General features: G+C 44.9%; 1 long non-coding RNA gene across 3 annotated transcripts; it reads right to left on the bottom strand.

Annotated features, from left to right (window-relative positions):
• Window positions 1–27,073: 27,073 nt before the first annotated feature.
• LOC118352691 (uncharacterized) lies at window positions 27,074–115,324 on the bottom strand. Of its 3 annotated transcripts, none has more exons than XR_004810227.2 (6): window positions 115,194–115,324; window positions 113,360–113,539; window positions 50,911–51,060; window positions 39,368–39,473; window positions 37,333–37,444; window positions 27,074–27,747 (listed from the first exon to the last, which is right to left on the bottom strand). It is a non-coding gene; the product is annotated as an uncharacterized LOC118352691 (long non-coding RNA). The 3 variants fall into 3 exon arrangements; XR_004810228.2 differs by having other exon boundaries at window positions 39,368–39,470; XR_007406824.1 differs by lacking the exons at window positions 37,333–37,444; window positions 39,368–39,473.
• Window positions 115,325–144,179: the final 28,855 nt, after the last annotated feature.

Below are 144,179 nucleotides of genomic sequence, written 5' to 3'. Positions count from 1 at the left end.
CTGGGCAAATGTCCAATCCCCTGTATTAAGTCTTTTATCCACCTGGGGTACCTACCTCCTAAACCTGGAGTCCCTCCTGTCCCGGGAGGAAATGGCCCCTGGAAAGTAGCTCACACCAAGACGGTAGCATCTGATAACAGATGGCTACTCCCCTTCCCAGGATGTTTGTGTTTTAAGTTTGCTTGAGGAGGTCAGCTGGTAACCAAGGCAGATCTGCAGGAGGGTAGGGGGCATCTTCAGGCAAGTATCACAGAAGTCACTCCCCGTAGGCAAAGTCAACTGTGGGAACACGAAGCATAAAGGCGTTGGGGAACCCTGCAGGCACATGGTCAGCCAGTTCCGGCCAAAATTGCATTGGCATTTTATCTGGTACCGAGACCCTTCTCAATCCCAAGGGAAGGAAGAGAGTTCAGGCTAATTGATTCCTTTCATATCACTTCAAAGCCAAGGTGAATTTTGAATTTTCACTCAAAAATGGGTAGAGAACAGCAGCAATGTCCACAATAGCCAAATTGTGGAAGGAGCCACGATGTCCTTCAACAGATGAATGGATAAGGAAGATGTGGTCTATATACACAATGGAATACTACTCAGCCATCAGAAAAGACTGAATGCCCACCATTTGTTGCGAAGTGAATGGAACCGGAGGGTATGATGCTGAGTGAAATAAGTCAATCAGAGAAGGACAATCATCACATGGTTTTACTCATACGGGTAATATAAGAAATAGTGAAAGGGACCATAAGGGAAAGGAGGGAAACTGAGTGGGGAAAAATTAGAGAGGGAGACAAACCATGAGAGACTCCTGACTCTGGGACACAAACAAAGGGTTGCAGAAGGGGAGGAGAGTGGGGGGATGGGGTGACTGGGTGATGGGCACTAAGGAGGGCACTTGATGGGATGAGCACTAGGTGTTATACTATATGTTGGCAAGTTGAATTTAAATTAAAAAAAAAAAAAAAGAATTGGGATGCCTGGGTGGCTCAGCCATTGAGCATCTGCCTTGGGCTCAGGGCGTGATCCTGGAGTCCCAGGATCAGTCCCACATCGGGCTCCCCACAGGGAGCCTGCTTCTCCTTCTGCCTGTGTCTCTGCCTCTCTCTGTGTGTCTCTCATGAATAAATAAATAAAATCTTAAAAATAAAAATAATTTTAAAAAAGAATTTAAAAAGGGTAGAGAAGAGCTTCAGATTCTTTTGCAATTGTGACAGACGCGAGGTGGCGGCTAGTTCTCTTCCATGTGTATCTTTTCAGCTGGAAGCCAGACTTCACTCGGAGCAGATCCAGTCCCGCTAAGAGGGCACTGGCCCCACGGAGTGGGGGGCTCATCATCGCCGCTAAAGCAGACTGATCCTAGGCTCTTCCAAACAAAAGCAAAAACAAAAACCATAGCCCCAGAGCCAGGGTTCCATTCTAAGACCTTCCTTAACTTACTACAATTCTGCATTTTTATTTCCAAATCTTGAAAACAAGCAAATTTTGAGAAGGAAAATGTGCCAAACAAACAAACAAAACATAAAAGTTTATCATTCAAAGTCTTAGAAGCTAAGTGGCGCCTGGCTGGCTCAGTTGGAAGAACATGTGACTTTTGATCTCGAGGTCATGAGTTCGAGCCCCACATTACACGTAGAAATTACTAAAAAATAAAACCTTGAAAAAAAATTCCTATAGGCTAGATTCCAGATAATTCCCTCTTTTGAAGAATTGCCACCTCTTTTCTTTCCATAGGGTAATAAAAATTCTGTAAACTACCCTGCCCTTACCCCTCAGCCCTCGTGGTAAATAAATCTGTTCCTTCTACTTTCTTTCTGTGAATATGACTTTCTAGTGGGGTCTAGAATCCTTAATGCTTGTGTAACTTGTGTACAAATTTATATCATGACATTTTAAAGTAGAGACTGATTTAAAAACCATAAACGAGATAAAAAATACTGGGAAGAAAAAGACACAGAGGGAGAGAGGACCACAGCGTAGATGAAAAGAATCATACAGATCGAACCCCAGCTCAGGGGAAGGAGAAGGACCGTGGTGGAAACGTTCAGACCCCCTTAACTAGCGAGCTGAGGCCAATGGTAATTCTGGGCTCTCCTTTCAAATAGGCACCATTTGAGAAATGTTCTGTTCTGAAACATGGGAAAATGAGAAATTATAGAGCCTATCTAACAAATCAAAAATAAATGAAGTAACAACATAAAGGTAGATTTACCGTTATTTATAATTTACCATTTTTACCTTGTTTTCAATTGTCTCTCGTCCTCTTCATTTGAGGAGCCCATTACATTTTATTATGCTAAACCCTATCTTCTGTCACATAAATTACAGTTAAAGATCTTAATATTAAAGCCTCTTAGCTCTGAGATCATATTTCAAGCTTTGTTCAAACCAGACGTTAATGCTAGAATTGAACACAGAACACTTTGTCATCATTACCTATGATCTCAAAAGTATAATACAATTTTTGCTATATATGGCACAAAAATGCCTCTTGGTATAACACTGAATTATGGAGATATATTGATTTCTGCAGTATTTTGACAAAACAATAAAACTAAACCTGTTAGCTCCTAAACAGATACCCAGACATCCACCCAGCCATGATAGCCAATGCCATGAAGATAAAGGTTTCATTTAGCCCAGTTAAAATAGGAAAACACTCAAACCCATGTCTGTCCTGGCAGTTCCAGTTGCTCATACGTTTGTGGTTCTTTTCTGTCCTCTAGGGTGGAAGAGGAGAGTTCAGGGAGAGCCGGTTTTGCCATTGGGTTGGTTCAGATGTGAATCCCAAACCAGCCTTCACTCACCAGTTGGGGGGGGATCTCGGGCCCCTCCCCTAATTCCCCGTGGTTAAGTCAAGATGGTATCAACCTCCAGGGATTATCCAGGGAACGAAATGAGTTAAGACACACACAACCCACCTACCTCCCCATAGGCCCAGTATGCAGTAGGTGCTTGATAAATGGCCACTGTCAAGATTATTCCTGAGAGAACGTTGATCAGCCGGTGTGTGTGCCTCTTGGCCACATGCTGCTGTGAACGAGTTAGAAGACCGGGCCAGGTTCTCATTCTACCTTTCTCTCCACCTTTCTCTGTGATCCTTGGCAATCGGGTTCCTTTTCCAAGTTTCCACTTCATCATCCAGAACGCAGGGATCATCACGCTTGGCCGGCCGACCTCAGAGGTTCTTTGGGTATAAACTGCAGTGAGTGGTTTGCAAGGGGAAAAAATGCTACACTCGCGGAAAGGATTATTACTGCACATCAGTCTTCTGGTTTGAGACTCTAAGCACCCTCCAAGTGCTGTGTCGCTCCAAACCAGGCATTTGGCCGGCAAAGAAAGAGAACTGCCCAAGGAATAAATCAACATGTGCTCTCCCCCTTAGTAATGCTGATGATAATCGCCTGCAACCACACAACTAACTCTCTCCCCAGTAATGACAAGAGTAATGCTGCTACTGCAGCAGCTCACATTTATTAGGCTCCTACTACGAGCCAAGCGCCAATAACATTCTCACATAAAATAGCTATTCGTTTTATTCTCACAACTGCTAGGATCTGTATTTTACAGATAAGGAAACTGAGGCCCAGAGACGTGGAGCCTTGCCCAGGGTGTCAGGGCAGCTGGGTGGAAAAGGCCGGGACAGGGCCTCGGGTCTGGCTGACTCTAAGTCTGGGGCTCTCTCCACCACACTGTTCCAGACCCATCCAGGATGCTCCTGGTCACATCTGCCCAGATGGTGGCAACAGCAAACCCGATGAGATCATTGGGTGGGTGCTCTGTCACCAGAAAAGACTCTCTGAGCCCTACTCACCTCACCCAACCTCCTCAACAGCTTTCCTGAATGAGAGAGGCTTCACACCCCCGATCTCCAGATCCACTGCCAACCTGGAAATGGCCCCACAGCGCGATGCCATGGAAAATTTAGAGCCTGGGAAACAATCTAACTTGGACTTGATTCCTGGTTATGAGTTATGTTGAGGCAGGAGGGGGGACTTCGGAGCGGGAAGGCCAGGGTTTACTCTTGCCCGGCCAAGCAATCAAGAGCAAGGCCCCCACCTTCTCTGACGCTCAGATTCCTCCTCTGTAAAGTAGGAAATTATGAGAGATATAAATAGCAAAGCTCCTCCCTGATCACTGTGCAGTGAAATGAGGTCATAGATATGAAACCGCGCTGCCAAGCTGGGCCCCAGCATCTCGTCACCTTGTTCTACTTGGGGTCCAGAGGCCCGCCTTGACGCGGTCACTGCAATCACATCTGAGGCCCATCCCCAGGCCAGGGTTACCCACAGGGAAGTGCAAGGTGTCCCAACAACTGCACCACCACTGTCACCCTGAGCTTAGTGTAGGGCCTTGCGGAGCCAAGTGCTCTGCATCTCAATCCCCTGTGCAGCAGGAGAAATGTGTGCGAAGTGCAAGCAGATGCACATGATGCACACACACCCCTTCCAATACTTCTGTGTCCTCCCACTGTTCTCAGGATGAAAACAAACCCCTAGTATCAGCTCCCAGGTCCCGGTGTGTAGCCCCGCAATCAGACATGATGCACCCCGCTTCTTCAGGCACCACCCCTTTTGCCCAAATTGCCTTCTCTTGTTCCTGCAAATCTCCACTCTGTCACAATGTCTTTGTGTCTTTATGATAAGCCTTCCCCAAATATATGTGACACTAGGGACTTCTGTTTCCCAGTCCCTGATACAGTCATCATTTTAAGTGATTCTTTCCTATCTACCTATTTTCTAGATAACAAATTCCATACAGGCAGGAGACATGTCTATGTAGCTACCATTATGTAACTAGAGCCTAAGACTGTGACAGGCACCTGGTAAATTCTTGAAATAAATGTCAAATTAGTTAACTTGTGGTTGGAAACCAACACCCTTTCCCTTGCCCTGTTCACTTGGATGCCTGGGTCTTTTCATTTAGTTGAAAAAATATTGATGGGGATGCCTCTGTGGCTCAGCAGTTGAGCATCTGCCTTTGACTCAGGACATGGTCCTGGCTCCAGGGTTGAGCCCCGCATTGGGCTTCTTCAGGGAGCCTGCTTCTCCCTCTGCCTATGTTTCTGCCTTTCTCTCTGTATCTCTCATGAAAAAAAATCTTTAAAAAAAAAAAAAAGAAAAAATATTGATGGACCTAGACCCACCCCACCTACCATATGCAAAATTAATCTGAAGAAAATCACAGACCTAAACATAAAAGCCAAAACTAAAATAATTCTACAAGGAAACATAGGAGAAAAATCTTCATGATCTCAAGGCAGGTAACTATCTATTAGGACACAAAAAGGATTAACCTTAAAGAATAAAATCATAAATTGGACTTCTTCAAAACTAAAAACTTCTGCTCTTCAAAGAAACCACTTTTTCTATCAAATAGATTCTATTTTAAGATTGTAAGTAATCACAACACCTGACATGGGGCTCAAACTTACAATCCCAAGATCCGGATTTGCATGCTCCACCAACTGAGCCAGCCAGCCAGACATCCCCCCCACCACCAAAAAAAAAAAAAAAAAAAACACTTTAAAAATGAAAATTAAAAAATAAAAATAAAAATGAAAAAGATAAGCCACAAGTTGAGAGAAAATATTTTACTGCATATATCTGACAAAGGTCTTATATCCAGAAGACATAAAGAACTCTTATAACTCAGTAAAAAGACAAACCAACCAATAAAGAAAATGGGCAAAAAACTTGAACAGGTACTTTGCAAAAGAAGATCCATGAATGGCCAATAAGCACATGAAAACAAGTGCAACATCACTAGTTGTCAGCAACATGCAAATTAAAACCACGTATGATGCCACAGTTAACCACTAGATTAACTGAAATTAAAAACCGATTCTATCAAGGGTTGACAAGGATGTAAAAAGCAACATACACTCATACCCTCATACACTATTGGTGTGGTGTAAAAATTCCAAAGTGACAAAAAATCACTTTAGAAAACCAGTAGGCTTTACAGTTCAGCATACACTCATGTCCAGGCATTTGCTCAAGAGAAAGTTAAGCTTATGCCCACATAAAGATTTGTGCAGGGGATGCCTGGGTGGCTCAGTGGTTGAGCACCTGCCTCTGGCTCAGGGTGTGATCCCCGGGTCAGGAACCGAATCCCGCATCACTCCTTTAGGGAGCCTACTTTTCCCTCTGCCTATGTCTCTGCCTCTCTCTGTGTGTCTCTCATGAATAAATTTTAAAATCTTTTTTAAAAAATAAAGACTGGGACAGCCCCGGTGGCTCGGCAGTTTAGCGCCACCTTCAGTCCAGGGAGTGATCCTGGAGACCCGGGATCTAGTCCCACGTCTGGCTCCCTGCATGAAGCCTGCTTCTCCCTCTGCCTGTGTCTCTGCCTCTCTCTCTCTGTGTGTCTCTCATGAATAAGTAAATAAATAAAATCTTTAAAAAAATACATAAAGACTGGTTCAAGAATGTTTGTGGCTGCTTTGCTCATAGTAACAAAAACTGGAATTCACCAAAATCAACAAAAGAACCAATAAACTGTAGTATAGCCATGTGCTGGGATACTACTCCACGATAAAGCTGTCCAAAGTGCTGAGCAAAACCACAAATAAGTCTCAAAAAGATTATGCTGAATGAAAGAAGCTAGACACGAAACAGTACAAAGTCTACAATTTCACTTATATGACATTCGCTGAAGAAGGGACAAAACTAATCTCTGCTAATAGACATCAGATCAGTGGCGGAGTGGGACAGGAAGTGGGTGATGGGAATGTTCGCTAAGGGGCTGGTGACACGACCGCATGCGTTCATCAAAATCCATCAGAGCGTATGGAGACCTGCGCTCTTACTCTACACTTCCCTAAAGCCTTCACTCTGCACTGAGTACTGGAGAAAGGAGGGGAGAGGGCTGGCCCCTTTTTCTCCTTCCACCCACCAAACTTTGGTCTGACGAGAAAATGCAAATTTTTTTGAGGGATCGATGCGTGTGCGAGTTGTGTTTTTTAAAACAGTATGCGACTAATCTGTCTCCTGCCTCCTCTCTCCCCTCCTATCCATTTTCCACACGAAAACCAGATGATTTGGGGAATCACCACTCTAAACATGTCCCTACCTGTTGAGAAAACTCTCCTCGAGCCTCACCCCCATAAGAGCTGAGTTTATGTGGCTGTATTCGTTCCCTGGGGCTGCGCTAGCAAATTACCACAAATTGGATGGCTTATAACAGAAATTCCTTCTCTCACAGTTCTGGAAGGTGGAAGTCCAAAATTGAGGGGTCAGCAGAGCGGGGCTCCCTCCGGAGACCCTAGGGGAGGATGCTTCCTGGCCTCTGCAGGCTCCTGCAAGCTCCAGGTGTTCCTTGGCTTGTGGCAGCATCGCTCCACCCTTGGCTGTCTTCATGCATCCTCTCCCCTTCGCCCTGTGTGTGTCTTGTAGGGACACCTGCCACGGCACATGAGGCCCCCACAGATAATCCAGAATGATAGCATCTTGAGATCCTTAATTACATCTGCAAAGACCCTTCTTTCCAATGCAGGTCACATTCATAGGTTCCGAGGATTAGGACACGGCCACGTCTTTGGGGAGCCACCATTCAACACCACACTGGCACACAGCCACTGCCTTGTGGTCCAGCTTTCTTTTAGTTTATACCGAAATACAAGCTATGGTCTAAAGGAGCACATCACAGGTGTTCAACATTTTCACTGACAGAGCACACTCAGCAACCAGCAACCAGCATCCAGATCGAGACATGGAAACTTACCAGGCCCCAGAAGCCCCCTCGCACCCCCTTGCCATCACTATCTCCTCCCCAAGGGGATGTCCCCTGTCCTGGCTTCCAACAGCACCGACTAGTTTTGATCGCTCTTGTTCTTTACATAAATAGAATTGTACCCTCTGCTCTCTTTTGAGTCGCCGTCTCTGTGCACTGTGTTTGCAATCCATCCACAGTGCTGTGTGCAGTGGTAGGTGATGCAATCCCATCATGTACAATATTCCACCGTGTGTGGAAAAACACAACATATTCACCCATTCTACTCTCAGTGGGCATCTGGGTGCAGTCTGGTCTGGGGGTATTTCGAAGAAGCCTGCTGTGACCACCCGCCCGCCCTCCTGTGCGTTCCTTGGTGCAGGTGTGCACACAGCGCCATTCGGAGCGTAACCGGGAGCTGGCGTGCCAGGCACGGGGTGTGTTCGACTTCAGAACATGTAGCCAAACTGTGTTCCCAAGTGGTGACATCAGTGACGCACGTACCAGCGGCCTCGGAGAATTTCTCCCACCACCCCAGCACTTGGGATTTTCCATCTTGCAAACTTCAGTCCTGCTGGAGGGTGTTGTAAATCTTGCTGCCTGTGGCTCGCTTTGTCACTCTTTATAGGGAGTCTTTGATGAACACTAGTTTGGCTGTGGACTGAATGTGTATGACACTGCACCCCTAATTCATATGCTGAAGCCCTAGAGCAGGAGTGAGGCACCTGGAGGCTGGGCCTTTGGGAGGTCATCAGGTCACGAGGATGGGTTTAGGGTCCTTGTCAAAAGAGACACAGGGGAGAGAGCCACGTGAGGACACCGTAAGAAGGCTGCAGTCTGGGAACCAGGAAGCAGACTCTCCCCAGACGCCAGACCCGCCAGCACCTGGCTCTTAGGCTCCCAGCTTCTAGACCCACGAGGAGCACATGTCTGCTGTGCAAGTGGCCCAGCCCACAGTGGTTCATAGCGGCCAAGCAGACTGAGACACTGTCTTTGCCTTCACATATCCCAGGTGTCCATTTCCCCCTTTTGATTAGTGATTTTTTTTGGTCCTATTAAGGGGTCTTCACCTACCCCCCAACCCCTGCCTCCTGCTCAGTCCCCAATGCTCTGGGACCTCAGGACCTCTCTGCATATGCCTCAAGCTTTTCATGGTTCCGTGCCTCAGGTTTAAAGCTCACCCATCCCTCCCCTGACAGAGAAATCCCCCTTTCATCCCTTTGGGACTGCTCAGGTGAACCTGGGCAGTGCTGCCTTAGCCCAGCCGGCCACCGTCCCAGAGCCGGTCCCTCCTCTCTGGGCACTGACCCTCCATGCTTCCCACCTGTATGCGGTCTCATCTGTCCCTTACACACCTGCCCCTTCTGCTCCAGCCATCGCTCCTCAGATGCAATGACCAAACCTGACTTTTCCCATATGTCCACGTCCTGCATGAGTCTGGAACGTCAGAGTGCTCAGTAGAGGTGCTGACGTGAAGCACGCAAACATCAGGTATTACTTGGGGTGTTATTTCATCAGAACCATCCGGGGGTCTAGACTACTGGTTAAGATTCTGTGGGGCTTTGGAATCAGAAAGACCTCAGTTTGGATCCCAGCTTGGCCATTTGCTAGCTGTGTGATCCTGGCAGGTTACCCAATGTTTCTGAGCCTCAGTTTCCCCAGCTGTAAAACAGAGGCAACAATAGTACCTGCCCTCACAGGGTTGTTGAAAGGACACCGTAAGATGCTCAGCCCTGTGCCAAACACACAGAAAGCAGCCAGCAAAAACTCCTATGATCCCCGCCCCCCTTACACACACAGAGTGGATCACAGAATCGTGATCTGCCCCTGGATGCTACGGGGGCCAAGACAAAGTTAAGCAGGAGGAAACATTTGCACATCTTCGGATAAAGCCTTGAAGGTGAGCAGAGTGATCCCGCCCGCCACCCCCCCCCCCCCAGCTTCCTGCTGGTTCCGGACAAACAAAGGGGCCGGAGTAACCAGGAAAGCTACAATTTTCACACCTGTATCAGGCACGTCACCTATGGAGGTCCCAGGAAAGCAAATTGGGTTTATGTTGCAAATAGGGAATGATGACACTAATTATGTTACATTGTGGTGGCCCGAGATGGTTCCCTGAGCACTTCGCCTTCCATTATCTTGTTTGATCACACTATGAAAGAGAAGAGACTTCCATCTCAGGTGCGCGCCGCCGTATTCTAGATTGGAGGCTACCTCCGCTCCCCATCGTGGTCTTTTCGTTCGTTTTCGGGAGAGGAAGAGACTCACCCATGAGGCATGACTTATTTCAAGTGAAGCCTCGCCAAGCCGTGGTGCAAAGGAGCTTGGCATCTGGGTCTGGGGCCTGGGGTCCGGGGGGCCCCATACTTTGAGAGCAGGGTGGCTAGGAAGTGGCTGCATCCCTGTGATCCCCAGCGTTGCCAATGTTGGAAGGCATTCCTTCCTCCCCCAGGGCAGGGGGGCCCCTCTCACCGCAGGCTCCTGAGATTCAGATTAGTTTGCAAGGGGGTCCCCCCGAGATTATGAGTACAGCCCCTGAATTATACCCAGACGGGCGACTGGGGTATAACTGCACCTGAACGTCACATAAATCATCCCAACCTGACACAAACCATTTGCCTGCCAAGCACATAGAATATCCTGTAAGGTCCCTTTGGCAGCAGAGGAATCGCCACCTTCAAAATGCCCAGACAGGCCATCCCCACATCCCGGGTTTCATTCAGGTGTTTAGAGAGAGTCCTCTCCTCTTCGTTAAGAGACAGGTTTGCCTAAAAACTTTGTTTTTTCTTAAATATATACCCTTTTCTTTTTTTTTTCCCCATTAGAACTGGAGAGAAGGGTCATGAGCTTTCCCCTGATGAAGGTATAAATATTGCATTCCAGAGGTGGAATGGTTTGCCTCCCACTTTGCAGAATCCCCTTGGGTAAAATCTCACCCAAGAGCTGCAGTGGCCCTGCTCTTTCATGTGCTTATTTGCAAAAAAAAAAAAAAAAAAAAAAAAAAAAAATTCTCCCAAGGAGGAGCGCAGACCTTTTCATTTCAAATGCTGCTACTATTCTTAGGGCGAACTTGACCAACCACATCCAAGGCCTGTTCAGTGGGGGCTCTGCATCTACCTCTCTCTCAATTTCCCCTTGTTGTGAGCCATCCTGGAAATTGAGACCTTTTCCTATTTGAGGGAACAAAATATTTACCAATATACGAAGCACTCTTCTAGGGGAACATCACCCCCTCACCCCCCACCCATGTCTCAAGAGGTGCACCATATTTTTCATCCAAGAGATTTTTAAATGATAGGCTTTCCCAATCTCTCTCTCTCTCTCTCTCTCTCTCTCTCTCTCTCTCTCTCTCTCTCAATTTTGAACTGTCCACATGGCCTCTGAGAACAGCTCTTCCGGAAACATCTCCAGCCCTGCTGGAGACTGCTTGCTCCTATTACCTTTAGCATGCTAAATGGTGCTTTTTCATTTTGTTCATTTATAGGGCTACTCTTTTATCTGAGGCATGTTTATTAACTGGTAGCTGTTAATTATATAAGAAGATAATTTCATGTAAATGTTGGATTTAAAAGCAGCCTATCTAGCATGCTTACTGTTTAACAAGAAAGCTTTGGGATTTGTTTTTTGTTGTTCCTATGTGAGTAAAGCAATTAATTGATTCAGTTGATTGAATGAAAAATGCATCGTAATTGCTTTACCCCATCAAGCAGCTACTAGAATTATTTAATGCTGGCAGAGGGACAGCGGCCTCTATGATACACCATCTCTGCTTATTGCCCTAATAAGCCACAGGAGCTGGGGCCCTTGGTTAACAAAGGGATACTCAGATGGGGTCCTGGTGGTCCTTTCTGTGAGAGCAGAGAGAACAGCCCCAGTGACTTGGACTATTCAGGACCCAAAGAAAAGAAAGAAGGGGGGAAAAATCCACTTTTGTCTCAATTATCCAGACAATCACTTCCCTCTCTTTTGGTTCTGTTTAGCTGGCTTGATGGAGTCTAGAGCACTGGGACTGGAGTGTGTTCCAGCCTCTGGCTTTGTACTGCATGGAATTGGGTTCATTTCAGGGAGACATAATGTTCTCCACACAGGAGAAGGACATGGGTGGCTTCCACGTGTGTCTTCTAAGAGCTTTTCCATCAGGGGCTTAAGAAAGATGGATATAAGAATCTTGCCAGACCCACCTACTCCATCTAAGGGCCTCATATATGATTCGTCTCCAAGCCCCCTGTGCCTGGCACATCACATAGGCTCTAGTTGAAACAGAGTGGACAAAAGCCATCAACGCAGACCCTCTGGTGGCACAGCTACAGCTTAAGCCCAGGACCAACCATGATCCCAGCCTGATCCAAGCCCTGAGTCCAGGAGCATGGAAAGTGAACCCCAGGCCTCCATGCAGAGCTTCATCTGACATTGCAAAGCAGCCCTAACAGGTTCTCCCGGTAGAGAGGGGACTGCGTACTGGGCACCTACGGTATGCTGGCTGTGTCACCACGGGCTTGATCTAAGTCGTTTCCTGTGTGTAGATTCACATTTATTAATGAACTTACAAGTAAGATTTTAACGTCTCCATTCACGGAAGGAGAAACCGAGGCTCAGCGAAATTGGCCGACTTGTCAAACAAACACTGGTGGCAGGGCCTCTAAGGTTGAGTCCAGCTCTCCCCGCTCCGAAGGCCAAGTCCTTTCTGTAGGAAGGGCCAGCAGAGCATCAGGCCCATGGGGAGTGCGCCTTCCTTACCGGTTCTCAATGTCCGAGTTGCTGTCCTTGTACTTCCCTCCCTTTGACCAAAGGAGCCTACGCTGTCATCTAGGACGTGCGTATCCAGCCATAAGTTGCTCCCATTCCACGTGTGGCTTTGGATTTCCGGGTGGACCCCAGTGTTTCCCTTTGTCTTCTTTCCTTCTTTGTAATAGCCGTTCAAGTCAACTGATTCAAACCCACTCCTAAAAGCAGTTTGAGAATGACATTGGGGCTCCCAAACTGGGGCCCCCTCCACTATAATGGCCTTTTGGTCTCTATAGCTAGAAATTCTAAAGACTCAAATAACAGTTGTGGATGGTACCCGTGGACTACGCACGTGCACACACACACACACACACTCACACTAAAGTATTAATTTGAGAACTATTGATCCAAAAATTGAAACAAAAGAGAAAAAAAAAAAAACATCGTGCTGTGCTCTGTGGAATCCCCACATGGAGCAGCAATGAGTCATCATAAGGTGACATCCGCCGATGGCCCACGAGTGGGAGGACAAAGTCCCAGAGCCATCCCCTCGGTCTGCCATAACTGGCTCCACACCAAACAAGGGCCAGAGCAACAATAACACGCCAAAATTCACTTTGGGTAAATTAACACAGACTGGCCTTGAATTTTTTTTCTCAGCTGCCAATATGAATTATTTAGTGTTTCTAAAATTAGGGGGCATTTCTAACGCCTGTGGTAATGACCTTCCACATGAACATCCATCACCGTTGAAGACATTTGGCCAACCGGGTGCCATAATAGTGACCATACGTCACCGAGGCCCAGCTCTCCTGGGGCCCCCCCCATGCAGCTTGTAAGAACGACATGGGAAGACCTGGCCGTTCCCGTGTTCCAGCCAGTGCCCCACATCACTGCCGGAGACACCACCGCCTTGGCTCTGAGGCCGGGGCCTCGCCAGCAGGGCCCTCCTTGTCCAGTCTGGTTATCCTCTCTGCAGCACATTTGCAGGAGAGAAGGTGGAAGGTGATGGAAGAGCTCCGAACAGGATCCCAGTTTCCGGGACAGACGGTAGCCGTGTCACTTCAACGTCTGACGCTCAGCCACTAGTGTAGTGACCCGAACCGCGTTACGAGAATGCAATGTTAATACATTTTAAAAGGCTTTCACAATTAAATGTTTGGGGAATACTACATTCTCCTGAAGACTCACACTGCTCCTTAGCATTGTAAAGGCTCTGAGAAATCCTGCAGTAAAGAAACTTGTTCAACCACTTACTCAATCCACCTTTTCCCGATTCCGTCGCCACCAAATGTTTCTCAGGGACTCTTATAAGTCTCTTATAAGAGCTACGGCATGCCAACATCCACACCCAGGGAAATGCTGAACAGGAGGGTAGCTTCGGTCCTCTAGAACCTCGGGAGCACTGTCATGTGTCTCTTCTGACAGTTTCTTAGGACGTTTGCTCAACTAAAATGACTGTTTTGTAGAGATTTCCCTCTGAGTTCTACTCAGAACTCCTTTGTTCCCGAGTGATGACAACCTTCCTCTAACCAGCATGCAAATAAAAGGAATCTATTAAGAGACAGGAATACCGAGTTGGGGTAGCCCAGAATTAATGGTGAGCTCAAGAATCAGTATCTTGAGGAACGATTCTGCAACCCAGTTGTGTGGGGGTGAGTGGATGGCAAAAGGAGAGCCCTCTCAACCCCTGTTTGTCCTTCTTTGCACCTTTCTCTCCTTCTCCCTCCATCCTCCTCTCCCTGTCCAGCCAGCCAGCCAGCCAGCCACCTGCCACACATTCCCTTTGTCTCTCCTCTTCACTCTCTCCTGCTACCAACGGGCCTTGCCAACTGGGGGTAGAGGGAGCTTGGCAGCCGGCAGCCCCGGGCGAGCCAGCCCAACAGAGACAGAGAGAGATTTGTCTTTGTACCATCTCTATAGCAGCCTTGGGACAGCACCCTGGAGCACTCGGCTTGAGTCACATGTCCACTGCAGGATTCATCATACGTGTCAGGTGAGTGCATTGCTGCCACTAACAGATGACCTCCTGGGTCACCCACTGGCCTCCCACTGACCTCCTGGTCACACACTGGACAGTGCCGGAATAGTCCACCACGGCTCGCAAACCACCAGGACTGCACGGAGTGGACTATTCCCACCAAAGAGCAGGGAGGACGCTGGACACACACAACCAATCGCCTCTCCTGTCGGGTAGGAAACAGCCAGCAATGAAGCCCTGGTGGTGTCTTACTACTACTACCAGCTACCTTGGCCTTCTTTCATTCAAACTAGATGGCAAGGGTCTTGAATTTGCACACGTGAGGCTACGTAAGCGATCCTGCCCTTAAAATGCTAGAGACGTCCGTCCGCTTGCTTCCATAGACGGCACATTCTTGTGCAAACGGAGAAGTGGGGCTGCGGTGCTGATTACCAGGGGCACCCGGACCAGCAGCTACGAGTCCAATCTAACGGGTCCTTCTTCGGACGCTTCCATCGGCGAGTGTTTCTGTCATGGAACAAGGAGGATTTATGATCAAATTAGCCATTCGATGACACGGCACGGGACCCTGGAAATCACCAAGGTTCTTTGTGTCAGTGCAGAAGATGGTTCAATACTCAATTATTGCTTTTCCTGGGGTTCTGTCCACACCATGCCAAAACAGCTAGTTTAAAAGTGAAAAATCAGGTTCATCAAGCAAAAGCCCTGTCTCCTGAGCGCCGGTCTGCTATGATCAAGGGTTTCCGGCAGCCCCTGCTCGCTTAGGCCTTGTGGTACGAGGAGCCACCAAGCTTGTAAAGAAAAGATGAGGCTATTCAGGTGGAAAAGTCTGGACCCCCATTAACGTGGTGAATGAGGGGAAAAGAGACTACTCCTGCTTAATTTCCCATTATTCCTAGGAAACGGGCTCAGTGCACATCAGCCTCGTAGGTCATTTGCTTCCCAAAGGTACTGGAAACCTGGCCAAGAGTGGAGTGATTACCCGGAGCCAGGTGTTGCTGGGGGCCTGGGCCGCAAATCCACCGCACCCCTGCACAGTGTGCGCCCCCGGGGAAGGGGTGCCTCTGAGTAATCGCAGACGGGTGTTCAGAACAACTAGACACCCGCAGGGCTGGGGCACAGGTGGACGGGGGAAAGGGGCATCGGGCTGAGACTTGACGGGTTCTGAGGATGATCCAGGAGCTGGAGTCAGAGGCCAGAGGAACAGCATGGGTGAGCCTGCGGGAAGCTGAGCATCAGTTAAGAATCACAACCTCGGGAACCTAGACTGCTCCTGACGCAGGGCCCGGGCCAGTGAGGGTCTCGTCCTGGCCACCACCAAGGGAGCCGACAGCGGGGGTCCAGGTGCAATAGTGACGCCTGTGGCAAAGATCGAGGCCCCCACAGCCCTAAACTGGCCCCTTCCCCAATCCCCGCTTCTCCAATTCTTTCTCTGCCCCCTTGGAAGCAGGTCAAGCCTCTTGAGATCTTGTCCAAGTCAAGGGGGACCAGAGACAGCAGTCTGGCAGTGAATGTGGCCAATCCACATTCGTGCCCATTTTAATGCAAAAAAATAATGATCCGTACTCCAAGTTGGTGAGGTCGGACACAACAGGGGTCACACTTTCGAAAACTGGGTGCATGACAAGGTCTCCTGTACTTTTGATGGGGGTGGGATAACCCATCAGACTAGACTGAACCGATACAGATTCCAGCCCCCAACTTTTTTGCACATTAACGTTTCCATTAGCGTGCGATCTCTTGTCACCAGGAAATGTGGGCTGGCCATCAGGGATTTAGAAATTATTGTGGATGTTTACAATTGCTTCCATCCCCTCTTCCTCTCCACACCTGGTTCTCTATGTATCTGAGGACACCAGGAGCCACTCTCTTCTTCAGCCCTGGGGGATGCTCAGGACAGAAAGGGTGACCACACCTGTCCCGTGCCAGCACTCACACTTAAAGCTCATTGCTCGCACCCTTGCCTACCTCCGCTGCCACCTGGGAGCCTCTCGGGGGCAGGAACTCTCAGAGAGGACCTGGTGTCCAGTAGGTGCTCAAAAAAAATACCTTTGAGGAGGAATGAACTCCTAAGTGCTCCTCAAAAGTGGAAGCTGATGGGGCAGCTGGGTGGCTCAGTGGTGGAGCGTCTGCCTTTGGCTCAGGTCATGATCCCGGGGTCCTGGGATCCAGTCCCACATCAGGCTCCCCACAGGAGCCTGCTTCTCCCTCTGCCAGTGTCTCTGCTTCTCTCTGTGTCTCTCACAGATAATTCAATAAAATCTTAAAAAAAAAAAGTGGAAGCTGAGTTGGAAGGTTGTTTGGGCTTCACTATCTACACACCCGACACACCCACAGGGGTGCCTCACTGCACCATTGGGCGGAACCCGTGTGGCCGGATGAAGGCCTCTAATGCCTGGCTTTCAGGTAAGACCTGGGCAGGATGACTTTATTTCCCCTCTTGCTGGAAAGATGCCACGTGACTTAGAAATGGTCTCTGGCTTTATAGTCTGGTGTCTGGGGCAACAGCTCCACCCCACTAGGCAGCCAGTGAGAGTCAGTTAGAAATCACCACCAAGGTCAATATCTGCTCATGGGGAAAACCACCTTGTCCCTCCACCAAAATGGTGCCATTGCTCATGACAGTCACAGAGAGAATCTAATTTTAGAAAATAGATCTTCCAAAGCCATTCATTAGAGCGGTATGCATCGTAATTACCCAGATCAGGATTTTCACAAGTCAGGCCTAACTAACTATATTATTAAATAATTAGCATACAGTTGGGATGTTATAGTTTACATATTTAAAAGAGGGATGCTGCATTAGAGGCTCTAGCCTGTTAGTCCCATGTCCTACCTCTCAGGCGGTAAAAGGGGTTTCCCTGTGTCAACTGTTGGCACTTGTTTGTTTTCACGCCTCCAGCCCAATTACCCTGTAATTGAAAACTTCCCCCAAGAAATGGAGCTGGGATGTCACTGGGGAGGTTTCCAGAGGTGCTGGGGTGGGACTGCGAGAGTGTAGAGATGGGGTTCAGAGAGGGGCTACCTTCCGGGGCTCCCAACGGGGCTTCTTCTGGGCAGAGCAGGTCTAAGAAGGCACAGGTGCCAAGTACATTCTGGAAGGCACAAAATAACATGTTCGGGAAGCCATGGAAGAGGCAAGTTCATTTTGAATATTGACCCAGAAGAAACAAAGCAAATGCTTTCCACAAGCATCCAGCAGAAAGTAGGAAGAAACAGCGGTCCTTTGTTTAATTCCTCAATCCCATCCATCATCATCCTTCCTGTCTCAGGGCGTCCCCACATTCTGTTCCCCATCCCTGGGATGTGCCCCGACCCTCACCAGCTCACCCCTTGTTGGCTGCTTCTCCTTCAGATCTCACCTCAATGTCACCTCCTCATCCTGCCCAGATGCACCCACCCCCCTGCCACGTCAGGCTCCTGACCCACTCCTGCCTCACCTTTCCTCCTTGTCCTCATGATTAGGTGCAAAACATATTTAGTTCTGTGACTTTTTTTTAATCAATGGCTGCCTCCCCTGTGGAATGCAAGCTCACTTCCACAAGTAGGGGTGGAACCATCTCATTTCTGCTCCTGGATGTGCCCCAGGGCCCAGCACAAGCCTCACACACAGAAGACGCTCAACATTTGCTGAATGAATACAACAGACAAACAGACATAGGCTTGGCCCGGCTGTGTTGGGTGGGCTGGTTTCATTTCGACCAATTATCTCTCTTGCTTTGGTGTGAACTTCATGATTTCCTGCCGTTTCATAAAGTAGCTGCTCACTCTAAGTGGCGGAGGGTGTGATGAGCCAAGGACAAACTAGAGAGAGGCGTGCGGGGAGGGAAGGGGAAGAGGCCAGGCCCCACCGCCCCATCCGGGCAAGCACAGTCCCGACCAGAGGCAGCTTCTGTCCAAGAACAGGTTGGGACTGCGACCCAGCGGCCACCTGGGGCCTCTTATGTGCCTTCCTGAGTTCAGTGACCAGATCTTACCGAGCACATAATGCCAGACATGGACACAGCAGCAAGCCGAACCAAGGGCCTGGCCCTCAGGGACCGTGCATTCCAGTGAGGAGACAAGGCCGAGGAACATATACGTACGTAGAACACAGAGGACGCCCGGTGGCGAGAGCATCCAGGAGCAGAAGGAAGAGAGCTGGAGGGCACGGAGGGCTGCCCCTGCGAGCAAGTGGCCTGAAAGTCCTCCCGATACACTGACCCCTGGCGAAGTGGCCCAGGCGGTGGCAGCAGAAAGCCCAAGGGTCGTGGCTTCTTCCTGACGCTGTGGCATTTAAAGAACAGAGAGTAGTGACTACCTGCTAGCCAAGATCCTTCTGGAATATTTGTGGCTCATGTTTCCAGCTGGTTCAGGAGGTGAGGCCAAGGGAATGGGCTGCTGGGTGGGCCTAGAGTTCGGAAGACAGGCACGCCCGGAGCTGATCTGCTGTGGCAGTTTTGGGGGATCGCCGGCTGGATGCCCAATGGGGCCCTCACAAGGTGAGTCAGGGAGGAAATGGGAGGCCAGTGCCTGCTTCCAGAACCTTCCCCAAATGTATCACTCAAGATCTGAGAGGATGCTTCCAAACCCATTGCTAAAAGATCTCTTAGCAGAGGGGAAAGATGAACAGCAAATATTTTTGAAACATCCAGAATGACAAATGGATGACGTCACCCAAACTAAGCCAGCGCTAGGCCATACCAGCTGGCTCACTCCCTAAGCCTCCCCCCCCTCCCCCCTACCGTCAGCCTTCCGGCTTCGTGAGCTTTCTAACTGGGAGCCAAGGAAGGAGCCGTTTCTCAGTGGAATAGAACAACCTGAGCCTTCCGGACGGTTCCTGCTCTAATGTCTCACACGCAGTCTCACACCCGCAGGGCTACGGATCCCAAACGGCCTCTCCTACTGTGCTTTTGAAATCTGTGAACATTAAATTCACCAAGTTCATGTTTGAAGACGGCCCCTCCACCAGCCCTGACTTTACCTTTATGCGAAGCAGCTGCTCTAGTCTAGAGCCTGGGGTCTCCCCTGCCCGTCCCCTCCCAGGCTCTGAGATGAAAGGCCTAGTGACCTGCTCTCCAACCAGGTGGTAAAGCAGCACGTTCTCCTGCTTCCCGGAATCAGGGCCTCCCACGGCCCCTGGGCTCGCCTTTCCTGGTATCAGGGCCTTGCCCCGCACCTGCAAGCTGGGTGTAGACACACCGCAGGAAGGCCCAGGAGGCCAGACGTTTCACTCACTAGTGCTCTAGCCCCTGCACTGGGGGACTCACTGCCCGTCAGCCTTGCCCTTGCCTGGCTTCCTGCCCCATACCCACTGCTCACTTCGTCCTTGAAGGTCTCTTGACCCTCTTCTACGGTAGACTTCCCAGGTTGTGTGTCTGGCCTGAGCGCCCAAGCTTTGCCCAGAACTTGGACAGCCCCGCTGAGCTGTCACCAAGATCCACCTGAAGCTGCGTGTGCAAAAGCACTGTCCCTGGTGTTCTCATCCACATCCTCTCCCGACACCCACGAACCTTCCATGACAGCCTCACCGGCCGTCCTGTTCTTCCATCCTCCACACTAAACACAGTTGTTACCAAGGAGTGAAGAAGGAAGGAAAGAAAAAAGAAAGAAGAAAAGAAAGAAAGAAAGAAAGAAAGAAAGAAAGAAAGAAAGAAAGAAAGAAGAAAGAAAAAGAAAGAAAGAAAGAAGAAAGAAAAAGAAAGAAAGAAAGAAAGAAAGAAAGAAAGAAAGAAAGAAAGAAAGAAAGAAAGAAAGAAAATACTAAAAGCAAACAGCAAAACCCCAAACTCTAAAGCAACATGTTATTCATGCTTCGTTTTAATATTTTTACTTTTTAAAGATTTTTAAGGTTCTTATATTCACTTCATTTTTCATGGACTTCCTGGGACATCATAACATGAAGGCTTCCACCCTATGTACAAAGCACAGGTTTATATTAAATTATATCGAGGAGGGGCGCCTGGGTGGCTCAGTGGTTGGGCATCTGCCTTTGGCTCAGGGCATGATCCTGGGATCCTGGGATCGAGTCCTGCATCGGGCTCCCTGCAGGGAGCCCGCTTCTCCCTCTGCCTATGTCTCTGCCTCTCTCTCTCTCTGTGTCTCTCATGAATAAATAAATAAAATCTTTAAAATAAATAAATAAATAAATAAATATTAAAAATTGAGAAAAAGATCATTTACAAGAGGTCCTAAGTCCATCCACATTGCTCATTGGTTTTAACGTAATTTTGCAAAACTATAATCTTTTAGCAAAAAGATATTTGATGCCTGCAGAGGCCAGATTGCCACAACCATCAGCAACATTCAGAGTTGTCCAGAGCCCCCCAGCCTCAGTGGTATTACAAGCCTATGCCTCTGGATCACCATCCTTGTCTTGCGACGCCTAGAGCCTGGGTTATAAGCAAGAGTGACAGCGGTGGGAAGTGCGGGTAAACCTCAAATTATCTCAAAGCGTCTCTGACTCACGCTCTTCCCAGCATTAAGCATTTATTTTGCACCCTAGAGATGGATAGAAACAAATCTCTCCAAACCAGGAGCCAGCTGATAAAGGGATGCCCTGATTTCCTTAACCTGCTATTGAGGCCTAGCGGGGATCACATGTGGAGGTCTCGGCACACAGTAAACGCTCCCCCAATGGTGGCTGAGATGACTATGACCGAGATGAGGACAATTCTGATGATGTAATATAGGTGCTAATCCTCAGAGAGGGGAGGGGGCCACTGACCCTCCCTCTGGGTAAAGGGGCGAAGGTGAACCTCTAGGCTCGGTTCACCTGGCATCCTCGGCTCCCCAGGCAACAGGCTGGCTACACTGGGTGCTGGAAGCATCACGGCGACTGTGCCAGCAGGCAGCTTGTAGTTCAACCTGCTGGCCCAGTTCCCCGGACAAGCTCGCAGCAAACAGGAACGTTACGGGCGACAGAGATGCTCCTCTTTCCCACCACTGCGGATGACTGGAAAGAGGACTCACCCACGTACATGGACACATGGCCTGACACTCTGCCCTTCCCAAAGAGCCTCACTAGCAGCCTCCCCTGTCATCAACAAGGCACATTATTGTCACCAATCCCCAAGAGATGAAGGGATTTGGCCCAAGTTACACAACTCGTGGGAGGGCTGGGATTCAAATTCAAAATCCCAGGTTCCTTTTGCCGTGCACCATAGAAAAAGGTTACCTTTAAAATTGGGTTATTCTTGCTATTTGATGAATTTTTTTGTTTTGTTTTGTTTTTTGTTTTTTGTTTTTTACAGAATGAGGATCAGATTGAGTCGGTTCAAGCGGTGGGAATAATGACAGAGTCATCTGAGGGCCATTCGCAAAGCAGCTGCAGGCCCACCTGCTCCTGGCCGCCAGTTAGGGATGAGCAGTCAGGAAAATCAGAGAATAGGAGCCAGAATTCCAAAAAACCAAGTGGAGCAGTGAAGTCCGGTGAAAGGACAGGCCTGCTGTAGCCCACACCTTCAGCAATGACCCACGTATGTGTTTGCTCAGGGGAAATGAGTGAAAAATCTGGGAATCGGTAGTATCCTGAGCACCACCCCCGCCCCGGCTCCAGGCTCAGAAGTGCAGTGAGCACTGGGGTTACCTGAGGGCCCCTCATCTAGAAGCATGAACAATGGATGTGATAAGGACAAAGGTGTCGAAGCATGGGGTGCAGTCGTGGCCCAAAGGGTGTGTGGGGTGGGAGAGATGACAGCCATAGGACCACAACTACTCCTAACAATACTTAAATTAAAAACAAAAAGACTAATATTTAAATCTACAAAGTGTGCACTATGGTTGTGCCCATTTTACAGATGAGGAAAAGCCTGCCTGAGCACCTGAAGCTGAGACCTAGAGGAGCCAGAATTGAAATCCATACAGTTTGGCCCCAAGGAGGCAGCCTTGCCTCCACTGCCCAGTGCCAACTATGGCCCAGAAATGGCTGTGAACATAGAGAGCATGGACCCAGAGAGCAGCCTCTCTGCTCCGGATAACCCCATATCCCCAACCCGGAGGGTCCTTGAAGCTCCAGAGCCCAAGGGGCCTTGAGCTTTGAGCCCACCCCTCCCTGGGATGGGCTAGCACCATTTCTGTTAGCAGCACGGGGCCTCCAGTGAGGTCTCCATCAGCCGTCCCCACCCAGACAGCCAGAGGAGGGTCCTCCCCGGAGAGCTGTGAGCCTCAGACCTCCCTGAGAGGCAGACCGAGCACCCCTTCTTCCTGTGTCTCCCTTTCAGGCTCCCCTGCCAGCAAGCCGAGGTCACGTCATCCATCTCAAGGTGCAGACTCCTCAGCTGTGTGTTTCCAACGGAGCAGGGCACAGCTTGCCTGTAGCCACTGATCCCACATGTTATTCTTTGCCTTTATCTTGTTAGCATAATGTGCAGCTTCATTAACCAGCCAGATGAATCATTTAGTAATTGGAGCTAATGAATTTAATTTTCCCCTTTCTATTTTTTATAATAAAACAAAGTCATAATTTGCCAATAGGTCAAGGAAGGCTCCCAGTTGCTGTTGTGAGTCAGTGTTAGGCCAAGAGCACAAAATGACAGAGAGCCTCGGAGTAAAGCCTGTCACTGGCCCCGCCGCCGGTCCTCCGGTCTCGCAGGCCCTGGACCCCGCGGGTTCGGTTCCCCGCTCTGCAGAGAATGAAACCAGAGGCTCGCACGAGAATCCGTTTTGCTTTTTGGGGCGTAAGACCTTCCCGTGGTGGTGGCACCCCGGATGGGTGGGCGCGAAGAGCGGGCATCGCTCACGCGTGGAAAACAAAGCACTGGGTAAAGTTGGCCAGGAAACTTCTGGAACTATAAAGGGAGCATCCACCTGTCTTGGAAAGATCTGCTCCCGAGGGCTCATCCCAGGTCCCCGCAGTCGAGCGACCTGGAGGGATCCGACCGACCTCCCCTGTCACCATCCTGTGACTACGAGACACGAAACGGGGCGATGACCCCGGTACTGGAAAGGGCAGGCAGGAGGCTCATTAGAGGAGCGGCCGCCGCCTTCCCGCATAGCTGAGCCGCGCCCGTCGAGGGCTCCTCGCAACTTGACTACCTGGGCCTCGCGCCTGATTAGCGGAGCCTGGCTGCCAACTAAACCGCGGTTAATTTATTGTAAGTTTTATTAGGCATATAAAAGGGAAGCAGGAATGAGGAGCCTTGCGTTGCTCGAGATACATTTCATGCGTGACTCCGAGCAGATTCCGCGCAGATTAAGCTTGTTAATGTCCCGGCCGCCAGCATTCTTCTCGGCCTCGCGGCCGCACAAGCCACACGCTCCCCCGCCTCAAATGGCCCGGACGGGGAGGCCTGGGCCCCCTCCCGGACAACAGTTACATTAACCACTTTGTCCTTTTAATTCATCTAATTACATGCAAGGAGAAAGCGGCTGCCTTAGAGGCCTTAGAGGCTCCGCGCCTCCCCGCCCGCCCGAGCCCGCTGCCGCCGGGCCATTGCTTTGGGCTTTTTGTTGTCTTATTAGGGCTGCTTTTGTTCGGAGAGATGGTTAAAGCCATTTTCAGCAGCCGGCGAGATGAAGCAGTTTCAATAAGGATACAATGTACTTGTTTAAATTACCTTTCAAAATGCTCGAAACCATTAAGGGGGAGGTGCTGCAAATAAAGTTGGATTTTTTTTGTTATAATGTTTTACCCTAATAACAGCTTTTATTTTATTATAATCCATTAGTTGACAATATTATTCTATAGATTATTAGGCGGCAATTTTGTTATTTTATCACACTTTCGGCACTCACTCACCGGGCCAGGATCCACAAATCTCGGTGTAATATGCTTTCAATTTTGTTAAAATCTCTATTTAACTGGTTTGGCTGCGGAACATCTTGGCAAATGTGTTTTTAATTTCGTTCTAATTAACTTGACAGTTGACAGAACTCGGCGGTGGCGTGATAGTGTCCCCTTTTCCCAGGGTCCCTGCAGCTCCGTTCCTGGGGTCCGTTTTTTTTCTCTCTCCGATCCTAACAAGCAAGATGTCAGAGGTAAGACCAAGGAAAGGGGTCTTTCATCTCTGTCAAAAGTACATGTAATTTTTTAAAAACCAATTAAAAAATCTGGCTTTCCTCTTTATCTGTAAAAAGAAGGTCATTGGTTCTGCGGGGTTTCAAAACCGGCTTGTTCCTACAGATGTGTCCTAAAAGATAAAATGAAGGCAGACCAAGTGGGGAGGGAGGGTTTGGGGTTTTTTGTTTTGTTTTGTTTTTTGTTGTTGTTGGTGGTGGTGGTTTTTTTTTTTTTTTTTTTTTTTTTTTTTTTGTGGTTGTCGCCCATGTCGCGCAGCCAGCTCTTCCCTGAATAGATGCCCTTTTCTTCTCCCTGTACGTCATGGAGAAGCAGCCATAAATGCTCTGCTTTTGGTCAAAAAGCCCAGGGTCAGTCCTAGGAAGAGCAGCTTTACGAGAACTTGCGCTTGCTCTTGAAACAATCCTAAATTTTGTCTCTCATCTGAGGAAGTTGGCTCCGACAGGCCCCCTTCAGGTGCCACCTGCTTCCTTGCTTCTAGAATCCTGCAACATCTCAGAGCACACTCCTCCCTGACCCTGAGCGGTGTCAGCAGGGATGCTAGCAGTCCTGGACCACAAGGCAACAGCTTTTTTTTTTTTTTTTTTTTTTACCATCTCGACATAAAGGTAAAGCAAATCTCTGTAAAAGGAATCCAATCTTCCGCACGACTTTCCTTAGACAAAGACATGGGCATCCAGAAGTCCGCGTGGAAAGCTTTCGATGATTTGAAGCCGGGTTATTGAGGGAACATTGACAATTTATCATGAATTTTGGGTGCCTGCTTCTCCCATCAGTATCTTACTTAGCCTCTCTCTCTCTCTCTCTCTCTTTCTCTCTCTCTCCCTACCTTGCTCAGATGACATGAATTTTGCCCATAACTGGAAATGCCCTGATTTCACATCTGTACTACTCGTTATGCTTCTGTTCAATTATTAAGAACGTCAGTTCTATCAGGACCCTCGGAGATGAATCACTACAACATCCTCCTCACGTTAATGACAAAATCTCATGGCTCCGGGGACTTGGGACTTGCCAACCCACCAGCCAGCAAGGAGCAGCCTGAGACCACAGGGAGGTTTGGCCCATGCTCTTTCTTGAAAATTTCTTTGGAGAAGGTTCTAGGGTCTTCCAAAAAAAAAAAAAATCAATACCGTCTTTTCTAGTCTTTAAATTTGAGTTTTATTTGTATTCAAAATAAGAATGTTACACAATCGTAAACAATGGCATAAGCCATTAGACTAAAACAAAGCATTTGGTGTGCATATTTTAAACTGGTTCTGTGTTTCAAGCAAACAAAACATAAATGCCCAGACAAGTGATTTTCAAGCAGGAGCACTCTTCTCCCCTAGAGGACATTTGCAATGTCTGGGGACGTGCTTGGTTGTCACGAATGGGGATGTACTACTGGCATCCAGTGGGTTCAGGCCACAGGTGCTGCTAAACATCCTACCATGCATCATAGCACAGCCCCTACCCCTGCTGCCACCACGACAGAGAACGACCCGGCCCAAAATGTCAGCCATGCTGAAAGGGACCTGCCCTCCGCCTGACCCTCGGGGAGTTTTCATCCTACTCAGGGAGAGGACAGATGTGCTACCTTACAAAGGACAATGGGCTGGGCCAGGCCACCAGTGCCCCAGAGTTCATGATGAAGGCAAACCTTGCACCAACATTACACTGGCTCATCCTTGTTCATCCTGCCTGGAGAGAAATCTGCTTTTTACCCACATTCCCTGCCTCAGCTACCTAACTTTAGGATCTGATCCCCCTTGGCCTGTTTCCTCTTCTAGCCAATGAAGTACAATAGGGTAGGTGGTGGATGAAATGACCTAATCATTGACCATGACAATCCTGCCCCTAGTGTTTGGGCCGGGGTAGAGAGGGTGTAAGTCTTGTGATCCCTCGTTGTTTTGGTTTTTGTTGTTGTTTTTTTTTAAGGGGGAGTTGAAGGGAGGGAGAGAGAAAGGGGGGGGTGAGAGAGGGAGGGAGAGAGAGAGAGAGAGAGAGAGAGAGAATGAATCTCAACCAGACTCCCTGCTGAGCGCCAGGCGGGATGAAGGGCTCCATCTCATGACCCCAGAGATCATGATCTGAGCCGAAATCAAGACTCTGAAGCTTAACCAACTGAACCACCGAGGTGCTCCTCTCCAGCAGGTGTTTATCACAACACAAGAACGTGTCCACTCAGACTCCAGTCGCCCCAGTATGGGAAGAAGTTCACAGACCCACAAGAATTCGGTGGGGAGAGGTGGAGAAGGAGCATGAGAAGAACAAGGAAAAGAAGACGCAGTTTGTCAGGATGAGTGTCCTGCCTCCCTGTCCCTCCTACTCCCCAGCCCAGAACGGCAGCCCCTAGGCTCTGATAAGGACCAGCTAGGGTGCCGCAGGGAGCCTGAGCAACCGCTCTGCTCAGACCGCTTAGGGTTCTGTAGGAACCACGAGTTCATGCTTCCTTCCAGGCCCTGCACGGGGGACCCCTGAGGCTCGATACAGAAAACCACCCACGATACCCAAAACCCAACTTTCAGATCAGGATATTAACTTGCTCCGTTAAATATCTGTGGAACTATCGAAATGCCCAGGTGCCAATACTGCTCCCTCTCATTTCATGGGCATTACAGCCCTGTATTCTCGGCAGGGTGGGCGTGGGCGCACAAGAATAGTTTCAGAGAGAGGCTTCATTAAAAAACAAACAAAAAAAACTTTATTCTCAAATTTATGCCAAAGAGAAGTAAAATGTTCTTCCGATACTTCGTCTCCAAAGCGGCTCTCTGGTTTGTGAACATCTGTCAAGAGCGCATATTTGCAGAGCTCCAAATTGCCCAGATTTTAACATCCAGCTTAGGTAAGCCGCTAGAGTTTAACGACCACACTGCTCCTTATGGAACCAGCACTAGAATAAAAAGGACGCCTGGATTCATCCCAAAGGCATTTCGTTTCTTCTGGATGGTCACAGAATTGGGGTGGGGGTTGCGCTCACACCGTGGCCTCGTGACCTGAGAGCCTCACCACGCCACCCACGCCACTTCTGGGAGCTTCTCCACTGGCCTTCCATTCTCCCGGGCCAAAATTAAGTTCTGCTGGGGACACTGTAGCAGGGCATGTGTTTGACCACTGAGCACCATGTGTGGCCATTAGAAAGAAAAGAAGAATCAATAGGGTTTCATTAAAACAGCAGGCAATCGGGGCGGCCCTGGCTTAATTACAGTTTCAGTAGCATTTGCCTTAATTGGAAAGAATAAAAGAAGTGAAGTGGAGTGAATGAAGAAATTAGCATATCTATCACTGTTGTCACATTGTACTGTGGCCTTAAAACACTGTTCGCTCTTTCGTATCTCTGAAGCTGCGCTCAACCCTGAAAAAAAAAAAAAACAGGAATGGCAATTAGCAAATCCTCAGACTCTACCTTTGTGAAATTCTAATTAAAGTCTTTTATAATCTTTGGGAGGCATTTTTTTAAACCTGCTAGATATGCTAGATACACTTTGCAACATGTCTGTTAATTATGCCGGCGCGACCACGCGGACAGACAGACTGCCAGGGGGGCCATCCTCTCGGGCTGTGTGTTGAAGGCACTTCTGAGCCGGTTTCCACAGCCTGGAGAGGTTGCACGGAGCCTGGTTCCTGCTCAGCCCGGGGCTCCCAAGGGCAGCTTCTGGAATTCTTGCTGCTTCCTGGACTTGCGAACAGTTGCAGACACGGCAAATGTCAGAGCTGGGAGAAGATCCTCAGGCACGGAAGAGCTCAAACCCCACCCAGCCCCATTTTACAGTTGGGGAAACTGAGGCCCAAGATCCCCAGACTTTTTATCAGGCTTGTTTTTTGCTTTTGTTTTGCAGATTCCAGTCTTCTATCCACTCTCTCAATATTTCATCAGATGAAGTTTCCCACTGAAAGAAAATATTGTTGTAAAAGACTAAATTTCATTCACTGGAACTCAAATGTCTTGTTTTCTTTTTTTTTTAAGATTTTATTTATTTGAGAGAGAGAGAACATGCACGTGCGCAGGATCCTGGGGAGTGGTCGGGGGAGGGGAGAGGGGGAATCAGACTCCCCTCTGAGCACAGAGACCCAGGCAGGGCTCGATCCTGGACCCTGGGATCATCACCAGAGCTGAAGTCGGACGCTCAACTGACTGAGCCACCCAGGAGCCCCCTCAAATATTTTCCTTCAGATCATATAATCCAGATAATATTTTCACATGAGCCCAACTAGTGTATTATGTTTAATACAAAGAGCCTCCTCCTTTGGAATAGGTTAATGGGTTAAAATCAGTCTGTGACTGTGAGTTTGGTTTGGATGTGGCCAGGGAAGGGTTTCCCAGATTACAGCCACTGGAGGAGGCACAGCTGACCTTCCCACTGGCTTGGATTCTGGAAAGAAATGTCAAATGCCTAATAAGCCCACAAATCTCACAGAGGTCACAGAGATGGCTAATAAAAGCTTCCGTTTTGTGAGAGTCCATTCTGTGCTGAGTGGTCCCACGGAGGTTCTATTATCCCCACTTTAAAGATAAGACTGAGGCTCACAGAGGAGAAGTTTATTTGTTATTGGTCAAATAAGCCACGAGCCAGGCTTTAAACTCCTATTCGGTTCCAAAGTGCTTCCTCCACCGGCTACACGGCCCTCCCGAGGCACAGGCTCCTGCGGGGCCCGCGCTGTGGGTTCGTGCCCTCCCTGGCAACCGCCTGGCCCCACCGGAGGCCCGTGCAGCCTTGCTGGTGAGGCTCCAACATTTTCCAGGAATATTCCTTCCGAACATTTACCCAGCCCAGGTGCTTCCTTCCAGACCACTGAGGACGGGCACCACTCTTTCGTGATGAGCCCCAGAACAGCGGCCCATTGTGCAGGCCAGGGAGGGGGCGTGTGGCCGTGCTGCGGGGCTGCCTCCGAGGTCAGAGGGTGGTGGTGGGGGGACAGTGGAGAGAGCTCCATGCAGAAAATTACAGGGAGGAAACGACTCTTTGTCCCTCCACAAAGTGGTCATTGGGAAGCGCGTGATTGGCTTCTCAGCAGAGCGTGGCCAGGTCCCGTCCGGGGTCAGTCCTCAGCTCTGTGTCTGCAGAGCACAGGGCGTGAGCTGGGCCCGGGAGCACGTACCCTGCAGCTGCTGCCAGTCACCTCCACTCCAGGCCTCCATTTCCTCATCTATCCCCAGCTACTCCCGTGACATCTGTGATCCGAGGCACCTAGGAGCCCTGTCCCCTCGAGGCCCAGGCTCAGACCAAGGGAGGTCTCAAATAGGAACGAAACAAAGTCATTGCAAGTCTCAGCAGAGCAGCAGAGAACCCCTGTGGGCAGGGGTGGGGAGCGGGGACACCCAGAAATGAAGGCCTGCTAGCAGAGGCAAGTGTCCCACCTCCACGAGGGGCCATCCAGAGCCAAGAGGGCACCTGGTGGGTCAGCTCAGTGGCAGCAATGGCCGCAGCGAATGGGGCCAGCCCCCTCCAAGCCCCTGCTCAATGCCAGGCACGGTCCTGACTCCCTACCGTGTCCCCTTCCAGACCCGCAGCTCCACCCTGTGCTTCGGTTAGGAGCTGGGTGCCGCGGTCGGCCTCCGTCCTCTGCAGACGAGGCTGCTGGAGGTAAAGGTGAAGGAGAGAGAGTCCGCGGGGGGCCACGGTCTATACTCAGCTGAGCTGGATGCAGGCAGACCAGGGGGTGCAGAGCCCCCTCTCATTCCAGCCCCTTAGCAGCCCCACCACCGCTCCTCCCACCAGCCCGGTGCTCAGGCTTCCAGCTGGCTGGTGGAGGGGTCCCCTGACACCCGCAGTAAGGGGGAAAGGTCAAATGTCAAGGAACTTAAGGCTGGAGCTCCATGAGGTTGGACATGCCCACGACACCGCCTGCCCTCTGCTGCCCGCGCCCCTGGGTGTTGGTTCCTGTGTTCTTCTGAGGGACCACAGGCACCAAGGCCCCGCTGCGGAAAGCCAGGAAAGCCCAGTGCGATCAAGCCCACAGGCTTGTGGTTCACAGGTGCGATCACAGGCAAGTGGCTTCACCCCGGCGTCCCAGGAGTTCCTCACCTCTCACGCGGGGACAGCCACGCTCATTTTCCCAGGCTGTCTGCGGAATTAACTGGGGGGATGCATGTGTGGGACCAGACTGCTGTCTTTCTCAGCATTTAGGGCGCCGGGGGACCCACAGAGCCTGGCATGGCACAGGGTTCCCACTTGGAGCAAAAGAAACTTAACATTGCGCTGCCAATCGAGGCCTGCGTAAGGGTCGTGGCCCCACCACTCCCTGACCTGGGCCGGTCCCCTCCTCCTTGGGCCTTCTGGACATTCAGCTTATTTTTATTTTTTCATTTATTGGTGGGGGTGCAAAGGGAGGGGAAGAGGGACAAGTAGACTCCGCACGATGCTCAGAACCCAAGGTGGGACTTGATCCCACGACCCGGAGATCAAGACCTGAGCCGACATCAAGAGTTAGCCGCTCAACCCACTGAGCCCCCCAGGCGCCCCAGCTTCCCCAGCTTCAAAACAGGCAGGTGGAGCTTAGCGATGACGCGGTATCTCCGGCATCTGAACCCTCACGCTCCCCGGGGACTGGAGACTCGCAGGCCACACCCGCGAGCGTGAGGAAGGGCCCCTCCGTGTTCAGCTGCCTCCCCCCCAGTTCACACACTGCTTCTGAAGCACCGACGCCCCCAGCTCCTCGGGCTGCACTGTGGCCTTTCCGACTAGAGGTGGAGGGTCTTCGAGAGGAGACCCCTCTTGGCGCAAGTGAAATGCAGCCGCCACCATTAACTAGGACAAACACCCCCCGTGCGTGGCTTGGCCAGGGGCGCGCATTGGCAGGGCTGGTAATTAGAGGGGGGAAATATCCTTCAGGCAGCTTGGCTGCAGAAAACCATTTTCATTGAAAATATACATTTTGTAATTGTAAATGGAAAGATTACCTGTAATAGCGGTAACAGACCCATTTCCTAATAAGATGAACACCATAGCTGATGAGTGAGGCATCTGTATATAGCTACGTACACCATTTCTGTACCGCAGGCTGCCAATTTGTTTCAGCCGCGAAAAGCGTGATTTAGTGTTTGTAGCATTACCATCTGTTGTCGTTATTACAGAAATTATATATAAACCAGTTAGTAAACACTTTGCCGAGTTGTCTGTTGTTTTGATAATCACCCATAATAACATCTAGCATCAATATGGTCTTTAAACCCGATTTGGGAGTTAATGGAATAAGAGGAGGCAGTCTGTATATGCACCGGGGTAATGTCATTAGGAATGTTTGTGAAGAACAAATTAAATCAGTTGTAAATTGTGCTCTCAAGTCAGCCAGAAAACCAGTCTTGTTCAGGAGAAGGGATTTCTATTTTAACCTCGTGCAGAAAATGCACTTACGCAGATTAAAATAAAATAGGGACTTTGCCGATGGATGGAAGTGGTAATTGCTAGCGCCTTAATGGCTTCCTGTTGGCTGTGTCACGCAGTGGGCACAGCTATTTTAAAAGTTAACCGGCACTCGGGGTCATACTTTCACTGATTCAGTCATTAAACTAGGCTAGACATGTCACTAAATGGCTGATTATTCAAATGATGAGCCTGCTCCATGGTTCCCCGGTGTCGTCTTTTGAGCATGGGGATTTTCAGGGGAAGTTCTCGTAAAATCAACAGGAGATGGATTCAAGTACAAGTCAATGGTAGCACTGGGCTGGGGCCTGGCCCGGGTGGGGGATACCCGCTGGCTTTCTCAGACAGGTTGAGGCGGGCCAGCAGCCACAGTGGCTCAACTTGGTCGCTTGGACATCTCCCGGGTTCCTGGAGAAGACTCGTATTTGTGGATATATCCAAAGGTGGGCCATACTTAGACAAAGCAATGCTGTGCGGGGAAGGAAGCACGCAGAGGTGGTGCCGGGGAACCTGTATTCCGCTGGCAGGCCATCTTCGACATTCTAGCTTGCCCAGTTACATCGCCAGGAGGCAGTGGTAGTGATGGGGAGTGGGGTTGGATCGCAGGTCAGCCTCCAGAGCCTCTGCTCTTTATGGAGACACAGTCCTTCTTCTTACTTACCAGGCTCAAGACCTTTCCCTTGTACCTCCTGAAAAACATTGTCCTACTACCCGCATCTTACAGGCAGGCGGATCGAAGCTTACAGGGAGTCAGGCTTTCTGAGTGAGACCACATAGCTGGCAAGAGGCCCATTCGGGATCAGAATGCAGATCTCAGGGAGCCTGGGATTCTTTCCATGGCGCTGAGCTGTTAAGTAGATGGGACCAAAAATGGACATTTTCCTAGGCACTCGGAAGTCGAGAGCATCAGAAGAAGAAGAAGCAGGAGAAGAAGATGTCAAGAACATCCCTGTGGGGTGGGGAGCAGTGGTGACAGGAAGGATGGCTCTAGAAGATGAGCTCTAGAGTCCAGTCTGGTGACCAGGGAGCTAGTCTACTTGGCAGCTGCAGAAGGTGGCTTTGTGGGAAGCTGGGGAGGAGATAGAGGAAGTCCTCTAACAAGTGCTAGTCCCAACATGGAGCCCAGTGGGAGTTAGAGATGGTTGCCAAGGCCATAGGAAGGGCTGGGCCATCCAAAGGACTGGCTGGATGCCAAGGCTCTGACAACATTTAGCTGCGAACACAGAGCCTAATGCAATGTTTTCTGAAGAGCAGACACCCTTAAGATAACCAACCATCCTTAAGATGATTTTCAATGGTCCACATTATAAACTCATTTACTTTTTAAAAAAATGTTTATTAGCTAAGATATAAATAGCACATCATGTCTGCGCTACAAAATAAATTTGGTTCTAAAGGAAATTTTTCTAAAAGGAGCCTAAGTGCAAATAGTGAGACTATTTTTAAAATATTAAGTAGACGGTAGTACAGATGATATATAGACATGGCAGCAATCATAAGGAGAATGACTCAAGTTTGGCCTCTGGAGTCAGGATGACCTTGGCTCAAATTCCTGAGTGATCTGAGGTCAGTCTTAGCCTCTCCCAGTTGATTTCATGGGGTAAAACACAGGGCTGATGAGGACAGCGAAAGCCATCAGAATACCTAGAAATGCTCAACATCAGGGCCAGTCACAAAAACAAAAGGGCCCGATCCTTTCTTCCAAGGAGCGCCCAAGACGTGTCAGCTCACCACTCAATGTTCTGTGTTAGGGCATATTCGCTCAACGGTTGCAAAATCTGAACGTGCTAAGAAGCAAAGCCCACCAGGGGCCACCACCCCGATGCCAATAAATGCAGCACTCACCCCAGGGGCCAGACGTGGCCCCTGGATGGCCCAAGCCCAGGTGTTTTAAGTTTTTGTTTGTTGTGATAAATGAGGGATCTGAGGTCTAGAAAAGTCTGGTCATTTGTTCAAGATCGCAGAGCAAATTAAGGCCAGAGCCAGTATGAGATGTCCCTCGGTGAGCCCTGTGGTTGCTATCATCACTTTGAGTCGTCACAACCAGACTCCAAGGAGAATACCATCACCACCATCTTCATGCTCTACACAACAAGGCAGAGGCACAGAGAGGGCTAACCACTGGGCCACAGTCACGCAGCTTGGACCTTGCAACAGCCACAACAGCCAAGCAGTCTGTACCCGGGTGGAGAGCCACCGTGAATAGGCAAACTATGCCCCGAGGGCCAAATCCCTGCCTGCTGTTTGTTTTGTAATGGCTGGTTAGGTACCAATAGTTTCGACATGAGTAAATTAATAGTTGGGAAAAAATTAAAAGTAGAATGTTTCGTGACATGTAAAAATTACACGAAAATTCAAATTTTCATGTCCCTAAATAAAGTTTTATTGGGAGACAGCCACTCGTTCATTTATGTATGGTCCCTGTCTGCTTTTGTGCTAACACGGCAGAGCTGAGGAGCAAAGCTTGAAATATCTCCCATCTGGCCTTTTGCAGAGAAAGTTCGTTGCCATCACCCCCCTCATCCTTCACTATACACTATACTGCCCTTAGCAGTTCCGTAAACAAAGTGAAGAAGGGAGAAGGAAGGGCTTTTGTCTCAGGAGAATAAACAGTGGGGAGTAAAAGGAAAGGAAGAACAAAGCAAGAGAGAAATAAAGAACCATCCATGTTGCCAAGCCAAGAAGGCTCAGTTGTGGGCATGCGGCTCCTCACACCACGATCACAAAGGTAAAAGGGAGAAGTCCTGGGCTTCGGGAATAAATCCTTCCCCCCAGCTGGCCCAGCCCGGCCCAGGGTGATAACAGGGTGGAAATCCACACCCAAGTGACACCAGGAAGGTGCCCCTGAGACCGGGGCACCGTAGAAATACTTTAGGTGCTTGAGTATTTTTCATAAATTCATGTAATTATTTTAATTAAAAATCTTTAAAATATTAATGGGGGAGGGGGGATCCAAAGCAGAGTTAATTATAGCCGCTCCACTCGCCACATGTACTTAAGACTCCGTCAGCTTTCCCATTAGGAACCGCTGCTTTTCAGGGGGGTTATAATTCAACCAAAGAAATTGGCCACAGGCTGAGGCTTGACATGCAGGTTCGCAGGGTGGGAATTAATTGTCTAATTGATTTGAATATTCAAGGCCTCTACGTGGAAGGGGGTGAAAATCGTGTGTTGTCATTCGAGGGAGGGTTGGCCTCCAGACACCTGCCTTTCTGTGGCTCGGCAGTTATCACCGCCCCTATTAAAACCCCACCAGCCATCATTACAGTTCAAATATATATACCTATGTGTGCTTTGCCCCGACAGGTTCTAAGTACCTTACTTAGCTCTTAAATTCATGTCTAAGTTTGCCCTCAAATGAGCTTCATTAATCTGGAAAGGAGAGGTTTTTGCCTGTTCATGTGAATGTGTTTTAAAATAAGCCTTTTCGGTTTTGGTAGCTTCGGTATACAACCAGCAGCAATCGCAGGCTTACCTTCCCTGGGCTGAAATCTGATCATTAAACCAACTTCACTATTAGGGGGAATATCTGGCTGGAAAATGCATTTTATCCCTGAAGAATATGCCATATTAGTGAGAAAATTACTCTAAATGGGAACAAAGCTGACAACCGCTGCTTGCAGACTAATGGCCTAGTGTATATATCGCACCCAAAAAGCATGTCATCACCCAGCTGTTGAGCAAATCACTGGCGTGAGATTCTGGTTGGCAGAAATGGGACATTACAGATGTCGAAAAGGTTTTAGGGATTTTGGTGGGTTTCTCCCTCCTCCTTTCATTAAAGCCAACGGACCTGGTATCCGCATAACCCGAAATCCAGGTGAGCACGATGCTGTGACTCTGTGGAGGTGGCCGCCAGCAGGTAGAAATGCATCCTATTCTTGCTTCCACGGGGGATTATGCGGGAGCCATTTAATGCAAAACCGCATCCTGTGAATAGCAGAGTATTTTCTCACCCACTGCAGAGTTGTTCAACTCAGCCTATTTAGGGACATGGAGGATGCCCTGGAGCCCCGCAGACAACAGGAGATGACAGGGCAACCACCCTTATTGCAAGGGAGAAAAACCCTATTGCCGCATTGCACGGTAAATGCAGTGGCGAAGAGGGAAGGAGGAACAGGACCCTCAGAAATCTTCAAGATCAAAATGGAAACGCTGCAATAAGGGGAAAAAATATGTTTGTTTCATTTTCAATCCTGATACTAGCTTCCTCGTGAGAACGGATTCAAATTTAGGGCCATTTTCCATGCCTGTTAAAGGGGAAAGTGGCACCCATTTTAATAAAGTCCAAGAACACTCATTAGTAGAATGCAATTTCCATCCGCCTACAAACATAGTGGAAGTCATGTTGGTGACTCAGAACATTCAAAGAGAGGGCACCCCGGTGCTCTGTGTCTCTTGAAGGAGGGTCTGCAAAGTATGTGGATCTCACTCATCTGTGGCATTTATGGAACAAAACAAACGAACAAAGAAAAAAAGAGACCAACCAGGAAACAAGCTCTTCACCCTAGAGAACAGACTGAGGATTCGAGGGGGCGTGAGGGGTGAAACAAGTGATGAGGATTAAGAGTACGCTTAGTGTGATGAGCGCGGGTGATGTATGGGAGTGTTGGATCTTGATACTGCACACCCAAAACTAATATAACACTGTATGTTAACTATACTGGAACTACAATTAGAAAAGAAAAGAAAAAAAGAGGAAGGAAAGGAAAGGAAAGAAAAAGGAAAGGAAAGGAAAGGAAAGGAAAGGAAAGGAAAGGAAAGGAAAGGAAAGGAAAGGAAAGGAAGGAGAGGAGAGGAGAGGAGAGGAGAGGAGAGGAGAGGAGAGGAGAGGAGAGGAGAGGAGAGGAGAGGAGAGGAGAGGAGAGGAGAGGAAAGGAAAGGAAAGGAAAGGAAAGGAAAGGAAAGGAAAGGAAAGGAAAGGAAAGGAAAGGAAAGGAAAGGAAAGGAAAGGACGTGGCCAAGAACACAGAAGTTTAGATTGGCAAAGCCCATGAACCATAGGATAGTTTTTTATAGCCTGAAATACTCACACATTGAACTAAAAAGGCAGATAAATGAACTGAGACAATAGTCAAGGAGCCAGGAATTGCCACCCTGCACAGTAGAGAGAGATGGGGTGCCAGCTACTCCCCACAGTATGCCTTGTGGCCCCTCACCCAGAACCAACTGGCATCTCCAAGAAAGTACCATTTCTGATCTTCTTTCCATCAACATGCAGTTCTGGGCACCAGAAACAAGCATTTTGCCTGCATCTGCCCTGAGAATATAGTTAGATATCCATGGACTCTTCAAGGTCAAAGCCACATACCCTTTTCAGTCATGTATAGAACACGGACAGTCATTCTGTTGGAAGAGCTCATGTCTCATGTATGTCTTAAGAAACCCTCAAATAAGAACCCTGCTTGTGATCCCGTGGTATTCAAGCAAACAGCAAGTTGGTGATAATTACTCAGCTCTTACTCACTGAGCTACAACTATGAGCAAGGCACTCTTCCAGGCACAGCAAAGGCTCAAAGTACATCTAGAAGAGGAAGATTCTACAGGAGAAGACAATTAATAATGCAAAGCAATACCTCATTGGATGCTCAAGCTGGAAGGAAGCTTGGCGGCCATTTGGTCCAATGCGCCCATCTTACAGCTGAGGAATCAGATCCAAAAAATGGAAATGGCTTGCCTGGCTTGTGGCTGAATCAGAGACACAACTGTTCCATTGATCATATTCGTATTATATTATTTAAAACCAATATAATTATTACAGTGGGCCACGCATGCGCTTGGTTTCCACACAGTCTTTGAAACAACCCTACAAGGTAGGGGGTATTATTCCTCCAATTTACAGGTGAGGAAAGTCTCAGAGAGTTGTCAGCTGTCCGAGGTCACACAATTTGTCACAGAGCCTGCCCAGATTTCAACCCAACCCCATCTGTTTCCAGAGCCATTTTTGTCATCCATTAGGCTCTGAAAAATAAGAGGATGAAGGGTGTTCCATGCCCCGCATCTGCTTGGGAACTGCCAGTTCATCCTCAAAGACTCACTGAGCTGATCTTGGCTTCTCTGCAGCCCCTCCTGACCCCTGGCACTGACACTCTCCACTCTGTGGGCTTCCTCTGGCAGCTTCCATCTCACTGTGCTGGATTTGTGTCTCTGTGCCCCACACCAGGTCCTGCTTCCTACACCCCCAGCCTACAACACAGGGCTTGGCATACAGCAGGCGCCCAGAAAATATCAACTGAATGAATTCAGGGAATCCTCCACACCCAAACCCCACTTACCACTCCTTTCTGGTGCTGCAGAGCTGCCCTTGCCTATACTTCCAGCCAGATCTTCCACCCACACCGTACCCCAGGCAGGTGCAGAGTTGACACAAGCTCCCCGGTTTCCTTCCACTAGTGACCTTTTCAGGGGACACAGCTATTCTGTCACAGCGCCCCTTCCAACACACACACATAGTCACTAGAAACTAAACCCCTTCCTCTAGGAGACTCTTCTTGTCCCCACCTCTCCTCTCCCTGGACCCCACCCCCTTCTTTCCAGCCTCCCCTATATACTCGTGTTGGCCCTCACCCATCACTATCTGTTTTTATTCTGGATGGGAAAGAAGGAGACCCCACAGAGGGAGGAAGGGGCTCTCTTGGAGGCCATGGTTGGCACACCTATCATACAACCAGATCTTAACACTGTTGGGATGGCCTTCTCCTACCTCTTCTCTTGAGTATTCTGATGCATCTTGCCTTGACCTTCAGTGGCATTACCAAATGCTCCTTTTGTTATCCTGATTTCAGTGAGTTCCCAGGAAGTTGGGAGGGGGGGGTGAAGAAGCACTTAGCAAGCAGCAAACACCATCCTTTCACTTAATGAAACCCAACCAGTAATAAAAGCAACCTAATGCTACAACTTTGATCTGCTGAGTGATTAAAAAGACAAAATTTTAGAAAAATAAATTATTCTGGATTTTCAAGAAAACCCAAAAAATGCTGTTATTCTCAGTAGGGATAAATCAATCATCTCCTGAAAATTCCAGCAGATTTTAAGCAAATGCTGAAATGCATGCTTTCATCAATGATGGGAAGATTGAAAGCTCCTGAGAATATAAAATCCTACTATCATCTCACCAACTTGTTCAAGTATTGAAATACAATAAAGATATTTACCTCAAACTACCAAAAGTACTTTTTTTTCTTTTTTTCTGAAAATTCAGAATACAGTATCCTCAATCTGGAATGTTTTTTAAAGCTCTTGTTCACTGAAGGCCTGCATGTGCCAACCTTGACTTTTTTATCCATTAAATGAACAGTATTTGATGTAATCACCCAAAGTCCTGAGAGGAAAGGATCATTAGCCTATTTTGCAGATGCAGAGCATGAGTTCAAATAACCTGTCCAGGTGTGCACAGCTTGATGGGGGGTAGTGTCAGGATCCTCATCCAGGTCTGTCTATGCACTTTCCAATCCAGCTCTGTCACCTTAGAATATTCTGGGGTTTAGGGTGAATCCTTACCAACCCTAATGTGTCCTGGGATATTAATTTTTTTTATTACAGCAAGGGGGAGGATTGTTTGTTTTAATAAATCTTCATGAGTCTACTTACCCGTCTCTTTTGTTCACTCACCTCTTGTTCTCACTTCTCCTGTGTGTCTTAGGGTACAAAAGAAGAATGGTCTGAACTGTCTGGTTTTGGAGACTCTGGGTGAACAGACTAAGGTCAGGGCCACCTGCTGGAGACGTAAAATGTGGTGACGCCAAAGGCAGCTCCATGCAACTTAAGGGACTTTCCTAAAATTTCACTTTTCTACCAAATCCTGAGATGAACCCTAGCCTCCTGACCTGATAAGCCCATCCAGGACCCATAGCATCTGCATAAATGAGAAAAAAAAAAAAAAGGAACTGTACAAACATAAGGGACAAGGGTACTCACAGCAGGAATTTAAGAATGCAAATTGAAAAACCAAAAATATGACTCTTTGCCTATCAGATTAGTTTTTAAAAATCTCATAAACAACAGCTCTGTGTGCTGAAGAGGGTGTGATAAACTTTTATACTTTGCTTGTGGGAAGATAATTAAAACACTTCTTTAAGAAAACAACTGAGGGATGCATATAAGAACCTTAAAAATGCTCATCCCCTGAATTAATGACTCTTTTGAGGTCTCTAACTCAACCAAACAATCTAAAATTCTAAAAATTCTTTGCCACATTGTTTAGTGAAACATATATACACAACATATATACACAAACATCAAAAAAAAAAAAAAAAAAAAAAAAAACAAGCCACAAGAATAAAATGGTTCGGTAACATGTGCTACAGATACAAAAAAGGCAGGATAGAGTAAAATACCAGGCAACTATGAAAACTGTTCCTGTAAAATTGCATGATTCAATTTTTTTAATTACATGCACTTATTACAAATACTTATAAGAACAAAAAGTAAAAAGAAATATGTTAAAATCTTAACAGTGACATTCCCTAAGAAATTGCATTGCTTTTATTTCTTGTATTCTTGTTTTACCTTTTTACACTTTATTTTATAATAAAAAAAGAAACCTCTAATATTCTATTTACACAGCACTTACAACAACATAGCAATAGGTAGGTTATTATATTCATGGGAAAGAACAGAGAAAGATAAAAAGAACATGATTCAATTTTGATATTAAAAAAAAGAAAGGCATGAAAATATTACAGTGGAGGGATAAAACGTAATTATACCTTGTCTAGTTTTCTATATTTTCCCAAATTTATACACAATAAAAGTTTTCATAATTATAAAAAAAATTCTTTATTGTTTTTGAAAAGTGGCTTTATTAATTGTTGTTAGCTAGAAAATGGAAACTAAAACTGCGAGCCAGAGGGGCATCCCTGAGGAGGGCTCTGATGTGGAGCCCGCTCCCTTTGTTTAAAAACAAAACCAACAAGGGCACCTGGGTAGTTCAGGGGTTGAGTGGCTGCCTTTGGCTCAGGGTATGATTCTGGAGACCCGGGATCGAGTCCCACGTCAGGCTCCCTGCATGGAGCCTGCTTCAACCTCTGCCTGTGTCTCTGCCTCTCTCTGTGTCTCTCATGAGTAAATAAATAAAATCTTGAAAAAAAAAAAAAAAAACCCAACCAAACAACCAAATGGTGTTAAGGACTGTTAACCAGGTGTTAGACACAAGTCATCACAAACTGATCCTTGATCCTTGCCTGATCAGGAAATCAGAGACATGAGTGAAGAGAGGGCAGCTTTCACATCAGGCACCCAGAGCCCTGGACCCTCTAAGATCCACACTCATGCTGACACCCACTGGAGGAGACCCCGGCAGGGCCACTGGGCTGGGGTCGCTGCTGTGGGTGCCTATCTGACCACCATGCCAACAGGCCCTGCACAAAGGAACTAGGCCAATAGGGCATCAAATCCCCTTTCCTCTCTTCACAGACACAGGGTTTCCATCCCAAGGGAAAACTTATCCTCCTGAGATGAGGGGGCAGAGGCAATGAAAATGCCGTTAGGGTGTTGTGACCGAGGTCTCCTGCCTGGGGCGCTGTGGGCATTTCAGTGCACGGCCCACTCGTGATGGACGGGGATTCAGACGGGGCAGGAAGAAAAGTGGTAGCCTTAGTAGGAAAAGGCAAACATACATGGGGACAAAATAAACAAAGTAAAGCAAAAATATTTTTTTAAATTTTTAAGAAAGGGCAGCCCAGGTGGCTCAGTGGTTTAGCGCTGCCTTCAGACCAGGGTGTGATCCTGGAGACCTGGGATCGAGTCCCATGTCAGGCTCTCTGCATGGAGCCTGCTTCTCCCTCCGCCTGTGTCTCTGCCTCTCTCTCTCTCTCTCCTCTGTGTATTCTCATGAATAAATGAATAAAATCTTTTTAAAAAAATTAAAGAAAGAGGGGCGCTGCAGTGGCTCAGTCCGTGGAGCGTTTGACTTCTGATTTCAGCTCCGGTCATGATCTCAGTCAGGGTCCTGGGATCGAGCCCCTGATAGGGGTCCCTGCTCCTCACAGAGTCTGCTTGGGGTTCTCTCTCTCCCTCTCCCTCTGCCTCTTCTACTCCTGCTCTCTCTCTCTCTCTCTCTCTTAGACAGATAGATGATAGATGATAGATAGATAAAATCTTTTTTAAAAATCTCCATTTCTCACTGTAGCAGGAGAATGAATCATGTCTCTCGTGGCCCCAAACCCATCCTCCTCCCCTGCCTGGGCCCCTCAACCAGCAAACAGAATTGCTGAACTCCTGACCCGAAGGCCGTATTGATTGGAGCTGATGCTGAGGAGTTATGCCCAGAGGTCATGATGACATCACCAGTGCCTAACGCTGGCTCCGCTTATTTTGCTTAAAAAAAAAAAAAAAAAACTTACGATTGCCCCAGATCAAGTGCATCTCTGTGTGAATAAAGGCAGTGTTATGTACTGAGGGGTGCCTCCCTCCGGGGACTAGTTTGAGTTCTGAAGGCTACCAGGCCACACCGAGCACTCAGCACGAGGGTGCCCAGCACGTGGGCAGCATCTGTGAAGTACTGGCTGGCAGGAGGGAACCCCAGGCCCCAATACCTGCAGCAGGGCATCCAGGAGAAGGTGGTGGCAGCCCCCGGGCTCATGAGCACACTCCTAAAGGCTGGATCTCCCACAGCACCTTAAGTGAGAGGCCGGGATAGGCCGGCAGCCAAATAACTTAGCATCTAAACCAGCAATCGTCAGAAGTGTGAACCAGCACTGTGACTATGAAGGCAGAGACAGCTACAGTAAACTGGGACTGCCCCAGGCAGGCTGAGCAGCGGGCTCACCCTGACAAGAACAGCAGTGTCCGCGTGCCGGAGAATGTTCCAGAAATGCTGCACATTGAGGTCCTTTAAGTCTCATACTGAGGGACTGAGGGTTAACCACTTAGTACTCCCTCTTAGAATGAGAGCCCGGATGACATGGGATACAGGAGACACAGGGGGTTTTGTCTGTTGATTGAGGGATAATTCACAAAGCATGAAACAACCCATATTAAGTAAACCGTTGAAAGAATTCGATACGTGTACACACCTGAATAACCACCATGAAAATCAGAATGTGGAACATTTTCATGACCCCAAAGAGTTTCCTCCTATCCCTTTGCAGTTGGTCCCCACTCCAAGCCCCAGCCCCAGCCCCAGCCCCAGCCCCAGGCAGCAACTTGCTCTGCTGTCATTCACTATAGATTGGTTCTTCCTATTCCACAAGCTCATGTAAATGGAATCATATATTGGGTTCTCCTTCGTGTCTGGCATCTTTTGATCAGCATCATCCGTGTCGCATGTATCTGTAGGTCATTTCTTTTTACTGCTGCATGTAGTCTTCCGGGTGAAACAGCACAGTTGGTACGTCCATTCACTGTTGACGGATATTCGAGGCTATTACGAATAAAGCTTCTATGAATATTCTTGTACATGTCTTCTTGAACACAAGAAATGTTTTCATTCCTTTTGCATAAACACCTGGGTGTGGAATTTGGGGTCATATGATAAGGTACGTTAACCTTTGTGAAGAAACTTCCAAGATGTTTTATAAAGTGATCGTTCCGTTTCTTTCACTCCCACCAAGGAATGTGTGAGAGTTCCAGTTGCTTCCAGAATCTCACCAATACTTAATATTGTCGGCTTTTTTAATTTTAGCCACCCTCGTGGATGAGTAGGCTACCTCACGATTTTAATTTGCATTTATCTGGCGACCACTGATTCTGAAATTCTCTCATGCACTTATTGACTGTTCCTACATCTTCTTTTGTCAAATATCTTTTCAAATGTTTTAAGGGGTGCCTGGGTGGCCTAGTAGGTTAAGCATCTAACTTCAGCTCAGGTCATGATCTCAGTGTCCTGGGATGGATTCCCACGTCAGGCTCCCAGCTTAGCAGTGAGTCTGCTTGTCCTTCTCCCTCTGCCATTCCCCCAAATCATGCTCATTCTCTCTCCCTCTCTCAAAGAAATAAGTAAATAAATAAAATCTTTAAAGAAATGAAGCTGTTTGTCTTCTCATTATTGAGCTATAGGAGTTCTTTGTCTATTTTAAATACAAGACCTTTTCTAAGTATATATATATATATATATATATATATATATATATATATATATTGCAAATATTTTCTGTCTAGGACTTGTCTACTCATTTTCTTAATGGCATCTTTCAAAGAACAGAGGTTTTAAATGTTAATGAGGTTCATTTTACCAATTTTTTTGTTAAAGGTTTGTCTTTTTTGTGGCCTAAGAAACTTTGCCTACTCTCAAATCACAAAGATCTTCTCATATTTTTTTTCTAAAAGTTTTGGAGTTTTAACCCTTACATTTAGGTCCATGATCCATCTTCATATTTGTTGTATGAGTCAGGAGCAAAGTTCATTTTTTTTTCCCACAAGGATATCAAGTTTTGCAACACCATTTGTTGAAAAAGACTATCCTTACCCTACTAAAGTTTTCTGGCATCTTTGTCAAATGTCACTTGCCCATAGATATTTGGGTATATTTCTGGATTCTCTCTTCTGTTCCACTGATCTATATTTCTATATTTATGCTGATAGGATAGCTACTTTTTTACTATAGGCTTACAGTAAGTCTTAAAATGAAATAAGTTCAAAGTTTAATAAATAAACTTTATTTTTAAATTATTTTTGGCTTGTCAATTTCTACCAAAAAAAAAAAAAAAGGCTGTGAGATTTTTGACTGCTATTCCATTGAATCAACAGATTTATTTGGGAGATAACTGAAATCAAAACAATATTGGCTTTTCTTATCCATGAGCATGGTATAGCTCTTCATTTATTTAGTTTCCTTATTTCATCAGTAACATTCTAAGGTTTTCAGTAAAGATATGTATTTCATATTTGCCCCTAAGTATTTAGTGTTTTTATGTCATGGAAAGGGTATTTTAATTTAATTTTTCAATTGTTCATTAGTGTATAAAAATACTATTGATTTTTTCACAGTGACCTGTGCCTACATTTTACCATGAATTTTAGTAGATTTTTTTTTGTCAATTTCTTAGGATTCTCTGCATAACAATCATGTTAATAATGATAGTTTTACTTCCTCCTTTATACACTGATGCTTCTTATTTCTTTTTCTTGTCTTATTGTACAGGCCAAGACTTCCATTACAATGCTGAATAGAAGAGGTGAGAGCAAACATCCTCGTTTTTTCCTAATCTTACAGGAAAAGTAGCTAGTCTTTTACCATTATGTATGATATACAGCATAGGTTTTTCATAGATATCTTTTAACAAATTGAAGACATTTCCTTCTGTCTCTAGTTAGTTTTGGGGTTGTTGTTGTTGTTTTTAATCATAAATGTGTGTTGACTACAAACATTTTTTCCACATAAACTGAAATTATCATATGGCTTTTCTACTTTATGCTGCCAAATGGTGACTTACTGTGGTTGATTTTTATTTTTTATTTTTTTCCAAGTTTTTATTTAAATTCAGGTTAAAGGATGCCTAGGTGGCTCAGGAGATGAGCATCTGCCTTAAGCTCAGGATGTAATCCTGGGTCCAAGGATCTAGTCCCATAACAGGCTCCCTATAGGGAGCCTGCTTCTCCCTCTGCCTATGTCTCTGTCTCTCTGTGTGTCTCTCTTGAGTAAATAAAAAAAAAATCTTTAAAACAAATAAATAAATTCCAGTTGAATATTCATTTCAGGTGTAGAATTTAGTGATTCATCACTTACATACAATACCAGTGCTCACCACAAATGCCCTCCTTAATACCCATCACCTATTTAAGCCATCTCCCCACCCACCTCCCTCCAGTAATCATTAGTTTGCTCTCTACAGTTAGGAATCTGCTTTTTGGTTTGTCTCTCTTTTCCCCACTATGTTGATTTGTTTGTTTCTTAAATTCCAGATATGCATGAAACTATATGGTATTTGTCTTTCTCTGACTGACATTCTCTCTAGCTCCATCCACATCGTTGTAAATGGTAAGATTTCATTTGGTGAGACCTTCCTCCAGAAGACCAACGCAGGACCCTGCCTATACCACATATGTTGGTTGATTCTTAATTTTAAACTTAGCCTTATATTCCTGGTATGAACCCCATTTGATCATGATGTATTAGCCTTTTTTTGTATGGCTAAATTCAGTTTGCTAATCTTTTGTAAGCATTTTTGCATTTATATTCATGAAATGTATTGAACATAGTTTTGGTTTGTTTTCTGTACTGTTTTTGTCTGGTTTTGAATGAGGGTAATGCCTATCTCATAAGGGATCAATTTGGACAATAATTGAGAGTGGTAAGGGCAGAAACAGGATTGGGGGAAAAAAGATGAAATGAGCACATTTGTGAAACGAGACAACCAACAGAAGGGCCATGTAAGAATAAAAACTTTACTGGCTTTAGTCACAAGTTCAATTTGAGTTTAAAAATCAGAAAAATAAGACTTTTTTTACTTAAAAACAAGCAAACAAAACAACATTCCAACAAAAGGGGGAGGCAATAATTCTCCTCTCCTCTAAGACAGCTGAGTCTCTCCAAGGTCCGGAGTTCAGTTCTGTACAATACATTTTAAGACAAATCGAACTGAATGCCAGGGTACCACCATCAGGATGATTAATTGCCTTGAAATTATGGTAGGATTAGAAATGTTTCCCATGGTGAAGGGCAAAAGAGTGGGGAGGAAAGACACACTGGCTGTCTTCAGGGAAGGAAGGACAGACTGGCTGTCTTTAGGTCTGTGAAGGGCTGTCACAGGGAAAGGAATGAAATGTGTTTCCTATGGCCCAGGGTAGAACAAGGGACAATGGGTGGGTGTTGGGTTTCAGCTCACCATTATTCTACAGCAACCTCAAAATTCAGTCTTGGACACAGTAAATTTCCCTCCACTGCCTGTGGTGAGGGAAAGGTACACAGCCACCAAGAAAAGGGTGGGTAAAGATGCTGCACAAGGGATTTGAATCTGCTTTGGTTAAATCCTTCACATGGTGCCCCTGCCCTGTTCCACTGTGCCTGCCAGTTGCTCCTTGAACAAAAACTCTCCTGTGTAGCTTCTATACTGTTTTCCAAAGAAAGAAATGGCCAAAATCCGTACAGCTATGGTAGCCAAACACCAGGACTATTGCTTGATAAATTTGGAGTGAATTTTTTAAAATAGAAAATTTTAATCTTTTCCTAATAAAGAAAGATTTATTCAATTAAAGGATCCTCCTTGATGCCAAGATTGTATCTTTACTACTTTATTTTTTATTTTTTTTCTTTTATGGAATAGTGGTGAGTTGATGATCTTGTTTTTATGTCTTTACCCAGCAAAATTAAAAACTGGCAACTCTATCTCAAAACTTCTCTCTCTCTCTTTTTTTACAGTTATTGCTTTGTGAAATACAAAGTCTATAGCAGTTCACCCAGCCCAGTCACCAGAAGATCAACCACATTTATCCAGGCTAGATTTTCTTAAATTGAGTGATAGAGGAGCTAAGGTACTTTTTAACGTGTCTGTGAAATACCGAAAACTGGGAATAGTTTTCATAGTTTTTATCAGGTCCTCAAAGGTGGCCAATCTCTGAGTGAGTCTGAGGATACTGAAATTAGGTTTTTAAAATGGATGGTTGAGTGGCTGGACCGTAATGACCTCTATCCCAACCCTACAATTTCATGCCTCTGTTTTCAAGACCCCATGCACGAAAGGTTCTCTGGTCATGGCTAATCATCTAAGCTCATTACAGGGCCCTTCACAGCCAGAAAACATTCATGAAGGCAGTGAGAACCCAAAGTCACAGAGAAAATTCATGCCAGAACCCTCTAACTTCACCATTTTACTCACTATGACCTCTGAACACTACAAACTCCAATGAAATCTCTTAAATTTCTAAAGCAAATGAGCTCATTTCAAAATAGACATTCTTGGGGCGCCTTCATGGCTCAATGGGTTAAGCATCAGACTCGTGACCCCAGCTTGGATCTTAATCTCAGAGCAGTGAGTTCAAGCCCCACATTTGGGTTCTGCATTGAGTATAGAGCCTATGTTAGAAAAGAAAAGAAAGAAGAAGAAAAGAAAGAAAGAAGAAAGAAAGAAAAGAAAGAAAGAAAGAAAGAAAGAAAGAAAGAAAGAAAGAAGAAAGAAGGAAGGAAGGAAGGAAGGAAGGAAGGAAGGAAGGAAGGAAGGAAGGAAGGAAAGAAAGAAAGAAAGAAAGAAATTCTTGAAGACTTCACTTATTAAGTTACAATTATTCCTACTCTACCAAAATATTAAAAGGTGGTGTCATCAGCATGGAAATATTTGAATTTCCAACTCAGGGTCTCTGCTTAAATTTTTCTTCTATGGAACATACTCAGACTCAGTTTGAAAATCGGCTTTCAGCCACCACAATATAGATAAATACAGTCAGACCTGGGGAAGAAGCTTTCACGATGAGACTGCTTTAGACATTCTGGCCGGTTCTACTCTGAGACTACAGAGCAGTCCAGAAGCTATACAATGTGGCTTTTGTTCAAGTGGCAATTAGCAGAAATTATAGAACAGGGCAGTGTCATTGTGCAAAGGATTCAGTCAAAGTAGACACAGACCAGTTTTCATTAGACCAGCCAAAAGCTGGAGAACCCTCTTTTAAAAAATTAAACAAGCCCTCAGCCTATTTGCTCCAGTTATAACGATGCTGAGAAGTGTGCCTCCTCTCGCTTACAGATAGTACCTGGAGGACACTCTGGGGGGGAGCTCTCTAAGTGTTGGGTCTTTGATTGACAAATGTATTCAAGGGGAAATTGCTGGTGTGATTTTATTCATTATTAGGGAAATGAAGGAGCTGAATTGTGCTGTCTTGTAGCTCCTGTGCCAGTTATAATGGTATCTCTGGCTATTTTTTTTTTTTAATCAGACATTAGAGTATGGGGATCCATTTTGGTCCCTATGTGGCAGGAGGGAGAGAGTCTGCAGACAATGATCAGAGTAATTAAAGAATAGGAAGGGGGATTTGTACATGGCAAGTCATAGGACTTCTGACTTGAGAGGTAGCTCAAGGCTCATCTGGTCTACTCATTAGTTTTAGTTCAGCCTTTTTTAATGGTTATTAGGAAATTAACCAGTTCCTCCCTGGGAGCAGCATCCCTTTGTGTACTTGCAGAGAATGACTGTGCCCAACCCCCCCCCCCCCCCCCAGTCTGTTTTGACTTGTTATCTGGCCTTCCAGACCCTCCACCATCCCCTTCATTTCTTCCTGGATGCTCCTGTCTCTCCCATCATCCCACCTAAAATAAAGAAACTTAACCTTGAAAAAGGAAAGCCTAGAAGCCTCTGATAACCATTGTCAAGGTTTTCAGGATTCGACAGTAGGAAGATGTGCTTGATTCTTCCAACTTCACAAGAGTGATTCAGTAAGACAAGGCCATAATTAATTCTCGCTGTGCCTTATAATGAGCTCTCAATTCTGTAGGACCTCAGGAATGGCAGCTTCCTCTTCTCATGTGCCAGTTAGTGTTTGTGAATTGTTGCAAAAACCCCACAAACCTAGGGTCAAGAGCCTGGGCATAAGAGCCAGTTCGGCCCACACTTTCCTGAGTGACTTTAGGGTTGGCCTCCTGGGTCCTTGAGCCAGTCCCACCTCTGGGGTCCCAGAGGGGCTAGACTCTTGGGGTTCTCAGTGGGTTAGGGGCAACTATAGATTCATCGCTAGCAAGGCTCAAGAACACCCTACACTTATGGAGTTTTGTCTAGAGGCAAAATGAAAGGATAGCTATCCTCCCAGGAAAAATTTGCTGTTCAAGGGCTGGAAATAGATCCACAGGACAAGAGGACTCTCAAAGTCCTGGAGTTCTATACCCCTTAAATACTCCATAGAAAGGGGAGTCCTAGTGGGATGAAATGATTTCCCCAGGTCTATTCCACCTCTAGATGATAATTTGGAGAATTCACTACATGGATGAAACCTTCCCACTTTGGCATGATGCACTATTTTTTTTTAAATAAAATTTAAAAATTAGAAGTCAAATGTAAAATCTTCACCCTTAGTTATCATGGTAATTCTTACAAAGTCTGCCTAGGCGGAGTCCTACATATTTTGTCAAATCAAGCTCCTTTTGTCTCTCCTTTTTCAGATGGTTTATTACAATGGTAAAGGCCTTGAGTTTTGAGACCAAACAAAACTGACTACTTACTTAGCTGTGTGACCTCAGGCAAGTTACTTGAGCCTCTGAGTCTTAATTTCCTCACTTGGAAAATGAGTGTAAGTCTGGGCCTCACAAAAGTGTGGTAAAAGTGAAATGAGATGCTCCCTGTGAAGTCCTTAGCAGTCTCCTATTCCCCACTATATCAGGCATAATTGCTTTGGAATAAATTTGATCATTTATATAAACCCATTTGACACTTCGGGTTTGCAGGTTTACACAACAATCGAGTCTTTTGACTGAATCAAGTCTTTATACCTGATTAGAGGAATCCAGCCTAATTCTCACAGTTCAGAGTGAGGAATTATACTCTCACAATTGCACAATTATATTCGGGGGGGGGGCGGGCGGGAATTTCAAACTCAGTACTCTCTTGCCAAACTTTGATCCCCCCTTTTTATTCCCTAGGGAGACACCTGCCTCTTATCCCTCCTCAGCTGGGAGCTCATTCTGGGCAAGTCCTACCTCCTTCATCATCCATTCTCTGGATCCTGGCTTTCCACAGCTGCAGAAATAAATCAGTCTTATGTTCCCTGATTATCCAGGTCCACTCCCTCTTAAGGAAAAAAAGGGGAAATTGAGATAATGTGTCTCAAGTTGGAGATCACACCCACTTCAGGCCAGGTTCTTCGCTTCCTCAAGCCCTAAATGTCTTCATGAACCTGGGAGCAAATCTGGTGAAAACAGCCCAAGCAAGGGGATCAAGTGGTGCAAAGGCCCTGCCTACAAGTAGAAGGTGGTGCTTCCCACCAGGAGAGGCTAAGGATCTAAGGTGCCATCTGAACTTAAGATTCTGGTCCCAGGATCTCTATTCTTGGGTTTTATTGCCTCCTCCAAATGGAAAACTTGGCTTCATTTGTACCACTAAAGTCCTCAGGACCAAAACAATCCATCCCTGAAGCGATGCACCATTTCAAAACATCAAGCATGCATGCAAATACATGCAAATGTCTCACACATTATAGTTAAAGATCCGAGATAGGCACAGCAGGAAAGACTCACTAGCATGTGGTATTTCTGTTGTGATTCTCAAGGATGGTTATATTTAATTATAGCCTCCTACCTTAAATCAGGGAGTCCACTGCATGGAAGTGTTTGCCGGGCCTGCTTCCAGAAATTCAATCTATGTGTGAAATACAGATTGGCTTTCACCTCCTGGAGCTCGTAATCAAAGCAAAGGCTCTTGACTTCACAGCTCTTCATCTCTATGCTCCTGGGAACCAAAGTGTCAACATCAGAAAGATCTTTGGAATTCTTCCCTTCTTGCGTCTAGGCTAGAGACACATTTGGAACCCAGTTCAGAAGCCAGAGTCTTGGGTCTCACCAGCTATGCTGCAAGCATGCAGGAGACCTAGAAAGCCTCGGAACCTCTCCCAGCCTCACCCTTGTCATCCCTAGAATAAGGATAATAGGCATTTTATCTCTCTTCTCCAGCCTCAGTAGATGAAGCATTCTTCCCCCAACCTGGTCCCCCAATCCAACTCTCTTCCGGACAAGAAGAGAGAAATAAATGAGGCCACTGCCATGTGGATTACCGTGTGCTGGCCACCAGAGTCAGAATCAGAGACAAAGTGTGTCCAGTGCCTGGAGACAAAGGAAGCACTGGGCACCAGAAAGTTTTTGCTGTCACCATCCATGCATATTACTCCTGTGTGTGGCCCCTGGCCTCAGCCTTGCTGGCCTCTACAGGTTTGTGAGCCAGGACCAATTTGCATAGCTCCCCAGAAGCAGCAGCATCTGTTTCTGGCACTCTCCAGCAGGAGAAAATTCTTGATTTTGGTGCAGAGTCGCAGTAATGATTCAGACACTACTCTACCCCAAACAGATTGCAAATGTTTCCTCAATGGAAAAGAGGATACACCATAAAATGTAATGTTTCCTTAAGGGTTTCGGGATTTTTCTTTCTTACAGTCAATCATGTTTTTAAGCATTTAGGAAACAAATAAAATGCATCTTTTTTTTTTTTTTTTTTGATCATGATCAAGTCAGTTCCCTTCCAGATGGGAAAATTCTAGTTTTTAAATTAAGACCATCCTATCTGCCTATTTTTCAAGGCTTCATTGGGCTTTGGGGCTGCAATGGGCCTTAGGAACCACCCCCACTTAATGTCTTGACTTCCAGAGACTAGGACTCAGAAGAATGAAGTGACCTACCCAAGGTCACACAGCAGGCCAGGAGCAAAGGCGAGATGATCTGCAGGTTTCCAGAACCATAATCAAGTATGCCTCATTCCTTTGTGTGCTACCAGGAATAAATGCCATGGAAATGACAATGAAATCAGGTTTCTTTCTGAATGTCAGTTTATCATCTATGCTTGGCAAGCTGGATTTTTAATATATTTGCAATAGTCTAACTTAAAAGGTGGACTATGTGTCAGGTTGGAATTTATTGAGGGAGAGGGGCAGGTGAAATCCCAAATCCCTCTACTCCCCTGAAATAGGAGTTCCACAGACACCAGAGTGACACCAATCCAAACAAAGAGACCAAATTTATGAAGGCATCATACAGAGTTGCCAGATGCTGCAAGTCACACATGGACCATACTTACACTAAGGAAATATTTGTTGTTTATCTGAAATTTGAATTTAACTGGGCATCTGATGTTTTATCTGGCAACTCTAACCGAACAGGTTTTAAAAACACGATATTCAAATAAAAGTCTCAAATGGAGAGCCACAAAGTTCTAGCTCCAGATATCATCTCATAATAAGGCAACTCCATGTAATGCACTTCAGGGTAATTCTTGATAGAAACTAAATGATTTAATTAAGTTTAAAGATTCTCCAAAGTGACAGGAAGAGTCCAGCTAATGTAAAACAAAAGGATCCATTAAGGAACTTAAATTTCAGGTTTCTCTCTCAATTCAATGGACAATCATTTCCAGATCATGTACCATGTGTAAAACAATCTCTCTTCTCTTGCCCTTCTCACTTTAATTTTGCAAAGGACATGTCTACATTTGCTCTCTACATTTCTACTCCTCCCATACAATCCCCAAAACACCATCATCTGGTTCCTACTCTTATTATACAACTGGAATCATTCTTGCTAAGGTATACAATGACCTAATCCAGTAGATACTCATTATCTGTAGTATTCATAGTCGATAAAGTCACCACAAACACTGAATTAGCAAATATTAAACCCCTGCTCCTATGGGAAATACAGAGTTAGGTCCCTAGGAGCCTCTGGGCATATTTTCAAAAATCAGTAAATACATATTTTGTTTTATGTGTATTTCTGTTTAAAGACATATTATTTAATATGTGTTGTTTATTCGTTAACTTTAAACTCACGGCCAAGCCAACAGCCCTGTAACTTGTGCCTGAATGAAACTTACCTAGCACAAGGCACATTACAACCTTGTTATGCTTAGGGACACCACACAGCACTTCACTGCATCTGGGGCTGTTTTAAGATCACCAGCACCAAAATGTGACAAACATGGTGGCAACAAATAGACTGCAAAGGACACATGTTACAAGTGATCACCAACTCTGCCAAGCTGAGCGATGGTCATGGGAGTGGTCCCCAGCGTTCCACACTCCCGCACCAACCTCTCCAGCCATAGAGCTTCCAGAGCTCTGTGACTTCCCCTGTGTCACCTTCTATACATCAAAGGAAAGACATGGGTGAAGCTCAAGAGACACAGGCCATCATGGTAAGAATATTAGTGGCTACTTATTGAGCTATGTGCCAGGCTCTGTGCTAACAGCTTTTCTTTTTTTTTTTTTTTTTTTTTTTTAATTTTTTTTTTTTATTTACTTATGATAGGCAAACAGTGAGAGAGAGAGAGGCAGAGACACAGGCAGAGGGAGAAGCAGGCTCCATACACCGGGAGCCTGACGTGGGATTTGATCCTGGGTCTCCAGGATCGCGCCCTGGGCCAAAGGCAGGCGCCAAACCGCTGCGCCACACAGGGATCCCAGCTTTTCCTCTGTACTTCATCTCATCCTTGTTCTAACCTCGTGGTTCATGTGGAAAAAAGGACATATTACATACTTTGTCACAGGTCACACGTGATAGCTGAGTGTCAGACCGGATTCTGAATGGTGTCCATTTGATTCCAAGCCTTGCTGGAGGCCAGAGTTTGGCAAACTGACATGTGGACTGAACCTATGCCCATTCATCTCCGTATTGTCTGTGGCTGCTTTTGAGCTGAGTAGATGCAACAGAGAACGTATAAAGCATAAAGAAATGACACTGGACGGAGGGAACTCAACATGCCATAACTAATCCCAAGGCAGGTATCAGTCTCCCCATTGATAAAGGAGGAAACAGAAGTACTTGCCAAGGTCCCATTCCTGAGTGACAGAGCTGGAGTTTGAGATCACATGGGATTGCCTCCGAAGCTCACCCTCAGGCCACCAAGACCTAGAGATGAGGCCAGGATGTGTGTGTTTGGGGCCTCAAGACTGCCACTTCTGCTCTATCTTAATGCATTCAAGACAGATCTACAACACAGGGCAGAGAGACAAATCTCTGCCTTGTACACTAATTGTTCCTAAAAGAATGCCACAATTCACAAATGCTGATTTTGATTAAAATAATCAAGATGATTTCCTACTTCCAAAATACTGACAAAATAGCTTTTTTATCTGTGTAGACAAAAAACTAACCGAGGATTATTTAAATCAAGATTATGTACAACACGCATCCTAATTACTACACGATTACCTAGCTAAAAAGTGGATATTAGTGAATGCTGTTTTCTGCTGGCAGTCAACTCCAAATTAATAGCATTCTAGGCTGATCTGGATCACAGATAAAATTAAATTAATGTGACTCCGAGCCAGCTCTATTTATAAGCAAAGCCCAACTACAAAGGGAAAAAGGAACATTTTAAGATGCAAAAATATGCCTCTGAACACATGCCAAACATGGATTTTTAATTAAAGCACCAAGAAATTTTTTCCCTACCAATTGTTCCTTTTGGATATTAGTTGGCTGTGTCATGGCCAGGCTGGAAACTGGGTCTGGGATTCTGAGGACAGCTGAAGGTCAAAAAGCGATGGGAATGGATTTTCCTAAAAGCTCAACAGAAGGAGCCCTAGGAGATGGGAGTCTGAGCTCCCACCTTCCAAAGACATCCCTCTGAGCCAAGATGAAAGAATTCCAAGGGGAAGAGAGGGAAAAAATGTGAGACTTTTGTTGTGGGACAAATGGCCTGACTTCCAGCTTCATCTTAGTTCTCCAGGACCAAGTACATCCTGAAATGAGCAGGAGACAGAAATGATCACCTGGCCCACTGTCCTCTGATGCAGAAAGACTCACGGCTCACAGGCCCCTAGGAGTGCTCTGCACTCCACCTCTCGTAAACATGCTAACATGGACTTCTTGGCACCAGGCTAATGGTTAACAAGAAGCTGGGAGCTAGTTAGCACTGGGACCATGGCTCTGTGGTCGCCCCTGAGGTTCCTGTTGTAACCTGGCACGGCGACATCCCTTGGTTGTGGGGTTATGACCATGGAGTACCACCAAAAATGATAGAGCAGGACACAGCACTGCATTTGTGGACTGCCAGGCTTGCACCCTGGTCTTGGTTTCCATATCTGTAAAATGGGCAGTTATCTCACAACGTGGTGGCCTGGGTGACAGGGCCTGGCAGGGAGCAGGCTGGGTCAATGGTAGTTGAACACCAAACGCACATATCAGAGTTGGAAGAGCCTTTTCTAGTCAAGGAAACTGACTCAGGAACTCACCCAAAGTCACCCTGGAACCTCTGGCATAATGAGAACAGAGCCCAGAATGGCCTCTCCCCCTCCCACCCCCCTCCCACTACTTCTGTTCAGCCCACCTTCTCCTCCTCTGACTGACCCCCATCCACTCTGGCTGTCACTTCACATCTAGACGAGCCTGCAGGGCTCCTCGATCCCTATAACCAGCCTGTCCTGCAGGCCACAAGAGCCCCTGCTCCCCTCTTCAAGAGCTTAACAAATATTTACTGCGCACCCCCAGGCCCTCATTTGGAAATTCACACTGGAAGAGACTAAAACCAAGACCAGAACTAATTCAACTAAGAAAACAACTCCCACCTTGCCTGCGACCGCTGTGTGTGAAGGGACATGTTATGAGCCCCATTTTTAGATGAAGGGAGTGAGACTGAAAGAGATTAAACCTCTTGCTGGCTTCTCAACAGCTGTGTCACTCGACGTCGGCTCCTGCCTTGGCTCCTGATCCCCAGCTCCCCAGCGTGGTCCCACCAGCACCTCCACCCCACGTCCTGCCTCACCCCAGCCCAGAGCCAGGCTGCCCATCCCAGTCTAAAGAGGCCTCCTTCCTCCATCCAACCCCCACTCTGTGCCCCATTTGGTCCTCAGACCCTCACCTGGGTGATTCCTGGGCTGGTGCCTCACGGGCTCCTCTGATGAGTGCATTATGTGACCTCTCACCGGAGGTGAAATGCTCACACACTCTCCCACACACATCCTCTCCCCAAGGGCAGGAAAGGTGCTCATCTCCATTTTTTTAATATATACCAGGATGCCCAGCACCATAGTAGGACACACAAAGGGAAGCCCATCTTGGCTCCTCATACCCAAAGCCCTGCGGCCCCGAGCAGTGAGGACACTTCATCCCCCACCCGTTTGCAGGCCCTCCCACGACAGGTCTGCAAACCTCTCTTGAGGGCCACACTGAGCTATCAGTGCTTTCAGAATGCTTAGCAAGTTTCCCGACCCAGGTCTTGGGGAAGAATAATTCAAGGGCATTGTCAGGATCCTAGGGAAGAGATCCCACATAAGTAGCCCTCAGCTCCGCCCTCAGCATCTCCCCAGTCTGAGTCAAACCTGCTTCCTTCTTCCTTGACCACCCAGAATTTCTAGACTGAGCCCTGAAGATGGCAAAGAGACTTCTGTCTTCCCAGCTCTGCAGCCTGTGCCCACCCCCTTGGATGGGTCCTTCTCCCTGACCCAGAGAAATTAAGGGCAGCTAGCTCATCTGGAACAGATCTGGTAGTTGGTATATCCTTCTCTGCAAGGCACTGCTATGCAGCAGAGAGAGCCTGCCAGCTTGGTGTCCTCACCCCAAAACATTCTCAGCTCTTGTTCTTGACATCTCTTTGCCAGGGGCAGCTAGCTTCTTTGTGTGCAAGAGATCGCACTTTCTGTGTCATCCTGACCAAGCTATAACCTCTAAATCTCAGTTTCTGCACCTGTAAAATGGAGGCAATCATCCCACACCACAGATCCCTCAGGATTGTTCCGGGGATACGTGCAGTTGTGTACATTAAACAGTTCTCAAGATGTGACGGTGATGATAATAATGATGATGATGATGACCACAACGACGGCAATGGTGATGCTTTAGATACCATGTGCAATTCTGGTCATGTCCAGATAACTGATATAAAATATAGGAAGGAGACAATCACAGGACTGATCCCTTGGCCTACACATGGACCCTGCATTCCTGGGAGGAAGGTCCCTGGAAAGCAAAGAAGGGCATTCTTAAAACTGGAGCCATGAGGATTGGAGTTAATTTCATTTAAATTGGAAAAGTAACAAAATACTGTTTGGGAGCCTCCACTGGTGAAACAAGGTCTTCAACATGACTACGTCCCTCCCATGCCACAAGGTTAGGCAAGGACCCAATGTGGGCTGAGTAAATGGAAGCTGTTTGTACGGAGGGCAGAATGAACCTCTCGGTCTGTGCTAGGAGACGTCTGAGAATTAAAGTTGGCCTCTAGGGTTGAAGGAGACCCTCCTGGGATTATGAGGTTACAAAGAACTGCCCCTCAAGGTTTGCCATGATCCCTGGACACTGTCTGGGCCAATGTCAGGTCTACCTTATCTGCTCTGAGTGGGGATTCATGCAAGGTTCTGCCTCGGAGGTGTGTTCTCATGGGTCTTCGGAATGATCTCCAACTAGCAGCTTTGGGTCTTGTGTGCTGGGCTATGGGAGGTGGGGAAAAGGGTCCGGCACCTTCTCTGGTTGGAACTCAGCAATCTATACTTTTCAAGAGCTCTTGCCTACACCCTACCCCACACCTCCACACATACACACTCACTAAAGATTGGGAGACACCATTCTGAACTATGATCTGATGCTCAATCGAAGCATACTCTATACCCTGGCCATCCTGAATTTCTTCTGCTCCCTTATTATTCCATAATGGTGTTGACCTCCAAACATTTCCATGTGGTGGTTCCACTCTTGCCAGAAATATATATATAAATATATATTCATATAAATATATATTCATATATATATATTTATATATATATCTTTATATATATATATTCATATATATTTTTATTCATATATATATTTATATATATATCTTTATATATATATTCATATATTTATATATATGAATATATATATTCATATAAATATATATTCATATATATATATTTATATATATATATCTTTATATGCCAGACAAGAAATCCATAAAACAAATAGAAATCCCTGAATGACAAATGAGCATGCAATCTTTTTCCAGTCTAGTGTTTGAGGACTAGGTTGGTCTTTGTGAATATACACTGGGGAATTTGTGGTTGCTTTTGATTTGAGGGTTTTGCTTTTGGTCGCTTGCTTATTTGAGGGTTTAACTTGTTTGCTTAACTTGGCTTTTGGTTTTCATTTCTGGGGTCATCTGTGTGAAAAAAAAAAAGTCTTATTTAGTCATCTCTTCTGTGCAGGATCAGGGCAGCTCCTACGTTGATCTTGGAAAACACAACCAAAAATGTAGCAGTGAGTGATACAGACAAAGAAGGACCATTCCCACTTTTGAAGACTCCGTGGCTAGCCTAAACTTTTCGAGAAGACATTACTGATTGAAGACTGAAGTCTAGATGACCAGACGTGTAAGCCATTGGCCAAGCACAAGAAAATGGAAGACATTTCATAGGTTTTCATGAGCCCTGCCTCTCACAACTGCCATCCACCAACAACTTTAAGAACAAACTTAACTTTTCTAAACAAAAATAATTTCATCATTTTGTGTGGCATTAACACCCCGCTACTTCGATATGTTGTCTATATTTTTCTTGTTGACACCCAACCAATTCAGAGCTAAAAATCCATCCTCCAGTTTTTCTGTGGGTCGTAAATCATAAAAAGGTTATATTTTATGAAAGCTGAAGCTGAGAAGTAAACAGCATATTTATATCCAAAGAGTTTCATCCATTAAGCAGCAGTGACAGGGCCCTGTGGGCCAGAATCTAGTTTTCTTACTTAAAAAGCTTAGTTCTTTTGTAGACTCCTGCAGGGACCTATAACAGTTGGAATTGGGTTTTTTATGCCTTTGAGGCCTCCGAATGAATGTTACACTTTTCCATTATTTTCTTTTTTCTTTTGAGAAAACTAGGCTACCTGCTTATTGCCTAAAACCCACACCCCATGATTGTACTGTCATAAAATCTGTCTTCTGCCCTTTCCTCCCACATCGTGCCAACATCTCCAAACTTTGTTTAGACTCCGTGTCCAGCGAGGTTGCACCGCATTTACTGAGATGGGGGAGGGCTTCCTGTGACCATCTGGGTTGATAGATGGCACACCCGAATAAAACTTCGGCCTGAGGGCTACCCGACAGCTTTGACCCCCCTACCTTACGAAAAATAAAACTAAAAAAGCTTAAATCTTAATATCTCCCTTGTTCTAGTTTGAGAATGCCTGAAAGTCTCCTGACTATTTCACAAGGTGGTACAGAACTGCAATAAAAAGGCCTGAGTCCGGATCCCACATTTCCCATTACTGCCCACTATTAAAATGTGAGTATGCCTGCCCCTCGGGCTATTAAAAGATGCTGCACCTGCCCTGTCTGCAAATGGTGTCATCCGTGGTCATGAATCCAGATCCAGATCTATGCAGACACGGATATAGATTTCACAGCACTATTACATCAGGCAAATAAGTCTAGGCTCAGCGTTAGCAAAATGATCACCCTGAAACTAGCCCAATAATCACTAACAATTAAGAAAATGAAGTATCTGAGCCTCAGTCCTCTTTTTACCCACTTCGAACATATATTTGTTCTTTTGATGTCTTGTGTGAATAGGGGTGCTTTATCTGACTGCTGATGGGCTAAACAATGCGTCCGAGTTGTAATATAGAACTCAATTTGCTGGGACTATCATCTGAAAGGCCCGGACAATTTATCGAACACTGCAGATGAAAGAAAGAGAGGGGAAAAAAATGTTAAAACTGACCACTTCTAAAATGAAGAAAATAGGGCAGTAAAGGGTATTGTAATATACTTTAATCTTCCTTAATGTAGAAAAATATGAAATGCCATTAAATCTTCCTTTGAAATGGATGTGGTCTCATGGCTTGAGCACCCAAATCTAGTTAATGAATCTATTGTTAAGGCAAATAAACAGGAAGGAAGCGGTGAAGGAGTGATCTGTGCATTATGCGACTAATTCAGAAGATGAAAGGCAGAAAAATTAAAGTTAAATTCACATAAATATTAGAGCGAAGGAGAACAGTTGCAGCTGTAAAATAGGGAAGCCCACGTTTCCCTTTGGTTGGTGTTGAGAACAAGCAGACACGTCCCGCCGAGGAGCAAAGTCGGGGAAGATAAAAGTGTTTCAAGGGGCCCTATAATTAACATTTTAAAAGGTTTTTCTTAATAAAAAATGATCTGACAATAATAGAATTTAATCATTTTATTTGAAAAATTAAATTGATTGCAAGCGTTCATTTGTGTGGAAGTGGCGTTTACGGAATTTGGATGACCTTATCCAATCAGATCTCCACTTTAATCACTTTAAATGGAGCCGATACACAAAAAGAAAGAAACAGAGATTCAAAGCCTAGTGATCTGGGGGGGGATTAGCGGTCCTCCACCAAGGCCCACAGCGACCTGTGCAACCTGTCTCCTTTGTTGCCACCAGAACGTCACTAATGGAACTCAAGCCATGTGACTGAGGTTCCTGGGGAGACGGGCTCTGTCGGGGAGTCTCCCTGGGATCCCTATGCACCCCCATGAAGAAAAATGGCCTCGTGGGCATAGCATCTTCTCCATGAAATAAAGAATACTCCCGCCAAGTTAACACAGTGCAGAGACTCCACCTTGACTAACCTTAATCCATGAAGGATGCTAAGGTTTACTACCTATTGACTTTTAAAGCATCCTAAATCATCATTCATTCCAAGATCAGAGTATCAGAAGTCCTGTCCACAGACACTGTTTAATGTTAAAAAGAACCCCTTTCTTTGGAGAAATTGGATACCCATTCCCTCCTTTCTCTGCTTTGGACATTGGGAAAACAGAGACATCCCCTACCACCTGGTCCACGCGTCTAAGTAAACAGTGGAGATCAACTTCTATCCCAGAGTCCCAACTCCATATTCTTAGAGAGAACATAAGGCCCAGCTTGGGCCTGATGTCCCCTGTGGTTGAATCCATGGCCAGGGGACAGATCACAGCATAAACATGGCTGCAGAACATATGGAGATGGGGCAGGGGTGGCAATTCTCAGAGCAGCAGAGAATCGGCCTGGAAGACACCCCAAGACACTTTTGGCACAGAAGCAGAAGAACATGAAAATTAAGAGCATGAATGGGGATGCCAGATTGCCCATTGTGTGACCTCGTAAGGGTCTTAACCCCTGTGTGCCTCTGTTTCCTCATCTATAAACCAGGGTGATAAAATTACTTATCCCATAGGGAGGGGAGATGTGAAGATTACACAAATTAATGCAGGAAACACTTTCAGCACTGTGTCCAGCATGTAGTACAAGAAGGTATTCCCTCTAACTGGTGACTATGATCACCACTGTTGCTGTTTGTCCCTTTTTTTTTTTTTTTTTTTTGGTGAGGACACTGAACTTCAGAAGGGTTAAGGGCCAGGACGCCTGGGTGGTTGAGTGGTTGAGTTTCTGTCTTTGGCTCAGGTCATGATCAAGTCCTGCCTCTCCCTCTGCCTGGGTCTCTGCCTTTCTCTCTGTGTCTCTCATGAATAAATAAATATTTAAAATATTTAATAAAAAATAATTTAAAAAAAGAAAGGTTAAGAGCCTGGCTCACAGTTATAAGAGGTGGCCTCTGACATCAGCCTTCTTCAAGCTACTGCTCTCCTCACGCTCCAATAGGGTTGGACTGATAGGGCCACATACCCCAACAGGCTAACAATGTTTTAGACTATGCGTTTGCTCCTTGATGAATATTCTCTGGTGCCATCACAGCCATATCTTGCCTTGCTTAGTAGGGAGGATGCAGAAGGGAGGCCATGGGACAGTGTCCCACTCTGCAGAGGAGTAGCCCACTCGTGAAAACCAAGCCTATGTGGTTTACCAGACCCACCCTCCCAGAAAGCCCTTCAGCTCTGGTCACCCACCCTAATAGGCTTTCCGGAGTGTCCCTTCCAGTCACACTCACTCCTCTGCCTGGGAGTAATGTAAGCACACTTTATTTCTCCATCACAGTACATTTCCAATGATGTAAAGTCACCACACAAGGCCTGGCACTTAGCAGTTGCTCAGTAAGTGGTACTCATGTCTATTCCAGAGGGAAAAGCAGACCATGATCGGGCATGGACAGGCTCCTATGACACAGGCCTTCACTCGGAGCCAGCGCTGATGCTACTACAGCAAGCCTTGGGCACATGCTTCAAGAAGAGCCTCTTGATGCCAAGCTAACCGACAATTTTGTATTGGGCACTGGCCAGCCCCTCACAACATAGTCTCATCGTCCAGAGCCATGGATGAGAGCAGCCTACGCCAAGTCTGACTCTAGGATGGGTCCCTTCTGAGGACTCAGAGGGTCTTTATAATTGATTCAAATTCATCTTTGTTCATATTTTTTATCATAACCACATGCCTGCCAAAATTGAATGCAGTGGAGATACTCGAATGCATTAACTGTGTTGCAACTTGGTTTTGAGCACATTTCAGGATAAATAGTCTCCTTTAGTACTGTTTAATTGATGAGTATCCTTCAATTTCAAGGTAAGCTATTTTTTTAATTACCATCTGCAAGAGAATTTATTCACTACCATGAAAAAGAATAATCTAACTTGAATTGGAGCTGAGGCTGCTATAAGCTGCAAAGGTAACTCATAGACCCAAATTCAAAACATTTTTATGGTTCTTATTGATCAATTTTAAAATACTGTTCATTTGAACTTTTAAAATAAATTTATACTGCTAAAATGCCCTTTTTATCTGTTATATATGTTAGGACTCCCAATAAAACTGTATTTGAAAAAAGTCTAAAAGGCTCCTAACAAATCTTTAACAACAATAATTTTGTTGGGGGGCGGGAAGTATGCGTCAAATAGTCATAGAACATTTTTAAGTGCTTTTTTTCTTTTTACCACTTTTAGTAATTTTAATATTGGTTATCCAAATTCACATTTAACTGAGTATTCTATACTTTATCTGTTAAGCCTACCCAAAATTCAAACCAACTGACTTGCCATATTAGGATATCTTTTTGTTCTGGTTCCTTTGATTTGTTGGTTTGTGTTGTTAATGCTATTTGTGGTTTTGTTTGTTTGTTTGTTTGTTTGTTTTTAATTGGATTGCCTGCCAAATCTCTGACACTGGACAGTCCTCAATTTCCTCACATAATGAGACAAGCAATAGTCATCATTCCACCCACCCTGCAAATGGTGAAGACATCACAAGATGACAACAGGAAAGAACCCAAAAAGTAGAGCCACTAAATAGGTGAATCTGAACAAAGTCACATGGGAAGAGCAATGGTTTTCTTGGGGAAGTTCCTTCCCTAGGACATGACAGCTTCCATTTAAAAGACTACACTGTACGTACATGGCCAGAAAATTGAATACTTAATATGCAAACAGCTCCATTAAATTAAAGAGAAAGCCATCAGCATCCCAGCAGAAAAATGATGCATCATGCATTGCTATGTAGCAGGCCCCACCACCTACTCGCCGTGTCCCAGGGAGGACCCTCAACCCTGCTGGGCTGTGGTCCCCTTTATTCCATGCGGACCACAGTGTCTGTGAATGGGGTTAATACAAAGACTAAATGAATAATGCATCCCATAAACACTCGGTGCTGGCCCTGTTCCGTAATTAAATAAGGCTGTACTTAATCATCTCAAAAGAAAAAACATATATATATATATGTAAGTAAGCAAAAAAAAAAGAGAGAGAGAGAAATTCAACTTTACTAGAAATAAAATAAACTAAAAATAAAATTACACCGAGGCATCGTACTTTATTTATGAAATTAGCCACGGTTTTTTAAGGGTGTTAATGACATTATTTAAAAGAGCAAAAAATGTTCATAAATATTCAACAAATGAAGAATGGCTAAATAAACAGCACGAGAATGGTTAAACATGCAGAGAATGATTAAGTAAGCTACAGAATTTCTAAACAAAGGAGAATGGTTATTACATAAATTACGGAATTCCTTATGTTGCACGTTGCATGATGTTGAATGACGTATCTTGAGGTGGAAGAAAATCTAATGGCATGAAAAATAGTCCTACTGTACATAGGAAAGCAGTTTCAGATGTTATGCACAGTATGATTGTATTTGGATCCATGGATACGAATCCAAATGAAACAAAGACTGGAAGAAAGTGCGTCGGATGTTAACAGGAATGATCTCCAGATAGGGGGTGGTTGTGAGTAACGTTTATTTTCTTCTTCGTGCATAGTCTATTTTTCACATTTTCTGTAATGATGGCCAAATTATATATTTGTAATAAAAAAAATTATTGGTTAAAAATGCAACGCTGAAATACTGGGAAATGAATATGGTTTAGGACATTCAATGTGTGTGTAATGATCTCCTTCTCCCTCCTCCCCTCCTCCCTTCCTCCTCCTCCTCCTCCTCCTCCTGCTCTTCTTCTTCTTCTTCTTCTTCTTCTTCTTCTTCTTCTTCTTCTTCTTCTTCTTCTTCTCCTCTCTCTCTCTCTCTCTCTCTCCCTCCCTCCCTCCCTCCCTCCCAGTGGGGAATGGTGGGCTCCAGTTTCTTCCAATATACTATATTCAGTGAAGGCCTATGAAAGTCCTGTGCAGTGGAGAGAGTGGTTATGGACTCTTGACATTCTATTTTGAAACATCCCACATTGAACATCTCACTCTATCCATCACAATTGCTCCTTCAGCCCTTGCAGACATCCACCTTTCAGCCCAAGAGCTGAGGGCTGCCCTTAGGAAAGGGGAACCCACCCTAGTTCCAGAAATACCAACAGAGTTCATGTGGACCCCATCTAGGCCATTTTCTCCAAACCTATAGCAATCCCCAGTAACTATATCCTCCACTCATTCTTCCAAAACAAGGTATATCAAGTACTAAACCTCAGGGTGCAATCATGGAGCCCTTAGTCAGAGGGGAGAAACCCTGATGCCAAGTTACAACACCCCTGGGTGGCAGTGAGGTTGCTGTTTTAATGGAGATGTACACATAGTACAATGAGTACCAGGGAAGAAGAAAAAGGTGCCCAAGAGCCTGGGAAGGCTTCATGAGGGGGGAGTTTGGGGATGACTGGAGTGTACCAAGCAGGCAAGAAGATTCCAGACCAAGGGAATAGCACATGCAAAGCCATCAAACACAAGAGTGTGGCTTTTTGGGTGTTTAATGTGAGGATGGGACAGATTTGGTCGGCCCAGCCCATGCAGAGCCCTGAGTGCTCTATAAGGAGCTCCTGCTTTATCCCAGCCATGCTGTGGAGCAGATCAGCCCAGGCCCAGCTCTCCATGTGAGCGCTCAATCATGCTGTCCCTTCCCCTCCCTGCCTTTTGACGCTCAGAGAGAAATCTATCTGAAGGCCCCAGTTTCCAGATGGTGACTGCAAAGGGATCTGTCCAAACACCAGGCCACAGAGGCTTCCGAATACCAGCCATCCCCCCGCTCCCACCAGTGAGCCTTTCTCCACCACAAGAGCCCCCAGCCTGGTCCCCAGAGGAGATGCTTGTCTGGACAGTAGCTGAAGCTCACCTGCAGCCCAAGGTCTCTGGTGGACTGGGAGTGGCCTCTCGGCCACAATCCTGACATGGGGGGAGGAGGGGGCATCTGGGGATGCCTGTCATCACCCCCTGCCCTAGCCCAGGACCCAGGAGAAGGCATGCCTCTGGCTATGCACAGCAACTCTGAGAGAGCAAAACAAAGCCCCACCATTAACTTCTCGCCTGCACTGGCCCTGCTTCCTTTAAAACCAATTGCAATCTTCGAAGCCCGACACTGCCTGAAACAAAAGCCTCACTGATGCTTGGAAGATGGCTTTGGTGAAAGTAGAGCTCATTTCAGAAAATCAAAGCAAAGAAAAATATTGAATACAATTCAGAGGCATAATGCATTATTATGGGCTTTTATGGATTTTATGTATAATTTCATGTAAAGTTAAGAGGCTGAAGCGATCTCTTACATTCAGCTGTATTATCAGCCCAGCACCAAACAATGTTCCACATCTTATTATGTTCACAGTTGACACACTATTAGAGAAATGTGCAGCTGTCTTACTCTGCTATTCATTTCCTCATTACTATTTTATAAATATATGATTAACAGTTATTGCAGCTGCCTAATTCACATTTATTGCAAATGCAACCCCACAAATGAATGCTCAAAGCAAAGAGATGTGGTTTTAGAGTAATTTAAATTTTACAGTTCCATTTACCCTGCCTTTTAATTTACTGCATAATGACCCCATTAGAATAAAGCACATCTGGAAGTTCTTTGGGGAACATTTAATTTTCTGTGGCTTCAGTACTAACAGAACTTCTACCATAAAGCCCACAGATGCCTTAAAGACTGTACAAATTTCCCATTTTATGCCAAGATGCCGGTTAATTGTACAGACGAGACAACCACAGCAAAGCGCAGAGATATGCTTTCTGGTAAGGAAAAGGGAAGATGCGGAGCCGAGACCCACTCTTTGCAAAGTCTGCGTATTCAAAAGCCCGAGATTGGCTCACCTACTTTTTGATGTTGGCTTAACCCCGTTCCTTTTCGGGGAAGAGGCCACCTCGGGCTGTGTGCTCTCCCGGGGTCTCTCTTGCCTTTTACACACAACTTTCTACCTGTGGGTAAGGGAACCCAAGGCAATCTGCTGAGCTCTGGAAGCCCTGAGAGGCCAGGGTGTTAGCTGGGCCTGGCCTGGCCCTCTCCGGCGAGCCTACAGAGGCCTCTGGATTCCAGCGGGCCACATTAACCGAATCATCTGGAGTATTCGAAATTGATTTGAATATTCAATACAGATCACTGCAACAGAGCTCATGGATGAGAAATAATGTGAATCCGTTGCCATTGATTAGCTAATTTATGTTCTACAACTAATCGAAGCACAAATCTCATTAGCCACAGGTCAGTAAGGCTTGGAGAGAAAAAGACAATCATTTTGGTAGCCTAGTTGGCTGTAAAGACACAATTAGAAGCCCTCCGGTTTTCCAGGCTTTTCTACCCACACTCCCACCTCTCAAGCCGACCATGGAGGGAGAGAAAGGTAGGCCTTGCCCGTGCTTCGGCCCGTCACTGCGGAAGAGATCTTCCTAAGTAATGATCCGAGATGCTTCCTTCCTTTAGCTAATGCGGTGATACGGACATGACTCTAGTGCTTCCAACATGCGTAAAGCCCGTTAGTACTGTTTAGAGCCACCACACACACTGGAAGCACAATGTCCATTGTTACCTTGCCTATATATTTTTTTAAAGATTTTATTTATTTATTCATGAGAGGCAGAGAGAGAGAGAGAGAGAAAGGCAGAGACACAGGCAGAGGGAGAAGCAGGCTCCATGCAGGGAGCCCGATGTGGGACTCGATCCTGGGTCTCTAGGATCACACCCTGGGCCGAAGGCAGCACTAAACCGCTGAGCCACCCCGGCTGCCCACCTTGCCCATATTTTAAGCACTAGGAAATTGTTAAGGATTTGGGGGTGGGCGGGCAGTGAGGGGACTGACCCAGGCTTCCTATAATCTAATCTTATGCACGTTTAAAAATCTGTCTTTGTAAAGCACAGAGAAGCCACACATTATCAAATTAGGTTTTGCAATTAAAGTATACCCGCAGTAAGCCAGAAAACTGTCTTCATTCCTTGAGCCCTGCTCAGATCAATTTGGGGCAGACATTTTTAACCAGACTTAAATAGGGAAGCTGACAGGAAAACGACAGAGGGAGGGAGTCAGAATCCGGTTTTCATGTCACCGTTAGACGCAAAATCCCTGGTAACGATCAAATTCAGATTTCCGACAGTAAGCTCCTCCTGCTAACCTGTGTTGGTGATCTCCTTAGGATGGCATTTAAAAAAAAAAAAAGCCACACAGTTTCAACAATGTTGGCATAAATAGACTAGCCCTCTGCTGGGCATGTGGTGGCCCCTCTGCCCCTTTTGTCACCTAAGACAATATATCAAACTGAGACCTTTGCTAAATGACCAGGAGCAGAACCCAAACCGAGATTCTTCTGGATAAACAAATAAGAAAACAGCACATCAAATTCCAAATGTTTTCACTGACCCATCTTTTCCCGGTCAGTGCCATGTCACACTGGGACCGTGAGAGGCATTACCGTCAGTCTGGTCAGGGCATCTTTCGGGGATGTTAATCCATGTTCAATTGAAACAATGGACTAGCCACATTTCTTCAGGTCCATTATACTGAAGAGCCAGGCGTTTTTAACACACCCAGAAGGAAAGGTCACAGAGGGTTGGGAGCCAAAGAAACGGTCATGTCATCTTCCCCCACTGGGGCCAGATCCTCACTTCACAGAGCGAATAGCCTTCACTCTAAAATTGCCCTAAAATTGAAAGAATACTCTTCAGTGTTATTGTTTTATTTTGCTTCATTGAAAATTCTCTAAAACAATGGATATTTCAAAAGACTCACTAGCCCCCCTCCCAAAACCACTGTGTCCCCCATGCCTATAGGAAATGGAACATTCCCGTCACTCCCTCCTACAGCTCCACATCCCCACCGACAGGTACATGCCTTGAGGTGAAAGCGCACAGACGCTCCCCTATCACAGCAGCTTTATTTTTTATGCAAGAGAGTTTTTTTTTAAGATTTTATTTATTTACTTATTCACAAGAGACACACAGAGAGAGGCAGAGACAGGCAGAGAAAGAAGCAGGCTCCCCTAGGGAAGACTGATGTGGGACTCGATCCCAAGACCCCGGGATCACACCCTGAACCAAAGGCAGACGCTCAACCACTGAGCCACACAGGAACCCGGCTAAAGAGTTTAATAACAGCAAACACAGTACAACACAAACATTGCACAGTAAGTGGGAAGAGAGATTCCCAAGAGACCCCCGTTGGCAAAAACCCCCTCACCAGAAACTCCAGGCTCTGTTCTTTTTCATCTAGGAACATGCTGGAAGAGCCCTGGCTTCCATGTTTAGTGCCCCCACCCAGCTCCCCCTTCCCCAGGACATCATCAAACCTGTTAGGTCTTGGAAGGAAGCTGCAATCCCTCTCCAGCTCCCCCACTTCTTTTCACCCACCTGTGCCCCCCACGGGCCCCCAAGCCAGTGCAGCCTCCTGGGTGACACTTCACAGGGATCCCTTCACTCCCCACCTTCCAGAACGCCAACCGGACTGCGCCTGTAGCCAACCACGGCCTAGTCTCCCCCACGGCACTCTACTTCTATTTTTAATTAAATACCACCTGACACACAAAAGAACACACAAAACATGTTAAGTGTGAAGCGTGATTGTTGTAACATGCATGTCTTAAAACCAGCCCTCACCTGGAGAAATAGAACATTACCAACAGCGTAATGTCCCCTCTTTGCTCCATCCTAATTCCACGCCCTTGCCTCTCCCAAAGGGATCTGAATTGCGTGCTTGCCATTTCACCATGTAAACAATACTCTTTAGTGTTGATTGGTTCTTTAGTTTTATTTTTTTTTTAAATGCATTTTACTTGATGCGGTCTTCCACAGTTTGCTTTCCTCGATCAGCGGTGAATTCCTAAGACTCAATACAGGTGTCTCTCGGTAGCTGTGGCTCATCCACTTTCACGTATATATAAAATAGTCCCTCGTGTATTTAACCAGTCTCTTATCAGGGGACACTATGGTGGTTTCCAGTGTTCTGCTTTTACGGTGGCGCTGCATGAAAGTCCTCATGGCATGGGCCCTGCTACATATGAACATGAGCGGGGTTGTGGGGGATGCACATGCTCAGCTTCACAAGACCATGCCAACGTGCTTTTCAAGTGGTTTTCCAATTTACTCTCTTGCCAGCGATTGTGCTGAGTTCTCAGTCTCCACATCCCAGTAACAAGTGATCCTCTCAGACTTCTCCGGCCAACCAGGCAAGTATAAAATGCAAGACCTGGGGATCCCTGGGTGGCGCAGCGGTTTAGTGCCTGCCTTTGGCCCAGGGCGCGATCCTGGAGATCCGGGATCGAATCCCACGTCAGGCTCCCGGTGCATGGAGCCTGCTTCTCCCTCTGCCTGTGTCTCTGCCTCTCTCTCTCTCACTGTGTGCCTATCATAAATAAATAAAAATTTAAAAAAATAAAATAAAATAAAATAAAATAAAATGCAAGACCTTTGTGAGCTTTTGTGTATGTGTTTTGGTGCTTAAATACAGTTATAGCTTTATTTTTAGGAAAAAATTTTAAAAAGAAAGAAAACTTCAGTGACTGGTCGTGTGGAACGAGTAGGTTAGTTGTAGAAGGTTGCTGGTGATTTGATAATGCTTTCCTCACCCAGAATTATTGAGATTGTGTAAGTTTAAGGTGTACGAGGCAGTGATTTATGCATTCATTGTGAAATGATTATCACAGTAAGGTTAGTTAACACATCCATCACCTCACATAGTTCCTTTGTGGCTTTAATTTGCATTTTCCTAATTACGAATGAGATTGAGCATCTTTTCATATGTCAACTGGCCGATCCTATTTATTCTTCCGTAAAAGGTCCGCACAGGTCTTCCATCCATGTTTCTATCGGGTTTCTTTTTTTTTATTGATTGATTGATTATTTTCCATCTGTCTAGATTCCATAGATTAATCTTTTGTTATAGTTTAGGTAAGATTTTGGTGAAAGAAATTCTGAACTTGAATGTGGTCTAACTTAAAAATATTTTGTGCTTTGCTTAAGAAACCCTGCCCTCCCTTGAGGTTGTAAAGTAGTATCCTCTATTTTCTTTTTAAAATATTCGAGTTTTGCCTTTCATATGTAACTTATCTGGGATAGATTTTTGCATGTGGCGTGAGGTAGGGATCTCATTCAATTTCTCCCACATGGTTGACCAGCATTCCCAGCACTTTTTACTGAATAGTCCATGCTACCCACCATGGTCTGTGGTTCCATTTATGCCTGGTCTTCTTCTGGGCTCTACACAGGTTCCCTAGAGTGTCATCTGTTGTTGGGCCAGTAGCACACCCTCACAATGACTGCAGCTCTCAAATAACTCTTGTTGTTGGATAGGGAAGCCACCCTCTCCCCCTTCATGCACACACAACTTTTATTTGGCTATTTTTGGTCTGGCAGACCCATTTTCCAGGAGGGAAAAGAAGAAGGAGGAGGAAGAAAAGAAAAAGAAGAACAGTAGCTGATTTCTACATGCCAAGCAACACACTAGGAACCTGACATATGCTATCCCATTTAAACCACAATAACTCTGCAGAGTAGAGACTTATTTATTTTACCTTTATTTATAAATTTAAAAATTGCAGTTTAATGACTTGCCAAATGTATACATCGAAAAGCAGCAAAGATATAAATCCTAATTCAAGTCCCTTGGACTCTTGAGCCAATGCCCTTTCAGTTTCATCGGGGAAACCTGAATTCCTGGAACCATGTTTAGAATCTCCTTTGGTGATGCCATTGGACTTCCACAGACTCCCCTCTGCCCTGTTTGGAAACTGCCGCTGGGTGTCTGAGGCTGGGCTTTAGTTAGCATAAGGGCTTCATGGTGGGACTTGGGTCCTCTGATTCCCTGCCCCTGACACATATTCTCCCCCCAGAACGTGCTGTCAGCCTGGCTGTCCTTTGTAGGGCATTTCTCTCTAATTGTGAAGCATTTTCTGCTCAACCTGGATTGTGGAGGGAACAGGAGGAGGCAAAGTGGAAGTTATTCAGATAAAATTCAACTTCCTGCGTATAGCTTTTGCCAAGCAACTCAAGAAAATGCCCGCGAGGGAACCAGCACTGTCCTTTTCAAATGAGATCGGCTGAGCTCTCTGCTCACATAATAAACCCAACTGGCCTGGCGGATTCACTGGCGTTAATTACGTGGTTGAGGTTAAATATATTTTATGGACAAAAGCAATGATAGACGGGTTCTTCGTACAAAAGATTTCAGCTCATTTGAGATTTAACCATTTTTAAATTTAATAATTAAAAAAAAAAAGCCACAATTGTAAAGGTCAGATCTAATTCCACTGCCCATTATAAGCTGCCAAACCCAAGGCTGCAGCTCAGAGCCAGCTGAGGATGACTCAGGACTGGGGGAAGAGACAGCTGTAGCAGAAAGGGCAGGCCTCCGTGTGCCACTGAGGGTTCGTGCAAAGCTCTCTGCATCAATTAGGGCTGGTCTCATTTCCTGGCTGTAAAAGTCTAATTTACTTTTCCAATTTTATCACAGTGTTTTCCCTTTCAGTGCTCATCTACTGTCCTGATTTCCTTTGCCAACAGTCGTGTCCGAGTCTGTGAATTTATTTTTAAACAGTGTTATGAGGCCTAATGCTACATTTCCAAACCAATCAAAACCACAGCGGAATACTGCGTGTAGCAGCATGGCAGGTTAATATGTAAACACATGTTGACTTGCTGAATGCTGAGCCATTGGGGAAGACCAATCCAAGAGTCAGAAAGAGACACCAGGAGACATAACTGTGAAACTCACCCCTCCAGAAGCACTTCCCACGGCTCCTCTGTTTCCTTGTTGTCTCACTTAGAGATGAGAAAAGGTGGCCCAAAGAAATCAAGCTAAGGTTTGGTCACACAGCTAAGTAAGAACAGGTCCGTAAGCCTTGCCCGCATCCCAGCCCTTCACTGCACTTACCTCAGGTTCCTGTTACTGGACAAGGATGAGTATTCTGCAGAGATTGGAGGGACCTCCACACCCCAGGAATCTGAATGCAAGCCAGATCTCAGCCCTCAAAGCTCAAGCTCTATGGTACCATGCTCTACTCCTTGCCCTAAGTGGACACTTGCAGTAAAAATGCAACCTGGCTCTGTCCACTAGGCTGGGCAGAAGGCTCCAACGGGAGACATTCTGAAATCACCCAGTCAAGAATCCAAATTCTCAGGACACCTGGGTGGCTCAGCGGTTGAGCTTCTGCCTTTGCCTTGGGGCGTGAACTCCCAGGGACCAGGATTGTGTCCCACATCGGGCTCCCTGTGGGGAGCCTGCTTCTCCCTCTCCCTGTGTCTCTGCCTTCCTCTGTGTGTCTCTCATGAATAAATACATAAAATCTTTTTTTTTAAAAAAAGAACCCAAATTCTCCAAAAGCTCAATTAAGCAAAACTATGTAAAATATCATACATGATAAAACGAAATCCATTAAAACATACCACCCCCAAGATTTCCTTTGGAATAATTGCCACAACCTTCCTGCCCCTGGGTTTGTCCCTAGTTTGGGAGATTCATTCTCTACTGTGTTTATGTTTCTAAAGTACAAATCTGATCCTCTCTCCTGTCCCCTCTGCTACGTGTCTTTGGGACAAAATCCAATTTCCTTAGCCTGGCACACAGGATGCTCCAGGATATGGCCTCTACTGCCGCCCAGCCATGCTCAAGTGTTCTCTCCAAGTGCTGGATCTTAGCACTGGCTGAGCCCTCTCCCTGGCATGTACTTCCTGTGGCTGCTCCTAGTAAAGCCCTGCCCACCACTTAGCCAGTGCTTAGTAGACACTAGGCCTTCTACTAAGGCATTTCATCCACATTATCTACTTTCACTCTCAACAACACCCCAAGTAGATATCTATAAAGACAAAAAAAAAAAAAAAAAAAAAAGCTGAGGCCCAGAGATGCCAGGTGATTTATCCACTGTCCCATAACCAGTTGAGGCCAAGCTGGGTTGCTCCATGGCCATCCCTATCCACCCTCTACCCCAGAAGCTGGATAGGGGTTGGGCTCTCCCCTGAACCCCATACATAGCTTTCTGTGCTGTCTTGTACTTCTGATTGGCCACAAAAAAAGAAGCCCCCCTGAAAGCAGGGTCTTGGCTTCATTTGTCTTTGGGTCCAGGCTCCTGGCCAACATCTAGCACACCATAGGTGCACAATTAATATGTGCAAAAAGAATAAAAGAACCATTGGGAAAGATACTGGTAAGTGGATTTGGTATGTAACAGCCACAAAAGAATGCTGCAGAACTGTGTATTGTGTAGTTACTCCAGAGACTATCACTGGTGCATAATGTATGTAGGGACATACCTGCTCGGTACCCCAGTGATGCCCCAACAATTGGGGAGATTGTCCTTTGGTCCCCAGCTCCTCCACCCAGCAAGCTTCCTGGTTAGTTGTCAGTGTTATCCGCTGTATCATCAGAGCCCAAATTTGAGTATTCTATTAAACATATTATTAGAAAGATAAATCAGTTGCTCAATTTAATGTTTTCGAGGCACATGCATGTAAATTGCATTTATCCAGATGTTTAGCAGGTCCGTGCCAAACCATTTAAAACATAAAACAGATAAGTTCCTTAAGCCTAATTTTCAGCTTCCCAAAGATCAGTCCTCAGCAGATGGCTGGGCAGATGAATGCTGGAGAAAAATTAAGGGCTGTCTGTATCTTTCAAATTGACATGAAGAGCAGTTGGGTTCTGCTAGAAACTAAGAATGACCACAAAATGTAATTATGATTGTAATGAGAATGGGTTAAGCTTAAACTATTTCTCATTTTCATTGCAGTCACTGCCACAAGATGGAGTGGAGATTAATGCCAGGCCATTTCCTGTGCTTGTTATACCCTTTGTCATTAGAATAAAACATCATAATTTGAGCATCTCATGTATACTGAGAAGGACGGCCGGGGAGGGGTGGCCACACTGAGCACTGGCCAAACCTCCGTGCTCTGGTGGGCTCCTCTGCAGCTGGTGAGCACCAGGGGAATGGAGCAGATTCACTGTGACCCGGGGCATCCCTTCCATTTCAGCGTTCTGCAGCCTGGACTAAGGGAGAGCCTCGACCCTCCAGCTGTAGAATGGGGACAACGGAGCGGCTCTCTTTCCCAGGGCTGCTATAGTACAGAGGTACTGCTTACGAACATCTTTGCATCCTGGAAAGCACTGGTTAAGAGCAAGGGAGGAAGACGATGAGATCTGAGTTCACCTCCCAGATCAACACCCTCGACTGTGTGAACTTGGTCAAGACAGCTCTGTGAGCCTGCCTCCCCATCTGCAAAATGAGGATAAGACTGCTCACTGCATTAGGGTTTTTGTGAAAAGCAAATGAGATGGGGACTATAACGTGCCTAGAATGGGGCCTGACATATATATATTCAGGGCCCCGTGAATGGTGGCTGTAATTGTGGAGGATGGTCATTGTTGACATCATCATCTTCCTCATTATTAAATGTAAATTCACTAGTATTCTAACGAGGCAAGTAACAACATTGAGGATTGCTCACTCCAGGATGGTTTCCATCACAGAATTCCTTGCCTGAACAGAGCCTTACCTAGAGATCCCCCATTTCACAGGTGCTTTCAGAATTGTTCTGGTTCAAGAGGGAATGGGGGCCTCCAGGCTGACCATGCAGATTTCCTGAGCATGCCACTCTGCAGAGCCCAAGTACTAAGAGAATATATTTATTGGTTGAGATCTTGCAACCTGTCTCTGCTGCCTGGCTCCCTGAACTTCTCCCCATATTCGGTGGGTCTCCTCTAGGACACCTCCCCAGGTCCCCAAGCAGAATTCGGTCCCTGTCACTTATGGGTTGAACTGTCACTTGGAAGCCACCTATTTTCACAAAGTTGTATAACAATTATTACCAATTCCCAAAGATTTCCCTCACCCCGAAAAGAAACCTTGCACCCATTAGCCATTACTCCCCACTCCCCCTCTCCCACCAGCACCTGGCAACCACAGATCTACTTTCTATCTTTAGGGATTTGTCTCTCCTGGACGGTTCATATAAATGGCACCATACAATATGTGGTCTTTCATAACTAACTTCTTTTACTTAGGGTCATGTTTTCAGGGTTCATCTAAGGTGTAGCATATGTCAGTTCACCCATCTTGCCTTTCCGTTGTATGGATATGCCATATTTTATTTATCCATTTGTCAGTTGATGGATATGTGATTTTTGGCCATTTTGAATAATGTTGCTGTGACCATCCACGAACACATTTTTACGTGGATGTATGCTTTCCATTCTCTTCAGTATGTCCCTCAGGGGGAATTGCTGGATCATATGGTAGCTCTATGTTTACCATTCAAGTCCCTGTCAAACTGTTTTCCAAAGCAGTTGCATCATCTTATATTCTCACCCAACCGTGTTGGTTCTAACACGAGTTCCAGTTGGTCCATATCCTTGTCAACACTTGCTATTTTCTTTGTTTGTTTGTTTCTTAGTAGCCATCTTAGTGGGCACAAGGTGGTGTCTCCTTGTTTAGGTTTGAATTTCTCTAATGATTCATGAGGTTGAGTATCTTCCCATGTGCTGTTGGCCATTTGTATATCTTCTTTTGGGGAAATACTGTTCAAGTTCTTCACCCATTTTTTAATCAGGTTGTTTGGATTTTGTTGCTGAGCTGTAGTTCTTTATATATTCTGGATGCTAGATTCTTACCAGACATACAAATTTGCAAGTATCTTTTCCATTCTAAGGGTTGTATTTTCCCTTGTTTAACAGTGTCCTTTGAAGCACAAAAATTTCTGATTTTGATGGGGTCCAATTAATTTTTTCTTGGATTGCTTATGCTTTTGGTTTCACATCTAAGAGACCACTGCTTAATCCAAGGTCACAAATATTTGTGCCTATGTTTTTTCCTAAGAGTTTTATAGTTTTCTCTCTGACATCTGGCCTTTTATCCATTTTAAGTTAATTTTGTGTATGGTATGGTAGGAAGCCAACTTTATTCTCTTGCATGTAGATATCCAGTTGTCCCAGCACCATTTGTTGAAAAGACTCTACTTTCCCTATGGAATGGTCTTGGCACTCTTTTCAAAAGTTAATTAATTATGAATATATGAATTTATTTCTGGACTCTCAATTCTAGTTCATTTATCTATTGTCTATCATTATGCCAGCATCTGACTCTCTTAAATGCTATTGCTTTATAGTATACTATTGCTTTATTTATAGTAAATTTTGAAGTCATGAAGTATGAGTCTTTCATTTTTTTTTTCTTTTTTCAGGGTGTTTTAGCTATTCTGGGTCTCTTGAAATTCCAAATGAATTTTAGGATCAGTTTGTCAATTTCTGCAAAGAAAAAAAAGCGCCAATTGGGATTTTGATTTGGATTATGTTTAATCTATACATCAATTTAGAAAGTATTACCATTTTAACAACATTAAGTCTTATGATCCATGAACACAGATGTCCTTCTATTTACTTAAATCTTCTTTAAATTCTGTCAATGATATTTGTAGTTTTCAGTATACATGACTTATAATTCTTTCCCTGAATTTATCCCTAAGAACTTTATAATTTTTGATGCTATAAGTAGATGGAATTATTTTCTTATCTTTATTTTTGGATTGTTCCCTGATGGTGTACATTAAGACAATTTTGTGGATTCCTTATTATTCTCTATGTACAAGATGATGGTGTCTTCAAATAGAGATATTTTTGCTCCTTCCTTTCCTATTTGGATACTTTGGTTTCTTTTTCTTGCATAATTGCTCTCATTGCACTTGAAATCTGTCCCTTCCAACTAAACCATGAGATCCTTGAGAGAGGGTCTTTGTCTTGTTTATCTTGTCATATCCCTAGGCTTGGACCTAATCAGTGACAAATGCCTGATAAATGGATATAAGGACATAAGATTAAGAATCTTACTTTTAAAAATATGAAGTTTTTAAAAGATTTTCTCCCCAAACATCACATGATTTTTAATATAATAAAATATAAAGAATCAAACACCACCCAAGAAGTATTTTTGCCCCAAAATAAGCTAATTAGAGCTAATTGCCCCTAATTTATAGGAAATATAGGGCATAAAGGCACAAGTGAAATGACACCACACGGAAGCAGACAAAACCAGAATATAGAACATTCTATAGAATGTCAACGGATCAATTTCCCAAACAAGTCAATGGCTTATGGAAAAAAAGGTATGTGGATGAGAGTATTCTAGAATAAAAGATAACTGGAATATTCTATCATTTGCTTAAAAATACACACCCAGCCCCCTGAGGCTGACCCTTTACTATCAGGCCCCTCTCTGTGGAAAGACTGCGCTTCCCAGCCCCCTGAGACAGGATGAACAAATAAGAGGTGAGAAGGAGCAACATAGTAACTCCAGCTGAAGCTTGAAAAGCCTTTGCATGTTCCTCTATCTCTTTCCCAAGAAATAGGCTCTTTCTTCAACCTGGGTCTGAGGGTAAAGAGTGAAGCCAATCCATGTGGAGTATGGAACATGATCCAAAAAAGAGACCTTTGTGGTTAGAAGCCACTGGGATTTGGAGATCATTTGTCATGACCTATCCTAAACTGACTGGTATGTCCTAAGCTACATAACAATCCCTATCAGACCTTAACATGAAATTATAGTTATACTTGAATATGCCATAATTTGTAAAAATGCATATTTAAGACTGTAGGAATAAAGTGTTCATGGTAGGCAAGTTCTAAGATGGCCTCCAAGATTCATACTTCCTTATGTACCCACTCTGAATAATCCCCTCCCTCTGATTGTGGGTAAGACCTGTGACTATGATAGGATATCATTCCTATGATAGGCTACTAATCAGTTGACTTCAAATTGACCCTGGGCTGGCCTGATAATCAGGTGAGCCCTTAGAAGAGGACAAATGTCAGCAAGATTTCCCTGCTGGCCTCAAAGGAGAAGTAAAAAGCCATGTTGCCAGCTGCCTATGGAGAGGAGGGCCTGTAGGAGCAAGGGCCCCAGTCCCATAACCACAAGGAAGTGAATTCTCCCAACAACCTTGTGAGCTTGGATGAGACCCCAGCCCTGTTCAACTGTTGGGATTGCTACTCTGTGAAACCTGAGCAGTAGATACAGCTAATTTGTGTCCAAGGTTCTGAACCACAGCAACAGTGAGAGAACAAATGCGTGTTGCTTAGGGAGCTACATTTATGGTAATCAGTTATATAGCAACCCAAAGCAAACACAATGTCTGTGACTTGTTTTAAAACAATCCAGCAGGGGCGCCTGGGTGGCTCAGTCCATTAAGCATCTCCCTTTGTCTCAGGTCATGATCTCGGGTCCTGGGAGACAGCCCCACATTGGTCTCCCTGCTCAGCAGGGAGTCTGCTTCTACCTCTCCCTCTGCCTTTGCCCTCCCCCTGGTTGTGCTCTCGCTCACTTGCTCTCAAATAAATAGGAGAGGAGGTGTGGGGGGGGATAGGATAATTTGGTGATGGGCATTAAGGAGGGCAGGTGATATGATGAGCACTGGGTGTTACACGCGGCTGATAGGTTGTTGAACACTACGTCTGAAACCGTATGTTGGCTGATTGAATTGAATAAATAAGTAAAAAAATGTTTTCCTTTGATTTTTTTTAAAGATTTTATTTATTTATTCATGAGAGACAGAGAGAGAGAGAGAGAGAGAGAGGCAGAGACACAGGCAGAGGGAGAAGTAGGCCCCATGCAGGGAGCCCAACGTGGGACTCGATCCCGGGTCTCCAGGATCAGGCCCCCAGCCGAGGTCAGGCGCCAAATCGCTGAGCCACCCAGGGATCCCTATTTTCCTTTAATTTTCAAAAAAATTTTTAAAAAGCAGTCTAGCAAAAATGTAGGGGAAAGGCAAAGCAAACGTGGGAAATCTTGTTAATGCTTGAATCCGAATGATAGGCGGTTCATTATAACATTCTGCCCACTTCTGTGACGGTTTGAACATTTTCATAATAATAAATTTTGAAGGATCCCTCATCAGACTTTAAACCAGGGAATCTGACAATTCTGTTCCCTCTGTGTCTCCGGCAACAGTCACAAAGCACCCAGAACCTAGTGGACAGATAGTTGTTAGATCAATTAATTGACAGGCTGGCGGGTTGTAGTTAATAAACTCACAGCATCCTTTGCAGTGGGCATCACTAAGACCATTTCACAGATGCAGGAACTGAGGCCCTGGGGGCGGTGGGGGGGCGGGGGGGCTGGTTGGCGGCTCAAAGTCACGGGGCAGGTAACTGATGAGATGAGGATTTGAGTCCTTCTAACATCCACTGGTTTCACTTTGGATTATGGTGTCTGCCATTCGGGTTTTCTTTGGGATTTAAATAGCTGCTGTTTCATTCTGGTTTATCAGGAGAATTTACGCACACCACCACAGTCATATTGAGACATCCGTTAGAAAACCCAGGCAGGCAGGTTAAATGTTAATTTCCTTTCTACTGTACCATTGTCTAACCTCCTTCCATGAATCAAAGTGAGTAAAGGGTTCTTCACTTACTGACATAAAACAAATTGAACAAATTATCTTACTTAACCGAGGAAGAACTAGTCACGCCATTGATTCTGGTCCAGCCTGAGCCAAGCTTTTCCTCCTTATTAACATTCACTTGCAAATGAGGTTTGGACCTTTTAACAGAAGGTTGCATTGATCTCATTAGCATATCTGGCTGCAGCCCCTCGGTGGTGGTCTTATTCGTAGGCACAGCTTCTAGGTAACCTACCTGCCTGATGCCCCCTTCTTAGCAGGCTATGAATCACAATCACAACCAGGCCATGAATCAGAGCTGTAGGTGGAAGCCCTTTCTAACGATGCTATCAGTACCTTTGGAGTGCACAGAGGGCTCAGAGTGAGCAAGAGCCTTCCCAGATGTTAAATAACTAGCACCGCCTGCTACATATTTCTTTTTCGTGAAAAATCCTGATTGCAGAGAGCGGGGAATTTAAGCTCTCATCATCCAGGGCCATGTTGGAAAAGACCTTTGGGGGAACAGCAGGAGAGCCCTATCTCTGACCCCAAGGCCTGCGCAGACATACATCCATTGGTTATTGCCAGAGGAACAATGGCTAGCTACATAGAGTGTATATGAAGAGCCCAGGGCCCTTCTGGGGAGGCTGGAGGGTGGGACAAGGCCCAGAGCAGGAGCTGGGAAATCAATAGGCCCAGAGAGGGCTGCGCTCTACCCTTCACTCGCTCTATGACTTGGACCTATTCACCTCCCTAAAACTGATATTCTTATTTTTGCAAAATGAGCCTGATAATGAGTATTATTAACCCCATTTCACAGACGGGAAAACTGAGGCTCATGGAGGAAGCCCTGAGTGATGGAGGCGAGCCTGGAGCTCAGATCTGCAGGTCTCCAAAGCCCACGGATTCTTCTCCAAGTGACACTGGGTCTCAGGAGCACCCTGTCACTGGAGGAATGGGTTTCTGCAGAGGAGCCAGGGAGCTAACAAATGATATCTGCAGTTCCCATCGCTAACTTGCTCCCTCGGCCTTTTACAACTCTGCGTGACCTGAGGAGCGATCAGAGGAGAGGAACTTAAAAGCCACTTTAAATTTCAGACCAATTCAATTTTGGAATATCACTCGTGAGGTGTAGCTTCTAGACGAAATTTCTAAATGACTAATACTCTTCTTTGTCCATTTCAGGGGAAAATGAATGTTGCTGCTAACATTTGACATCAATCGCCCAATCACATGTTGTCACATCATTACTCAGCTCTGTGACAAAGGCAGAGGAGAGAGACCGCGGCTGAAATGGCGCTCCTGGGTGAGGAACCAATTCAGGGGCCCTTGCGATGATGGAATAGGGAACAAAATGAAATCTGGCTGAAGGAGCCCCGCGTAACAGGTCATGTTGAGGAGGAAATAGAATAAGAAGTTGAAGCTTTATCAAGATGGCTGGCTATTCATTTCATGTATAATTTTTTTAAATCTCTGTGTATCAATTTGGTTCCAGTGTGTCTTTGATGGACCTGTCACTGAAGCCAACTGGCCGCCAGGGCAGAAACGGTGAGGTGCCCATCACTCAGGTGAAGGGCAGGCTGAGTCCATCACCTGCCACCTTAAAATGAAGCCTCCCCTCTTTCTGTCCATGTGCCCCTGAGGGATGGTTTTTCCACCACCAAGAGGAAGGCAAAGGTCCTCTGACTCCAACCCAAGGCCAGCCCCACAGTGCCAGGTGTGTGGAAGTCGACAAGCAGAGCAGAATCGGAACCATCATGGCTCAGAGACGCCTCTGAAATCTTCTTGTGCTGGAAGAACAGGTAAGAGGCCCCAAAGAGCCACAGAGGTCCACGTGAGAGGGGTGGGACCAGTGGTTTTGGCTGCTTCTGTACACACCGCTATGCCTACAAGTAGCCCGCTTACTCACATAGGACCCATTCCTTCCACCATGACCCAATTTTGGAATGATAGTGTTGGCAGGTCACAGGCAACCTTGGCCAGGCCAGAGTAGACGTATCAAGGACAACAACGTTCACAAAGCCAGCAGTCAAGACTTCATTCCTTCTTCGCTGTCTAAAGAAGAACTCTGAGAGCCTAGAGCTTCTAGGCCCTCAACAAACTTAGCTCCTGCCTTCCGTCTGGACCTGGCCTTCCAGACACAAGTGTGAAAGTGACAAAGACAGATGAGGATAACCCCACCCTCTCCCTGTCCCTCGACCCAGGACATGCCCATGCCCACATCTTTGGTGAAACAGGTTAGCCTGTCCCCATGGTTCTTCTTTTGTTATCTACCTAAGGCATCTTCCGTTATTGACAGTCAGGAGCGGTGCTAATAGAGGGCGGGGACCTAGGCATGGAATGAGATTTTTATTTTGGAGGGGGGGGACATGAACTCTCAATAGACATATTTTCCTTTTATGAGTCTTTTTTCCATAGGCTGGATTTTCCTGGGATGCAATTGTGACAGAGATCATGGAGCCCCGACAATGAGCAGCTGCAGTGAGGGGTTGGGGGGGGGGGCGGGCGTTGCTGCAAAGGCAGGAAAGGCTGTGAAGGGAGAAGTGACCGGGCCCCATGACAGATGAGGGAGGTTTGGGGCAAGGTGGTGGGAAGATTAGAAAAACTGCTGAAGTCTCAAGTCTGACAGAAGGGTGGTCCCCTTCACAGAACAGGCCCCCGTGGAAGGGATGAAGGTGGCAGCAGGGACGTGATGCTGGGGGACATCCTGGGAGAGTCCCGGGCTTGGAAGAGACATCCGGGCAGGAGCTGTGGCCGCGCCTGTTACGCAGACAGAGGCGGGAGATGAAGCTCCATGACCCTGCCAGCTCGCCAAGGGAGACACACACATGTAAATATTTATTTGGAACCATTTCTAAATCTGCATAAAGGACGGGAATTTAAATTACCTGCAGAAGTGAATGGAAATGTGATCAACACCCTTAGGAAAAGGGGACCTCTTTTGGGGTTGATGGGTTCTTGTCAAAATAGACACGGCCCCTTCTTCATCATTTTAATTGGGTGGACTAATCTCCTCTCAGCTCTAGAATATTGGCATGAGTTGCTTATTTTCCTAAAAGCTTCACATTCAAATATGTAGGTTTGTGTTTGCCTGTAATTAGCATGATGTATCTATTCAGAGTAACTACAACATCCCTTCCTGGTAATGAAAAGTGATTAATTACCAATTACAGCAAGTATCCAATTTCGTGCAGTTTACCACTGGTCTGTACCACTGAATTGCTAGCGTTCTAATTGCAGACATTAAAAGTTCTAGGTAATTATTGCTGAAAGATCAGTAATATTAAAAATATTGGTTGCAGCTATTATTACATTTGCTCTAAACGCAACCAAGACTTAAATTTATGTCTGAGCTGCCAGCCATTTCACCAGGCTATTTCTGTGACTGGTTTGGAACAACTGGTTTTTATTTGCCTTTCTCAGAGCCTATTACAACAAGCCTGTTAACAGCTCTGGGCTCCCCATTTTGTAAAGCTTTCATTAAGTGAAACAAGCTAAAAAATCACTAGTAGGTGCCTTTAGCAAAGTAGGGAGGTAATTATCTCATTTACAGATAACTACGTGCATTTCATTTTTCAAAGCACAAAGAGAAAACTAGGTCTAAATGACACTTTTTCGTACTCATTAAATTCACTAGAGAAATATCAAATTAGGAGTTTTCAGTACAAATGCCATCATGAACTCTGACAGCAGCTATCAACAACAGGGACATTTGGGGAAATGTCTTCACGCCTGAAGTGGAAATCAAGGAAGGGTCTTGGGAGCTTGAAAAGGTCGGGAGGTTTTTTGGTTTTTTATTTTTTTGTAGGTTTTGGGGGTTTTTTGGTTTTGGTTTTGGTGTCGCTTCATCCCAGTCATCCAAAGCCCTGAGCTATACCTTCTAAATGACTGGCTTTTCTGTGAGCACACCAGGCACAGTTCAGCAAACTGGAGCGTCCATGCAAGCCAGGCAGTCCTGGGCAGCCGAGGGTGGCCAGCATCACCAAGACAGATTACATGGACAAGAGGAAGACAGACCAGACAGACAGCTAAATACCATTCGGTGACCTTGCTGATGAGCTAACATGGAGGCCCACACAAAGAAGGGTGAGGCCGACTCCATGGAGAAGGAGAACTCAGAATTTACAGAAGAGGGGGTTGCTGCAGCCGGGTCTTGAAGGATGAATAGGAGTTCATTAGCTGCATAGAGAAGGTTAGGAAAGGGCACCCCGGTCAGAGTTCATATCCAGAGGGCACGGGGGCTTCACAGTGCTCTTGGAATGAGAGAAGATATCTCCGGGGAAGTGTCCAGTTCAGGAGATCATGAAGCTTGGGACTATTTCAGAAAGCCTCTCAGCTTGGCCTCTTTTGTTGATAGCAAAAGATGATAAACTATAAAACCACTCAACACAGAAGAAGTGGCTAAATAAACAAGGGGACCTACCCACAATGGGATCAAACAAGACAATTAAAATGTTTGGAGAATTAATTTAAAAACAAGAAACAAAATGGTAGACACAGATTGGCCTCAAATATGTAAAATCGCATGCACAGAAGGCAGAGACTATACCACACACTAGCAGAGGTTGGCCCTGGATTGAAGGGAAGGATTTTTCTCTTCTCCCTTCCTCTCCACATGTTTCAAGGTTCTCAATAATGAACTTGAATTTGTGATTTTTAAAAAGGTGAAAAAAATCTGCATAATAAATAAGCCCTTGCTAGGGCATAGAATCCAGAAGGACCACAGAAAACCCCACATTTCAAGTGGCCCACCTCTGACAAATTTATTTTAGGAAAGTAGGCCAGTATCTGAAGGCACTTCAAATCTGGAAACAGGTTTTATGAATTACTGAGTATCCACTTAGGTCTTATAATCCCAAAAATTAAAAGAAAAAATCTCTGTCTCGTTGGAGCTGAATTTTGCCCCCCATCTTCCATTGCTCATCACCAGATTGCTCATCCAAAGGGCTCTGAAGGATGCCATTTCAGCACCACCTAGTTATAACAATGGGAGTCGGTACCCTTAAAAAAACACGGCACTCCATCATGAGGACATCCCTCCCCACAGGTCCAAGAGCTTCTGGCTGTCACCCTGAGGACCACAGGGTGGAGGGAAGCATTGTTGGCACTTTAAGCATCCTAGAGCCCTCCACGAAGAGGTGCATTTTTTGGTATTATGCACTCATTTGGGGGCACAACCACTGTGTATGCAGCTTTCCTCCTCACATGTTGTAGACAGCAGGCAGGCCTGCTGTGAGGGAAACCAGGCCTGTAAAACCCAATTGATTGATATGATTCATCACCATTTTTAGGGTCCATTGCACAAACTATTTTGACAGTTGGAGCTCATAAATTAACGAGCAAGCCCAAAGTGACATAATGAAGAAGATGTTGTGGCCACTTCAATTTAACCGCTGGGTGATTACTCAGAAAGTCGGGGTACAGAAGGTGCAGAAGGCTGCCTCCCTCTTTTGTTCCTGCTTAGTTAGAAGATAAATGTCTGAAACTGAGGACCCCGGGCACTCAATAATAAAAACCTTTTAGAGAGGAGAGCCTTGCACTAGTTAAAAGAAACCTGTTCCATTTTTCTGGGGGGAAAAATGGAAGTAAGGTTTCCTGATGGCAGACATCAAGCCCTTTTATTGAGACTAACATGTTCGAATCCACGGAAGAAGGAGACGGGAGAAAGAAAAAAGAGACAGGGAGGAGAGAGAGAGAAGAGAGGAAACAAAGCTAGCAGAGCCATAACTTAGGGCAGCAGGAGGAACTTGAGACATTTAAGCAAATGAGCCCTCAGTGCATAGATTTTGGGAGGCACCACGATCCTTCTAAAGTGTTTGCAAGATAACTAAGAAAATCTTCTGGTTCCAAACCCCACAAGCTATTACAGGCCTTCGCAGCACTGTGTTTGCTTGAAATGGATCGTGGCTGCAGTGTTTTCATCTCCGAAGAGAAGGAAACTCGTATGTGAGTGCAAGGCTTAGATCCTCAAAGGATTTTACATATGTATACATACATCACAGAAGACAGCATCCCCAAAATTGACTTTTGGTTCACATCCAAACGTAATTATTGCCAAAGACAAGCGATGGTTAAAGGGATCTCTCTTCCCAGAGGGGCAGTGAAAGCTAGAACCGATTAGAAATAGTCACAAGTTAGATCGGAGCACCCATTTCATAATTGAGGAAAATGTACTCCTTCTCCTTAGGAAAGTAATTCCCTGGGGGAAAAAAAATCAAGTGAATTGAATGACTCAGGTACAAATGGCACCCTTTCAGCCAAGTAGACATCACCCCGTATTTCCGTCCGAGCAACTTTTAAATTACTTGGAGAATTCATAGAATGTCTTGCGGTTTGACAGCTGTCAAGCCAAAAAGTGTGCTGCTATGTAGGAAGCAAACCCTCCAAAGATTTATTTTTTTAATGGATTGGAAATTAAAAGGACTTCAACATGCCCTTTAGAGACCCAGCTGGGGGATTGGGCTATGTGCTATAAGAAGACTTTTCCTTACAAGTGCTGAGAATTGGGGCTGAGAGGGCAGGTCAGAGGCACTTGGATTATGTCTCCATTAAGCCAAACAAGTGTCTAAAAAGTGAAAGAGACAATCAAGCCACTGGGTTTTGGTTTTGGTTTTGGTTTTTTTTTTTTTTTTTTTTTTTTTTGCCTATACCATACCAAAACGCCAGGTTGGCCCAATGTCTTCCACCAACTCTGAAGTCAAAGAAAGGCAACCAGAAAGGACCACCAAGAGATAATCTAGTATAGAGGAAGAAACCAAGCCAGGGAATGGGGGAGGGGAGAACTTGCCCAGAGTCCATGACCAAGGAAGGGACAGTGGAGCAGGGTCAGAACCTGGGTATCAAGGTCAGAGGAATTCCTCAAACCAACAGTCAGTGACCCCAAGTTTGGCATCTTCATGGAGGAGGAGCTGTTGAATTATCAGATTTAGCAAATAAAAATTCAGGACATCTAGTTAAATTTTAATTCAGATAAACAATAAATACTTTTTTTTTTTTTTTTTTTAGTGTGGGTATATCCCACATGCTGTTTGGGATATACTTATGCTAAAAATTTATTTGTTAAAAAATAAATAAATAAATAAATAAATAAATAAATAAATAAATAAATAAAAATTTATTTGTTGAGTATCTGAAATTCAAATTCAACAGGGCATCCTAAATTTTGTCCAGCAGCCCTATGAGGGGACATTTCTTAGGGACAGAGAGAGTCTGATGCATCTCACCTCCTCCTACCCTACAGCAACGGAAGCCATCAGGTCTGGAAGTCTGTGAACTAACCTGGTAGGCAAGGTTCAATGGGCTCAAATGGCAGCCTAAAAGATCTAGCTTGGAGCCAAAGAAGAACCTGATGAAAACATGAAATTCCTTAGGTTCTAGAAGGCTTTGATAGAAGAAAGGAAGAGACAGTGTGTTAAGAAGTTACATGAGCCAGGTGCTTTTTACAAAGCATCCCATTTAATCTTCCTAATCATCCCTCAAGATGCCTTCCACGGTTTACAGAGAAGGGCCTTGCTGAGTAGCAGGAACAGGGCTTCTTCCAAAGTTAACGCCAGCCACCAGCCCCTGGGGGATATCGCTACCCATGCCCACCACCCTTCAGGGCACTGTGTCAGTCTACCCCATGACTCTCCTCAATAACCCTGTCATTTTAATAGATCGTTCTCCTTTTCCATAGTAGAAGCTGCAGCACAGAACAGTGAAGACACTCACCCTGAGTCACACAGCCAGGACTCACCCAGCCTTCAGATCCGTGATCTCCCTGCTGTGAGCCTCTGCATCACACAGCCCTGCTGCCTCTACCCCAGCGCAGCACCCAGAGACCTGCTTCGTCTTTGCGGTTCCTACAAACACAGCCACGCCCCATCCAGTGCTCTGAGCAGAATGCAAACCCAAAATATGCTCTCCTAGCAGACTGCTCTGGCTTCCAGGCTGGCCCTGCTCCTCTTGCCTGCACTTGTAGGACAGTGGCAACTCTCCTCGAGGAGAAGCATGCTGGGGTGGGGGGCATGGGCCAGGGGGATCCAAACCATGGTGGGAGAGGCCAGGACGTGGTGTGTTATGGCAATAAAATGCTACCCCCAAAACAGCAGAAAATAATCTCTCTTGCCTATCCTCCAGCCTGAAAATGAGGATTCAGGCTTATAGCGATTTTGATGTAAGTGCAATAAACTCTACTGTCCACTTGATGGACATTGTTTTGTTTCTAGAACAAATAAGCAATTCTATGGGAGCTAAAAGAACACGCTTCAGACCCCTGACGTCTGCAAATCATTTCTGCCAAACTTGACTTCTGCTTGTATTTAGAGATGCCTTTCTAAGAAATCACATTTAGCAAGAACGCTTGGAGGCCTCTTTAATTGCCAGTGATAATTCAACAGAAAACAACAAACACTCCTTAAGGACCTACGTGCCAAGCACCCGGCCTAAACCTGGCAGGGAAGAGGGATCAGCCCAGGGCAGGGCGGTGGATGGGTGCCATTTGCACGACTAGGTCTCCCAGAAATGTTTCTTGTCCTTGGCTTCCAAAAGCGTGGGCGTTGAATTGCTAAACTCCACCGTCAGATGTCTGCGTTCACAGACATCTGTGCTACCACCACCAGGCTGCCTGGGCGAGTTTCTTGCCTCCCCTAAAACCACAGTCTCGGGATCCCTGGGTGGCGCAGCGGTTTGGCGCCTGCCTTTGGCCCAGGGCGCGATCCTGGAGACCCGGGATCGAGTCCCACATCGGGCTCCCGGTGCATGGAGCCTGCTTCTCCCTCTGCCTGTGTCTCTGCCTCTCTCTCTCTCTCTGTGTGACTGTCATAAAATAAAAATAAAAAAAATATTAAAAAAAAAAACCACAGTCTCTCATTCCATCCTCATAACACATACCAAGTGCCCAATAAATATTAACAAAAAATCAATCAAGAAGTAATCCTGTTTCTGAACTCTACACTCCGTTGTGCTATGACTTAGAATCACCATCCAAACATGAAAAGTAGAGCTTATAAGTGACCCAATGGAAATGATCCATCCCTTAACCAAAAACTTTATTCCACATAATTAAGGTATCATGTAAAGGAATGAGACCTATAAAAACAGTATTAAACAGACCTCTGACAACATCTGCATCCAACATTAGAAAATCTACACATTTCTGCATAAGAAAATTCCCTGCTAAGAGATTATAACATATTTGTGTTGTGTTTTTTAATACGTTCTTTTCATTAAATGAGGTGGAGGCATGTCACTCCCGTCTGTCCCATGTCTGGATCAAAGACCTACCATCTAAGGCAGATGTAAGACCTACACAGCTTTGGTCCTCTCTATGGCTGAGCCAATGAGAACCCGGCCTGGCAGTGCTGTTCCAGAACTCCAGAGTCACCCTAGTGCCCTCTCCCGAGGCACCCACGCCTGCCTGTGACTCCCTTCCCATAGTCAAGGCTCCCAAGTGACACCACTGCTGAATCCCACAGGTATCAGAACTCCTATCACACACTTGCAACCCCAGCTCACCTCGCACTTTCTGGCTAGGAGGCCCCAGCCCAGAACCTTCCCTCCCTCTCCTCATCTCCTCAAGTGCTCACTTGCTTCATTTGTAGAATAGGAGCTACCCCCAGATGTCTGTGTTAGTTCCTTGTATCTGCTGTAATACATAACAGCAACTGTGTAGCTTACACAAGAGAAATCTAGGCCAGAGGCTGAAATCCAAGTGTCAGCAGAACAGGCTATGCTCCCTCTGGAGGCTCTAGGAAGTCCATCTCCTGCCTCTTCCAGCTTCTGGTGGCTCCTGGCATTTCTTAGTTTATGGCCACATCACTCCAGTTTCTGCCTCTGTCTTTGCACTGCCTTCCGCTCTTCTGTCTACATCAAATCCTCCCTTACCCCCCCCCTTTTATAAAGACACTTGTGATTGCATGTAGGGCCCACCCAGATAATCCAAGATAATCTCCCCATCTCAGGGTCCTTAACCTAATTGTGTCTGGAAGGATTCTTTTTCCCCTCCCACTTGATAGGGTGGCTGTCATCAAAAAGACAAGAGAATGAATGTTGGCAGGGATGTGGAGAAAAAGGAATCCTTGTGCACTGTTGGTGGGGATGTAAATAAGTGCAGCCACTATTGAAAATAGCATGGAGGTTCCTCAAAAGAATAAAAATAAAGCTACTGTATGATGCAGCAATCCCACCTCTGGGTATCTATCTAAAGAAAATGAAATCACTATGTCAAAGAGATAGCTGTGTGAGGGGAGGGATGTTAACTAAATTTATGGCGACCGTGTCACGTTATACACATCTATCAAATCATGATGTTGTACACCTTGTTATATCTCAGTGAAACTGGGGGAAGACTCTTCTGCTTTACAAGTAACATTCACAGGTTCCAGGATGAGGACACGGTAACTTTAGGGGGCACTATTTCAGCCTACTCTCAGGGCCCTGAGGAGGGCAGGTCTGGGGGAGATGTCTCCTCTTTCTCTGGCCAGCCACCTCTGCATTCACTTCTCCCCTGCGATTTTGTGCAAAGCAAAACTTCCCTAAGTGATCGTCAACCACGTGGATGCTTGGTGGTGTAAGTGTGTTGGCCCTGTCACAGCCCACAGCACGGACATCACAGCACAGCCTGCTGTTCTGAATCCCAGGACCAGGCTGCAAACCCCACCCCATCTCCCAGATAATTGAGAGAGGAATCCAATGGGCCTTTAGATCCCAGAAGAAAACAAAGTCAAATATGAATGAATGGCTCCTTAGGCAGTGGGCAGTCTCATTACCACCACCTTACGGACCCTCATAAGTACCCCCAACACTCCCCCTCCACCACGCCCCACCCCCACCCCCGGTGAGAAGGCAGGAGCTATTCTCACCTACATTTTACAGACAAGGAAAGTGGCTTCACAAGTGAACTGGATATTGCCCCAGAGTCTGGACTGGACCCTAATGCTCAAGAAGGGGATCCAAGGGGTGCTTTCCAGGCTGGTGTCTCTGGAGAAGAGATGTTTTGAAGCTCTGAAGGAAACCCTTCACCCTCCTTTCCCCCAGAGTTTCACTCTGGGAAGGATTTCACCTCTGGGATATTTCCCAAACTTTGGTTCAACACATCATTCCAGAAAGAAGCAACTCTGGTCAGAAGCCAACAATGGGATGGATGAGGTCCACCCTGGCTAGGTCCACCCATCTTGGGCTGTGGGGCCAGGGGCTCCTGAGTCTCCTTAACTGAGCCAGGGTGCCCTCCCAGCGGCTCTGCAGCTCCTGGCCTTGGTCCCTGCCGCCCCTGTGAGGGACCCAAAGGCTGTCTGAATGCTGGTCCTCGGCAGGGGGTCAGATGGACCCCTCCTTCTGCATCTCTGTTTATGAACCTGCACTTGGAGCCAGCCCAGCCTGAATCCCTCCCCAGCCCAGATGGGGCCTGTGAAACCCCTCAAGCTCATCTCACAGAATGAGAGGTCCCACCCCTTAGCCCAACTTGGGTTGGCTTCTAAATGGGAGAGAAGCAAACCATGTGTTGGATACAGAGGTGTGAGGGTATCTCGGAATACTGGAACACTGATTACAATTTTTTCTTAAAGACTCTATTTATTTATTCATGAGAGACACAGAGAGAGAGAGAGGCAGAGACACAGGCAGAGGGAAAAACAGACTCCATGCAGGGAGCCCAACGTGGGACTCGATCCTGGGACTCGATCCTGGGCCAAAGGAAGCCTCAGAAGCCTCTGAGCCACCCAGGGATCCCAATTTTTTTTCTTAATTAACCAAAGCCAGGGGTGTTGTTCACAGCAGCCTAATGGATTTTTGTCTTCCACCTTGCAGGTTTGGCTGTTTAAAACTGACCCCCGGCCCTCCCCTAACAAGAGGCCCCTGGTAATGTGGCCAAGCTCTCCAGGGCCTGGCAGCAAATCCCACAATCCACATACTTGCCGCTCCCCTGTTCCCTCTGGCCCGCCAGCCCCTTCCCTGCCGGCAGCCGCGTAATTGCAAAAGGGAAGGGGCCCCTGCTTGTTTGCCGCCTCATCCGGGAATGATTAAAGGTAGAAGTTTTTCAGGCATTAGCGACAGAAAGAGTATAGTTAAAGCTGCTTTAAAAAGGGAGAGGCGTATAAAGAGATGGTACTCAAAGCACTATTAAAAGCATCATGCTTGTTAAAACCAGTAAAAAGGCAGGGAACAGGCGAGGGAAAGGCAGCTTCCTCTCCAATTACGGCGAGGGGCACACACCTTGAAGGTCTCTTTGAATTGTGGCCGCCAGCCCCTGCCCCCCTCCACCACCCCCTCCCTGCACGCCGCCGCCCCCGCGCAGGGCCATTCATCGGTACATTAGGGAGGGGGCAGGGGGGGACAATGCTCCCCCAAGTTCACTTCTCGCTTGTTACAGGCGACCCATTTAGAGCTGAATGACTATGTTCAGAGACAGCTCTAAATGACACCCTCCACCTCTTCACGAAGCCACTTGGTTTTGTCTTTTTTTTTTTCCTTTTCCTTCTTCTTTTTTTTTTCTTTTTCTTTTTTTTCTTTCTTTTTTTTTTTTTTTTTTTTTTTTGTATCCTGGAGAAATAATTGATAAACCGAAAGGCTATCCACCTTCAAGCAGGGGCGCCTCCCTCGCCACCTGGTTAAAATTCCTCCTCCTTTTCCCACCTCCCTCCATCCATTTTGCTCTGTGCTGTTTAAACAATACTTCATCAAATGCAGCCTGGAGCAAATAAGAAAGCTCAGTAGAGTAAATAAAAAGTCAAAAAAAAAATCACCGGCTGGAGGGTAAGTACTTTTATTCCTGTACTTTCATTGCCTGGGGAATTATTATTCCATTGCCCGATCCGGGAGGGAGGGAGAGAGGCCGAGGAGGGCCGTGTTATTCACAAAATGGATTGCCTCTCTCCCTTTTCACTCCTCTGGCTCTCGAGAGCCCACTGATTACAACCAAGTGTGGCCATCCATTCCGTCTTATTGACAAAGGTCCTTAATTACCGCGGCAGCAGTAATACCTGCTATTAAATTCTGCTAAACAGAGGCCACAAATTAGCTGTGGATCTCAGGCACCTTTTGTGTGTAATTACGGGGAGTGGGATTGACGGGAGGCCGGAGAACTGACCCCAGCCGGAGCAGTGGGGAAACCTTTGTTTATCACCTGCGGTGGGGGCCAAAATGTGAAATTAAAAGCTCTCCATCAGCTGAAGGCCTTCAGAAGACCCAAGGGAAGAAGAAGAAGAGGAAGGAAAAAAAAAAAAGAAAGAAAGAAAGAAAAGCAACAGGCCGAGCAAACTGTGCTTCTCGGCATTTATCAGCATTTTGCTTGACTGCAATTTACACTGACAGTTGATTAACCAAAAGCTCTGCTAATTCTGTAGGTTTAAGTAATGCAAAGTCCAAAATGGCAAAAATTTAGGCCACATTCTAAGGTATATTCTATATTTCACCAAGGCCCTTAACCTGCACTTAAGAGCCTGTTTAATGCAATTGCGAACCATAAACACCTGTCACTTACATTCTGCACTTTTCACATCGCTCCTTCTGGAGACCCTGGATTAATGAAAACCATTCCAAATATGGTAGCTCTCATCTGCAGCCAGCTCGATTTATAAATTCAATCCTGCTGCCTACTTGGTGTTTCATTGAAGGCAATTACTTTGGGGGAAATTTCATTTAAATATATTCAACTTTCCTTTCCATTAAGGTAGAGGTAGGGTTAGCTGCCCTGAGCTTGCAGCGCACAATGAGTGGTCAGAATGCAATAACTTAACACAAAACACTTAACATCAAGATAATTAAATCTCATTAAGGTTTTAATCACTCTGAATGGAGGCTATTAAAATTCATGGAGTTCGTGGCACACTACAGACAATGGGCCCCGGGCCCTGAACAAGTCTGGAAAGCCCACATCTAGCTTTGTCCCAGGAAACAAGCAACTGAGCAAAGCTTTTCCTCCAACAACGCATATGCAATAATCAGTTCTTGGACAGAGGAGACTGGGGGGGGCCCTCAAAGATGGGGTGCCTCAGTCCCAGCCAAGTATTTAACTGGTTCTGTCCCCCTACTAGTTCTCCATACTTCTTGTTGGTACCCAGTGTGCCTGCCACTCATGCAATCACAGAGCCCTTTAGACAGATGTCACTTGGTCCCATGCCTATCTTTCACAGGTGAGGTAGAACTTGAGGCCCAAGGTAATAAACACCTCCTTGCACAGGTCTGGACTCAAATACTGCTTCCTCTGGGAAGCCTTTGCTGACTCTAGGCAAACTCAGATGCTCTCACTCTCAACACTAATAAGTGTCCTCTAAAGTCATTATCTTATTACACAGTCATTATTTGTTTGACATTCTTCCCATAATACACTAAGTCCCATGGAGGGAGAGACAATGTCTTTTTCATGTTTGAGTTTCGAATGGATGTAACTATAGATATTTAATAATGGTGGAACATAGATGGGTGGAGAGATGAACAGCAGGTGGATGATTGGATAAATGGACAAACGGATCAATGATGGATGGACAGGTGGATAGATGTTGGGATGGATGGATGGATAGATAGATAGATAGATAGATAGATAGATAGATAGATAGATTAACAGATGTTTGGATAAGATAGATGGATGTTTGGATGAGCTAGATGGACAGATAGGTGGCCAGATGGGTGGCTAGATGGACAGACAGATGCCTAGATGGATTCATGGACAAGTGAACACATGTTTGGATGGATGGATGGATGGATGGATGGATGGATGGATGTAAGGGCAGATGGGTTGATTGGGAAGATAGATTAATAGCCAAGTAGACAAATGGATGGATAAATAGATAAATGAATGGGAAGCTAAACAATTGAACACAAATGACCTAGGGTCACAATGAAGCCAAGTCCAGGCCTCTTGACTCCATCCCTCTTTTCACTCTGCCTGTTGTTCTCTTTCACATGCATAGCTCAGCTCATTCTCTTTCCTTAGACCAAGTAACCTTGTATTGTTCTTCCTATTCATACCAAGTCTTCAGATCCCTTCCAGAGGCTCCTATAGATTCTTTTTTTTTTTTTTTTGTCATGATAATGGATTTTCTCTCACTTCTTCACACTCTCATTGACTCACTCATTGACTCAGCACCTCCTCTGATACGAAGGGTGCCTTTTGTGGAGGATCCAGAGGTCCCAGTCTCTGCCCTCTGATACTTCTGTCTAGAAAACGAGCCTAAACTTCCTGGCAGAGTAGGTCAGAGTAAGGGTAGTAACCTGGCTAGTATTAGGATGAAATCTACCCGCCTTGCTTTATACAGCAGGATGGGGCCCCACCAGATCTTCTGGCCCAGTTTCCTCCAGGCAAAATGGTACCTAACTGAAAATACCCTTTCTGAATGTATTCTTTCATCCATTCATCTTACCAATTAATCTCCTCTTACCAGGCAAGATCCCTCCTCCAATATGTTTGCCAAGCAAAAATTGGAAAAAGTTTACAATTCAACATGGCAAATGCTGAAAATGAGGTAAAAAATATGGAGGGCATTCTATGGGAGCCAGGGCAGCAAGACTTAAGGACAAATAGGAATTTCCTAGGTATGTGCTCGCTTCAGCAGCACATATACTAAAATAGGAATTTCCTAGGCAAAGATGCAAAGACAAATCCAATCCTAGCAGAGAGCCCCATCAAGCTGGAAAAGCTAAGTGAGTCTGCACAAAGGGGAAGTAAAGCCACAGAGCCATCACGGGGTAAAGCTCAAAACAAGCTGTCCCAAGCACAGCTGTCCTTAGCCCCTGCATGGTCCCACAAGTCAAGGGCTGACTGCATGGCCTCTGATGGGAAGGGTGTCACAGGCCCAAGGAAGAGCTTCAAGCAAACACTAGAAGAAATGGAAGACTTTGGGGCATCTGGGGCTGCCAGATGGGGAGAGTGGAAGAGAAGAAGATCACCAGGCCCCCTTCAGAGGGCGCTGAATGCCAGGCCTGGGGGTTGGACCTGATTCTCCAGAGGACTCACCAAAGGGATATTAGCAGGGGAGTAATAATGATCGGTTTGAGAAAACTCAACAGTTTTCTTTTGGCCTGTTTGCTTAGCATGATGCAAGTATGGGAGAATTCAAAGAAAAGCAACCAGTTAGGAGTTATCCAGGCTGGAGAAGATTTCCAAAAATTCTTCTTCAGAGGAGAGGGTTAACTATTCCATACCTACCAGGGCACACACTGGCAGGTTCAAGGGGGCAAGCAAGGCAGCAACAGGCAATACCAAAACTTGTTCTCTGCTTATAAAATGAATCACCTGTGAGCTGTCATTCTTGTCAGCATACAAGCCAAGCTAATCTTGTACCACAGGAAACGTCAACATATTCTGTTCCATTCTCCACCATCTGGGCTACTTCCGATCTAATGTGATTTCTGGCACAAAACCACAGCCAACACAGAAACCAGCATGTGGAAATATCTGGAGTTGTACAACAGAAACCAAAGGCCCATCTCCTTTGAAAGGGGAAAGGTCAGCTCTAGATCCTTTTGGAAATTATCAGAAGGCACTGATTACATTGCTAATAGGCAACTAGGAATCTGAAAGGAAATTAAACAGTATTGACTAAAGGATTTTCCTAATTATCCCATTATGGGTAATCCTGGTTCCTTTTCCCTTCATGATCTATTCCTCCCAGAGGTCTATCTGGTACAGTATGTTTTGTGGTGTGTTTGGAGTTTGAACTTTGGAATGAGGCCAAAAGGATAATGTAGTGATGGTCTTTTCTCTGCTCAGCCCTATCGTGCACAAATGTGTAGCCCGTGGCCCAGACTCCTCACATCTGAGACAGAGACAGCTCCTTCGCACAACAAACATATCCCATTCTATGTAATACGTATAAACCCAACTTTAGTTAAAGGTAACATTTTAGGTTCACACATTGGAAGTCCATTCTCAAAGATTACTTTTGCATAGCAAATAATCACTTTGCTCCCAATTTCCATTTTTATTTCCCCTACTTTGGTATAACTCATAAATCTGCATGGAGTTTCTTCCAGCAACCAGGACACTTAAGATTCTAAAGAACTCCCTCCCACTTATTTTTTTTTAAAGATTTTATTTATTTATTCATTCATGAGAGACACACACAGAGAGAGAGAGAGAGAGAGAGAGAGAGAGAGGCAGAGACACAGGCAGAGAGAGAAGCAGGCTCCATGCAGGGAGCCCGATGTGGGACTCAATCCCGGGACTCCAGAATCACGCCCAGGGCCAAAGGCAGGTGCTCAACTGCTGAGCCACCCAGGCATCCCCCTCCCACTTATTATACATAGAAGTGTATACAGAAAATGTAATGCACAGATACGCTGTAAAGAAAGAAAGGAAATCTCCCCAGGTGCCAGAATTCAAGAGGGCCCTCGAAACCAGACTGGCAAAACACAGAAGCTGAAAACTTAGTGCCCAAGAGGGTAACAGATCTCGACACAGGCTCCCTGGCTCAGGGCTGAGGGCAGAACACCCAGATGAAGACAGGAGTCCCAAACGGAGACACAGCATAATAGAGGAACCCCCAAAGGCTGCCCCCCTCCATCAAAATGGAACTAGAAAATTCCTGCATTAGGAAGCCTCAAAAATTAAGGTCATCAGATGAGGCTCTGGATAGGGTGAAACGTTCCCCCATTCTCCAAGAAATAAAAACCCCAATATGCATGGGCGGTTCCAAATTTGTACTGTTGACATGGTATAAGAATCTCAAGATAAGATAAAAATAAATATTGTAAAGGTTCCCAATAGCTAAAACACCACTACCATATACTCTGTTGATGCTGCTGCTGCTGTAAGGAAGCAGTGAGGCTCGTAGATGGCGGGTGATTAGAGGGGTAACCAAGAAGATAAGCTCTGTATAGGGAAATGTGGCACTGTCTAACAAATTTACCCCACATCTACCCTTGAGCCCAGCAATCCCATTTCTAAAAAGTCTATCCCAAAGATACAATGGCAAAAAGGCAAAGCAATGTGATCACAAGGCTGTTAATTTCAGCATTGATTATAATAGCTAAATGCTGCAAAGAACCCAAACGCCCAATACTTAAAGTAGCATCATAATGCAGTGCCATGCACGCTAAAATGTACGCATCTTTTGTCTAAGAAAAGAGAAGGTATGTGTGTGAGGGTCTGCTTATGCTTTTAAAAGGAGACAATTGAAGGATAAGCCAAAAGCTAAGGAAAATGGTTCCATTTCATTAAGAAAGAAGAAACAGAATCGTGTAGGGAAAGATGGAAGCAAGACTCCTGTGTATGCATCTATTATGTTGTTTAATAGCTATATTAATATATATGCTACATATAGCTTTCTTCTTAGAACCCTATAACTTTTTCTTCAAGAAATAAGAAAAGATCCTATGGTGTTTCTGTACGCTAAAACATACATAATAAATGTATGTCGAGTTGGCGGTAGAGACACACTGAGGGAAAAAGTTTACTTCAATTGATGTTAAAGCACAGTGCTTGATGACACATCCTTAATGGGGTACAACCTAACAACAACAACTGAAAAGACATCTTATAAATACTGGCATTATTTTTTTGAAACTACTCTAGATATATTCTAGAATAAAACAATCTTGTTAATCGAACAGAACTAAGATTTTCATACTGAAAGATATGCAAGTATAACATCAGAAGTGAAAACACTGTGATACAAATTTTGAATTTAAAATCTCAGTATGAATTTATCATTTTTCTCTTTCAAAAAAATACACATTTTACCTCTGTTTACTGAAAAGCCTAGAAACTGTGACAATCCACTAGCAATGAGCACACCAAATACCCAGGTCATTGTCTCTAAGTGCCAATCCCAAAAGAACCAGATCTCTCCGGAAAAATATAGCTGATTTCAGGAATGAATAGTGTGATACTGTGATTTATAATAAGAAATAATATTGTTTTTATCCCCATCCCTGGCACAGAGTTCCTAAAACTCTTTCTGATAAGAACAATAAAGGTGAAATGAGTGTCTTTTGTTATTCTTAACAAACCCCTTTCAACCACTCTGGAGTTTATGTTAATGAGATGATTCTTGGAAGGCCCCCAGACAACCACAGGATGGTGGCTAATTGCCAGGAGAACCAACCATGTGATTAGAGGGTTGGAAATTTCAGCCCCACCTCAGGGAAGGAATAGGGGCTGGAGGTTGAATTAATACACAGTGACCAATGATTCAGCCAACATAATGCCTATGTAAGGAAGCCTCTATAAGCCTAAAGTACAAGATTTGGTGAGCTTCTGGGTTGGCAAAATACATGGGGGTGCTGAGAGGGTAACATGCCTAGAGAGGGCATGAAACCGCTATATCCTCTTCTCCAGACCTTGCCCTGTGTGTCTCTTCCATCTGGCTGTTCCTGAACCATATCCTTTATAATAAAGTTTCCCTGAGTTCTTTGAGTCATTCTAGTAAATATTGACCCTGAGACGGAGGGTCATGGGAAACTTTGAATTTAGAGTAAGAAGCACAGTTGGTGCCTGACATGGGGAGGGGGCCCTCTTGTGGGACTGAGCCTTTAACCTATGGGATCTGGCGCTTCCCCAGGTAGACCAATGTCAGAAATGAGTTAAATGTAGGACTCCCAGTTGACATCCACAAAGCACTGAAGAATTGGTTGGTGTGGGGGAAACTCACACATTTGCTATCCAGCAGCAAAATACTTAGACTAGAGGAGTGAGAAAGGTGGGGGAAAGGAGTTTTTCCCCCTTCGAGTAGGAAATATACAAGGTTAGTATGGGATACGTTGCATCAGAAATACAAGAAGTGATAAAAAGCACCAGAGTTGTGTCAAAGGACACAAGAACTAACTTGAGGAGCTATGAAAAAAGTTGGTTAAAAAAAAAAAAGCCCCAATACCTCATTGTTTACCTTTTGGGATACTGGGCCATCAACTCATTATTCTGAAAACTGTTATATAAACAGAAAGTATTAGAAAAATCACTCTGCAACCTGTAATGAAATATTGGGTCTAGACAAATATCCTCAGCGAATAACAGAAGTATTGGGTGAGTGCACCCTTGTTGACAGCAGCAGTATTCACAATAGCCAAAAATAACCCTAGTGGCCATCAATAGATAAATGGGTAAGTAATATGTGCCTTATCTTTGCAACGGAATATTATTTAGCCTTAAAAAGGAACGAAATTCTGATACATGCTACAACACGGATGAACCGTGGGGACATTATGCTAAGGGAAACAGGCCAGTCGCCAAAGTTCAAATACTGTATGATTCCATTTATACGAGGTACCCAGAATAGACAGTCATAGAGTTAGAAAGTAGGGCAGTGGTTGCCAGGGGTGGCAGAGAAGAGAAATGGGGAGTTATTTTTTTGATGAGTATAGAGTTTCAGTTTGGGATGATGAACAAGTTCTGGAAATGGGTGGTGGCAATGGTTGCACAACACTGTGAATATACTGAATTCCACAGAACTGTACACCTAAAAACAGTTAAATGATAAATTTTACATTATGTCTATTTTACTGCAATTTTTTTAAAAGCATTACCTGAGAAGTTTTACAGAGGACTTCATAATGAAGGATTCACCTGATACCATCTGAACCCTGACCACTCTTAGTATCCATAAACATGGGGTGTCAGATACTCTTGTACCTCTTGACGTGATACGATCAGTACACAGCAATGTCTCTGAAGTGTTATTAACCCAAAAGTCTTGAATTTCAAATAGTCACTGAATTTAAACACTAGTTTATAATACCTCAGGGAGTAGAAGAACAACTTACAGGAAACAAAGTAAAAGCTACCAGCAAAATCCAGACCATAGGGCATTTTACATTTTCCTCAAAATATACATGTGAGGGGCACCTGGGTGGCTCAGTCAGTTAAGCATCTGACTCTTGATTTTGGCTCAGGTCATGATCTCGGGGTTGTGGGGTCGAGCCCTATGTGGGGCACCACACCAGCAGGGAGTCTGCTTGGATTCTCTTTCTCCCTCTCCCTCTGCCCCTCCCTTCCTTTCTCTCTCTCTCTCTCTCTCAAAAATAAGGAAATCTTTTTGAAAATATATACCTGTGATATGTGAACCTTATTTGACTGTTCAAACAAACCATCTATAAGGACGGGTTTTTGAGACAACTGGGGAAATTTATATATGGAAGGGGTAGGTGGTCATATTAACAAATTATTGCTAATGTGGTTTGCTGTGATAATGGCATAGTGTTTATATTATAGGAAAAGAGTTCTTGTCACCCAAAGTATTTCTAGGTGATGAGACATGATATCTGGGATCTGATACAAAATAGTTCATAATAATAACAACAATAATAGTAATAATGAGAGAGTTAGATGACACGGCATCTCCAAAATGCTCACTGTTACTTCTGGCTGTGTGTAATGTTTTCACAACCTCATGTTGTTCAGAAGAAAGATAAGGATACTGAGAAACTTCATTATCTGTTCATATAAATGTGCATGTTAAAATGTTTTGGGTAGCCACTAAACAAACACAAATGACACATAACCTGGCCAAATCTTGATTAATCCAATGACAAGTAGTTAGGGAAAGTGATATTCAATAGTAAACCCAAGTAGACCAGAATCTCCAGTAAGGGACTGGGATGGGATTATTCTTTATATAAACTGTGATACAATAATCAACATGACTCGGAACTTGAAATATTCTATAAGCCCAGCAGCAATTCATAAAGAACTGAGCTGGCCCTCTCTCTGATGATACCTCTTTGACTATGGGCCAGGAGATGCCCCTGAAATCATGGATTTGGGTCTCGTGCCTACGCTGGAATCAGCATCTCCTGATCAGTTGCCACTGGGCACCTGCCAGTCGTCACAGCCCCTGGCCTCAGTCAGACTTGGCAAAATCATGGTCAAACACGGTCTCACACCCTGAAGCACTTGGATCTTGTGGGCTTGTACCTATGGCAATTTTACAGCACCAGTCTTACCATCTCCACTTCACAGATGAAAAAAAAATGACGCAAAGCAAAATGAGGAACAACATTTGTCCCTGGCAACTCAGGTAGGAGGTGGTCGAGTTAGAATTCATCTAATTGAACAGTCAAAAGAGCAAGAACGGATGTTGACAAGCCCATGTCTTGACAAACCCAACCCTGAAGGCGAGAGCTTAATAATGAAGAAGCAATTAGAGAAACCAGACTATAGAAGCTTCTCTATCTGGGGCCGCAGAAGCCTGTGCTAGGTAGGAATGCTGCTTTGCTGGTGCCAATTAACAAAAATACCAAAGACGCATGGCACAGGGGTGCAATTTGAATTTATAATATCAAAAGTGTATGTTGTTGTTTTACAAGTTCACACTGACCACAAAGAGATGGGGAAACTTCAAAACCCAGATACATGCTAGAAGCCTAAATAAGTGCTTCAACTCATTCTCAGAAGAAGATGGGATTTTAAAAATTAGTATTATTTTATTACCAAAAATAGAAGGGAAGGAAGGCAGGAAGGGAGGGAGGGAGGAAGAAAATGTAGCAATTCTGGATAATCATCTGATTAAGAAGTTGTAGGCAAAATTCTTGCACTGGAAAGAAGAGTAATTTCTGGCACTGAGGCTAGGAAATGTCTGGGACTTGAGATTTTTTTAGGGTAACCGACCATCCCCATTTACCTGAGAGTCAGTGAGTTCTGGGCAACCAAGGATGAGTCAGTCACCCTGCTGGCCATGCTGAATTCAAGTGCATAATACAGTTGACTCTGTCAGACAGTTTGGAGCATTTGATGTGGATACAATCCAAACGTGGGGATGAAACTAAAACCCACTTCCACAAAACACACGTGGCTGCTTCTGCAGTGTGAATGTGGTGCTGGGATAAATGATATTTTTAAAAGTACGATGAAAAGGTCATTCTTGAAATTGCAGTCTCCCCACAAAAAAATTGTGGGTTGGGGCCTCCCGGCATCCCCAGGAACTCTTTTTTATCAGAGGAACACTTCTGGAATTAAAGTCAGGCTTGATGTACCTGCTCTCACTTTGCCTCCCTGATCATGCTCATTATTAAGGGAAAAATTTTACAAAAGGACTGGCCACTTAAATCCCTGTAGTCACGGGTCCATCCCATGAATTAAGACCAAGCCTGGGCAAATGTGCTGAGTGAGAACAATTACCAAGTTCATGGCTCCAGGTTCTGTTTACCCTGATACTGTCCAGGATAATCATTTATTTCTTGCTGCCTTCCTAAGTTTTATTAAGCTGTTCAGAAAAGTTTCAGCCATGCTTTATGGCTGTGTGAACTGCCCGTGTATCCATTTCACAACTTGATTCATTCTGATTAAATTGTTCAACTGTTAATGAGTTTTAGATTGCAATATGGAGAGGCAAACAATTCAGAACATTAAGGCAGTAAAATATCTTAATATTTCACAAGTTCTCGCTGAAAACATAAAACAAAAGGCTCGTTTCTGGAAGGAGAGACTGTAATAATTACCCTCTGTAAAAATAAATGCGCTTAGCTCCCTATACGTTATCCCAGCATCTGTGTAGGCACACTCACATGGAGAGAGCCAGATGGTACATGGAAATCTCATAAATACCCATAGAAATTCTGATATTTCCAAGCCAGTTGCAACGGACGAGATAACCATTTTGACATATTATTCCAAAGAATTTCTGAGGCTAGACAAAAAATTGATTTTTCCTCGCCTTACTTCACAGTCTAATGGGTTTTGCAATCTGGGGGCAATGGTGCAGGGTGGTGAGGTGCTGAAGGATCTCAGGTACTAAAGGCTTCGGCAATGGATGGAAATTATGAATCAGGTGACCAAATCCTGTTCTCAAACAGTTCCACACCCCTCCCTCTCCTGCCTCCCATCCCCTCTGGGCTCCTGGCCCACCATCTCTTTTTCATGCAGTGCAGTGTCTGTTTTGACAGCCACTAGCCTTAGCCTTTGCACATTTATCCCAGGGAAAATGCCCCCTTCTGGTGAACCCTCTGGAAGTCTAAACTCAGGGCAGGTAGAGACCGTGGAAATACTGCGGGTTGTGAGGCATTGCCTTGGTCATTTAAACTCTGGGAAATTCAACTGCTTAATCTGTACAATGGGATTTAAAAACACATTATCAGCCTAGAGGCAAAAAGCTCATATCAACGATCTTCCATTTCCTTCTGATTTCAGAATCCGTCCCTATAATACACACAGAACTTCATTTCAAACCAAGCTTTCCATTGAGCAGCAGTTCAAACTCATGGAAAGGGGGTGGATTGACAATTGATCACAAAGACTCCAGACTTGAGATGTCTTTGCACATGTTTCTCAAAGGAAAGGCATTTAGGAAGCTGGGAAAGCTTGTGCCATGTAATTGCAGAATGTGAGGGGCAGCAGGGCAACTCTAGGCCAGTGATGCCATTTTGCTGAGGGGAAAACCAAGGCCAGAGAAAGCAAATGACTCACCCACATCTGGGACTGGCCAAAGCAGGAGTGGGGATAAATAAAAGTGGCTGAGAGATGGAACTCACAGCCCAGATTCCTGGCCAGAGCAGTCCAGCACCCTGCTTTATCCATTCCCAGCTGTTCAAGTGGGTATTATGAACAGCATTTTACAGATGGGAAATATTAATGGATTACTTCCCTTAGGCCATATCCTAGGAAAAAGCAAAACCAAGACCAGAACTCAGGTTCTCTGTCTCCAAAGACAATGTTTGGTCCTCTATTTCATGTTGTCTTTGTGGAGGAAAGCTGGCATATTAATCTGTGCTAAGAAGAGTATGAAGTCAAAAGTATGTACAGGGATCCCTGGGTGGCACAGCGGTTTGGCGCCTGCCTTTGGCCCAGGGCGCGATCCTGGAGACCCGGGACCAAAGCCCACATCGGGCTCCCGGTGCAGGGAGCCTGCTTCTCCCTCTGCCTGTGTCTCTGCCTCTCTCTCTCTGTGACTATCATAAATTAAAAAAAAAATTAAAAAAAAAAGTATGTACAGATCAAGACATCTTGGTACGTTCAAGTTTTGTTTCCATCACTCCCATCGTTTGGGGCTGGTGGGACACTACCTCTGCATTTCCCCTTCTTAAGAGTCCCCTACTTCACCCTAAAAGGAAAAAGCCCTAATTGACATGATTTTTTTAAATAAGTTAATATAAATCAATTTTGCTTTAAGAATTTGAAAGGACTGGAAGCACCCTGAGTCTGTCCAAACCAGCTTTGGCAGTGGTGATCTACAACAGTAAAAGCAAAGCAATTATTGGGTGAACTGCTATGGATTTAGTTACCAGGACCCAATATCCAAATTGGGAGCTGAATTGTTGGGGTCCACCTGTCAGACTCCCGCATCAAAATGGCAAGTGCCCACTTTACTATGTTTTCTGCTGTCTCTCCATCAGCCTTAGATGTGAGACAACTGTATTTTGTCACAAGTGCTCTTTGAAACATCTTATTTGTCTCTAGAAAGGACCCTAAATGCTTTTTGAAATCATGCTAACTACTAATCATCTTAACTGCCATAAGAGTGTAATAGCACAATCTCTTGCAGCATCCGTCCTGCTTTGAATTCTTGAGCATTCTTGCCTTTTAGGTTCACCTTCAACTGACCTATATTGGCCTACACTCAAAGTGCACCATGCCCAACCACAGAATTCTCATGGAGGCCATCCAAGATGGCGGGCGGGGGGCCTTCACAGGTGCCACAGGGACTAGGCCTTTAAGAGGACATCTTAATTAGGAAAATATTAATAACAACAACAAACCAATCCTTGGGCTGCATATAGTTATAGATACCCATTTCATTATAAATAAATGGAAGAAGTAAAATGGTTATGAGAAATGTTCCCTTCATGCAGTGTTTGTACGCTCCTGGAAGTCTGGGATTTGTCTTTTTTTCTTCTTCTTCTTCTTTTTCTCATTTTGGTAAAGACCAAGATATCTCAATAGCAACATAAACACCATATTGTCTACTAGTTACTATAGCAACTGCTGTCCGTGTAATTTGCTCATGCCTAAATTAAAGCTGCCTAGGGTAGCTTTAACTTGCATCTCTCACATATGACTTTTCAATGGTGTTTTTCTTTAGTGAGAATTGTGTCTCTTAAATTGTAGACAGCACGCTGTACCACACTCTACCTTACTTGGAGTCAACTTTTGCCATTACCTGACTCTGTTTCCCTTATGACTTTTAGGCATTCAACAAAGAGAGAACATGCGGGGCACCTGGGTGGCTCAGCAGTTGAGCATCTGCCTTTACGCTCAGGTTGTGATCCCGGGATCCTGGGATCGAGTCCTGCATTGGGCTCCCTGCTGCTCCCTCTGCCTATGTCTCTGCCTCTCTCTCTGTGTCTCTCATGAATAAATAAATAAAATCTTTTTAAAAAGAGAGAGAGAGAGAATATGCTTTCTTAATGGTATATGTGCATATATGGCCTATACCTCATATTTATGTGTGTATATGTATGTGTGTGTGTGTGTGTGTGTGTGTGTGTGTGTGTGTGTAGTATGCCACTCCAAGAGAGTGAAGGAGGAAGGATGAAGGAGAAAGAAGTTTTCCATCTGAAAAGAACATAAGCATCTGCCCAGCTGTGAACTTCATTGCTCCTGAACTCATCAATTCTTTTCTACCTCTTCACTCAACACAATGCAAAAGGCATAACCTGAGAACAGGCATGACGGAAGGGGGAATTGAGATGCACTAAAGAAAAAGGCACAATGGTTAATCTTCTCTTCTCCAACATCCTTTCTTCAACCCTACAAAATAAACAAGTCAAGAAGTTCTTCAGTTTTGTGACTGTAGGCAATGTGGTGAATTAATGCTCCTAAATGCTAGCCCTGGATAAATGAGTTTATTGTTGAGAAAGTTCTGGACAAGCCGGGAGCCAAGTCTTATCAGCTCTGTTGTATATCCTTGCTTGTGTCCACTCTGAGATAGGGCTGGGAGAGGAACGCTGTCATGAAGAAAACTATCAAATACACCTGCCATTAGAAAATACTGCATTTAGAACTTAAGATGTATTATGTTTTTCTTAAAGAACCCCAAATTTTCAGTGGCCCTACCAAGATATGCAACAAGTTTCTCGAAAACCACATTGGCACAGAGATGCTTGCAGCTACTCAATGAACTTGTAACCAATAACCATGCACCTAGAATTAAACCAAGATGGGCTCCTTAGAAGAATCGTCAGGATCACACTGTCCAACATAGTGACCCTCAGGACAGTGTGAAAGTCTCCAAATGGCAGTTTGCGGGGTTTTTGAAGGGCTCTAGGTTCTGGTGTAAAGGGAAGCCTTTAATATTTTCAAAAGCGTTCCTGAAGCATTTCCTGTGTCAATGATTCCCATGCGGCGTTTATTAAATGGGATCCTCTTTGCAAATACTATCTCATATTCTTTCTTTTTTTTTTTCCTATAAAGCGTTATCTAAACCTGAGTGCCTTTTATGTCAGCTGCTTGCAGCAGCATGGAAGCTGGGAAACAGCAAAGAGTCGCCCGCCTCCAGCTGCAGCCAGCCCTCCCATTTGCCACTTTAATCCTCCAGACTTCAGCCATTTCCCATTTGGTCCTTCACATCATCTTGGACTAATCCGTCAAACATTTTAGACAGCCAAGCCAATCTCTGATTGCTGAGGACTTTGCCACAAGCACTATGTCCGTTAATAAGATTTTCATTTGGAAAGATGCCAGGGCATCCGTGTTTTCTATCGTATATAAATACTAAGATTTAATAGCTTCAGGTTTTGTTTAATGTTAACGTCAACTATTTAAAAAAAAAAAAATAGAAAGTCCTCAAATGCCTGGCCCGACAGTGAAATGCCCCACTGAGAGCTATTTGCAAGGGTAATGTTGTGGGAACAACATCCATCTTGGCAACAGCTTCATTAGCCCCATCTAGCTGACCTCTCCACATAATGTTGTCAAATGTGACGGGCATCAGATTATTGGGAATATGGAGATCAATAAATATGCAACACCGGCGCTTAGAATGCTTCTGGCATCGGAGCCATACGAATGCCATCTACCATGGCTCAGACTCGCTGTCATCTGTCACACCAGCTAGTAAATAGACAAGCTTAAGGGGAAGGCTATCCGTAATGGTAAAATATATGGGTGAAGATGAATTAGACAGGGAGTGCGTAGTCAGGGTTCTGATGCATGACGGGTCCAAATGAAAAACACCAGGCAAACGCTCTGGAGCAACAGCCTGCCTTCTTGGGGGGAATCGATGCAAATTCTTGCCGCATGGTCAAAAGCTGCTCTGCGGTCCTGCTTCTGTGTTTTTGAGGTCAGCTACCTAGGAGTTCTGTCTGCATCTGGGACGCTTGCTAAAAACTTGGAGTCTCTCGAGGGTGTCCTGAGACAGCCACGCCACTCACTCCCGGCAAATTCGGCACATGGGTGCGTGTCAACCACACCCCATGTCTTTCCCTATGATCGCCACCCAAGGCCCCCCAAAAAGTGCCCACACTGTCTAGTTACTTTAGCCTCAAATGCTCACATTTTGGGATCCATAGAAGAGGCAACCCGGTTAGCTGCTAAAAGACACTTCACCCCAGCTGGCGGTCCCTAGGTTGACCTTTGGAAACCAGCTCTGGTGACAAGGTCTCTGTCAGGCCACCCCGTCGAAGGTCTCCACCTGCTGCCAGCCCACCCTGCCGGGAGCCTAACACCACCACCCGCTCTCTGCACGTACCACTGCCAGAATTGCCCAGCAGCAGGCCCTTGCTCTGCCAGCAACAGTGTCTTCCAGATTCTTCAGAACAGGCCCTCCTGTTCCTAAACCCTCCTCCCCAACTCCAAAAAAGTACTTGAGTCCAGCCAAGTACACCTTTAAATAAAAGAAACTCAAAGAAGAGCAAATTCTTGAAACCGTGAGCACCGAGGATGTAAACCACACCTGTGCATATACGCAGATGCCCCTGTGCCAGAGCACACGCGTTCTCCAAACCCGGTTAATGTGGACGACCAACGACAGCCAACATGCATCCATCCCTCTGGGTTTTAAAAAATGTCACTCATCTCCATGGAAAAGAGAACAAACAAGAAGCATAAAGGTATTTTTGAAGTATACTGTTCTGAAGGTACTTGGCTAGTAATCTGCAGCCGAGGTACACACCATACCTTTTAGCACGGCTATTTATCTCTCAGGGAGAATGCTGCCGTACTTACGATAAAGGCTCTGTTGGACCTCTTCATCAATAGCAAACCTTTAAGCACAGCACATCTCATAAATAGGAGTTCCACTAACACAGACTTCAAAAGGCTAGAACTTGATAATTCAGAAATAGAGCTATATTAAGTGTTCCAGCAGTCCATCCATAAAAGCCGTCGTATATTCTAAATGCCAGAGTCCTCCGAGCAACATGACAGGTCTATTAGAATAATAGCAGGGGAAAGCATAATTACAAGTAATCATTGGCTGGAAAGGAGCTAGTTGTTTTTGTAGAGCAAAATGCCGCTCTGAGTCCCACGGAAAATGCAGCCTGAGCCGCAGTGGCGAGGGTAGATAACCATCGAAAATAACCATGGCGCAGGCCCAGCACTATTTATTTCTATTTATTAAGAACTCTTTGTATACCTTAATGTTTTCCTGGTGAAATCATCTTAATTTGAGCCCACATTTTCTTTGGATAAGATTATTATGTAATTGCTACTTAGAACCAGCCACTATTTTCTATACATTTGTTGGTCAAACAGGGTGTCTGTCTTTTCCAGCCTGACAGAGAAGATCATCCCATCAAGCAGCAGCTCCTGGTTGGCTCCATGGCGCCATATTGAATATACACCATGTGCCTCCCCCCCCACAAAGACACACACACACACACACAAAAAGAAAGAAAGAAAGAAAGAAAGAAAGAAAGAAAGAAAGAAAGAAAGAAAGAAAGAAAGAAAAAAAGAAAGCTTGACAAAGCATTAACTTTTTAATCTCCAGCCTAATGACTCTGACCACAAAAGGATAGGGCTGTTCCGTCATTAGGGGTGGCAGAGGGTGAGGCACCTGGGGGCTGTTCCCTTAAGGATGACTCTGCAGCTGATGCTAGAAACTCTACCTTCCTGGCAGCTTTTGTTCACCTTCCTCCTTAGGATTCTCTACCTTGGTCAAGCCTGTTAAAGGTTCTAAACTACAGGGAGGAAAACAGACCCCATCTGAGCCTTGTCCCAAGGGAGCCAGGGTGGGGGTCATTTGCTCCACTTTGCAGATGTGCAAGTTGAGACTCAGGGAGGAAGGAGACTCCCCAGAGGTCCCACAGTGGAGGACCTTCCCACTCCATCATCACACCCTAACAATATGCTTATTTGCACCCGATTCTCCAGCTCACTTACTTCATGGACGTGCCAGGGAAAGCGAAAGGCACATGCATGGTGCTATTGTGCAGGTGCCAACCAGGTCTCGACACACTGAAATGGGCCACATGCTCAGCCTCCAGACTCCAGGAAGATGGTGTAAAGGCTCACACCTGACATGGAAGGCAACCGCGTTCCCCACATAAAGAGAGACACATTCAAGTCAGATTCACCTGGATCTTGGCCTCCTTCACTTACTTAGCTTTTATTGATTTGGATGGACCAGATGTGGAAGGAGTTGGCAGAGAAGGGGAGTAGAGGGTGGAGAGAGATACAGACTGAAAACTAATTTTTAGCCCAGCCACAAGAAAAATGCACCTCTTGTGGCTTGACCTAATAGTAGCAGGTAGAGTGGATGTGGATCATGTGGGACAGACAGTGGGGAGCCAGTGGAGTGTATAGAAAGGCACTTGCAACCCCAGATCTTCCACTGACTTTCTAGCCATCTGATTCTGGGCCAGCGACTTAACCTTTTTGAGCCTTGATGTCCTCATCTGGAAAATGGGAGTAACAATACCACCTGCCCCACAGGGCTATTGTAAAAGCAGGAGACAACCAAGGTGATACACCCAGCATAGGGCATGGACCACAGGAAGAGCTCATTGTGAGGCCTTTCACTCGATGTGCCATAGGAAGCCAGAGGAGGGAGTGACCCACGCTCCCTGGACCTCAAGCCCCCTCAAGGCTATGGGCGCCAACCTGGTCCTTGGAGGGTAGGGGGCAGTTCTCCAACAAGCTAACACCACAGGCCTTGTTACAGCTGCCCAGAAACCCTGCCAAGGGCTCATTTTTAATAAAACCTTGATAGAAGACCCTTTTGGAGCTGTTTTCTTGGTACACTTGCTTCTCACATAGACTCAAAGCCATATTGTAAGAGGCAGGACTTAAAGTCTCTGGGATTCAGGGGCACCTAGGTGGCTCTGTCAGTTAAGTGTCCCACTCTTGGTTTTGGCTCAGATCGTGGTCTCAGGGTCATGAGATCAAGCCCTGCATTGGGCTCTGTGCGGCGTGGAAGCTGCTTAAGGTTCTCTCTCTCCCTCTGCCTCTGCCTCTCCCCACAGCACCCCCCAAAAGTCTTTGGAATTCAGTAGCATATCAATGTTGCTTATAAAGTTATAATATAAACTCCTTCCGCCCACTCAAAACATTCAGGTTTAAATTAATTTGGTTTTGAGATAGCAACACCAGGATTTCATTAAAGCAAGGTCAGAAATCCCAGGCCAGCGGATATACTTTAAAATTTAGGCTCTTAAGGAATTTCAGCCTGTCCAGGATCAGCTCTTCACCTTCTCTTGTGGAATAAAGCTCCCATGATGCTCTGCAAGACCGTATCATAAATCCAATGTACACACCGCAGAGATAAGACTTAAGAAAGAGAAGGAGGAGGAGGATGGTGGTGGTGGCACTGATGTGATGGTGACTGTGATGACCATGCAAGTGGAGAGACGGTTAGGCACAAGGTGAGTCTTGAACAAAGGATCCAGTTAGGCAAAGAAGGCCAATGCATCAGTTCATATCAGTGTGAGTCATGAACACTGGACTTCAGTTGAGTTGATTGGTTTACTCAAAGTCCTGAGACAGTACACTTGCCTTCAGCTTCTGGCTAGACTCGCTGTGGATCTCTAAACCCAGAAGTCTACTGAAAGGTTTTACACTGGAGCAAATTATCGACCCCCAACATAACCTCCTCAAGCATATCTTGGGCTTGGAAAACGCACACACAGAAGTTTACCCAAGTAAGCACAAACCTGCAGTCACATTATAAATCCACACACCTCCTGTTTTTACCAAACGCCACACGTGTCCCTGCCACTCGTTCCATGGAAACTGGCACATAGCCTGTCCCTCCCCTCCTTGGCCCCACTATTGGGTTTGTAGGATGATTTCTGAAATCACCTCTTGAAGGAAAGCCTCATTACCCAGTGACATGTTGTAATCCCAGCCAATGCTTCCAGAAAAGTTTCAATGTCCATTACATTAGCTAGCCTTAAAATTGAATACAAATCCATTTTAATCAATATGTTGTAATAAATAGATATTAAGGCGCCATAGCACTAATGTACAGGTAGACTAATTAAAGCGCCAGCATGTGCAGCACTCACATACCTCAATTTTCTCTACAAAATCCTTATTGAACCGCTACTTTAAAAAAAATAATTGCATTTGCAATTAGAAACACTGAAGTTACATTATCGATTTTCTGCTAAAAACCTTTTTAGTAAACAAGCACAAACTACATTCATTAAATGTAAGTGCTTGGAGCTATGGTGTGAAATTCAATTCAGCCATTATCATGAATTACACTGATTATTGCTATAATTATTTTCTCTTGGATACAACTGCATTTCTGTCCCTTGCTAGTTCTGTTGGACATATAACCATGTTCATTTTATAGCAAATAATACTCAACTGTAGTCCTAGCAATTACTATCACTTATACAAATCATTAAGTTAAGCTACGGGTACCTAGTAAGATTCAAAAAAATTAAGTAAAACATCCTTTTTTACTCTTGAAATAACTAATAGCATTCAAGAACAAGGAAAATTACAGATGTTAACTGATTTACATTGCAAGCTTTAATCACCTGTACTTGACTTGTCAGAAATTTCTGCTGTCCTAAACACACATTTTGAGAAGAAATTCACCAACAGAGTTTTTTTTTGGGGGGGGGAGGCGAGAGTTGAGGGTGTTTTTGTTTTTTGGTTTTTTTGTTTTGTTTTGTTTTTTTGCTTTTGTTTTTTAGAAATGAATAGTTGATGGACTGGATTCTGTGTCTGCAGCATTCTCAGGGAGGAAAAAAGCCATTATCATTTGGTGTGTTGCAAGAAAATAGATCTTATACTTTAATCAGATCCAAAAAAAAATGGCCTTGCATTGTATGTGTTTGTTTGTTTGTTTGTTTGTCTGTTTAGGAACCTTATTAATTAAACAGATTATAAGAAAGAAAACTCACCTTTACTTTTTCTTCCAGAGGCAGCTGCAGCTTTATACAGTTTTATACAGGCGAAGAGGTATTTTCAAAGGAGACCTCCTGTTCTCCCTATTGCGAGGATGGGGAAGGGTAGACATAATATTCTCTCAAGGCAGCTGTGGTCTCTGGGGGTCCTGATGAGGAACACCCTCCATAGGAAAACTGGCAGGGACAGAAAGAGGAAAGGAAGGGATGGGGGGAAAGACAATGATGTTTTCAAATTTGTGTGTACATGTATGTCTACGGAGATAGAAGCAGCATATGCCACCATAAAAGGGTTTGCAGACTCTAATCTGTGCACACTCACCAGCCTGGTAGGCTCTTGTCCCGTTTACCGAGGCCGGGCTCCCAAGCCCCTACAGGAGGAAGATCTCATCCACAAATAGCAAAAATGCTTCCTCCCATTAAGTCTAAGAGCCCTTTGGAAAGGGAGCTTCCTGGGCCTCTGTGCTAAGCGCCCCTCAGCCTCCTTGTCATCTGCCTGTATTTTTTTATTTTTGCACCAAAAGGTCCAGCACTGAGGGAGGACTTGAGTGGGAGATGTCAGTGGGGCAAGACCCCCAGCTGGGAGCCCTCAACTCCAGGTGGAAACAGGAGTCACCTTCTCAGGAACTTCACCATTTCCTCAGTAAGCAAATTTTTGTAGCACACTCCATCTACCTCATTCATGTTTATAATGTGGAGGAGAGAGGAAGATGGCCTATAGGAATCCATAAACAAAATTTAACTGAATAAGAGAGAAGGTAAATGACTGCTGTGGACTGGAATCCAGAGTTGGGGGTTTATTCCCCTGACTCAGCACCAGAGGATCCCACAAATTGCTAAAAGCCAGCCACAATTTTGGTTCAGAGCTTCCTAGTGGCCAAAGCAAAATGGAAAACAGTATCTTAGGGACATTAGACTCACTGTTTTCAAAAGAAGAAGTGTATCTTTAGAAATTAGTAAAAAATCTTTTTTTAGTCTTTTAGTCTGAGAAGAAAAACGTAAACAAAATCTGACATGAAGTTTAGAAACCAAGAATTAAAGGTATCTTTTTTAAAAAGACAGATATTACCTCTTTCTTAGATTTTGTTTTTTCATGTAATATGCTCTGAAGAGCATCAGTGAAAACTCCGATGCTATCTTTAACTATAAGGAGGATAAAAAGAAAGAAAGTAGGACAAAATAGTGTTGTCCGCACATCTTGAAAGCAGAGAGATAGTGTGTGTTCACAACATTATGCCAGATGTAAATTAGCTGATTTATGCCATCGTTCTGGACTAATTCGAATTTTTCCAGGGCAGCTAAAAGAATTTTCTGACCATTTTTGTTCCTTTAAATATTAATTGGTATCACACCTTCAGTACAAAGAAGCCATTTTACAATTCTTAAAAAAAAAAAAACTTAAGACTCTTTTTTTAAAAGACTATTACTTGCTTCTTATGCTATCTGGGAAACTACCTGCAATAACTGACTACAATTTAAAAATAATCAGAAGTCAGAATTTTCAGCACCCTCCTTTTATCAATTTTAAATGAATGGGCTTTTTTTTTTTAATTAATGCAACTGATAGTAATGACAGACACATATCACAGGAAACAGTGAAAGGAGGAGACAGGTGCCACTCCCACACAGGCCGGGGCACAGACGCACGTGTCTTGCAGCCCCAGGGAAGAAAGGATTTTTTTTTTTTAAATACTAACAATTTGGCTACATCCGGTTATCTGTCTGGTGTTGGGTGTTTTCCTGGGGAATGACATTGAAGATTTCAATAGGCGGGCTTGAAAATTCAGAAGAGGGAAAATTAAATTCCTGGAGATAGTCAAGAAGAACTTACTCATAAAGAGCCTTTTCCGCAGGAGCTCGGAAGCCTGTAATATGACCTTCAAAGTAAAAACGGTTTGTTGCATTAGTTCTGCTCAGCTGACCATGAATACTAATTGCAGGAAGAATTGACTGGGCCCAATACCTGGGGGCAGGAACACACAAAAGTGGCCAGGCAAGGCAAACAATGAATAAGGATTAAAAAAAGAAAAAAGAAAAAAGAAAAAAAACTGAGCATCCACACTCCTATTCAACTATGTGATCTGCACCAAAACCCAAAATTACAATGAAGCCAGTATCTGCCCCTTGCCCCCCAGAGACCAGAGGAAAGAAGAGAGGCAGCCACAGAGAGATTGGGTTTTTTTGGGGGTAGAAATAATGCATGCCTTTGCTCCTATATCTCTTATGCACCCTCTCCCCTTCGACCCCCTCTTCCCTATCTGCTGGGAGGAGGGAGGATTGCAATCCCCGCACAGGGTCAGAAACTTGACTTCTGTGGGCCAAGTGTCCTTGCACAGTATCTCCACATGAGAGGCAACCGGTTGGTGGAAAGAAGCCTCTGGGGGTAAAGATGGGCTTGAATATGAATTCCAAGCTCTGTGATTTAAACTTACTGGCTAGAACTTAAGCAAGTCACTAATAGGACTCGGGCGTCCTTGGGCCTCAGAGTCCTCCTCTGTAAAATGGAGACAAAAATACCCAGCTCACACAATCCTGAAGACAAAATGAGATGTGTTTCCAGCAGTGTCCAGTACATGGTAAGTCTGGAACAAATACTACCTTCTGAATATTTCCCACAGACAAGGAAGCTGCTGGAAATTCCAACCACACAGTATCCCCGCCCCTTCCTGGAAAGAGGAGCCTCCATCCACCCCCAGCACAGCTGACTGGCCAGATTAGAACAGGCTCAACCAAGCCCATTCTCTCTTCCTGGACTGTGGACTTGGGCCTGAGGTCCTGAAGGAGGCCCCGTGGGAGAGGGAGCTGGGGGATGGGGTGCCGGGCACTGCTTCCCTGAGCCGTGCACTTAAGCTGAAAAAAACCCAGCAATGTGCTGGAATCATGGAATCAGCTCATGCGTACTAGCTCCCAAGAGCTGATCTCTAAGCCATCAGGAATTTCGTGAGTGAAATTTGTTAACGCAGCCATTATTTAAAATTAAATTATGTAAACTTACAATTAAATAAATTCTATTAAAAACAAAGGTAATACTCCAAAAAAAATCACTTCCTAATTATTCTGCATTATGGTTACATTTATTATTATTATTTTACATTTTATTAGTGTCTCTGCTCCTGAAAGCCTGGTGAAAATGCTGTATAATGGTGTGCTATTGGACATCTTTTCCCAGCTCCACTTTCACGTTGGTAGCTCTGGATCAGCCATGGTGGGAGGATTTGCATGATGGGAATTGGCAAACACTCCGAATCCAGGCTTTCTCCCGCTAGAAAGCTGGTTGGTGGACATCTACCAGAATACCAGGGGAAGCAAACTTGTAACAGAGGGAAAACAGAGAGGAAAGACAGCAGATTTGAGGTGCACGCGGTAAGCTCTCCTACTCAGCACCGCTCCATCCCAAGGATCTAGCTGCACTGTTCCTGGGTTCTAGAAAAACTCCCCTGCATGCTTACAGTGTATTTCTTTGTTAAGCTGAAATCAGCTCAGGTTGGTTTCTGTGTCCCATTCTTAACCAACGACCAAGACATAAAACCAATGAGAACATCACACTCCCTCTTTGGAGGTCATTTTAATCTATCCTTAGCTAAGCATAATAATAAAGCCACTGTTGAGATTTTTTTTTTTTAATTTCTGTATAATACACCTGCTATTTCTTCCTCATCGCCTAGAACAATCGTGCGTGAGTCTCATTGGCTGGATCCCACAGGTCTTCTCTTACTTCACAGCAGGACTTGGTGCTGCTCAGGACTTATGTGACTCTAAGCTGTGCATTAATTACTGTGACACCACACCAATGATCCAATTAGGCCTTAAATGTTTACTTAAGACAAAGCTCTGTTCCTCAAAGAAAGATCGGGTGGCTGGAGAGAAACTCAACATGTGGCATGCTAGGTGATCCGAGAGCTTGCTTTTCACAGATCAGGTGGGCCAATTACATTTCCCAGGATGATTTAAAAAAAATGCTTTTAACCTTCAATTTTTCCCTTCAAAGAAGCAGAGGCATCAACTGCTTGCTTGTTCCACCTCTCCTGCCTCCCCCACCCCAACTTCCCCCCTTTGCTAAATGTTTGTTTGCTTTCAATAATGGTTCCCTGAACGCTGCAGTCTGCAGCCTCTTCAAATCTGTTGGTTTTCTAGATATTGAAATGACATATGCTCCCTAAATGGGAAAGAAGTGGTAATGGCAGGAACCCATTCAGAGTGATGCTCCTCATTGGGTATGGCAGGTGGGCTATCCTGGTGCCTGCACAGAAAGGTGAGCTTAAGTACAAACAGCACATGAATTGCACATGGTGATTTAAAAATGCACGGCCAGCGTTAACACACACACCACCAGCTCCTACCACGAACTAATGCCTTCTGAAGCAGGCAGGGGTAACAATTGCTAAAACATGCATCTTGGCAGCAAATTCAAGTTCAACTCTCTATCTCATCAAAATCCTAAATATATCCAAATTCCCCTTTGCTCCCACACCAGAATTAGGATTTGGAGAGCCAACTATTTAACCTGCCATCAGATCTACTCAATAATCTGAAAACTCATCAGCCAGCATGGAAATCACACATAAATATCTGGATTAACAGATGATGATTCATTTCTCAAGAGTCTTTAGGGTGGGAACACCTGGTGGCTCAGTGGTTAAGCGTCTGACTTTGGTTCAGGGCGTGATCCTGGAGTCCAGGATCAAGGCCCACATCGGCCTCCCTGCATGGAGCCTGCTTCTCTCTCTCTTTCTCTGTGTCTCTCATGAATAAATAAATAAAATCTTTAAAAAAAATTTTTTTTAAGTCTTTAGGGTGACCACATTTAAAGACAGCTATTCTAAAGCTCACTTTTTCCCCCTCGAGGCTTATTGTTACTCATGTATGATTTCTATCCAGCTACAAGTTAGGGTTTTCCTTTATGAGGAAGGTCAGCAAACTGTAGCCTCAGGCCAAATCTGGACTTCCACCTATTTTTGTATGGCCCGTGAGCTCACAATGGGTTTTAGTTTTTGCATTTTTTTTAAAAAAGTGTTTTTTTTTTAATCCAAAGAAGAATCCTCCATGACATATGATAATTACATGAAATTCAATTTTCAGTATCCATAAGTAATGTTTTATTGAAACACAATCCCATTCCCCTTCATTATGTGTTATCTGTGGCTGCTTTCACATGTCAGTAGCAGAGTTGTGTAGTTGAGTGGGAGACTGTATAGCCTGCAAAACCTGAAGTATTTACTAACCACCCTTTACAGGAAAAGTTAGCCACCCCCTGGTCCAGGACATAGAGATCGGCTGGACAAACCAAATTTGCACTCAGCCGAAAGGCCAATGACGCCTCTAAAGCATTACACAGTTTTATGGCTTTCCTTTCTTTTCTTAGGTGAGAACTGTTTCTGAACAGAGTGGCAGAGGTAACTTTTTGTGTGGGGAGTTTTTATTGTCACAAATAACTCCAATAGTGCACACCAAGGGTCTTGAACACTGTGCCAGTACACAGAAGGCATTAAATAAATACTCTCGTGTGGCCTTCACTTCTTACCTTCCTTCACAAGGGATCACCTGAACCCATTAGTGTGTTTTTTGCTTTGTTTTGTTTTGAGAGAGTGTGTGTGGGAGGATGGAGTGGAAGAGGGAGGAAGAGGGAGAGAGAGAATCTTAAGCAGGCTGCACACTCAATGGGGAGCCTGACACCAGGCTGGATCCCATCACCCTGAGATCATGACCTGAGCTGAAACCAAACATCGGATGCTCAATCGACTGAGCCACCCAGGCACCCCTCACCTGCACTTGTTTTTTGCTTGATTGATTTTTTGTCCTGAGCCAGCACTTCTTGTCAGTAAGCCTGCTCCAACCCTAGATCTGATTGCTCTCAGTTTTGCCAGGACCCTGTCGTAAACCAGGCAAATGTCACTGTAGAGAAACTAACTATTGTTTGTTTGAAATCTCACTTGTTGAAGATAAAAGCAATCCTTCTTACTAAAACTTGGATCACAGAAGATTTGGGGGAAAACTATGATTGATTTTATTGGGTTCACGTATGTATGGAAACACATTTATGGGTAAGATTTTGACCAAATAAGCCTCTGGAATTGGGTAAACTTCTAAAACTTCTAAATAGCTGGTGCATGTTGACCCCACATAGCAGCAGTAGTCAGAGGAGGCACTTGGTCCATAAGAACCAGAAAGTCTTTTGAAACTCGGGGCTTTCTGAGGGCAACAGGAGGTTTTGCTGAGAATGACAACATTCTGGCACTGAGCATAAGTGTATATAACAACTACAAATGGCAGATGGCGGCCTTCTGTGTCCTTAGGAAAATCATTTAACTTCTCTGAGCCTCAGATTCTCAGGGGTGAGGGGGGGTGGCGGTGATAATGGTCCTCACTTCCTGGGGTTTCCCTGAGGATGAAAAGAAGTCATACCAGGTAAACCCCAGAGCAGTGCCTGGCACACAGTAAGCACTTAATAAGTGTTAGCTTTTGTCATTGGAGTTGTTAGCATTAATACTGTGGCTCAGAGGTGGCGGCAGCAGGCATGAGCCTGTGTACAGGGTTTCCTGTTGAGTCTGGCTCCTGTGCTAGACATAAAAAGATTAAGAGTGAGACGAGGTTCATCTGAGCATCCCCAGTGCCTGGGACACCAGGAGACCCATTAATGTCTGGCGAACAAATGCATGAGTTGTCAGAAAATGTGTGTTGATAACCAAACTCCAATAGATTTGTCTCCACCAAGAAGCCCCAAGTAAAATGCATGAACTTCCTGTGCTCGAGCAGAAAAGCAGAGAGCATGGCCTGACCCGCAAGACGCAGGCATTAACACACCTGAAAAAAAAATTAGTGAAGAGGAAGTGATGTCCAGAATTACAGGACCACTCCCTCCGTTCTTAGATATACCACCATCACGGCTCCTATCACTGTGGAGGGCATTCATCTCTCGGGCTGGACATAAAGTTAGAGCTTTAGTGACCACTAGCTATGAACCATACCAAGTACTTCGTGCACATAGGTCCCTTCATCCCCACAGCAACCCTCCAAGGTAAGAACTTTCATCATCCCTGGTTTGCAAGTGAGCAGATTAATGCACAGAGAGGTTTGGTAACTTGCCTAAGGTCACACAGTTAATAAGTGGCAGAGATTCAAACTTGGAAGAGTCTGGCTTGAGAGCCCAAGACCTTGAACATTACATTGGAGTGTGGCCACTTACAGAGCAAGTGCCTTGGGAGCTGGGTCATGACTTAATTATCTCTGTATCATCAGAGTCTGGCCCAGTGCTGGGAACATAGGAGGTTCTCAACAAATGTTTTTTGGATAAGCAGGATTAGGCTATAGATTCACCTTCAGCTTCAAACGGGGTCAGTTTCCCTCACCTCTGTGCCTGTCTGCTGCCCCCCAAACCAGCCCTGGGTTCATAGGAGTGAGCCGGCCCCCCAGGCTCCAACACTACCCCCGTATCTTCTGATGTCTTAGCAAGTTTCTCTGAAAACAACTTGGCCACAATAACCCGACCAGCCCTCACCGGTGAGGACTGCAGGCATATCTGTCACCAATAAAAAGGCTGTATTTATGTCTTAGCAAAAATCCATTTATTCCGGGACGTCTGAGTGGCTCAGTGGTTGAGCATTTGCCTTAGGCTCAAGGCGTGATCTTGGGGTCCTGGGATAGAGTCCCACATTGGGCTCCCTGCAGGGAGCCTGCTTCTCCCTCTGCCTATGTCTCTGTGTGTCTCTCATGAATAAATAAATAAATTTTTTTTAAAATCCATTCATTCCTCTAAGTGCCTGGAATCCTCCAGGGAGTGTCACAGACCCACCTAACACACCCAGTTCTCAGCTTTGTCGCTGAGTCTCTGACTTAGCCCACGGGTGTGTGAGCTCGCAGGCAATTCATGCAGCCAGATAAATCCCAAGCGGCCAGTCCAAAGGACCATGGGGGAAAGTTACAGCAGGGAGATCAGTGGAACTCAGGCTCACATGTTCCCCCTGGAGGTCCTCTCTGGCTTTCCACGATAATCATGATGACAATGACGCAGAAATGTGGGGCTTCCGTGGCTTCACCACTGGGGTGTCTCATGGAAGGGAGCCCATCAGACCTCTTCCTTCCACAACATCAGCCACTGCTTCCCATTCTGGCCACTGCTCTCTTATGCCACGTCGGGGTCTCCACACCTCTGATTATGCCGCTCACTCACTTAGACGGCTCCTTGCTCTCTTCCTTCTCTTTTCTTAGTTGTTTATGGCCGCAACATCTATTCACATCCTTTATCATCTGAGTGGCTCAGTTGGTGGAGTGTCAGATTCTTGGTCATGATCTCAGAGTCACAGGATCAAGCCCCGCATCAGGCTTCCTGCTCAGCGTGGAGCCTGCTGGAGATTCTCCCTCTCTCTCTCTCTCTCTTACTCATTCTCTCTGTCACTGTGCCCTTTTCATCCCCAAATGAATAAATAAGTCCTTTAAAAAAAAAAAAGTCACCTCCTACGAGGAGCCTTCCTCGATTCCTTGATCATAGCAAATAAACTGAACTTACTATTTAAGCACCACCTTTTAGCTGGTGCATTTCCTTAGAGTCACAGGGGATGGAAGTTGTTCCCAAGAAGCAAAAAAGTACAAAGCACTCACTCTGATCAGTCAATGAGTCAGGGGTGGAGCCTGACCAAAAAAAGAAACAAAACAATTTTCCAAGGTTATTTTTTACCCATTCGATTATGCTGCCTGTTAAGAGAACATTGATCCTGGATGGACTATTTCATTAATAACCTTTCTGTTAACTTCCTTTGTTTCTTCTCAACCCGCACAGCCCTGAGGAATGGAAGGTGTTCACTATAAATTTTCTCCTTTGGAAACAAAGGGATGTGTTTCTTCGGACGGGTGTCTCCTGTGGGAAACCGGACCCTGCTGATGGCAGTCAGGATGGAGCACAGGGACAGTGACACTTCATCTTGGGGACACCAAAGGACTCCAGGCCGTGTGTCAGAATATGATACTATGTCAGAAACCACTGCCAGGTCTTCAGAATCTGGAGGGCAGTGTTGACTTTCAGGTTCCACGTGAAGCAGCGGAGGTCGTCATGCCCACATGCTCCTGAACCCTCACCGTGCTGTGAGCCAGCTGCCCCCCCCCCAGGATCTTCCAGGTTAGGGACGGAAGTGGGACAAAACAGGCTCTCTGAGACAACACGAACAAGAATGCCCTGATGTACAGATTCCCGTGGCATCAATACCTCCATGGTGACAACTCAAGCTGACCCTGTGGAGCCTGGCCTTGGAGCTGGTAAGGGGTGCCCACGACTGGCTCTCACAAGCCCGGTTTGATGGAAGGACCTGCAGGTCTGCAGCAACTCCTTTTTCTCTCCACCCCTCAGCTCAGCTATCCACGGTTGTTCATCACAAAGGCTGGCTCCCAGAGCGACAGCTCACCTAAGGAAGAGAGAGCATCTCTGCCCCAGGGCAAGTCCTGAGTCCTGCCATTTGGAATGACTCGGATGGATGGCAGTGCATGGACCAGTCACCCTGGCCAGTGGCTCAGAAGGTGCCGAGTGGCTTAGCCTGGGTCACGGGACCCTCCCTTAGAACTTGGGAGTGGTATCGGCTTCTCCTGAATCATAAAAATCCAAGGAAACTAAGAGCTGGGAGAGAGAAAGGCAACAGGATGCTCGGGGATGCAGAAAAGAGGAGGGAGCAAGGGAGAGGGGGAAAGGGGTCTAGAGGTACAAACTTCCGATTATCAGGTAAATAAGTACTAGGGATGGAATGTACGACGGGATGGCTTGCACGGCTGGGTGCTACGTAAGAGAGTGGGTCCCGAGACTTCTCGGCACGAGGAGAAATGTTTTTCTTTTCTTTGTATTGTATCTGGTCGGGTGATGGATGTGAACTGAATGTATTGTGGGGATCATTTCACAACACGTGTAAATCAAACCATCATGCTGTATGCCTTCAACTTCAACACATTGATTTATGGTCATTACTTCTCAGTAAAACTGGAAGGAAAATTTTTTAAATGCTCGGTGCAGGGGCTGGGCAGCTGAGTGGCTCAGTCGGTTAAGCTTCTGCCTCCGGCTCAGGTCATGATCTCAGGGTCCTAGGATGGAGCCCGTCATCAGGCTTCCTGCTCAGCGGGGCCTCTGCTTCTCCCACTCCCTACTGTTCCCCCCCTGCTTGTATTCTCTCTCTCTCTCTCTCTCTCTCTGTCTCTCTCTCTCTCTTTGTTAAATAAATACATAAAATCTCTAAATGAAATGCTCAGGGGGCTCCCAACAATTGTCCATTGTCAGTGGACTCTCAGAAAGGAGGTTGAGATGGATGACCCAAGGTCTAGGAAGAAAACCAGCAAAGCGCAGTGGTTCAGAAGCCAGGGAGCAAAGAGTTTTAGGAAGGAAGTTGTTACAAGTGCTGTGTGCCACCGAGAGGTCAAATAAGAAATAGAGATTAGGAAGTATCATGCGTCTGATGATGAGGAAGGTAAGAACTTGTTTGTCCATCAGCAAATACTTCTCAAGACTCCAACCCTCCCCAAGCCATGTGCTAGATTCTGGGATAGAGTGGTGACCAAGTCAGGCCAGGGGCTAGAGTCTGGTGGGGCGTCAGACAGCTAAACATGTGCATAGGTAAGCATAGTCATAAAATATTTAGCAGGGATACCTAACACAGACTTCAGGGTGTGGGAGAAGGTTACCAGCAAAAATAACAGGTAATCTAACATTGGGAGGATGAGCAGGAGTTGGGCAGGCAGAGGACAGAGGGTAGAGAAGGTGGACTGGAAGTCATGTTCAGGGCAGAAAAAGAACGTGTACAAAGAAAGCTCAGAGATGAGAGGAAGTGCGGTAACTATAAGGAGCTACACGAATCCAGGTATGGCTGGTGCACAGAGGATGGGTCGGCCACGCCCTCATGCAGTGGCTTGGAGGAAACCAACCAGAGCCTCAGGTACATCTCCAGAGGCTCTACCCACCCAAGCCTTAAATTACCACTCTTCATATAGGGTTTCAAATCAACTTGAGGTGCTCTATCTTGTCCTATGAATCCCAAAGGAGGAGATGAAAGGCATTCGACAGTAAGCTCCCCAAGGACAGGGATTGTCATCTCTTTTATTCATTGTCACATCCCTGGCACCTAGTACTGTGCCTGAGACATAGTAGGCTCTCAATAAATAACTGTGGAATGAATACATGAAGCAAGGAAGGAAGGATGCCATTGACTTCCCTGCCTGAGTCACCTTGGTGGTCACCCTATCAAAAACAACAAATAACCCAGGTCAGTGAGCACGCCTGGTGATCACATTATTCCTAAAAGGCCACAAGTTACCCTTAAAACTATCTGTTGGAGAAACCATATCAAATCTTTGGCTGACTCCTTCATTTTTTTGTAAGCATGGGCTTCGTTTGCCTGTCTCCGTTCGTAATGAAGCCTCAGAGAAGGCAGGGCTGGGGATGGGAGAGGACAAAGATCTCATCTCTGAGTTCCATGTGATGCCTACTATCTCCATGTGCTTTTTTCTACCTAATAAGAGTACTGTATCTTGAAATGGAGCTGGTCAGGATCTTTCCACCTTCCATTTCAATGAGGCTGTAGTTTAATTAAAAGTAGAATAACATTTACATATATAATCATCATACCTCAACAAGAGGCAACTAAAAGCTTCTTACGAATGCATATCCTGCCACCTGGGCATAGGTTTCATGAAACATCCCTGAAGATCGGCTGATTTTCTGTTTGGGTGATACTGATAGGCTATATTGCTATAAAACTTTGTTAAATTAGCATATGTGTCTGAGGCTTAAAAGAGACCTTTTCTAGTGTTGGTTTCTCATATCTGGAACAAAACCGATCATGATCCTATGTATAATAATCATTTATGACACAAATGTTTAGTGTTTTTGGATTCTTCTAAACAGCAGTCTCTTGTTTGAATCCTAAAACACTTCAGCCAGGTGCATAAGGGGAGGCATCACCCCTCACCCATCAATGAGGAAAAGAGAGGCCCTGTAAGGTGAAGTGACCAGTCCAAGGTTAATGGGGTGACCAAGGGCCAACTCTTAACCCAGTGCCCTTTCTACCACTTCATGTCATAAGAAACTATGTCCTATAGTTTTCTGGAATTATTGTTTGCCAAAAGTTAGCATCACTTAGGTACAGAGTGATGTTCCTAGTGAAGAAATCATAAGAGATGTATATAAGATATTCATCAAAGGACTTCAAGAGTTAGGGAATGTTGGGAGGACCATGGCATAGAGAAAGGGCTCTTGAGTAAGGCTGCCTGGGTCCAAGTTCAGACTCTGTCACTAACTGCCTGCATGAACCACCTACCAGTTCCTTGCTATCCCTGTCCCTCATGGACATCTGGTGTTGCCCCCATTCCCTCAGGCTTCCATTTTGGGGTCCTCATGGATCCAAGAACACTGACTGTAATGCCAACTTCCAGGGTAGCAAAAGGGATTTAAGCTACACCAATCAACTCATTCACCACCACCCCAGGCCATGTCAATGCTTCAGCCATGGCCATGTGACTCCAAGCTAGTCCAATCAGAGGGAGCCCCAGGATCGTGAAGGGAATGTGGGAACAAGGACACCCCGCTGGGGGTGAAGAGGGAAGCACAGAATTCTGGGAGCTGCAGGCAGCCATCCTGCACTCCTAAAAAGAATCCGCCTGAGAAGAAAGTGGACCCCCTGGAAGGCAAAGCAGACACATGGAAAGAAAACGGAGACCCTGATAACACCGTTGACTGGGTGACAAACTTGCCATTAACTCTGGATCTCTCAGTGACTCGAATAATAAATTATCATGTGAGCCAATTTGAGTTGGGTTTTCTGCCGCGACCAAAAACATCCTGACTGATTTGCATAGTCTCAACTGCAAAATAGCAATAAATAACAATAGTTCCTCATCCTCATTAACTTGTTGTGTTGTGAGCCAGACATAAATAAGGTAACACACAGGAATACCTGGCACCATCCTCTTTGTGGCAAGCCCTCTACTCCACCCACGGACAATGCAAGCATCTCAGCACCTTTTTCCTCACTGCGACATCGGGTTCTTTGTGCCAAAAAAGCCAAGCTTTTCAAATCTAAATATCACATGTAACCTGAGGGCCCCAGACGAACAACGCTTACTCACACTTTTATGCATGGGCTCATTTAGGATGCGTTACTTTAAAATTGTGTCATATTAGAAATTGCTGTAGCAGGAGGGCAGAGCTATTTTGTCATAATCACATGGCTCGTCATTTCCAGGCCTTTGGTGATTTTACTACCTTTTCCCCAGTATCCCCTGGGTTGGTGTCCTTAACCTATTATGTAATGATATTTCAGGGTCTGGGAGATGAATTGCTCTCTGTGTAAAATATGGCAGTGGATCTATATCCCTAAGCTCTGATAATTAGTTTTTAATGTAACTACAATTCTTTTGAGGAGATGTTTTTGCGCTCTAAAATCTTTTTAAAAGCATCCCTTAGGCTGAAATTAAGTTGGCAGGAGTGTCATGGAGGTCCGTGGTGAGGGGCGAGTGGCGCTCAGGTTACCAGCCAGCCTGACATGATTCATGGGCCTCGGGCAGAGAGGGGCCGGCCCTCTTCTCACCTCCGCGGCCAGGCCTGCTCCAGCACGCAGCCGCCAAAGCAAAGGGCGAGAATGCACTTCATCACTGAACATGACACCCAAGTAATGGTTACAAATGGCTTTTCAAGAAAGAGGAGGATGGGGGGGGTGGTTAGAGAGGAGATGGAAATGAGCTGGGGCATGGAGGGGTGCCTACCAAGGCCTCCTTTTTCTCTACATCAGAGAGCTCCTCTTTGTCTAAACAATTGTGGATTTCTCTTCTATTAGGTCAACAAATATTTATTTCAGTTAAGGCATTTAAAATTCATAAGGGATCACAGCTGAGCTGCTTCTGAGGAAGAAACATCAGATTCCTTCTGCAAATGCTTAGGAGCAGCTGTGGGTTCCTGGCATCCTCTACTTCTTCCACTCCTGCCTCTACATAGGCCTCCTCCTACTTCACTCTGGTATTCTCAAAATGTGAGTTGTTCGTTCTCTGCCAAGACAAACTGGCCATCCTGTCTACAGGTAGGATTATATACAGACCCGGGGGTCCATAGCTGGGACACAATCTGTCATAATATTGTTATTAGCATCTCTGCAGTTAACCCATGATATGTTTGCTGGGCCCCACATAGGGAAGCGAATGCGAACCAGCTCGAACAGGAAGGCCCAGAGGGGATAGGATACCCTAGAATGCTAAGTTCTCTGTGAACACCAAAGAAATTCCAAGTGCACAAATGTCCAGCAAATCTGTGAAAACATTTCCTTGCCCTCTGCCTAAAGCTACTCATAGAAAAAAAAGGCAAAGTGGCTTGAAAATAATACAAACTAGGGTACTTTACTTTGATCTTCAGACATGCACAGAGGTCCTTGCCCTCTGCAGGTCAGGGGAGGGGCAGCCCTGACAGCTCTTGTCAAGGTGTGCTCCAACTGTCCAGTCAGAGAAAGCCTAACTGGTGCCTGAGCCACAGGCCCACAGTGTGAGGTCTCCATGGCCTTGGACAGATTCCTAGAGAACTGGCCAGTCTTTCCACTTCATTGTCATTTTCTTCATGCCTTGGGCAGAATGTCACTCACCAGGTAGTGAAGGCTGAGGCTCAGAAAGGAGCCCCTGGGCTTACCCTCCACATGGCAAGGTCCTAGCTCCAACCCCTGCCTTGTCCTCTGGCCCCTCAGGGTATCCACTCTCACCTCCCACCAGGAGAAGCCAGACAGGAGCACAACACTCCTATGAGCTTTCTCTAGTTTCAACACATGATAACAGCAGAGAGAACACAGACTTGGTCTGGGCTGTGGCCAAATCCACCAGAAGGATCAGTTGTCTACCATGTTTTCTCAGAATTGATGGCTCTACCCTAGTCACTGAACTCAGTTCAGAATCAGGACCCCAGAGAGTCCAACAGTTCTAAAGCCTGGTTGCACTTTAGAATTGCTTGAGGAACTTTTGAAAATCCTAGTGTTCAGGGCACACTCTGGAACAATGGATTCCAAAGTCCTAGGGATGGCCCCAAGACATGCAGCACTGTTTGTTTTGAGTCCTCCAGATGTTTCCAATGGAAAGTCCAAATTGAGAACCACTAGCCTAAAGCCTATTAAAGTAGAAATCAAAAAATTTCTCAGAAAAGAGATCAATATTCAGTTCAGGAATATGAGAAGCTCTGAAGAAGTCAGTTCTAATCATGCAATCAAATTGTTCCCATAGAGAAAGCGGAAAAAATGTAACAGCAACAACAAAAACCTACTGCAGCTCCACAGGAGGCTGTGACAGAAACTAAAACGTAGAGGAAAAAAACCACAGCAAAAGAGGTACAGGGCAAAAGAGGAAAACATGAATGTAAAATATAAAAAGTGTTCTGAACTTATAGGAATCACTCCTGGGTCACTAAACAGGAAATGGGTGGTACTTATGAACCTGTCAGAGACCTTCTGTTGACTTCTGGGGAATAGAACCACCGACTTCAGCTAATCCATCAGTGACTATGCTGTGTCTTCTCACCCAAAGGAAAAATTCTCCTCCAAAAAAAAAAAAAAGATACCATGTGTGGGTTTAGCTCTATTTGGAAGGTAAAGGAGGAAAGGGACATAGTTACATCACTTGGATAAAGTGGATAATATGACCCTTTTCCGTCTTAAAAGAAGAGGTGATCTTAAAAAAAAATAAAAGGCAGTAAAATATTCCTGGTTAACAAGAAACTGAGGCCCCCCACACAGGTGAGAAGATTATATAAAAGCTCAGGATCATTCAAAATGGTTCAAGCCTTTAAGTGCAAATACATTCATCTGGGACAGAAAAAGAATTTGTGGATTTAATCTGAGCACGACTATCGGTATTCACTGGAAAACAGGTCAAAATAGCACTGCCACTTTCAAATAAGTTGTATCCTAGAAACTCTGGGTTGATGAATTTGAATTTACACCTTCCTAATTTTTTTTCTTTTTAAAGATTTGTTTATTTTAGAGAGAGAGAAAGTGTGAGCAGGGTGGGGAAGAGGCAGAGGCAAAGGGAGGGAGAGAATCTCAATGTGAAACTCAATCTCACAAGCTTGATCATGAGATTATGAGATCATAACCTGAGCCAAAATCAAGAGTCAGATGCTCAACTGATTGAGCCATCCAAGAATCCCACACCTTCCTAAAATTCTTCTACGGATTAATAAACAAATGGCTCATCCAAATGGAGGGGAGAAAAAAAGAAAGGGTACGTTATCAAGAATCAACATGTATTCACTTAAGGATTCACTCCAAACTAACCACAGGCAGGGTTGCTAGACAAGTAGATCAGGAAAAAAAATACAGAAGTGGTACTGTGGTATCACCAAGGCTAATTCCGTGGTAGCCTTGTGAATAAGGATATACCATGTGCCTTGATGATAATAGGTGGACCTGTGATGAGAAGAACACTCAAAGCCACAACCCTGGTACCTGCAACAGTCCCTACCTTGAAAGACTGGTGCTAAATGTGGGGAGGCTCAAGCACCTGGGGCCATCCTAGTTGTGGTACATCATCTCTTCCTGCCTATCTACCTCTCTATCTAAGGTAACTTCTTTTAGAATATATGTGATATGTTATTAAGGTTATTAATGTAACTTTAATATATTACAAAAGGTATATTATATAAGATTATTAATATAACCTTAATATAACATAAAATAACCTTTAATAAGGTTATTTTTTAAAAGATTTTATTTATTTATTCATGAGAGAGAGAGAGGCAAAGGGAGAAGCAGGCTCCATGCAGGCGCCCAATGTGGGACTTGATCCCAGACCCTGGAATCATGCCCTGGGTCAAAGGCAGACGCTCAACCGCTTAGCCACCCAGGCATCCCTTTAATAAGATTATTAAAAGCAGAATAAGAACATCAAAACCGTGAAAAGGAAGAAGAAATTAATATGCCAACCAGAGAAATTTCTAAGAGTGAACATTAACTCTGACCCTGAGCTTCTGAGCAGCCAAGGCAAGCACAACTGGTTTCATTTCTGTCCACAGAAAGATGATCTATTTTTATATTGGTACTAAATTTTGAGAAGAATCTATCAGTTGAAACCTCACACAGGGAATACAGGGCCTATCACAACAATATCTTCTGGGAGGGTATCCAGCAGTTCCTGAGGCACACTCAGTTTAGGACAATTTGCAGGGAGTTTAATAAAGGACTACTTGCAAAGGCAATAGTAGGGTACATGGAAGCCACAGGGAGCAGTGAATATCACAGTGCTGGGGCTTTACCACCTTTGGCTGGAGGAGACTCTAGAGGAATGCAGAGAGCCCAACCTTGCAGAAAAGGAGCTCACTCTTCTCCTGCCTTCCAGTCTCCTGCCAGGGCTCTCACTGAGCCCAACCGGAAACCAGAAGAAGCCCCTCTGAGGTGGTCCACATAGGCAGCCTCTTGGGGACAAGACAGGGCAGAGAAAGGTGAGGAGAAGATCTGGAGGGGTAAAGAGAAGGATCTGGGACAAATGGTTTCAGAGAAAGTGCAAACAAGATTTGATGGCATTGCTTTTCTGATGAAAAAAGTGAGAAATGGATTTTCAACGTGATTCAGAAAAGCCACTCTACTATAGCATATGCTAATGTGATTTGGGCATATTACTTGCTGATGATGTAACATAATATAAAAAGTAGAATTTAGAATTCCCAGAGGATAGATGGACCACGTCTCCTTTATATTATATTCTAAAATTGATACTTCCTTTTCAGGAGGTGGTGCTGGTCATTGAGGAACGCTTGGTGTGCTGATGTGTTCTGTTGGTGGCTGGAGACATATCTGTAAGCTTTAGATGCCAAAGGAACAAGTGACAGGGTAGGGAGGACAGTCTGTTCTGGCCAAGGCTTAGACGAGACCAAGGACCTTAAAACCATGTATTGAGAATGGTGAAAGGAAACAGGGAGTTGTACTAAAGAAGAGATTTCATGGGAACATAATAGCTGCCTTCAATATCTGAGAGACTTCCAGAAAAGAGATTGTCTAGATTTCTGTGTCATTCCAGAAATGGAACAATGACCAATAGTTTTGAGGTAGAAATAGATAAATTGCAGTTCCATAAAGGAAGAACATTCTAAAGTTCATTTGGGTTATCAAACTACAGAATGAGCTTCTGCAAAATACAGATGGCCTCAAAACCCTCAAGTAGAGGATGGAGGGAATTACAATGGAATGAAGACAGTGGCTCCTTGCCATGCTTGACAGGTGTATAGTTGTTTAATCTTCTACGGATGTACTGATCTCTCCAATTCCAGAAGAGAACACCAAGGATGATGGCTGGTAACTGACAGAGCAAAGATTCGGTCCTGCTAATCTGACTGCAGAGCTCACATGTTCAACCAGGCTGCCTGTTCCCTTCTGCCACAGAAGGGATTCCCACTCTCAGTGGAAAGTTAGACTCAGTTGTCTCTCCTTAGTTCCTTCTGACTCCTGAATTGAATATAATTATGTTACAATTCGGGAATCCCCTTGAGGGTACACAGGAGCGATCCTTGTGGCCTGGGGTGGCAGGGAAAGGGAGGACCTGTGGTCTTGTGGGAAGGACTGATGTGAATACAGATGAAAGAGGAAGGGCATTCCAAGTAAGGGACCAGGGAGAGGAGAGGCAGAGCCAGAACAAGGACCAGAGAGAAAAACTGCAGTGGCAGGGAGACCAATTTTGGACCAGAGCACAGTAGGATATGTTACAATAAAGATACTTGGGAAGTTGGGAGGCCCTTTAGGAAGTAATGGAGGAGTCTACCAGTAAGACGTGAAGGCAAGATCTGAAAGGGGTCAACAATAAGTAACTCAGCACCATTTCATGGTTGTGTTTCAAACTAGGGATTTTCCCCTGGGCTGAGGGCAAGACTGCAGATCAGTGCTAGTCTCCGTGGTCAGTGAGGCTAGCTAGCTTTGCTTTATTTAGGACATGTACACCTTCTGGGAGCAGCTAGTTAATTAAATAAAGTTGACCTGGTCATCTTCTGTAGTAGATGCCCTTGGGTTATTCTGATAATCCCCAATGAACCACACCTTCTAGGACCCAAGGCTTTGTGTAGAACCTCTCCCCTTAAATCTGGACTGAGCCTGCAATCACGCTAACCTATAAAATGCAGAAGTGACATCATGCCAGTTCTGAGCCTAAGCCTACAGAAGGCTTAGAAGTTTCTGCTTTTTGCCTCTTGGGAGCCCTACATTGCCGTGTGAGAAGTCTGGCTAGGCCATCTTAGTAGAGAGGCCACATGCAAAGGCACTGGGGAGAGACAGGCCCAGAGGCTTCCTGGAAGAGGAAGGAACCCAGATGCTGGAGAGCCACATACACAACTCCAGTTGAGCTGGTGCAGCCCCAGAGCCTGGAGCCTATCTAGCTGAGCCACCAGGTAGGAGTAAAGAAGCCATTATAGCCATTCCAGCCCCAGTGAAAATCAAGTGAAAAACAGACATGCCTACTTTCCTCTACCCCATTCAAACTCTCAACCCACAGAATCAGGAAAAGTGGTCGTCTTTTCAAACTACTAAATTTGGGGGTAGTTTCCTAAACAGCAACCAAAGCAAGGATTTCCCAGACTTACTAAAAAGCCCTTTCTGTGAGAGCTACTTCTCTCAACCCAGCAGCTTTGCTGGTAATATTGACTCTAACCTTACCCATACCCGATTGGCCTTGGGATGAAATCTAGAACTGAAGCTGGGATATATTAGGCTTGGTCCTTGAGATTGGCCAGAATGGAGACAGATCAACTCTCAGAGTTATAGGACAGCTGTCTCCAGCCATGAAAAGAGACTGAGAAAAGTTGAAACGATAGTACATGACACTTTCCAATTCTTGCCTCTCTTGACCCCACAGTGGCTCATGTGACTGAATTACTTATATTCCCCGTGTTGTAATACAGTCCTATTCCTATTTACTCTCATGTGTAGTGATCTGCACTTACTAACAACCAAGAAAACAAATCGTAAAACTAAGCTGTTATCCCATCTACCCATTCCTTACAAAAGAAGCCGCTGTTCTACTGAATTGCACCCATTTGCACCAAATACAGTTAAATTGGGCTTTAAGTGTAGAATTAGTGTCAGAGTGCCAGCCATGAGGAAGAAATCGACCCATTGGTTATGGGACTAAGGAGACTACCCCACCTGGATCAACCTGATAGTTTCTCCAGTAAGTGCCAAAATAAGACCACCTTAATCTGGAAATAGTCATCTCTTGGTCATGTCAGAGAATTCAGCAGCTCTAAGAAAGCAGAGACTTGGCCCTATACTTCAAACCTTCTCCAGAAATGTAAGCAGACATAGCAGAAGATTGTCATGATAGATGTGATCATAAAGTTCCCACCAAGTGTAACTTCAAGCAAATTGAACTTATCCAACCTGTCACAGAGGTGGAAGGTTGAGACTCATTCTTCATGTCAGTCCAGTCATTGGCAGGTTAATGGAAGCTACTCATTACTTTCAGCTGGCAGCTTCATCTCCTGCTTTGCTCTCAAGCAGCCAAGCTGTGGCCACAGGACATGGGCAATTTGGCTAAACTGACACCGTGTCTCACTTGGACATTGCAAAGCATGTCCTGATATGTGACAGACAGGGAGAGATGGAGTCTGGGGGCCCAGACTCGTACAGGACAGATGTCAAGTTCAGACATCTGTATGATAAAGATTTCTTGTTTCCAAGAGTGCCTTCCCATTCTGAATGCCTGACCCTTCTGAAGAAATGACTGAAAGTTGATTTACTCATGAACTCTTTTTCTATTCAGCCCATCTCTCCAGGGAAGAATGTGAGGAGTAAAGCAAAGGAAATCAGTATCTCTTTCTCCCTGATTGCCATTTGCCTTAGTCATTGTGGAAGAGAGTTATCATCTGGCTGTTTCTAAGGCTGGAAACATGCATTTGATTGGCTATTAAATGACCTGTGTAGTGTTAAGGCAGCCCCGAGTCTCTCAATAGAACACTTCCTTCCTACAACCACTGTGTGTATAGAACCTCACAATCCCAAAGCACCTCCATATATAATTGTTTTTGATGATGATGATGATGATGATGATGATGATGATAGTGATAACTACTGGCATCAAGTGGACAAAGACTAGGGATGATTTTAAATATTCTATGATGCACAGGATAGCCCCCATAACAAAGAATTATTGGATTCAAACTGTCAATAGTGCAGAAGTTGAGAAAGCCTGGCCTACACCAATCTAGATCCCATTGGACCCTTTTCAACAGCTTCCATGGTGTCCACAGCACATGTCAGATCAAGTGAAAGCTCTTTAGTGGACTGCCCAATCAGGGGCACAGATGTGATTTAAAGGGGACACCGCCCATGTCAGCCCCAGGACTTGAAGTAGGTGGAACCCTCTAAGACCAAGGGGCACAAGAGGCAGCCCCATCCCATTTTCCACTGTGAAGAGAAAGTATTAGCACCATTGATCTCTTTATGGATAGCAGACACTGTGTTCTGGGTGTCCTTTGTCTCTTTTAATCCTCACAAAGAGGATTATCTCTGAGGCAGATTATATTTTTAGTTCCATTTTCCAGATGATCAAACCAAGATTTAGAGATATGAAGTAACTAAATGAGGCCAAAGTACTTGTTCAAGATCATGCAGCTATTTGGATGATTTGTAGGCATCTTGCCTATTCCTCCCAAACAATTGTCTAAATGTCTGGCTCCCAGTAGGAACAAATGAGGACACTTTAACTTTCCTTTGTATAAGAAAAAAAAGAAAAAAGCACCTCCCAGATCAACTATTGCTCACACCCCACAATGGTTTAGTCAGTATCCTCTCTTTCTCCTACACTTACATCCAGTCCATTGGCAAGTGCAGTCAACTCACCTTTCAGGATAGATGTGGAGTGTCCCCTCTCCCACCATCCCCACTTCCACCATCTTTGCCAAGGCCAACTGGGGAGCCTAGACACCCTCACCAGGCCGTCACAAGGCACCCCAATCCCTGGGAACATTGTCAAAAAAGCTGAGTGGGAGTTGGAGCTTTCATCCTCCTCACACCCAGAAGTAGGAAGGCAGCACCCCCACAACCTCTGCATCAATGAAGAATACACAGGGATTCTGTTCAGCAATAATGAGGAGTCTCCCACTTTGGGAGTCAATGGAGGCTAAGTGAAGAACCTGGACTTTTACCTCCATCTAGCAGTAACAGGCAGGCCTTGTTTAACCACTAGAGTGATATCAGAGGAAGCCTGCTAAAACACAAGTTTTAAGTAATATACAGAGCCTATAACAAAATACCCCAAATACCTGGGTTTTAATCAAAATCACCTGTCATACCAAGAACCAGCAAGACCTCAAACTAAATGAAAAAAAGACAATTGATGCCAACACCAAAATGACACAGATTAAAATAATCTGACAAGGACTTTAATGCAGTCATCATAAAAAATGCTCCAATGAGTAATTACAAATACACTTGAAATAAAGGAAAAACTAGGCAGTCTCAGCAAAGAAATACAAAATATCATCAAAGAAATAAAAGCCGCAACAAGAACCAAAAGGAAAGTTTTTGCCTAAAATAATATAATAACCAAAATTTAAAAATCTCAGTGGGTAGGCTCAACAGCAGAATGGAGAAGACAGAGAAAAGAATACATGAACTTTAAAAGAGAATAACAGAAATTATCCAAACTGACCAGAGAGAAAATAGGCTAAAATAATGAACAAAATCTCAGATACCTGTGAAATTATAACAAAAGATAAAAAATTTGTGTCATTGAAGTCCCAGAAGGAGAGGAAGAGTGCCTGGAGCTAAAAAAAAAATTTTTTTTTAATTTTTTTGAAGTTCTTAAAAAAATAATGGCTCAAAATTTCCCAAATTTGGCAAGATACATAAACCTACAGATTTGAGAAGCTGAGTACTCCAAACAAGATAAACTCAAAGAAATCTACTTCATGATACAGCAGAGTCAAACTTCTAAAAAAAATAAGATGAAGAAAAACATCTTGAAAATAGCCAGAGAAAAACAACACAACACTTAGAAGGGAAAAACAATTCAAATTAGCACATTTCTCATAAGGAACCAGGGAAGCCAGAAAGAATTGGCATTTTTTTCAGGGAGGGAGAGAGAGAAGGGAAGGAGGCAGAAGAAAGGGACAGAGAGAATGTTAAACAGGCCCCATGCCCAGCCCAACATATGGCTCCATCTCACAACCCTGAGATCATAACCTGAGCTGAAATCAAGAGCCAGATGCTTAACCCACTGAGCCACCAGGGCACCCTGCACATTTTCAAAACTGAAAGAAAAGAACTCTCAATCCAGAATTCTATACCCAATGAAAAATATCCTTCAGAAATGAAAGGGAAATCAAGACATTCTCAGATGAGGAAAAACTAAGACAATTTGTCAGTGGCAGACTACTTTAAAAGGACTAAAGAAGTCCTCTAAACAGAAAGGAAATGATAAAAGAAGGAATCTTGGAACATCAGGAAAGGAGAAAGAACACAGAAATAGAAAAAACATGAGTAAATATAATGAACTTTATGTTTGGCACCTGAAACAAAAATAACGAAAATGTTTAATTTGGTTCTCAAAGTATAAAGAGGAAATATTTAGGACAATTAGATTATAAAACAAGAATGATAAAGGGATATAAGAAAGATAAGGTCTCTATACTTGAACTAATAAATGTTGACACTAGTAGACTTCAAAAAGTTATGTATATATAATGTAACATTTGTAGCAACTATGTAAAATAGAAGAGGGGCACCTGGGTGGCTCACTCAGTTAAGCTCTGCCTTTGGCTGGGGTCATGATCCCAGGGCCCTGGGATCGAGCCCCACATTGGCATCCCTGCTCAGTGAGGGGTCTGCTTCTCCCTCTCCCTCTGCCTGCTGCTCCCTCTGCTTCTCCCCTCTGCTCATGTTCTCTGTCTCTCAAATAAATGAAATTTTTAAATCTTTAAAATAAAAGCTATACAAAGAGGAACAAAAGCACCATAGATAAATCAAAATGAAATTCTAAAATGTGTTCAAGCAAACCACAAAGTCAGACTGAAGTTTAATGTAGCAGTAATTATATCAAATGTAAATGATCTAAATGCACCAATTAAAAGACAGAGATTGATAGAGTGCATAGAAAAAAAATGAATGAAATATGTGCTATCTATAAGAATTTCACTTTGAATTTAGTGCATATATATGAAAATAAAAGGATGAAAAATATATACCATCTAGGCGTTAATAAAAAAAAAAAAACAGGACTGGCTATGTCAGTATAATAAAAATTAGACTTTCCAGAAAAAAAAAAATTACCAGGGACAGAGAGGGAGCTTGCATAGTGATAAAAGTGTCAGCCTATCAAGAAGGCATAGCAATCTAGTAGCAGTTGCACTACTGTGTATTTATCCCATAGAAATGAAAGCATATGTCCTCACAAAAACTTGTACATGATTGTTCATAGCAACTTTATTTGTAATAGGCAAAAAGTGAAAACAACCAAAATGTCACTCAATAGATACATAAACTGTGATACATTCATATTATGGAATAATGCTCATCAAAAAAAGGAAAGAACTATGGATACACACAGATAGAAGGATCTCAAGGGCATTATGCTGAGTGAAAAAAAGCCAATCTCAAAAGTCACATAAGCATAATTCCATTTATAGAGAATTTTAAACAAAATTAAAGAGAGAGAAATCAGTTTAGTGGTTGCCAGGGGTTAGGAATGGGGGAGGGGTATGTGGGAGGACCCAGTGGGTGTGACTATAAACAGGGATATATTTGTGGTGATGGAATTATTTTGTATCTTGATTATGGTGGTGGATATACAAGCCTACATATGGGATAAGAGACCATAGAGCATACACACTGTACTAATGGCAATTTCCCTGTTTTAAAATCATACTGTAAGTAGGTAAGATGTAGTCATTGGTATAAACTGGGTGAAGGTATGTGGGACCTTCCTGTATCTTTACAACTCTTATGAATTTATAATTGTTTCAATATAAAAAGTTTACAAACAAGTCACCTCCTCTGTAAAGTGATTCCTACCTCCCCAAAGGCCTGCCCGTAATCCACAGCCCTGTCTCTATACTGCCAACTTACCACCAGCCTCTGAGATGGGACTGGGTCTTCCACTGAACAGGGAACCTGATGTGGGACTCAATCCCACATCAGGTCAGGACCATGACCTGAGCCAAAGGCAGACACTTAACCGACTATGCCACTCAGGTGCCCCTGGGTCTTCTTTTTTCGCATCTTCTTAAAGAGTACATTGCTCACGGCAGACTCTCAGTAGATGTTTGTCGAGGACTAAATGAGTGTATGATTTGCAACCTTAGTTCTATGACAGAATAAACTGAGCCCAGTGGGAGAAGATTTTCACTGCATAAGCCAAGAAAAGTGGGGTGAAGTACAAGTCATCCAGATTAACTGGCTTCTTTCTGGTCTGGCTAGACCCACTTTAGCTGCTCAGAGACGCATTATTTTGCCCAATGCCTACATCTCTAAAAACCCAGCTGTTGTGTCCCACTCATAAAAAACATGTATGTGAGACTCACCAATGGGTGAGTCTCACATACATTTTGCAACTATTGTGCAAAATTTTGATGGGGAAACAGGATACATACAAGACTCAGATTATTTATTAATTACAAAAGAGAAAATAGTTACATATCAGTGGCAGGTATCAACTAAGTAATCCAAGTCAACATCACCAGTAATGGAACAAATCAACATCATATGCCTCCTGAGATGATGTCCAGAGAAGGCAGTATTTGGGGTTTACGCCAAAAACACATAACCTGAATCTACAAGGAAACATCAGACAAATCCAAATTGAGGGATATTTTACAAAATGTAACTATGAAACTGGCTCATATTCTTCAAAAATGTCAAGGTCATAAAAGGCAAAGAAAAGATAAAGAACCACTCCAGATAGAAGGAAATTCAAAAGATAGGACAACACAGACCACGTGTGATTCCTGATCCAAGGGGTGGAGGGGGCTGTGGATTCTTGCTATACAGGCATTCTTGGGTACCTGTAGTAATTAGAATATGGACTTTGGGTTAGAGTGTCATGCATGTGTCAGTGTTCCATTCCCTGATGTTGATCTCACTGTGGATGTATTAGGGAATGTCCTTGTTCCCAGGGAACACACACATAGAAATTGTAGAAATCAAGCAAATGTGGCAAAATGGTACTGACTGGTGAATCTAGGTCACAGGTGTTCTTTTCTAGAAATCTGACATTATTTCAAAATAAACATTTTGTAAAACTCACACACATGTACGTTTTTAAGCTGGAGGAAAGACAACTTTAGGACAGGCTTGGAGCTGTGGCATCCCACAGCTGATCAAAAAAGGGAAGGAGACAGAGAGGTAGAAGCCTTCCTGGGATTTCCTCAAGGTATCCAGACCCTTGCGCCCCCACCCTTTGCCTGCCCTGGGAAAAGGCCCCTCCCATCAGAGCTGCAGCGCACTCACCTAGGTGAAAATGGCCAAAGGAGGAGGCCTTTGAGGTCCCTGAGGCGGTAAGATAAGCAGCCCCTGCCTTAGCCATGGCAATTTGATCCAAAGGGTCTCAGGGATGCTCTCTCTCACCTTTCCTCACAATGCCGTGGTAGCCCTCTTTGGTTGGCGCCAACTCGTAGATTTTGCTCATTACTTTTCCTGTTGAACTCTGCAGTCCACAGTGGAGATTATTTGCAAATAAAACTCAGTGTTTCAAGAGGGTTTATGAGGCAATCAACCAGACAGGAATGTAGTCTCCCATGTCAAATCAGCCTCCAACTATCCTTTTTTATTATATTTTTAATATCACTCATTTTTTTTCTTCTGATAAAGTTGTTTCTATTCATCTCACTTTAGCACTGCCCAGACCAATCTCCCTAAATTAGCTGAGGCCTGCAGCACCCTGCATGGCGAAGGGAAGAGGGAAAAAAAAAAAAGACAGACAGACTGTCTGCTGCAAAACTATTTAATTTGAGCTGGTTGCCCCTCTGAGAAATGATGTCCACACCAGATAAGGAGACGGCCAGCTTAAATTGTTCTATCAGAACCGAGTTGCCTGTTTTTGAAGCTCATTCCAGACAATTGGAAGCTGTTCTCTTCTCCTTTTTTTTTATAAGGCGATTGCCCAACTTGAAGGCTGTTTGTGATTGAAGCAGAGGCCACAATAATTTATACAGTAAAAGCCTCTATCTGGATCAAATTGTATATTTTCCAGGTAACTTGCTGGGTAAATATTCCCTCTGTTTTATCTTTAATGTAGTATCTTTATGCATTCCGTCAAGCTACCACTCCCTGGGGAATATTTTACACACTGGCACACAGGCAACTTGCTACTTATTACATTTAATGTGGTTGGTCTTTTCAAAGATGGGAATATTAAGTGCGATGGCCCCCTTTCAGAGACCCGGTTTACCCTATGAATGTGCATTTGTTGCCCTAATGGGCCTCTTCCTGTTCTAATTAATATGACAACATAGTATTGTCATCAACCAATATTTATGGAGCAGCCCTCTAAGGCTTGGGGTCTGTGCTGGGGGCTTTAATTAAAAGGTCCTATCTTATTCTAGGGATCAATGAAACAGAGATACTCACACAGCTGTGCAAGGACAGCTGTCTGAGGAGCTGGCTGCAGCATCGTTTGCTATGGCAAAACAAAGGGCCTGACTAAACAGATTATCATACAGCTATTAGAGAACTAGACCAGTGAATATTCACTGAAATGGAATGATATGCAGGATATACTGGTAGGTGGGGGGTTTCAGATCGAAAAAAATAACCTGAGAACTATTACTGACAAAATGATCCCATTCTCAGGGGAGAACAGTCCCAGCATATGTGGTGTGTGTACATGAAGCTTCTATTTACATTTTTTAAGCCTATAATAATATCCACCGAACTGTTAACAATAATAAACTTTGAGGAGTGGGACGCAAGCAGGGCATACTTACACTTTATTTCAGACACTTGTCTATCATTGGAACTTTCCACAAAGAATATGTTACCACCGTAAATAAGAAAAAAAAAGAAGAATTTTAAAAGACAGCGTTCATTCAATAATCATATATTGTCTGTACTACCTGTTGGGCACTGAGCTATCTTTATAACCACAGAAGCCAAAGGAATTAAATAAAGAATCAGAAAACTTAGTCTTCACAAAGAAATAAAAATTCTTCCAAGTGAGCTCTCTGCTTTGTTTTGTGATGGCTCCTATCAACAACATTAACTAATAAATCTAAGAACTAAGAAATACTGGCATTTCTCTAAAACAGGACACACTATGGGGTCCCCTGAGCATTCAGGATGGGGCAAGTGTCATCAAGTAAGGGTTAAAACGATGCAACAGTGACACCTCCATGCTCTCAGTGGTCGCTGTCATTTCCAATTCTTCAATGGAAACAAACTGCAAAGACATCTCTAAGGCTTCGTGAAAGGTTCAGAGAGGCTGAGGACCCTAACAATGGGCACGCAGAAGAGAAATCTGGAGAAAAATAATAATAATAATAATGCAATTCTCTTAAAGGATTGAGGACTTCAAGCTGTCAGTGACATATCAGATACAGAATCCAGGACACTATATTCTGAAAACATTGTCCTGCCAAGGCCATAAAAGTCATCAGGTTTCTAAAAGGCAAAAAGCCTGATCACAACCTTGAGTATGCCCTGGAATAGCACACACAGGTATCTAGTTGGATGTACAGAATCAAGCCCTACTGGGGGACAGAGGAGATCCCCAAAAGATCTGAGGGCACCAAGCCATCAACCTAGGAAGAGCAGTGGAAACACAAGACCCTCTCCGTTTTTTTGTTTGTTTGTTTGTTTGTTTGTTTTTGTTTTGTTTGTTTGGAAAGGAGTAAGTTACAGACACACATGATTGAAATCCATAAAATAGGGCAGCCCTGGTGGCACAGAGGTTTAGCGCCGCCTGCAACCCAGGGTGTGATCCTGGAGACCTGGGATCGAGTCTCACGTCAGGCTCCCTGCATGGAGCCTGCTTCTCCCTCTGCCTGTGTCTCTGCCTCTCTCTCTGTCTCTCATGAATAAATAAATAAAATCTCTAAAAAAAAGAAATTCGTAAAATAATGAGTAGTAAAAAGTGAATATGATAGAATCTCATCATATACAAATTTAACTTAGGAGCCTATTCTAGAGCCTGACCCTCTGTGAAGATTCAGTTATCCTGGACGCCCTGAGACCAGTGACCAAGGGCACAAAAGGGATGGCATTTTCTGTTACGGCTCCACTGATCCTCCAACTTGGAAAGGCAAAAAGCAAGCAGCCATGGTCTTCTCTACAACATTTTAAAGAACCACTGCAGGTGGAACTAGGCAAGTTTTGGATTCAAAACTAGCACTTACTGAGCATGTACTATGATTGGATACTCTGCATGGTGCTTTCACATTTACCACCTCTGTGAGTCCTCAAAACTCAGCAATGTTTTAACGTGTATTAGAGATGGTGATGTTGAGTTAAAATAGGGTGAATCCTGCACGCAAGCAAGAGCCCTTTAGAACACCTGATTCCCATTTACCACCTGAGATTTCAAGTTATCTTAAATGTAGAACACTGGGAAGTTATCTTAAATGTAGAACACTGGGAACACCCAAATATCTGAGTAAACATTCCCTTTCAGTCCTTCCTTTGGTCCACTCAGTGTTCTTAATTTTAGTGAGTATGAGAATTACTGTTCAGGGTTATTTTCAAGGATGCTTGTCTTTTGATTGGGAGGGGAGTGGTGGGGAGATGAGCTGTCTAGAAAAAATACAGCCTCATCCCAGTCATGGGAAGCTGTATACTCTTCCCACCAGGAAAGATAAGGGAACCAGATCCTCCCGCTCCCTGGAGCCCTGGCAGCCTGGTCAGCCAGTCAGAAAACTCCACCCAGAGCTTTAAACCTAAAACAAATAGAGAAATACAAGGAAAAGTTAGAATCCAGATGCAGTGATAGCAGCAGTAGTATCTAGCTGAAACAGCAGTGTCCTGGCTGGACTATTACAACCAAAACATAGTTGCTCTATACCCCAACTCATGAGACTGGCATAATATTGACATGAAAACTTGATAGAGACAGTACAATGAAGGAAAAATACATCCCAATCTCTCTCATTCACATTGATATAAAAGTCCTAAACAGAATATTGATATGCTAAATCCAACAATGTATGAAAAGAATATGATGTTATATATAACTAGTTGAATTTTTACCAGGAATTCAAGGTTGGTTTAATATTAGAAAATTGGTGAATATATTTTACTACATTCACAGACTAAAAAAGAAAAATGGATCTTTTTCATAGATACAGAAGCATTTGATAAAATTTATTGCCTGTGGAGTACCTGGCTGGCCCAGTCAGTGGAGCACACGACCCTTGATCATAGTCAGGGTTGTGAGTTCATGCTCCACACTGTGTGTAGAGAATACTTTAAAAAAATAAAACCTTAAAAAAAAATATTGCCCCTTCTTGATGAAAAAAAAAAGTTGTAGTAAACCCAAAATAGAGGGAAGCTTCCTTAAACTGATAAAGGATATGTACCCTCTCCAAACACTATACTTAATGGTGAAATGATGAAAGTTTTCTCTTTACGATCACAAATAAGACAATAATGTCTCCTATCACTCTTCTTTTTTTTTAAAGATTTTATTTATTTATTCATGACAGACACACAGAGAGAGGCAGAGACATAGGCAGAAGGAGAAGTAGGCTCCCCACAGGAGCCTGATGCAGGACTCCATCCCAGGACCCCAGGATCATGCCCTGAGCCAAAGGCAGACGTTCAACCACTGAGCCACCCAGGTGCCCCTCCTGTCACCTTTCTATTCAGAATTTAATAGAAGGTCTAACCAGTACAATATGGCAAATAAATAAACAGAGTAAAGAACA

Source organism: Canis lupus, chromosome 28, assembly GCF_003254725.2.
Source record: "Canis lupus dingo isolate Sandy chromosome 28, ASM325472v2, whole genome shotgun sequence".
Classification (NCBI taxonomy): domain Eukaryota; kingdom Metazoa; phylum Chordata; class Mammalia; order Carnivora; family Canidae; genus Canis; species Canis lupus.
This window is presented reverse-complemented; position numbering and strand designations above follow the sequence as displayed.